We start from the raw sequence: 117,062 nt of genomic DNA on the forward strand, positions 1-117,062 counted from the left end.
GCAGATTTACAACTCTCTGACTGAAAAAGTTTTTCCTCATCTCCATTCTAAATGGCCTACCCCTTATTCTTAAACTGTGGCCCCTGGTTCTGGACTCCCCCAACATTGGGAACATGTTTCCTGCCTCTAATGTGTCCAATCCCTTAATAATCTTATATATTTCAATAAGATCCCTTCTCATCCTTCCAAATTCCAGCGTATACACGCCTAGTCACTCCAGTCTTTCAACATACGACAGTCCCGCCATTCCGGGAATTAACCTAGTGAACGTACGCTGCACGCCCTCAATAGCAAGAATATCCTTCCTCAAAATTGGAGACCAAAACTGCACACAGTACTCCAGGTGTGGTCTCACTGGGGCCCTGTACAACTGCAGAAGGACCGCTTTGCTCCTATACTCAACTCCTCTTGTCATAAAGGCCAACTTGCCATTAGCTTTTTTGTGTCTACCTTCGATTTGAACCAGCATCTGCATTTCTTTCCTACACTCCCAACTTCTGTACTCTGTACTCTGACTGATGAAGGCCAATGCGCCAAAATCGTTTTTGTCCACCTTATCTACCTGTGACTCGACCTTCAAGGATCCATGCACCTGCACTCCTAGGTCTACAAGAAATAAATAGTTACCATGAAAAATACAGGTTAATACTTTTGTCTCCACCTTCTGTCTTTTCATCTCTAGCCTATGCCCAATCATCTGCCAATCAAATAACCCTCCTCACCTGTATCAACCTATTACCTAAAATAGACACAAAATGCTGGAGTACATAGAAACATAGAAACATAGAAAATAGGTGCAGGAGTAGGCCATTCGGCCCTTCGATTCTGCACCGCCATTCAATATGATCATGGCTGATCATCCAACTCAGTATCCCGTACCTGCCTTCTCTCCATACCCCCTGATCCCTTTAGCCACAAGGGCCACATCTAACTCCCTCTTAAATATAGCCAATGAACTGGCCTCAACTACCTTCTGTGGCAGAGAATTCCACAGATTCACCACTCTCTGTGTGAAAAAAAACTTTCTCATCTCGGTCCTAAAAGACTTCCCCCTTATCCTTAAACTGTGACCCCTTGTTCTGGACTTCCCCAATAATGGGAACAATCTTCCTGCATCTAGCCTGTCCAACCCCTTAAGAATTTTGTAAGTTTCTATAAGATCCCCCCTCGATCTTCTAAATTCCAGCGAGTACAAGCCGAGTCTATCCAGTCCTTCTTCATATGAAAGTCCTGCCATCCCAGGAATCAATCTGGTGAACCTTCTCTGTACTCCCTCTGTGGCAAGAATGTCTTTCCTCAGATTAGGAAACCAAAACTGTACGCAATACTCCAGATGTGGTCTCACCAATGCCCTGTACTACCTCAGCGGGTTAGGCAGCATCTCTGGAGAAAAAGGGTGGGTGATGTTTTGGATCGACATCCTTCTTCGGACTATTACCTATTACCTGCCAGGCTTTGTCCTGCCTCTCCTCTCCCCCAGCTTTGTTTACCCCCCCCCCCCCTCCTCCTCTACAACCAGTCTGAAGAAGTCCTGATTCGAAATGTTACCTATCCATGTTCTCCAGAGATGCTTCCTGACCCGCTGAGTTCATCCAGCGCTTTGTGTCTTCCTTTGTAAACCTGTATCTGCAGTTCCTTGTTCTACAGGAAGTTTCCTGTTGTCAACAATTCTGGTCCAACAGGTTCAGGAGATCTGCCTTTACCGAGCCTTTCTCTCGACTGAATCTGCAAATTCTGCTCTCAAGGAATCCAAGTTGACTTTCTTTCCAGTTAATTTACCTCTGCTACATCACTGTCACCTCCTGTAGCCAGAACGTTGCTCTCCTAACTTTCAGCTTCAATCTTGTTCTTCCTGCCTCCATCAGCGAGTTGTCTCTCTTGTCCTGTAGTGACCGCAATACTCGAGCTGCTATCCAAACGCCTGACAGAGTCCATGAAGATGGTTGGAACTGGAATACAATTTTACTTTCCTTTCCTCCCTCCCCTCCCTTTCACCTTCTCCATAAGACACAGATTCAGTGGGGCACAAAGTGCTGGAGTAACTCAGCAGGTCAGACAGCGTCTCTGAAGAACATGGACAGGTGACGTTTTAGGTCGAGACCCTTCTTCAAACTGAGGGAGGGGGGTCATCTACCTATCAAAACCCCCCTTTACCTGCCACACATGTCCTGCCTCTCCCCTCTTCCAGCTTTCTTCTCCTCTCCTACAATTAGTCTGAAGAAGAGTCTCGACCTGAAATGTCACCTATCCATTATCTCCAAAGATCATGCTTGACCTGCTGAGTTACTCCACCACCTTGTGCCTTTTTTGTGCATCAACCAGCATCTGCAGTTCCTTGCTTTTACAGATTCAGTGGGATTTGTGCAAAGTGTCCATATTACAGCTTATTATGATGCAACTAAAATTAAGACTTCGGTCGCCCTAAGATTTTTAAAAAACAAAGCAATAAAACCAGTGAAATAATAATACAAAAATACCTGTAAATGCCAATCGATATTGATCAAGATAACTTTGTGTAAAGATATCACAATTTGTACTTGAGCTCATGTTATCTCAGGCTGAGGTCAGCTACAAAAGGACAGTCTACATTGCTAACCTGAGGCAATCTGTGGACAGACATCTGCCCTTCTCCGTGGTGGGACTGCCCTATCCCCAACCCCATTCCTGAGCACCTCCACTAATTTCCCTTGATTTGAAGAGGGAAGGCAGCCTGTGGAAAAAAAATCAATCACTGACAGCTGGCTTGAGAGTAAGCGTAGTGAAAATCCCAAAGTCATTGGTCTTTTCACGTGGTAAAGGCAGCAAATGCTATTAGTTTTGAAAAAAAACCCCATCTGCAAAAACCCATGCCTAAGTATCACCCAATCCTGTTGTAATCTGAAGAAATGGGACACATGAAAATTCAACAGGCGGCCAGACATTTAGCCGATTGAATCTGCCCCTTTCTTTGTTATGATGATTCCATGTTTTTAAACTGTTTCCCTTCTTTTCTCACTTTCCTAAATTTCTAACAACACCTGGCACAAAATGTAAAATTTGTCTGATTTTCCAACTGAGTCAAAGAGTCGCAGAGTTGCTCAGCACAGAAACAGGCCCTTCGGCCCATCATGCCTATGCCAACCATCATATCTGTCTGAACTAATCTCACTCGCCTGCATTAACTCTATATCCCTCTATGCCCTGCTTTTTCAAGCACCTGTTAAGATGCCTCTCAACTGTTGTTCCAGTTGCTGCCTCCACCACCTCCTCCGGCAGCACATTCCAGACACCAACAACTATTTATGTGAAAATCTTTCCTGTCAGATATCCTTTAAACCTCTTCCCTCTCTCCCCTTAACACCATACTGTCCAGTTATAACATTCTTGATTGTATAGCTCAGTCGTTCTCGAGTACAGTTATATTTAGTTAGCATCCTCTAGTTAGAGACACTTGTATGACTTGATGGTACTCACATATGGTATGATTTGAATTGACTGTATAGCACACAAACAATCTGTATCGTGGTACATGTGGTAATAATAAACCAATACTAATTCTACGTGTATGCCTGCTTTCAGAAACCTCTTCCAAACTATCTATAATTGTGAAACATCTATGATTGTACTTTCAGTTCCATTCTCATGCACCTTCAGAGTTTACTGCATTAATCCTCCATTCATTTCTCTTACACTAGTGAAATGCTAGGAGACGTGTTTCTGCCAACGAGGCCATTGTATAAATGTAGTCTGAAAAGGACCCATTTATCAGATTGTATTGTTATTCCATTGATGATGCTATCTATCCTCCCATCAGATATCAACTCCCCCAATCTAATTATTCTGTTAGATTTGGCTTTAGAGTTCACAGGTCAAAACGAAAAACGGCAATAATCCAGGTTACATATACTATATCACCCATTCAAAAGAAATATACACCTTGCATTGGTCTAAAACTGTGTGTGGGGTTTGCATGTCCTCACTATGACTGTGTGGGTTTCCTCTGAGAGATCTGGTTTCCTCCCACATCCCAAAGATGTGTGGGTTTGTAGGTTAATCAGACTCTGTAAATTGGCTGTTTTCATGCTGTATCTTGCAATCAATTAATTTGCCTTCTAGTGTAGGGAGTGGATGCGAAAGTGGATAACATAGAACTAATGTAAACGGGTGATGGATGGTCGCCATGGACTCGGTGGGCCGAAGGGCCTGTTTCCATGCTATACCTTTCAAGCAATTAATTTGCATCTGTAAATTGCCTCAACGTGTAAGGAATGAATGAGAAAGTGGGATAACATAGAACTAGTGTAAACAAGTGATTGATGGTCGATATGGGCTCGGTGGGCCAAAGGGCCTGTTTCAATTTTGTACCTACAAAACTAAAAAAAGCCTGTGCTGGTACTCAGTGTATATGTTGCCTAAGGCAGTGAGGTCCTTCATAACTGTTCTCCTAGTACGAATTTAAGCTAAAATTAATCTTTACCGCAACTATAGGTCCACCACACATGTCTTTACCATTCGAGAGAGAATCGAGAGTCATGTGTACTGACAACGAAACAATGAAATTCCATGCTGCATCTCCAAAGTAAAACTAAAACACACACATGTTGCAAACAGGGAGAAAATGAAATCTCTCTCTAAATTCCACTCAGAGTAGTAAATGTGGCCTTTATCTTAATGAGCAACTTAAACGGCAAGGATGCATTCTGACAAAAGATGTGAAGCAACAGAACTGGGGTTTTGGAGCTCTGGGGAAGTTCCAGTGCTTGGCATTCTTGCATTGTTCTCTTAATTTAGCAAGTGCACATGTCACAGCAGAAGACAAAGAGTGAGCGAGGGCTAAGGTCAAAATCTTAAAAGTAGAACAAGCTCTGACGCATAACGTTTCTATAACCTTGAGGGCGCACATTCAAACACATTGTACTGGGGATGAAACCAAATAGTTTTAAAAATGGTAGGGGTGGTACCACCACTATAATGCCCAAAGTAGGAATACATTTATTTTTACACTTAACGAAGAGTATATATTCCACTGTGTGCATTGTGAGGCATTGTGTTCCTCTTGCAAGCAACATCACAAAGGCTGTAGCAATGGTAAGCATCTGTGTTAATACCATATTATATTACATTAGAAACGGCTACCGCAGGGGAACAAAGTAGCTGTGGAGGACTTAGGAAAGCAACAGTTTTGCTGCATCTCCACCTACATGCTTGAGTTCCTGCGGCATCTTTTAAAAAATATGGAAGCAAGATTTATTATGGGGTTAACAAATCTGTGACATTTAATTTTTGTGACTTGGCAGTAAGTTAATAGTTCTGGGCAAATCTTTTAATGATAAAAAGATTTAAGTTTCTCCTGGGCTTCTGGCATGAAGGAACAAAGGAACTGAGTGAGATAAGCACAAAGCGTTGGAGGAACTCAGCGGGTCAGGCAGCATCTGTGGAGGGAATGGACAGGCAATGTTTTTGGTCGGCACCCTTCTTCAGACCGAATGGCCATGGTAAATCTAATCCTGATCTCATCTGATAAAGGGTCCCAACTCAAAATGTCGCCTGTCCATTCCCTCCACAGATGCTGCCCGACCTGCTGCGTTCCCCCAACGATTTGCGGTTTGCTCAAGATTCCAGCATCTGCAGTTCCTTGCGTTTCCAAGTGCTTAAGATACTCAGGCAGTCAAGATGCAGATTTGTTCCCCATTCCTCACTGACCTGGTTGCTTCCAGCTAAGTTAGATTGGGTTAGGGTTATTCCTCCGGCAAGCTGGTTTTCAGCCCTGATTAGGATGGTATTTATTTTTCAGGCACCCAAGAAGGCAAAGAAGAAGGCAGAGGGAGCAAACTCCAACGTGTTCTCAATGTTTGATCAGTCGCAGATTCAGGAATTCAAGGAGGTAGGTTCGCTAAGTTTGTATTCAGTCTAACACTCTCTCGATGAGGAACAGCTGCAGAGAATTCAGAGCAGACACCAACAAAGCCAGTCGGAATGAGGAATGAAAAGCCAGAGACCTGAATGACAACCCTCCACAGGTGCCGCCTGACTCTTCCCACCATTCTCAATGCATTTACACCATCCTTGGTTCTTTGCTTTATGTTTGATATTTCTTTAAAGTTAGCATTCTCCCTGAAAGCTAGTCAAAATGTCCATTGATTAGAAATCTAACCCAATAGTTTGTGATACACCAACAAAGTCTCAAGTTTGATCCCTAGTCTGTACTGAGCAGCAGATGGTAACTAGGGAGCAATAAAAATCTATAATTAGATGCTAGTAATCCAATCTTAAGAGAAGTACTTGCTTTGAGTGTCGCACGGTAAATTTATTGAAAATTGTAAGTGTGAATGACAAGGAACAAACGCACCACCTGTACGAAATCTTTAACGTGGTTAGAAATTCCCAAGGTGCTTCACATGTAATGAACAAGATCTGAGACCAAACTACATAAAGGATGAGTGGAGTGGGCCGGCAGGGGAGGGAGGGGGTCTTGCCCCAGCGCCTTGAAGGTCGGCTGCAGGAGGTGCCTCCCTGGACACAGAGGTGGCCGGGCGAGGAGGGGGATGTTGGGTTATGGGCCTGCAGCAGCCGGGGACTTATCTGGATCAGGGACACTCCAGTACTTCCTACGGACTCTGACTTTAGACTTGGACATTTTCTTTGTAAAATATGGTGACTGTTCATTTGTGGGTTGTGCAAAAGAATTTCACTGTGCAGTGCATACATGACAATAGACAATAGACAATAGGTGCAGGAGGAGGCCATTCAGCCCTTCGAGCCAGCACCACCATTCAATGCCATCATGGCTGATCACTCTCAATCAGTACCCCGTTCCTGCCTTCTCCCCATACCCCCTCACTCCGCTATCCTTAAGAGCTCTATCCAGCTCTCTCTTGAAAGCATCCAACGAACTGGCCTCCACTGCCTTCTGAGGCAGAGAATTCCACACCTTCACCACTCTCTGACTGAAAAAGTTCTTCCTCATCTCCGTTCTAAATGGCCTACCCCTTATTCTTAAACTGTGGCCCCTTGTTCTGGACTCCCCCAACATTGGGAACATGTTTCCTGCCTCTAATGTGTCCAATCCCCTAATTATCTTATATGTTTCAATAAGATCCCCCCTCATCCTTCTAAATTCCAGTGTATACAAGCCTGGAAGGCTTGAGGACCTATTGAAGCGTGTTAGGGGACATGATCAAATGGGCTTTTTGAAGAGGTAGGCTGTGAGGGATGTTTTAAATGGAGGAATGGGAAGCACGGTAATGCAGGGAGGGGTTTATGAGGAATGAGTTCAGAGCTGAGCCAAGGTCACACACATGGTGGGGTGGAGTGAAGGGGGGAGGTTGTGGAAGTGATTGGGGAAATCAATGACACTCAGGCTGCATTGAGAAGGCAGGTTAAGGGGAACCAGGTAACTAGGGAGGATTCAGGGGGGAGGGGATCACAGAGGTCGGAGGGATAATGTATCTAAAAGAAATTGTTCAACCTTCTCCAGCCAACAAAGAGCCATTATGGGCACCATCTTTCCTGAGGTCATCCGTTGCCGGCCCTGATTTGTTCTGGACTTTTCTCATCTCCAGTTTATTTCCCTCCCTCCCCCCCCACCTCTACTTTCAGTCTGTGGAAGGGTTCCAACCCGAAACGTCACCTATCCTTTTTTCTCCAGAGATGCTGCCTGACCCGCTGAGTTACCCCAGCACTTTGTGTCTGTCTTCGGTATAAACCAGCATTCATTATTCCTTCCTACCCATAGAACAGTAAAGCATAGGAACCGGCCCTTCGGTCCATATTGTCCATGCCGAAAATGATGCCAAATTAAACAAACCTCCTCTGCCTGTGTGCTGGCAAAGCTGTATATCTGTGTCTCTCCATTCTCTGCCTCCACCAACATGACCCCCGGCAGCATGTTTCAGACACCCGCCACCCTCTGTGTAAAAAAACGTGCTCTGCACATCTCCTTTCAACGTTTCCCCTCTCACCATAAAGCTAGGCCTTTGACATTTCCACTCTGAGGAAAAAGGATTCTGACTGCCTACTTTATCTGTGCTTCTGATAATCTTATATACTCCTATCAGATCTCGCCTCAGCCTCTGACATTCCAGAGAAAATAATTGAAGTCTGTCCAACCCCTTCTTCTAGCTAATGCCTCCTAATCCATGCATCATTCTGGTACGGGTTAAGGTACAGCAGGAATGTTTTTGAGGGCTTCTCAAGTTTATGTACTGTTGATCGAGGGAGGCTGGCCAGGATTCTATAGGAATAATCTATAATTCTATAAGACAATGGCACAGTGGCGCTGCGGTAGAACTGCTGCCTGAGTGCCGGAGACTCGGGTTGGATCCTGACTACAGGTGCTGTCTGTGTGGAGTTTGAACATTCTCCCTGTGACCGAGTGGGTTTCCTCCCACAACATTCCAAAGACGTGAAGGACTGTAGGTTAATTGGCCGCTGTAAAGTGCCCCCTAGTGTGTAGAGTGTGGATGACAAACTGGGATAACATAGGACTAGTGAGCATGGGTGATCGATGGCCGGCATGGACTCGGGGGGCCGATGGGGCTGTTTCCACGCCGGATCTCTAACATTCAGGGCTACGGTCCAAATGCGGGAAAATGGGATTAAAATTAGACTGTGTTTGGTAACGGGCGGCGCGGACACGATGGGCCGAAGGGCCTCTTTCTGTGCTGTAGGACTCTATGACTCTATGACTCTAAACCTAAACTAACTGCAGATAAATGATCAGTTTCCTTTGGCACATCTCCATTCAATATTCCTCATCTTTATTTTTCCCTCACAAAGTGGAGGGAGTCGGACTTGTGAATTTGTGTGCCGCCGCCGCCGCCCCGTGGTGCAGAATGTTACGGTGCTGGTGAACAGCCCTTAAGTGAGACACTGCTTGAGACCACAGCCCTCAGTTAAACGTTAATGTTTAACACTGGCAAAGGACAAGGAATCCATGGTCGATGCTCTGTTAGACAAGGAATGATGCATGGCACAGGCCACGGACACACTATATTAAATGTGTCTCTGCTGAACCTGAACCATAAGTTATGATCAAAGATACCAGTTTTTAATACTGTATTGATTTTGCCTTGATTCCAGGCTTTCACAATAATGGATCAGAACAGAGATGGATTCATTGATAAGGAGGACCTGAGGGACACATTTGCCGCTCTGGGTTAGTTTTACTATCACAAACGGATTTCTTCTGCTGAGGTCAAGAGAATATTATTAATGATTAGTAATCTATTCTACAGGCCGGGTAAATGTAAAAAATGAAGAACTGGAAGAGATGATTAAAGAGTCTGCTGGGCCAATTAACTTCACAGTTTTTCTTACCATGTTCGGTGAAAAGCTTAAGGGTGAGTGAAATAAAGTGATATTAATGAACTACTCCTCAAAAAGCCACAGATTATGAGAAACATTTTAACTAAACAAATCGTCACGGGCTGCAGGGCAGAGCTCCAAAGTGCGACGGGCAAAGTAAAAGGGGATGTGCGGTCACAGAGGGTGGTGGGTGCCTGCAACGTGCTGCCAGGGGTGGTGGTATAGTTTAGGTTTAGTTCATAATCACATGTACCAGGTACAGGGGAAAGCTTTTTTGTTGCGTGCTGTCCTGTCAGCGGAGAGACTATATCAAGCCGCCCAGTGTGTGCAGATCCAGGATAAAGGGGGGTAACATTCAGTGCAAGATAAAGTCCAGTAAAGACCAATTAAAGACAATCCGAGGGTCTCAGGTGAGGTAGATAGTAGGTCAGGACCTGTCTCCAGTTGGTGATAGAATGATTCAGTTGCTATATGATAACGACATGTAAGAGGCTTTTAGAGAGGCACATGGGTATGCAGGGAATAGAGGATTCAGGATGATGTGCAGACAGAGGAGAGTAGTTTAATTTGGCATCATATTCAGCACAGACATTGTGGGACGAAGGGCCTGTTCCTGTGCTGTGTTGCAGGTCCATTCCCTCCACAGAAGCTGCCTGACTCGTTGAGTTCCTCCAGCACCTTGTGTTTTTGCTGGAGGCAGTTAAAGATGAGCAATAAAATCTGGCCTTTGCAAACAGTTCCTATATCCCCTGAAAAAAATATTTAAGAAAAGAAGGTCATGATTAAGTTGACATCACTCCGTACATGGAAGACAATGCCAGCCCCGACCAGTCCTGGTTCATTCAGGCTAGACCCTGCATCTTAAAGTAAATTTATAACATTGAAGAGGAACATAAAGGTTGACTCAAGCCGAAACAAAGGGCAGCACAGTGGCGCAGCGGGTAGAGCTGCTGCCTGACAGCACTAGGGGCCTGGCTTCCATCCTGACTTCGGCTGCAGTCTGTGTGGAGTTTGTATGTTCTCCCCGTGACCATGTAGGTTTCCTTTGGGTGCTCCGGTTTCCTCCCACATCCCAAAGACATGCGGGTTTGTAGGTTAATTGGCCTCTGTAAAACTGCCCCTGGTGTGTAGGGAGTGGATGAGAATGTGGTCTGACAGAGAACTAGTGTAAATGGGTGAAGGGTGGTCAGCATGGACTTGGCGGGCCAAAGGGCCTGTTTCCATGTTGTATCTTTAAACTAAACCAGACTAAAGAAATAAAGAGGGATATGGGTCAAATGATGGGGCATCTTGTCAGCATGGACAAGTTGGGCAGAAGTGTCTGTTTTCCATGCGGTCTGACTCTATCATTCCATAATTCCATGAACCAAAATCGCAGTTGGAATATTGATTTCAATGTCATGGGCCATGGATTTACGAGTGTATATTTACTCAATAAGAGACACAAAGAGCTGGAGTAACTCAGTGGGACAGGCAGCATCTCTGGAGAGAAGGAATGGGTGACTATAATACTGAATCTCTCAATAAGAGACTGGGTATAACACAAAGTGCTGGAGTAACTTAGCTGGTCAGGCAGCATCTGTGGAGGGAACGGATAGGCAACGTTTCGGGTCAGGACCCTTCAAAGGTTTCAAAGGTCTTTTATTGTCTCATATATACGGCACACATATTAAGGTACAGTGATATGCGAATTATCATACAGCCATACGAAAAAAAAGCAACAAGACACACAAAACATAAACATCCACCACAGTGAATTCCCCACATGCCTCAGTGTGATGGAAGGCAATAAAGTCCAATCCTCTTCCTCTTTATTATCCCGCGGTCGGGGCAGTCGCACCATCCGCAGCCGGCGGTCAAAGCCTCCGCATCGGGGCGATCGAAGCTCCCGCGTCAGGGCGATCGAAGCTCCCGCTTAGGGCTGGTAAAAGCTCCTGTGGCTTGGAGTTCCCAAAGTCAATCTCTGACCAGAGACCGCGAGGTCCGCGATGTTAAGTCCGCAAGCACCCACGGTTGGAACTACGAGGTTGATCCCTGGCAAAGGGATCGCGGGCTCCGTGATGTTACAGTCCCATAGGCTCCCTGCGGTGGAGCTCTCAAAAGTCGGTCTCCAGCAAAGGCCGCCATCTCCTCGATGTTACGCCGCAGTGCGGACGGAGATACGATACGGAAAAAAATTGCATCTCCGTTGAGGTAAGAGATTAGAAAAAGTTTCCTCTAACCCCCCCCCTCCCCCACCACCCCCCACATAAAACAAGTTAAAGAACACTAAAAACATACATTTAACACATACTATTTAAACACAAAGAAGGAAGGGAGGCTTCCATTGCTGGCGCCACCCTGTAAAGATCATTAGACTGTGTAGTAGGGCATGGGGTGAGAAAGTTGGAATAGAGAGGTGGGGGTAGGACAATGCCTGGCAAGTGATGGGTAGATACAGGCAAGGGGGATTTTGCGGTAGGGCAGATGGTTGGAGTAAGTGACAAAGTATTAAGGTAGGTAGACACAAAATGCTGGAGTAACTCAACGGGTTAGGCAACATCTCCGGAGAGAAGGAATGGGTGACGTTTCAGGTCGAGACCCTTCTTCACACTTAAGGTAGGCTGTTCCCTTCTGATCTTTCATGTGGTGGAGCAAAGCAAATAGGATGATAGTATATTTCACTATAACACATCTAAACTCAAATTCTACTTGCAATTCTCCAACTTTATGTTGTCGGGCAGAAATAGAAAACATTTTTGCTTACATATTTTCACAGGTACGGATCCAGAGGAATCAATCTTAAATGCATTCAAAATATTTGATCCTGAAGGCAAGGGTGTGTTAAGGAAAGATTAGTAAGTACATATTTGACCTTTTATCGTGCTATTGTTTGTGTCTGATTTATAAAGATTCTAAATTGTTTGCTTTTATTTTAACATTTTTTAACTCTTTTTATGCAGCATTCAGGAAATGTTGATGACTCAGGCTGAACGATTTAGCAAGGAAGAGGTAGGTTATTTCAACCAGTGAATTAACTCGGAAGAAAAATTGTAGATCCTCACCCTAGTTATAATATTGACTTATCCGGAACGTATAAGCTTGTAAGTGCCTCAGCAGAAATTGGCCATTTTGAGATAATGCTTCTTCATTAGATTTCCTTCTCTCTTGGTCCCCAGTCAACGATCATTATTCATGTGTAAAGAGCAGTTCTGTAGGCTTCTGTCATCTCCCAAGTGTGGCCTCTGCATCGCGCTCATTCCAAGAGCTGGTAATCTTAGATAACTATTAGTAGGCCAGCCATTCCACCTCTGTCCACTTGCAGAAGTTATCGTTTCTATTCCCTGGCTCGGAGGTCATTTGTTTGGAGAGGAGCGGATTTTACTACTTTATTGAAGTGCAGCTTGTTATATCTAATGAAGGGAGTGGGCTTTAGTACTGTCCCACATTGAGAGACAAGTAGGAACACATTAATCATCTCCTAAATACTCTCTTCACCCAATTAGTCCATTTACCCAGAACCTCTCTTGGGGATGATGGCAGGAGCTTGTGAGAGTCATGCGTGCACTTTCTCCCCATCAATAAAGAGATGAGGTTCTCCAAAATTAACAGCTGCCAAAAAAAAGCATCTAAAGTAATGGTGTCACATAAAGTATCTCCAGCTGAGACTTTGAAACATTTTGCAAATACGATCTCCACTTTTCAGTTGCCACCCATGCACTCATTTTTTGAATCTCCACTTTCTCTGTAGCTGTAACTCTATGGTGGCATCTGCTAAAGCCACTGCCTCACAGAGCCAGAGACCCAGGTTCAATCCTGACCTCGGGAGTTCTCTCAGTGGAGTTTGCATGTTCTCCCTGTGACTTTGTGGGTTTCCTCCGGCAGCTGCAGTTTCCTCCCACATCCTATCCATTTTCTCCAGGGATGCTGCCTGACCCGCTAAGTTACTCCAGCACTTTGTGTCTATCTTTGATCAATGTCAGTATGCACTCAGTGGGTCGAAGGACCTTTCTCCATGCTGTATCTCTAAACTAAAACTATAACACATTGTTTATTTTCTGTATACACTCCCCTCCCTTCTACTTTCAGTCTGAGGAAGGGTTCCGACCTGAAAAGTCATCTATTCTTTTTCTCCATGGACGCTGCCTTACCCGTTTAGTTACTCCGGCATTTTGTGTCCATCCGCACTAAACACTACCTGTTGTGCTCACGTAGTGCGTGATTTGCCTGGATAGCACGTAAAACAAAGTTTCTCACTATATCTCGGTACACGTGACAATGATAAAACCAATATTGATAAACCTGCTGTACTTTTTCAGATTGATCAGATGTTTGCAGCCTTCCCCCCAGATGTGTCTGGTAATCTGGACTACAAGAACCTGGTACACGTCATCACTCACGGAGAGGAAAAAGACTAGGAATAAATAATCCTTCCCTACCTCCGTGAACGTCTTCTGCACCTTCCGTTCCTCTTTGAATAAACAGCCACTTTGTTATACTTCCTGTCTATTTCTCTCTCGAAACGCAAGTAGAAAGCAGACTTCCTTTCAAGTCTCAGAAAATCAAAGGAAGGATCCCGAACCAAAACGTCGTCTGTCCATTCCCTCCACAGACGCTGCCTGACCCATTGAATTCCTCCAGCACTTTGTCCTTTAGCTCAAGATTTCAGCATCTGCAGTTCCTTTTGTATCCAAAAGTGATGAGATAGATTTTTTTAATTGGTTAAAAAAGTAAAATGGTTGTGAAAGAAAATGTTCTTTGTCAAACTGAGTGTGCAGAGCCCCTCTGTTAACCATCAAGAAATGGAAGCAACAATTATACTTAGTCATCCTCTTTGTAAATACTCGAAATTCCTCAAAAAAATCCTAATGTTGTTCAAGTGTTATAGGAACTTTGTGATGATAAGTTGCTTAGAGTGTAAAAAAAAAAACATTTTACTTTCAAACTGACAAGAATTTATCGTTAGTTTGTCACGTTTTTGTGTAATTTGTCAGAGACCCAAATAAACCAACTCCGCCAAAACCAGATATTCAATAACGTCTGAAAATTGCAAGAGAAAATAAAGAGAATTCATACAAAATGCATTTGGAATACTTCTTCCTTGCAAGTAGAACATAAATGTTGGCCTTAAGTGTCTATGATTTATGGTGATGATTTTATGTGCTATTCAGTTAAAATTTGCCTTAAACTTGGCGGTATAATGGCGCAGCGGGTAGAACTGCTGCCGCACAGCACCAGACACCCAGGTTTGATCCTGACCTGAGATGCTGTCCGTGTAGAGTTTGCTCGTGCTCCCTGTGACCTCCAGGTGTTCCGATTTCCTCCCACATCCCAAAGATGAGCAGAGTTGTCAGTTAATTGGCCTCTGTAAATTGCCCCTAGTGTGCAGGGAGTAGATGCGTAAGTTAGATAACATAGAACTAATGTGAACGGGTGATCGATGGTCTCCATGGCCGAACGATCTGTTTCCACGCTTTATCATTCAATCACACTTTGTCCTGCCTCTCCCCTCTCCCACCTTTCTTTCCCCCCACCTCCAACCAGTCTGAAGAAGGGTCTCGACCCAAAACGTTACCGATCCATGTTCTCCAGAGATATTGCCTGACCCGCTGAGTTACTCCAGCACTTTGTGTCCTTTTAGAGGAACCCTAATGAGCAGCAGCTGTGAGTTAATGGCACAGTAAATATATAACCGCTGGATAATTTCAGAATTGTTCATTTTCTCCATAATAGAGACACACATGCAGACATCTAAGCATGCACCGCAAATTCAAGTTATGCACACAAGATCCATGAGTGGAGTCTGCAAGGCACAACATCCAGGCATGATCCTCGGGGCTTATGTGTGTCAGAACCTTGCTCCCCATCCCATCACTTCAACAAGCCTGAATAGACGATTTCTACTCTGTAATGTCCAAAACGTTATTTTAAATTGATACTTTGTGTCACCTGGGGGTTAAGATGTGACCTCAGCATAATATCATCCTAACCAGGGATAGACACAAAATGCTGGAGTAACCCAGCGAGTCAGGCAGTATCTCTGGAGAAAACGAATAGGTGACATTTCGGGTTGGGTCACTTCTTCAGAAGTCCCGACCGGAAACGTCACCTATCCTTTTTCTCCAGATATGTTGCTTGACCCACTGGCTTACTCAAGCACTTTGTGTCTATTTTTGGTATTAACCAGTAGTTGTAGTTCTTTGTTTCTACATAATCCTGACCAATCCTGACTACAAGAGTGGCCACGTTTCATTTGAACTAAAATCTGCTCTGGAATGTCACAAATGTTGCACTGTAAAGCCAATTCTGTCCTTTCACTTATCTGCAAAGATTCAAAGATCGCAGAGCAAGTCAAAATTGCGATTTGATTAAATATTGAAAAAAATCTCCAAAAACAGGATTACATTTTAAATATTCCCATACTTATTAATGTTATTGTGTTTCCAAATACACAGGACAAGATGTTAGAAATCCAAAGTGCCAAATGTCAACTTGCTCCCGGTGGTGATGGGAGGCTTATGCACTCACCTATACTCCTCCGATGTTGAGAAAGGCTAGGCAGACACATCATTGGGGTTACCAAGTGGGCACCTACTTTCTTCGACGTTGAATTTCAATGCAAACTGAGCTGTTAAGTCTCCCTTTGTTCTTATTTCCTATTTCCTGTTCTATTCCTATTCCTATTCAGCCATGATCATATTGAATGGCGGTGCAGGCTCGAAGGGCCGAATGGCCTACTCCTGCACCTATTTTCTATGTTTCTATGTTTATTTACCAATGTAGCTAGAATTCTTTTTTACACACTATGTCACTTTCTTCCCAAGTTTTGGAACATTGAACGTAGAAAAGTAAAGCACAGGAACAGCCCCTTTGGCCGTGCTGAACATAATGCCAAGATAAACTAATCTCCTCTGCCACATGTGATCCATATCCCTCCATTCCCTGCATATCCATGTGCCGATCCAAAAGACCCTTAAATGCCACTATCGTAGCTGCCTCAACCACAACCCCTGGCAATGTGTACCAGGCACCCACCACCCTCTGAGTAAAAATACGCCCTGCAACTCCTTTAAACATTACCCCTCTCACCTATGCCCTCCAGTATTTGACATTTCCACAATAGGAAAAAGGCTCTGATTCTCTAAGGCTCTGATTCTCTGATTCTTAAGGTATGGCTCGCTTAATGTCATATACTTCATATGTCTATTTCCTTTTTCATGTCCCAAAGCCTTTCACACCCAAAGATACTACATCAGAAGTGTAATCGTTGTTGTAAAATAGGAAATAAGAAATTAGTAGCAAGTCCAATACTGAGAGTTTAATGACGCAAACAAGCATGTTTTGATGCCAGCAGCCGCTGGACTAGAGTGGGAACACACTTCCACAGCTGCATATCAGGGTAACAAATCATTCCATTTCCCCGTCGGCCCCTGTCTTACCTCAGTTGCAGCATCTCATATCACGTGTTTTGATCATTCACGGGTATTTATTGGTGTCTTCGTGGGAGTACGGCGATTCCTATCCCTCATGCTCTTCCATCTGAACCTTGTTCAGGCTGATTCAGGGAGGTTTGTGAAGACTTCTTCCATCATTCATCCGTTCTTTATGACTCCTTTGGTGGGCCTCAAGAAGAAATCCAATGAGATATCTGACACCTGAGCAGCAAACCTTTTAGTTCACCTTCACTCTTCTTCAAACGTGAACCATTGGATCTTTAGTTTAGTTTAGTTTCATTTAGAGATACAGCGTGGAAACAGGCCCTTTGGCCCACCTGACCATACTGACCAGTGATCACCCTACACACCAGGGACAATTTATAGGAACAAATTAATCTACAAACCTGCACGTCTTTGGAGTGTGGGAGGAAATTGTAACAGCAGGAGAAAACCCACTCTGGGCAGTCACAGGGAGAACGTACAAACTCCACACAGAAAGTAGCCATAGTCAGGATTGAACCTGGGTAGAGGATAGGTTCTCTGGGTAGAGGATAGGTCCTGGGTCAGGATAGAGCTGTAAGGCAGCAACTCCCCCCCTGTGCCACCCAGAATCTATTACATTTGCCTGTGAGAGAGCACTGGCAGCCACTGCAAAAATCCCATCGGGAGGACCACATCACTGACTGTACACAAACTCTCAAATGGTGAAAAGAGTCACGACTAACGGAACTATGAAACTCCTCCCTGCAGCGGCACAACAGGCCTGTAAACATAATACACACGGAGGGCATGTAATTAATAAAAAGTCAAAAAATTAATAATTCCAATACTAGTGCACAAAAGCCCGAACCCCTTAGTACGACCAAAGACAGTCCATAATTCATAGTTGACCACACACTGCCTCGGAAAAGCAGCCAACAGAATCAAAGACTTGTCCCGTCCCAATCATTCCTTCATCTCTCTGCTCCCGTCGGACAGAAGATACAGAAGCTTGAAAGTGATCACCGCCAGATTCAGGAACAACTTCTTCCTTTCTGTTATCAGGCGTCTCAACAGTCTTTTCATAAGCTATGGTACTGTCCATTTCACCTCTACCCCATTGTGGACATAGGGCTATGTCGCTGGAAGTGACGTGCTACTATGCTGGGAACTATATTCTGCACTCCGTTTATATTCCCCTTTGCTCTACCCATTCTATTTGCATTTGACTAGATTGTATTCATATATAGTATTATCTGATTGAATTGGATTGCATGCAAAACAAAGCATCTCATTGTACCTCCGTACACGTGACGATAATAGACCTGAACCTAGTGTTTTGTGGTGTTCAAGAGCCTAAAGTGCAGTGCCCAAGTCTCTGGTGTGGGATATGATCCGATAATGTTCTGATTCAAAGGACTACCAACTGAATTAGAGTTACAAATTTGCAGCATTAGTACTGCCACGAGCACCAGTGTCCCGTTACATCGGAATGATGTAAACTGGAGGAATAAGAGTCTTTCTCATCTGTGAATATGGCCACAGTGTGTGTCCCACCAAAAGAGACCTTGATTTCTGGGAAGCTGATCAGTGGCTCAATATGGTGTGTGTCTGAAGAAGGGCCCCGACCTGAAACGTCACCCATCCTTTTTTTCCCAGAGAGGCTGCCTGACCTGCTGAGTTACTCCAGCACTTTGTGTCTATCTTTGGTGTAAGCCAGCATCTGCAGTTCGTTGTTTCTACATGGTGTGTGTTTTGACTTGAGTTATAATGACAAGAGCAATGAAAACATTTATAGAAGCAAAGTGCTAGTTTTATATACTGGAGGACTAAAGATTGATGAGATAAATGACATGAAAGATTCCCTTAACATGAACATTTAATGATGTATTGATTTTCACAGGCCGAGCTAGTTGAAACAAGCAACAATTTTGAGCCTGTCCCTCTAAAGAAACATGCAGAGCAGAACTTGCACAGACAGCCCCCAAAATTGCCAAGTTCCTCCTCCACCATCACCCCTGGTTTGCAAATCCATTGTGAGTCCTTGGTAGCAACGCCTCAATTTTAAAGAGAGGTACAAGAGACTGCCGATGTTGGAATCCTGAGCAAAAGAACACAAAGTGCTGGAGCAACTCAGCAGGTCAGGCAGCATCTGTGGACGAAATGGATAGACGATGTTTGGAGTCAGGACCTTTCTTCAGATGTACCTTTTAAGATTTTCACCAGCTTTCCATTTCCTTCTCTCCCCTGCCTCATTCTCACCACTCATTCCCAGCCCCACCCCAACTCCCACACCTCCCTCTCCTTCAAATACTTCCCACTCTATTTCTACTTTCGTAAATTTAGGATGGATTAATCTCTACACCACTGCCCATTGTGCCAGCAACTGCCGAGAATCCAAGCTCTAGAATTCCTTCATTAAACCTCTTAGTCTGATCTTTTATTCACCAGCTCTGTACATCCGCTCCAGGCGTGGAGGGAACCTCTGTCTGCTGATACTCCAGTCAGTTTGCTGGCACTCCAGGCTCCCGGCGGCCACATTCCAACGACAGGCCTGCTCCGCTCGGAGAGAGAAGCCGCGGAGAGGAGGATGGAGGGAGACGGCGGTGGATGCTGGACAAAGGGCCCGGTAGGAAGCACCGAGAGGGTTTTACCTTCTACACCTTCAAGGTTGGTTGCAGGATGCGCCCCTACCCCGGGGAACAAGGACTGAAGAGGGGCGACGGTTCCTGGAATGGCTGCAATGGGGCTTTGTGGCCAGCTGTAACCGGCAGTATAAAATGACACAACAATCGGCACCTCCTGCATACAGACTCAGTGGGCTGTTCTGTACATTCTGTACTAACTAAGGGATTGTGGCTATGTATGGTGATAGTCTTGATGAGCTGTATGCAAAAAATATATATTTCACTGTACCTCGGCACGCGTATTAATAAAGAGACCTTTGACCACTAAATTTGTGATACAAATGTAGTAGCGAGGGAAAATCGGTGAAGTTTGTTACTGAAAATGCATCTCCCAAGGCAGAGTGGGATTCAATGCCAAAGGAAGGGTTCCACCTGCCTTTGTTCCCTCTGCACAAACCTCCCTTCATCATAAACATCAATCACTGCCAACAAAAGCCCTTTGGCATTCTCAAGCCAACATAATGGCTACAGCTATCAAGGCAGCATCTGGCTGTGACCTTGCTGTGAAAAAAAATTACTTGTCAAGGTGGTATACCACAAATATATCTCAAGTAGCTCAGGCGCAAAACATCAGAAACTGTGGGATCGCAAACAGTTAACAAAAACAAGTATGGTATGCAAACTGTATGTAATGTCCAAAAGTACAAGTTCTGTAACATTTAGATAAATGCCCAAAAGAGAAGCTTTGAGAATTCAATTCCCAAGTTCTTTAAGCCTTCTGGATAAAGCAAATCCTTACCAAAACACTCATAACTCCAATCTTCAACTTCCTTTGAGACACACACTGACAAGTGGAAAATTCAATGTTGCACATGCTCACAAAAACCCATGAATGATTCAGGGGGAAATCTGCCAAATGTACTTAAAGCAACAGAACATAGAACCTAGAACCTAGAACCTAGAACCTAGAACATGGAACCTAGAACATGGAACATGGAACATGGAACATAGAAACTTGGAACATGGAACATGGAATATAAAACATCGAACATAGAATCTAGAACCTAGAACATAAAACATAAAACATAGAACATAGAACATAGAACATAGAACATAGAACATAGAACATAGAACATAGAACATAGAACATAGAACATAGAACATAGAACATAGAACAGGACAGTATAAGAACAGGCCCTTCAGCCCACAAAGTCTGTGCCAAACATGATGCCAAGACCATCACACTTATATAGACACAAAAAGTTGGAGTAACTCTGCGGGACAGGCAGCATCTCTGGAGAGAAGGAATGGGTGACGTTTCGAGTCGAGACCCTTCAGACTGGTTAGGGATAAGGGAAACGAGAGATATAGACGAAGTGGAGAGATAAAGAACAATGAATGAAAGATATGCAAAAAAGTAACGATGATCAAGGAAACAAGCCATTGTAAGCTGTTTGTAGGGTGAAAATGAGAAGCTAGTGCGACTTGGGTGGGGGAGGGATAGAGAGAGAGAGGGAATGCCAGGGCTACCTGAAGTGAGAGAAATCAATATTCATACCACTGGGCTGTAAGCTGCCAAAGCGAAATATGAGATGCTGTTCCTCCAATTTGCTTTTAGCCTCACTCTGACAATGGAGGAGACCGAGGACAGAAAGGTCTGTGTAGGAATGGGAAGGAGAATTAAAGTGTCCAGCAACTGGGAGATCAGGTTGGTTCAGGCGGGCTGAGCGAAGGTGTTCCACGAAACGATCGCCCAGTTTGCGTTTGGTCTCACCGATGTATAAGAGTCCACATCTTGAACAAAGGATACAGTAGATGAGGTTGGAGGAGGTGAAAGTGAACCTCTGCCTAACCTGAAAGGACTGTCAGGGTCCCTGGACAGAGTCGACGCAGGAGGTATAGTGACAGGTGTTGCATCTTCTGCGGTTGCAGGGGAAGGTACCTGGGGAGGTGGTGGTTCCACATCTTATCTCCCTGCACAAAACCCATATTCGTCCATTCCCTGCCTATCCATATGTCCATCCAAAAGTCCTTTTAAATGCCACTAGTGCATCTACCTCAGCCACCATCCACAGCAGCACGTTTCAGGCACCCTTTGTGTAAAAAAAGCTGTCCCCTCTAATATTTGCTTTTTCCATCCTGGGAAAAAAAATGCTAACTTTCTACCCTGTCTGTACCTCTCATAATTTTAGATACAACTAGACGGGCGTGGACCCATTGGGTCCAAACCTCTCCTGCGGGCCTGGCAACGGCCATTGGGTGCAAACCTCTCCTGCGGGCCCGGCAACCCTCCCCCAACTGACCATCCGTGGACCAGTTGCCGGCTGGGGTGTCTCCCCCGGGGCCGTGGGTGGGCGAGGGGGGAGAGGAAAGGGGAGAGGGCCCGGGCGGCCAGAGCGTCGGCCAGAGCAAGCCATGGACCCGTTGGGTGGAAACCTCTCCTGCAGCGGCAGCTCGACGGCGACGGCCATCTTCTTTGACGCTCTGCCGCCGCGCTCTTCCACGGGAGGAAGGTCAGGCACTGGGCACACCGGGACGGGCTCTGGTCCTCCCGGCACGGGGGGGGGGGAACGCATTTATTAAAGTTTATTGTTAATTGTTTTTAAAATGTAACAAAACTTGATCAATTGAGACCGCAGGGGGAATGGTGAGTAGGGTGGGCCTAAAATTGTTGCGTTATCGTGTACCGTTTTGGCTGTATTTCAGGAACAAATATATCCACAAACCCACAAACAAATATATCCACAAACAGACGATGAGAGTTTTAGTAATATATAATCAGTCTGAAGAAGGGTCTCGACCCGAAACATCACCCATTCCTTCTCTCCTGAGATGCTGCCTGACCTGCTGAGTTACTCCAGCATTTTGTGAGTAATATATAATAGATAGATAGTGAATGAATCTTCGTATAATCAAATCAATGTCCAATCTTTGAAAAATAGGCAGGTGGGAATGGTTGGTCAGTGTGGGCAAGTTGGGATGAAGGCCCTGTTTCCGTGCTGTATGACTGTCTATGAGAACAGAACTGCAAACACAATAACCGGCAGATATATATATCTCAAAAATACAATAAATTAACAAGCATAATACTAGATAATCATAATAATGCACAAAACAAATCAGTGGTGCAACCAAAGACAGCCAAAACAGGATATATCCCAGCAGTCTAAAGCTGGCTCTAAATTGCGCAATTTTCTCCCTGTCATTAAAGTTCAATGCCTGTACACCAGGGTGTCCTTGGTCTTGCAGCAGAGTGACTTTTGTCCTCACTGTATGAGAACCAGGGGTGGTTGGATCAGAGGAAAGGATCGGTTCCTAGATTGCTTCATTAGGTCTGATTTGGGAGGTTGTAGGCTGCTTAGATATTCCTGGAGAGAGGAAAGTCTGGGAACACTCCCACTAAACGCAGTCCCGACCCCAAAACGTCGCCTCTTCACATTTTCCAGAGATGCTATCTGACCCACCGTGTTACTCCAGCACGTTGTGTTTTACTCAGGATTCCAGCATCTTCAGTTTAGTTTAGTTTTAGTTTAGATACACAGCGCAAAAACAGGCCCTTCGGCCCGCACCAACCAGCTATCCCCGTATATTACCACTTCCCTACACACACTAGGGACTATTTTATATTTGAACCAAGCCAATTAACCTACAAATCCATACGTCTTTGGAGTGTGGGAGGAAATCAAAGATTTCAGAGAAATGCCATGCTCCCCCACCCCAGTTCCTTGTATCTACAGGGAAGGACACATTGCTTTATCTGATAGAAAACAGCTGCAGATGGATCAGGAAGGATCGACCGAAAAGTCAATGCAACACATCGGAAAACCTCAAAAGATAACACAAAGGAATTACAAGATAGCAATGAAAAACACATTTAAATTTATTGAGTATTTAATAAAAACAAGATTTATTTACGATTCATACTTGGGTAGTGATTATCACGGGATTTTACACACTATTCCTGATGAATTTTCAGGGATAGTTTCATGCCATTGTCCCCTACTTTGCTCCTTCCAGTTCATGTAATACTAGGTCTCGCAACTGGTAATAATTCATGGGAAATAAAACCTCCGAATCTGTGGACAAAAAGGACGAACCACACTTCACTACACGGTGTTAAACCTCAATATGTGGAAGTTAATACTGCTAAATGCATAGTTAGTTACCAGATTCTTTCTCCAACTCGACTTCAATCTCATCCTCGATGACCGGCGGGGTGATTTTTATGGGCTTCACGTGTCTGGTCAGCTCTGCTCCAGCTATCATGATGTTCACTTTGGGAATACTCGTTTGGCTGCTTGTGGGACTGATGATGGGAGATTCCTTCGCCAGTTCCGCTAACTGGATTGTCAGCATGTGGAGCTGTAGAAGATCGATTGCTTTCCTTTCAATTATGCCTGTAATAAAACAAATATTTGAGTTTCAGTGAACAGCCAGCATTACACCCATAGAAGCTGATATACTTTACTATTGAAAGATGCAGCATGGAAACAGGCCCACCGAGTCCACGCTGACTGCCGATCAACTGTTAACACTAGTTGGTCAAGCAGCATAGAAACAGGATCTTTGATACATGTGGTCATTGATTAAACGAGGAGAGATAAAAATATTGGTAGAAATCTTGTCTCGAGGCAGAAAATGTAGCAAGTAATGTAGCATCATGTAGTGTGGAAACAGGCCCTTCGGCCCAACTTGCCCATGCTGATCAACATGCCCCATCAACACTAATGCATGCGTTTGACCCATATCCCTCTAAACCTATCCTAATCGTGTAACTGTCTAAATGTTTCTTAAACGTTGTGATAATATCTCCCTCCATTGCCTTATCTGGCAGCTAGTTCACAGAGACAAGTTTATGTAAAAATGATGCCCCTCAGGTTCCTATTAAATCTTTCCCTCCTCACCTTAAACCTATGGCCTCTGGTTCATGATTGTTCTACTCTGGGCAAGAGACTATCCAATCTATTCCTCTCATGATCTCATACACCTCTATAAGATCACCCCCCTCATCCTCCTGCGCTCCAAGAAATAAAGTCCTAGCTTATTCAACCTCTCCCTATAGCTCAGGCCTTGGAATCCTGGCAACGCCCTCGTAAATCTATTTTGCACCATTTCCAAGTTTAACAACATAAGCTTAACATAACACAGTTATGTTAAGAGGAGTTGGCTGCGCCTAACGGCTGCGGCTCTCTGGCAGTCTGTTGTCTTTTTTTCTTTTTTTTGTTTGTGTCGGTGTTGGGATGGTTTTTGTTTCTGTTTTTGGCTGTGTATGTGTGGTGTGGGGTGTGGGGGTGTGGGGGGGTGGGGTGGGGCGGGGGGAAACCTTTCTTTTATTAGGTCTCTTCCCCGGGGCGCAGCTCGCCCGCGGGGCCTTCCATCGCCCGGCGCGGCTCGGCTGCGGGACTTAACATCGCCGGCGCGGCTCGGCCGCGGGACGTTTCAGTGCCCGGTGCGGCTTGGCCGCTGGACTTAACATCGCCCGGTGCGGCCGCGGGACGTTTCAGTGCCCGGCGCGGCTTGGCCGCTGGATTTAACATCGCCAGCGCGGCTCGGCCGCGGGACGTTTCAGTGCCCGGTGCGGCTCGGCCACTGGACTTAACATCGCCCGGTGCGGCCGCGGGACGTTTCAGTGCCCGGTGCGGCTCGGCCGCGGGACGTTTCAGTGCCCGGTGCGGCTCGGCCGCGGGACGTTTCAGTGCCCGGCGCGGCTTGGCTGCTGGACTTAACATCGCCAGCGCGGCTCGGCCACGGGACGTTTCGGTGCCCGGTGCGGCTCGGCCGCTGGACTTAACATCGCCCGGTGCGGCCGCGGGACGTTTCGGTGCCCGGTGTGGCTCGGCCGCGGGGCCTTCCATCCTCTTGCGGGGGCTGTGCGTGTCGGTTGCCTCGGTAGGGGTCGAGCTGCCTGTCCGTGGGTGCGGAGGGAAGAGAGGGGAAGTTTTGTTGCCTCCATCACAGTGAGGGGGTGTTTGGAGTCACTGTGATGGATGTTTGTGTTGGGGTCGGGTGTCCTGTGTTCTTTTCTTTTGTGACTGCTGAAATTTCGTTCGGTGTTGTGCCGAATGACAATAAAGTGTTGTTATGTTATGTTATCCCACTTTCTCATCCGCTCCCTGCACCCTGGGGGCAGTTTACAGAAGCCAATTAACCGACAAACCTGATCATTTTGGGGATGCGGGGGGAAACCGGAAAACCCGGAAGAAACACATGCAGTTACGGGGAGAACATGCAAACGCCACACAGACAGCACCCAAGGTCGTGATCGAACCCGGGTCTCTGAGGCTGTGAGGCCGTGGCTGTGACACCTTCTGGATTGTTTTCCCAGTATAGCCATTCCAGACCTGCCAACGTGTGCCTGGGATTTGGAAGAGGCAGAAGTCTGCAAGCTGGGAGAGGAATGGATATTGTGCTGGTTTCTCAGATGACCGGATCCCATTTCCCACTGGACTCCAGGAGAGTAGATTGCTCCAAGGTCCTACCATAAACCTATGGCAACAAATGAAACCTAGCCTCGAAGCGCCATCTGGTGGAGAGATATCCCACTGCTGTCAGTCTGGTCAAGAGCAACTACCTATTTTGGTAAAGCTCTTTAGTTCAGTTAGGTTCATTGTCACGAGTACTGAGGTAAAATGAAACGCTTTTTTGCTGCTTGCTATCCAGTCAGAGGAAGACTGTACATGATTACAATCAAATCGTCCACAGGTACAGGATAAAGGGACTAAGAAAATAACTGCAGATGCTGGTACAAATCGATTTATTCACAAAATGCTGGAGTAACTCAGCAGGTCAGGCAGCATCTCGGGAGAGAAAGAATGGGTGACGTTTCGGGTCGAGACCCTTCTTCAGACTGAGTCTGAAGAAGGGTCTCGACCCGAAACGTCACCCATTCCTTCTCTCCCGAGATGCTGCCTGACCTGCTGAGTTACTCCAGCATTTTGTGAATAAAGGGACTAATGTTTAGTGCAAGATAAAGTCCAGTAGAGTCCGATTAAAGATAGTCCGATTCTCCAAAGTGCCATAGACGACATGCTCAACGTTTATCCGATTTTTGTCCTTCCCCTTTACTCTACTTATTGTACTGGAGTTTAGCTTGATTGTATTTATGTATAGTATTATCTGATTTGTTTGGTTAGCACACAAAACAAAGCTTTTCACTGTACCTCCACACAGATGACAATAGTAAACTGAAACCTAAGTCCGCTGAGTGTGTTATTTGGAGGGGAGCCTCTTCTTTCTCTGGAATAAGGATTGTATGTTTGGGGATGCTGGTGAAGAGACCTCAGCAAGTTGCAGTAAACGGTTTGTCGGTGATGCATGGTCACGGTGTGCTGGTGGAGAAGGGGGTGGGTATTTGTGACGGAGAGGCTAGTCAAGGTGGTTGCCCTGCCCTGGGTGCTGGCAACATCTGGAGTATTGTTGGAGCTGCACCCATCTTGGCAAGTGCAGATTAGTGCATCAAACTCCATCCTGCCTTGTAGAATGTAGAGACAGGGAGTCATGAGGCAAGATGGACTGCATCTTTATCAGGACTGACATTTCCCCACTGATAATAACAAAAGGTGATGGTAGAATGTACAGTGGCTACATTGCTTCTCGGCACACGTGAATGATGTCCTTATCTTACAAAGAAATATTAAGTTTATTGGACCCATCAATAGCTATGGTATAGGGTATGTTCTGCAGCTAGGATACTGTTTGATTCACCTCTAGTCCATTGCGGACAATGGACTTTGTCTAAGGAACTGAGAACTATATTTGGCATTCCATATATTCCCTTTTAATCTATCTATCTATCTATCTATCTATCTATCTATCTATCTATCTATCTATCTATCTATCTATCTATCTATCTATCTATCTATCTATCTATCTATCTATCTATCTATCTATCTATCTATCTATCTATCTATCTATCTATCTATCTATCTATCTATCTATCTATCTATCTATCTATCTATCTATCTATCTATCTATCTATCTATCTATCTATCTATCTATCTATCTATCTATCTATCTATCTATCTATCTATCTATCTATCTCTAAAACTCTCGGTTTGTTTGTGTGTATATGTTTATGTGTTTATGTGTGTACCATGTCCTCTACACAGCCAAAACGGTACACAATAGCATGGCAATTTTAGGCTCACCTTACTCATCATTGTCCTGGGATTCAAATGAATGTTAATTGAATGGGGAGGGATGGAGTGGACGATTGGGTGTGGGGGGAGGGGGGATGGAGTGGGTAAGTGGGGGGGAGGAAGGGGAATGGAGTGGGTGAGGGGGTGACGAGGATGGAGTGGGTGAGGGGGGAGGGGGTGGAGTGGGTGAGTGGGGGGAGGGAGGGGGTGGATTTTGTGAGTTGGGGGAGGGGAGGGGGGATGGAGTGGGTGGAGGAGGGGTGGATTGGATGAGTGGGGGGAGGGGGGGAGTGGGGGGGATGGAGTGGATGAGGGAGGGGGGATGGAGTAGGTGAATGGGAGGGAGGGGGGGATGGAGTGGGTGAAGGGTGGGGATGGAGTGAGTGAGTGAGTGAGTGAGGGGTGGGGGAGGGGGGATGGAGTGGGTGAGTGGGGGGGGTGAGGGAGACCCCCTAAGAGTGGAGGGGGTGAAAAGGGGTGTTGAGGGGGGATGGAGTGGGTTAGTGGGGGGGAGGGGGAGGGGGGGAGTGGGGAGGGGAGGGTTCTACACCAATGCAGGAGAGCTTTGGGCCCAACGGATGGCTGCCAGATCTGCATGTGCACAGTTGGGGGAGGGTTGCCATTTTGTGTTCAGCTCCGACCACACGCTCGAAAGGCCGATTGCTCCGGGACCCACATGGGGTGAGCGCTGGAGCTCCCCGCTCCAATTGGACGCCTGCTCGTCCTGATTTGCTCCTACTGCTCACCCCCACGTGGGGTCCATTGATTGGCTACAACCTCCCGCTCGACGCCCAATTGGCCCGGGTCCCCACGTGGAGGGAGTGCCAACGGTCCCCGCTCTGATTGGTCGCCGATGTGTCCTCATTTGCTCCTGCTGCTCACCCCCACGTGGGGTCCATTGATTGGATCCAACCTCCCACTCGACGCTCGATTGGTCCGGATCCCACGTGGGGGGAGCGTCGATGCTACCTGCTCTGATTGGTCGCCGGCAAGTCCTGATTTGCTCCTACTGCTCACCCCCACGTGGGGTGCATTCATTGGCTAGGACCGCCCGCTCGGCGCCCAATTGGCCCGCGTTCCCACATCGGTTCGAATGATTGGCTCCGACCTTCCGCTCGACACCCGATTGGTCCGGATCCTACGTGGGGGGAGCGGTTTCTTCCCGCTCAAAGCAACTTCCGTCGCTGTCGAGCTGACGCTGCTGCTGAATGAGGGCACAGTCCCGAGGATCTCCAAGAGAGGATTTTAACCATCAAAAGCAAAAACATTCCAGATAAGATTTATTTTATTTTTAAGAAAAAAATGCCATTTATTTTAAAGAACAAACGGGATTTTCGCATGTCACGATGGGAACCCAACGAGGAATGGGCCCAATGGGTCCACTTGGACTGGTATATTACTAAAACTCTGTGTCGCTGTGAGGGATCTTGTTTGGCTGAGGTTCGCTGTTTGTTTGGCTGAGGTTAGTTGTTTGTTTGGTAACCGTATTTGTGCCCACGTCACACGAAGCGCGACAATTTTAGGACCACCTTACTCACCTTTGGGGACCCTGTCATGCAAGTTTCATTCAAATTGGTCTTATATTTTTTAAGTTAGAGAGATTTTAAAGTTTAAACATTTGCTTATGTTAAACTGAAGCTTGGCAAGGTTCAGCTTGTGACGCCACAATTGGAGGGGGGGACGGGACCTGCCAGAGTGACGGTAGTGGTGGTCAATGAGGGGGGGAGGGGCGTAGATTCAGTCAGCAATGGGAGCAGATACGCGCCAAAGCTGTATCAAACAGACAGGCATTTCTCTATCTCTTACAGTGGTCCTTGCTGATGAAGAAATCTCCATCCATTTGAAAAATAAATCGCAACCTTTAGGTGAAAGGTCAGTTCATGGGTCATTGTCCATTGTTCAGTAGAGTTGCTGCCTTACAGCTCCAGAGACCCGGGTTTGATCCTGACTGCGGGTGCTGTCTGCATGTTCTCCCTATAACCGCGTGGGTTTTCTCCCAGTGCTCCGTCCGGTTTGCTCCCACATTCCAAAGACACACAGGTTTGCAGATTGATTCGCTTCTGTAAACTGTCCCTAGTGTGCAGGATTGAACCAGTGTAGGGGGTGATCGCTAGTCAGTGCGGACTCAGTGGACCAAAGGTCTGTGTTGTATCTCTAAATTAAACTGAACAATGATGGAAGTCAACAGGGATTCAAACTTGCTGGTATGCACTTGGCAAGAATACAATGATGTTCATACTGTACTTAAACAATCACATTTGCTCTGTTTTCCTTTCATTTTAAAAATATCATTTCTGGTACACATCCCTTACCGTGGGTCAATTCAGTGGTTGGCCTCCATAATTGGATGGTTCCAACTGCCCTCAGACCACCTTGGTGCCCCTATCCATAATTTCATGTCATTGAGGCAGAATTAAGCCATACGGCCCATTGAATCTACTCCGCCATTCAATCATGGCTGATCTATTTAACCCCCATTCTCCTGTCTTCTCCACCTAACCTTTGACACCCTTACTGATCAAGGACCTGTCATTCTGTCCCACCACGCAGCATGAGAACAGTGTTCCCAATCTTCCAGTCAACTCTTCACTTCCGTGTCTGATCAATAGCACTCACCTAAATAATCCAGTGCGTTGAAATTTAAGATCCCATCGTTACCACACAATATCTTCTGGATTGGTGTTAAGTCACAATGTATTTTCTTGGCAAGGGATTCCACGCTGGATTTCAGTTGATCCAGAGCTTTGCTAACACGTATGTACATCCTTTCATATGTATTCGTCTGCTGGGTTGTGTCTTCAAGGGAGTGCTGTGGAAAACAGGCAACGTGCTTTCAGCTTACAACAGCTCAAAGAGTCAAGGGTTGAAAAAACCAAGAAGAAAATATACTTTTTATTGTCAGCAACTGAATCTGAATGCCCTTGTAGGTATCCATGTTAGTGGAGTCATGGAGGCGTTGAGTAAAAACACCAAGTGCTGGAGGAACTCAGTATCTGGAGAGGGAATGGACAGAGACCATTCCTTAGACTTGTCTTGACCTGAAACCATCCAGCCATTCCCTCCATTGATGCTGCCTGACCCGCTGAGTTCCTCCAGCATTTTGGTTTTCCCACGATTCCAGCTTCTGCACTTCCCTGTGCCTCCACGAAGCCATTGAGTCAGTCGTACATGTTGTAAAATAGAAGCCATTTACCTCAATCTCCTTGATGACTTTGTGCATATCTTCCTCGCTTTGGCGACGTTGGTTTTGAATTTGTAATATTTCTTCCTGCACATTTAAAAATGCAAAATTATCAGTGGGTTTAATAATATAATCATTCTAGGTCCAGTAATTAGGATAAGAAATGTGAATTCTATTTTTGCTTCTTGGAAATTCTTTGGGTGCCTGTCAAACATTGTAATGGTTACAATGTGAAATGCTTCCCTTGAGGGCCAACTGTTCTACTGCACATGGTCCAAGGCATACTGGACTCAAGGGCATTGCCCCCGGGTCTGCTTTCCAGGTCACTGAGTATTCACTGGGAAGAAGGGGGGAGTAGGGCTTCAAATGCTCCCCCAGTATTCATGTTCACTCATTCCTTCTTCTCCCCGCTCCTGTCGTACAAGATACTGAACCTTGAAAACGCCCACCACTAGAATCAGGAACAGCTTCTTCCCCTCTGTTATCAGGTTTCTGAACAGTCCATCCATAAGCTAGGGTACCGTCTGATTCATCTCTATCCCACTGTGGACAATGGGCTTGGTCCAGGGAACTGATGCGCTACAATGCTGAGAACTATATTCTGCACTATGTATCTTGGCCTTTACTCTAGACTTTGGACTTTAGAGATACAGCGTGGAAACAGGCCCTTTGGCCCACTGAGTCCACACTGACCAGCGTTCACCCCATACACTAATGCTATCCTACACCCCAGGGACAATTTTTACCAAAGCCAATTAACCCACAAATCTGCACGTCTTTAAAGCATGGGAGGAAATCGGAGCGTCCAGAGAAAACACACCACCGTACAAATTCTGTACAGACAGCACATGTTGTCAGGATACAACCCAGATCTCTGGCACTGTAAGACAGCAATTCTACCATAGAAACAGAAACATAGAAAATAGGTGCAGGAGGGGGCTATTTGGCCCTTCGTGCCAGCACCGCCATTCATTGTGATCATGGCTGATCGTCCCCAATCAATAACCCGTGCCTGCCTTCTCCCCATATCCCTTGATTCCACTATCCCCTAGAGCTCTATCTAACTCTCTCTTAAATCCATCCAGTGATTTGGCTTCCACTGCCCTCTGTGGCAGAGAATTCCACAAATTCACAACTCTCCGGGTTTTTTTCTCACCTCAGTTTTAAATGGCCTCCCCTTTATTCTAAGACTGTGGCCCCTGGTTCTGGACTCGCCCAACATTGGGAACATTTTCCCGGCATCTAGCTTGTCCAGTCCTTTTATAATTTTATATGTTTCTATAAGATCCCCTCTCATCCTTCCAAACTCCAGTGAATACAAGCCTAGTCTTTTCAATCTTTCCTCATAAGTCAGTCCCGCCATCCCAGGGATCAATCTCGTGAACCTACGCTGCACTGCCTCAATTACAAGGATGTCCTTCCTCAAATTAGGAGACCAAAACTGTACACAATACTCCAGATGTGGTCCTACCAGGGGCCTATACAACTGCAGAAGCACCTCTTTATTCCTATACTGAAATCCTCTTGTTATGAAGGCCAACATTCCACTGCGCCACTATGCCGCCCCTTACGTATTGTACTTGAGATTGAACTGATTGTATTTATGTGTGGTATAGCTGAACCATTTGGTTAGCATGCAGAATAAAGCTGGGATTGTAACATCTAGTCCTACTAATCAATCTGAAATTTCATTGTACCTCAGTATACATGACAATAATAAACCTAAACCTATGGGATTTGGATTGGATCATTGAAAAGGCAGTGAGATTTCATCAGAATCAGCAGTTCCCAACATTGCAGCCAAGTCACAATTGAGGATTACCGGGTTCATAAATGGAGTCGTAAAGACCATTGGCTGCATAATACTAGCTTAATTCTTTTTACTTTGCAGGTTAATTATTCTCAGCATTGCACCTCTTGTTTATACAACGAGATTTAAAATTAATCCATGTACAGGCTCACAGTGGAAAGACAGGTTTAACCCTTACATTACATGTTGCCTAAACACAGACTACATTATTTTGGGGTTGCAGATACCTTTTGCGTGGGATCGTGACCTGGGGCAGCTTGGCCAAGATTGTGCTGGGAGATGGACACAAAGCACTGAAGTGGGTCAGTGGGTCAGGAAGCATCTCTGGAGAAAAGAAATAGGTGATGTTTCAGGTTGGAACCCTTCTCCAGAGATACTACCTGACCCGCTGAGTTACTCCAGCATTTTGTGTCTATTTTTGGTTATAAACCAGCATCTGAAGTTCCTTCCTACACTTCCTGTGTTGGGAGAGCTGGAGTGGGGGTTGCACGCTACTGTGTTTCATGACTGATGAATGCTCCAAAGGCAAGTCTGCTCTTCAGGCAAAACCTCCTGAAGTTCTACCAAAACGTGAGCTGCAAGGGGCTTGCATCTTCAAGAGTGGTCCTCGTCCTAGAAGGGTTACGTTTCGTTTAGTTTAAGTGTAGAAATACATCATGGAAACAGGCCCTTTGGCCCACCGAGTCCACACCAACCATCTGATCATGTTTACACTAGCACTTTGTTATCCCACTTTCTCATCCACTCCCTGCACACTGAGGGCAATTTACAGAGGCCAATTAACCTACAAACTTGCAGGTGTTTGGGATGTGGGAGGAAACCCTCGCGGTGATAGGGCGAATGTGAAAACCCGGGCCTCTGGGCTGTGAGGCAGCAGCTCTACCCGCTGCACCACTGTACCGCCTACATGTAACATAATCTATGTATAACAGAAATTAAAATGATGGAAGAATTCTCCATTGGATGACACAAGTCCAGATTTTAAAGGGGACCTCTTGAAGTGGACTTTACCCTGCAGCAAAATTTCAGAGGTGACATTATTGAACAGTGTACATAAATGTGTGCGTGGGCAATATTGTGCAGCGTTCTGCTGTGACATTTCCTTTCATAAATATGATCAGATGTTTCTTGTTCAGAAACGCAAAAGTTCTATTATATACAGCAAGATCAAAGATCGAAACTGGCACCTCCTCTACATCAAACAACATGGTTTGCATGCTGCCCATTATGCAGGTAGTGATTTAAATTTAAAACAAAGATTAATAGAAGTTAATTATTTAACTTCTGTTACTAGGCACAATACAATCTTGCTCCATACAACCCATGCTATTAATTTCAGAAGAAAATCCATCTCAAAGCAGTGACAATTTGCCATGTCTGGCTTCAGCAAACTGGTAGAGCTGCTCCTAACTGTGCCAGAGATGTGGGTTCCATCCTGACTTTGGGTGCTGTCTGTGTGTGTTTGCACGTTCTCCCTGTGATCCCATGGGTTTCCTTGGGCTGCTCCGGTTTCCTCCCATATCCCAAAGGCGTGCAGGTTTCCTGGCCTCCGTAAAATTGTGTGTAGAGAGTGGATGCGAAAGTGGAATGGCATAGGACTATTGTGAACCAGTTGATCGATGGTCGGCATGGGCTTGGTGGGCCAAAGGGCCTGTTTCTATGCTGCATCTTCTGAATCAAAGTATAAAGGACATAATTTAACAAAACTTTGTTGCACATATAGTTCACTCATGAAGTATCCAAAAGCCTCTGGATCATCGCTAGCTGCAATATTTCTGGTAAAACCAAAGTGTAACAAATATTCCAAAATAAAATCGACAATAAATTAAAAATGTTAAAGAGGGAAGAGTAATTCAGCCCAAGATCAAAGTAACACTGTATACAGCTGCTATTATCCGTGACAATGAAGCAATGTTGTACAATTCTACTTCACAAACCTTAATAGTCTGTATCTTCTCTTGCTTGTGTTCCAGTTGAATATTAATTTCATTTATAAAATTGAACAGTGCATAATTTTTCTCCTCTGTGGCAATAAACTCATTACCCAAACTGTAAAGTGTGTCTCTGCCAGTCAAAAGTCTAAGCTGATAATATACTTCCTCATATGCCTCGTATTCAATTTCCTGAGCAGTTTTCTTACTAATCCTATCCTGAGAATGTTCTAAAAACAAAATGCAACAAAAAAATGTTTATTTTATTGAGGTTATTTGCCGAAAAGTGAATTTTGATTTCTGAGTAGATACAGCATGGAAACTGGCCCTTTGGCCCACGTCGACCATCGATCACCCCTCCCCCTACTAGTTCTATGATGTCATCCCACTTTCTCATCCACTCCCTACACACCAGGGGCAATTTATAAAGGGCCAATTAACCTACAAACCCACACATCTTTGGGACATGGGAGGAAATTGGATCACACGGAGGAAACCCACATGGTCGCAAGGAGAACGTGCAAACTCCATACACAGATATTACCCGAGGTCTGGATCAAATGCGGGTCTCTGGTGGTTGGGAAAGGTTTCGAGGGATATGAGCTAGGCACAGGGAAATGGGACCAGCTTAGATGGGGTATTTTGGTCAGCATGGACGAGTTAGGCTGAAGTGGCCTGCTTCCATACTATATGACTATGACGTAGATGTTACTTCAACAGCATCTCCCTTCCCTGTTTATCCTACAATCGAGACAGTGAAGAGACGGGAAATCATATGGAAACTGCCACCATCAACCGTGCTCCTACATTACACCTCTCTAACACAGACATATAGGAGTCCATCTTGTACTGGGGACTTCCCTGCATCATTTGGCGTTCCATTTGGTACAGTAACTGAAGCTTAGATAAATAAAACCCGTCACAACTTACTGAGGTCAAACAGGTTCAGCTGAAGAAAGGTCCCGACCCAAAACATCACCTATCCTTTTTCTCTAGAGATGCTGTCTGACCCGTTGAGTTACTCCAGCATTATCCACAAGCAAAATTAGCAAAGAATCTAGACACCGATTAGAAGCAATGCTCCACTATCCACCAGATGTTACAGCAAAACACAAAGTGCTGGTGGAACTCAATGAGACAGGAGGCATCTGTGGAGGGAACGCACAAAGGACGTTTCAGGTCGGGACCCTTTCTCAGAGTGGATATTATACCTCATCTTATTTTAACAGATAAATTCATAGAGTTTTTCAGTCAGAGAGTGGTGAAGGTGTGGAATTCTCTGCCTCAGAAGGCAGTGGAGGCCAGTTATATCATATCATATCATATCATATATATACAGCCGGAAACAGGCCTTTTCGGCCCTCCAAGTCCGTGCCGCCCAGCGATCCCCGTACATTAACACTATCCTACACCCACTAGGGACAATTTTTACATTTACCCAGCCAATTAACCTACATACCTGTACGTCTTTGGAGTGTGGGAGGAAACCGAAGATCTAGGAGAAAACCCACGCAGGTCACGGGGAGAACGTACAAACTCCTTACAGTGCAGCACCCGTAGTCAGGATCGAACCTGAGTCTCCGGCGCTGCATTCGCTGTAAAGCAGCAACTCTACCGCTGCGCTACCGTGCCGTTCGTTGGATGCTTTCAAGAGAGAGCTGGATAGAGCTCTTAAGGATAGCGGAGTGAGTGGGTATGGGGAGAAGGCAGGAACGGGGTACTGATTGAGAGTGATCAGCCATGATCGCATTGAATGGCGGTGCTGGCTCGAAGGGCTGAATGGCCTACTCCTGCACCTATTGTCCATTGTCTATTGTCTATTGTTATAGAGTCATACAGCGTGGAAACAAGCCCTTCGGCCCAACTTGCCCAAACCGACCAACATGCCCCATCCACACTAGTCCCACCTGCCTACAATTGGCCCACATCCCTCTAAACCTATCCCATCCATGTATCTGTCTAAATGTTTTGTAAATGTTGCAATAGTACCTGCTGCAACTACCTCCTCCAGCAGCTCGTTCCATACCCCACCACCCTTTGTGTAAAATAAGTCACCCCTCAGGTTCCTAGTTAATGTTTCCCCCTATGTCCTCTGGTACTCGGTTCTTCTACTCAGGGCAGGAGACTGTCTGATTGTCCGATCATGATTTTGTACACCTCTATAAGATCACCCCTCATCCTCCTGAACTCCAAGGAATAGACTCCTAGCGTGTTCAACCTCTCCCTATCGTCACTATAGTCTTTTAAACTTTACTAATGATAGTCTACCTTCTTTTGTAAACTGTCGAAATTTAATCATGATGAAGTCCTTGAGCTTCGTCTCGTGATCAATAACACGCATCAGTTCCTTTATTTCTGTGTTGTACAGCAGGATATCTTTTGCACTTCGCTCCTTCACTGCATGTATTCTACTTTCTGCCTCCATCCTGGGAAGGAGAAACATTCACTCATTTTTGGAATAATCTAAGACACCAAAGAAATCGTGCAGATCAAAAATTGTTCAACAATTATGCGCAGTCCTAGTCAGGGCCGTTTTTACAGCATTATGGGCCCCCGGGCAAAGCAGTGTACTGGGGCCCCTACCGTTGCTCTCCCCCACCCCCCTTTCCCTACCAGCCCCCCCCCCCTGTCGTGCCGGCGAAAAGCACTTACCGAAAAGCACTTAGCGATGGACTTAGGGTGCTACATTGTTGCGAAAAGCACTTACAGATCGCTGTGAGATGCACTTAGTGACCGAAAATGTTGCAAAAAAAGCACTTATTGAACCTACATTTTTAAAGTAGTATTTATTTATTGGAAGTCACTTAACATACACAGATCAGCATGGGGCCCCTATGCTCGTGGGGCCCCGGGCAAGTGCCCATCAGGCCCATGCGTTAAGACGGCCCTGGTCCTAGTTTTGAGTGGCATTCCTATTGGAGTCTTTCTTTCCTGCAGGTTTTAATCACAGTGAAGCAAGCAAGGAGAACTGTCCTTTCAAGCGCCGTTTAGTACAGTTTAGTTTAGAGATACAGCATGGAAACAGGCCCTTCGGCCCTCCGAGTCCACGCCGACTATCAATCACCAATTCACTCTAATGTAATAAGAAGAAATTAAAGATGTTGGTTTATACCAAAGATAGACACAAGGTACTGGAATAACTCAGCAACATCTCTGGAGAAAATGGATAAGTGATGTTTCAGGTTGAGATCCTTCTTCAGACTGACTGAAGGGTAGCGACCCAAAATATCACTTATCCATTTTCTCCAGAGATGCTGCCCAACCCACTGAATTACTCCTGCACTTTGTGTCTACCTGTTCACACTAGTTCGATGTTATCCCACTTTCTTATCAACTCACGACATATTATGGGCAATTTTACAAAGTCCAATAACATTACAAACCCATGGGGCAAATGGAAATAGCTCAGATGGGCCATGTTGGTTAGCATGGATGAGTTGGGCCGAAGAGGCTGCTTTCGTGCACAATGATTCTATGAATTTATCTTTGGGATGCAGGAGGAAATTGGACACAGGGAGAATGTGCAAACTCCGCACAGACAGCAGCCAAGATTAGGATCGAATCTAGGTCTCTGGTGCTGTGAGGCAGACGGTAGAGCTATTGGGCAGTGCTGTTTTATTAGGTAGTCATGGGATACAGTTCAAATGCAGGTGAATGGGACCAGCCCAATGTACCAACCCTAGTCAGCATGGACGAGGAGGGCCGAAGGGCCAATTTCCACGCTGTACAGCTCTGGAACTGTCAGGAGGGTCGGACATAATTTCTTATTCAGAAGACCCAGAATGACTTATTTTCAAAAATAAGGCAGAAACCTTTAACCTACTAGAGTAGACCATTGTATAAATATTCTCTATGCTGCTCGACCCACTGAATTCCTCCAGCAGATTGTATATTGCTTCAGATTCCAGCATCTACTAAGTGCTGTGTCTCCACCTTTGCTATAAATGGTTTCTCACTAGTTTCTACCAGTAATTCTAAATTATATAGTTCCTGCTTTCTGGCATCAAGTTGCAGGTGTGCGGGAGGAAAGGAATCAGGCCAAATCATTTCCCACTCTGGGGAATGCTATTGTCACCTTCTCGGTTCAGCTCAGAACAGAAGTTTCCCGCTGTGTGTCTCTAGGTTCAGACTCCCCTCGGTGGCATTGGTTGGAAGTGCAGAGCAGAGCAGAGATTCTCCAGATCAACAGAGACAGGGAACCGCTTCTGCACGATGGTGCAGCGGTAGAGTTGCTGCCTAACAGCGCCAGAGACCCGGGTTCGGTCCTGACCTCAGGTGCTGTCTGTGTGGAGTTGGCACGCTCTCCCTGTGACCACGTGGTTTCCACAGGGTGCTCCAGTTTCCTCCCACACTTCAAAGACGTGCAGATTTGTAGGTAAATTTCTTTTGTAAATTGTCCCTAGTATGTAGGATATAACTAGTGTACGGGTGATCGATGGTAGGTGCGGACTCGGTGATTCCGTACACTAGTTCTATTCCACACACTAGAACGTACAAACCCCATACAGACAGCACCCGAGGTCAGGATCGAACCCAGGTCTCCGGCGCTGTAAGGCAGCGAATCTACCGCTGCGTCACTGAAACGCCCCCCATGTGCTCAAAACCAGGAACCTCACTCCCAGCAAAGGTGCTCAGCGAAACGATCGGCAAGCCTGCACTTGGTCTCACTTGATCGCCACTTTCCACTTTCCAGAGAGACCGTTCCCTCAGCAACTCCCTGGTTAACTCGTCCCTTCCCACCCAAACCACGCCCTCCCCAGATACCTTCCCCTGCAACCGCAGGAGATGCAATACCTGTCCCTATACCTCCTCCCTCGACTCTGTCCAAGGACCCCGACAGTCTTTTCAGGTGAGGCAGAGATTCGCTTGCACCTTCTCCAACCTCTCTACTCTACCCACTGTTCCAGGTGTGGACTCCTATATATCGGTGAGACCAAGCGCAGGCTCAGCAATCGTTTCGCTGAACACCTTCTCTCAGTCCGCCTGGACCAACCTGATCTCCCAATTGCCAAACACTTTAATTCCCCTTCCCATTCCCACACTGATTTTTCTGGCCTAGGCCTCCTCCATTATCAGAGTGAGGCCCAAACGCAAATTGGAGGACCAACGTCTCATATTTCACTTGGGCAGCTTACAACACAGTGGTATGAAAGTTGATTTCTCTAATTTCAAGTAATCCCTGCATTCCCTCCCCCACCCAAGTCATACCAGCTTCAAAGTTGTCTTGTTGAGTCTCATTGTCTGTAACTCGTTCTCACATAACAAATAGTTAACATTGACCAGTTACCTTTATCATCGTTACTTTTTCGCATATCTTTCATTCATTTGTTCTATATCTTTCTACATCACTGTCTCTCTCTCTCATTTCCCTTTCCCCTGACTCTCGTCTGCAGAAGGGTCTCGACCGAAACGTCACCAATTGCTTTTCTCCAGAAATGCTGCCTGCCCTGCAGAGTTACTCCAGCTTTTTGTGTCTATCTTTCAAGACACACTTGGGCACCCTTTTCTGTTTCTCGTTTTCTCTGCAGCAAAGAATCGGAAATATTGAATTCTCATCACTGTTTTGACTGAAAGCCAAGAGTGAAATAGGCGGCAGAGTGACGCAGCGGCAGAGCTGCTGCCTCACGGTGCCAGAGACCCTGGTGCAATCATTACTTCAGGTGCTGTCTTTGTGGAGTTTGCACATTGTCCATGTGGCCGGCTGGGTTTCCACCACGTGTTCCCATATCCCAAAGACGTGCAAGCTTGTTGGTTAATTGGCCTTTATAAATTACCCCTAGTGTGTCTGGAGTGGATGTGAAAGTGGGATAACATAGAACAAGTGATCAATGATTGGTATGGACTTAGTTGGCTGAATGGCGTTTCCATGCTATATTTTTAAACTAGATGTAATTATTATTCATTGTGAAGGAAAAACACTGCAGATGCTGGTTTAAATCAAAGGTAGACAACAAAATGCTGGAGTAACTCAGCGGGTCAGGCAGCATCTCTGGAGAGAAGGAATGGGTGACGTTTCGGGTCGAGACCCTTCTTCAGACTGATGTCAGGGGAGGGGGCGGGACAAAGATAGAATGTAGTCGGAGACAGGAAGACCGGTGGGAGAACTGGGAAGGAGGAGGGGATAGAGAGGGAAACCAGGGATTATCTGAAGTTATTATTCAGATTGACATCACTGGTCCTATCTGCCATTTCAGCACTGATGTGGCCGCAATTGACACTCAAAAGACTGAATTGGACTTTAGTCTTGTACGATAGGTGCAGCTTCTTGAAAAGAACATGCTGTTTTTTCTTCTCAATCAGCTATTGATCAGACAAATACTCACCGTTGGTCATAAGCTTGTACAGATTCCTCAACTATTTCTTTCATTATTTTCTTTTGTTCTTGGAGTTTTGTGCTAAGTTTGTTGTATAGTTTGGTGTAAATCTCTTTATTAATTCTCAGAACATTAATTTCTTCACGGAGCTTGCAATTTTCCGTCAGTATGGAGTTAAACTTTATTGTCGACTGAAAAAGAAAGTGCCAAATTTGTCAAAACTTACAAAATACTTTCCGAAAGACCATTCAGGCAATACAAGGCAGATAATGAACATTGACTGGGTTTTTAATATTATTCCTTACTCTGTTAAACATAAACAGTACAGCACTGGAACAGGCCATTCAGCCCACAATGTCTGTGTCAAACTGGATGCCAAAATAAATTAAATCTCATCTGCCTATCTAAAAGCTTCTTATTGTATCTATATTGTACACCACCATTCCCAGCAACACATTTTTGCACACTTTTATAACATTTAACAATACACCTTCAGCAAATAATAGTTGAAGTAGTTAATGTTTGTTGCGTTATAAGATTAATGGTTCCTTCTCATTTCATGTTTACATATATATAACTTATAGGTTTGACTTCATGATCATAATAACATTTCATTCGAGTCACAGAAAGAAGTGTTGCTTGCTTTTAATATCACATCTCACAGCGTCCTACAAAGGTTATTTTACTCTACCAAATGGGCACAAAGACAGGCTGGGAGACGTGACTGTATGCGTAGATAAAATTGGAGCTTCAAGACTAACTAATGAACACAGGCAGAGGAAGTTCATAAGTCATAGCAGAATTAGGCCATTTGGCCCATCGAGTCTACTCCGCCATTCAATCGTGGCTGAACTATCTCTCCCTCTCAATCCCCATTCTCCCGCCTTCTCCCCACAACCCCTGACACCTTTACTAATCAAGAATCTGTCAACCTCCACCTTAAAAATACCCACAAAATGCTGGAGTAACTGAACAAATACCTTCGATTTGTACCAGCATCTGCAGTTATTTTCTAACACCACCTTAAACATACCCAATCACTTGACCTCGATAGTAGATGGTGGCAATGAATTCCATGGGAAGCAGGTGAGCTTCCTAAAGAAATGGTGAATGATTTGCCTGAGGATATTGACTGGGGAGTCCGATAAATTATTATACAAAGAGGACGGGGTGAAGGTAATGACCAAATGGTACAAGTGGAAACTCATCATAGATTTCTCAATTAAAGTGGCCAGAAGAGTTTGGGTTTGATGCGAGTTTGAGGATTGTAAATTCAATGTACTGGTTGAACAGAACATGCTGTCCTTTCAGTCCTGGGCCTCCTCCATCGCCACATGACATTGGAGGAACAGTGCCTCATATTTCGCTTGGGTAGCTTACAACGTAGAGGTGCGAACATTGAATTCTCTCATTTTAAATAACTTCTACTTACACTCCCCTCCTCTCCCCCCTCCCCCCAGTTCTCCACGTGGAGATCACACCTTCCCGAGCCTACGATGGGCTTCCCAGGCACCGCCCTGCTTGAGGTCATTTGTGGCCGGCTCCGATTGGCCCTAGTCTTTTCTCACCTCCAGCTCTTCACCCCCTCCCCACCCACCTCTTTCAGTCTGAAGAAGGGTCCGACCCAAGACGTCACCATCCTTTTTCTCCAGAGATGCTGCCTGACCCGCTAGTTACTCCAGCACTTTGTGTCTACCTAAGTGAGTAAGCTATAGTGACATGTTATAAATAACTTAGATTTGTGGTTGGTTCAGGATAAAAGGCTGGCATGGACAACATTAATAAGTTTAAAACAAAGGCATCAATAACAGTTTTGTCGACAGTTATAAGAAACTGGGAGTGGAGGCTGGTGATGTTTGTTCAAGATAGACAACAGCATTTAGTTGTCATGTGTACTGGCAGTGGAACAATGAAATTCTTACTTGCTGCAGCTCTACGGGCCCATTAATGCAACAATACACAAATAAATATACAATCATCCCCAATACAATAAATTAGTAATCAGTAATCCCAGGTAACAAGACCATAATAGTGCAAAACCAAAGTACATAGTGCAACCAAAACAAGGTCCATAATAGAAACAAGGAACTACAGATGCTGGTTTACAGAAAATGGACACAAAGTGCTGGAGTAATTCAGTGAGTCAGACAGCATCTCAGGAGAACATGGACAGGTGACGTTTCAGGTCAGGACCCTTCTTTAGACTGATTGTGGTGGGGGGTGCTGAAAGAAAGCTGGGAGAGCTGGGAGGCGGGGGACAATGCTTTTGTGTCCTAGAGTCCATAGTAGATCACAGTTGCTGAGGTAGTGGTTAGTGTTGTGCAGTGTCATTCAAGGGCCTGATGGGTTGCTGGGAAGAAGCTATTATTGAACCTGTAAAGCCACAGTAGGTAAAGAATTTTGTAGCAAGGACACAAAGTGCTGGAGTAACTCAGCGGGTCAGGCAGCATCTCTGGAGAACACGGATAGGCAATGTTTCAGGTTGGGACCCTTCTTCAGACTCATACCGAAAACGTCATCTATCAACCTTTTCCAGAGATGCTGCCTGACCCGCTGAGCTACTCCAGCATTTTGTGTCTTTTTTTTGCAAACCGGCATCTGCAGTTCCTTGTTTTTACACTAAGAATTTTGTGGTCCTGTTTTTGGAACTCATGACATTTAAACACTCACTTCGCTCAACACTCCTCTGATTTGAATAGGGGATGCAAGTCTCTATGAATTTGGATGCCGGGTCATTATTTAAATACTTCACCCCAACATAACACTTCCCACAGAGTACCCATCCCTCAGCAATATATGATTAATCTGAATCCACACAATCATCTGAACCAAGTTGTGTTTTACCAGAAGCTACAACATTTGTACATCAAGCAGTTATGTGTGACAAAGTGAACTGACAAAGAATGAACTAATGCTCTGGAAAAAAAACATTGTATGGATGTTACACAGATAACCCAGTTATTACTATAAATTTAAAGAATGTATAAATACTTTTAATTGTTTGATTCTGCAACCTATGATCCTGCATAATCTATTTATACAACCAGACAAGTTACCTCTTACATGTAATCTTAGTTTCAGTTAATTTTAATTTCCTGTTATTGCTGACAACAAAATGTCTTTGTTACTAAGGACACAGTCAACCGCATGGAAGCAATGGTTTAATGAAGAACACGAGGATCAGCAGATGCTGGAATCTTGAACAAAACACAAAGGGCCGGAGGAACTCAGGGGGTCAGGCAGTATCAGTGGAGGGAATGGATAGACGACGTTTCGGGTCAGGACCCTTCATCAGACTCAATGGCTTAATATTCAACACCAGAATATCCCAAAACTCTTTTAGTTGTACCACTAATCCCCACTAACATTGACGAGCTGCAATATTTGCACCCATTTCTTGCAACAGCCTCATTAAAGTCACATTCTTTCTACAAACATCTGCTATTTCAAAGGCAACAAATGCAGGTTGTCAGTCTTGGCTATGGGTCTCGACCCAAAACGTCACCCATTCCTTCTCTCCAGAGATACTGCCTGACCCCGCTGAGTTACTCCAGCATTTTGTGTCTACTTCGATTTAAACCAGCAACTGCAGTTTTCTTTCCTACTATGGGTATTTAAGTGCCATAGGAAGAACGTTTCTGCAATGTCTACACCATTCAATGTGTGCAAGAAAGTTAGAACCTTTGTCATGCTTTATCATGTATTTTAGAATTTTATGTAAAATTATTTCTCGCCATGTTAGAATGAAAAGTACCTCCATTTTATGGCAAAGCAACCACACAATAAGGCCAATTGGTCCCAGACTACTCTGCGGAATAGAATATTGTGCACAAGACTGCTGGAAATTGCAGAGAGTTGTAGATGTAGCCCAGTCCATCACAGAGACCACACTTCCCACCATTGACTTCATCGACACGTCACGCTGCCTCAGAAAAGCAGCCAATATAATCAACGACTTGTCCCCACCCCAGTCATTCGTTCTTCTCTTCACTCCCATTGGGTAAAAGATAGAGAAGCTTGAAAGTGCCTACCACCAGACTCAGGAATGGCTTCCTCCCCTCAGTTATCAGACTTCTGAACAATCCTTCCATAAGCTACAGTCCTGTCCGATTCACCTCTAGCCCATTGCGGATAATGGACTTTGTCCCTGGAACTGATGCACTACAACGCTGAGAACGACATTCTGCACTATGTATCATCCACTTTGCTCTACCAATGGTATTTGCATTTGACTTGATTGTATTCATGTATAGTATTATCTGGCTGGATTGGATCGGATGCAAAACAAAGCTTCTCACTGTACCTCGGTGCACATGACAATAATAAACCTCGACTTTGGTGGAGGCCAAGGTCAAAAAACAGAAGTACAAGAGCTTCAAATAACCAAAACTACTATAGATTCCTTTGGACTTACCAAGTTTAGTTGATTCTCCAACGTATGTATTTGTTTTTGTAAATGCCTCCGTCGTTGGTGAACGCTCCTCAGACCGCCAGTCGACATCTTATGCTTCAAAATTTTATCTTCTTGTTCTTTTATCTGCACAATAGAAAGGTATCTGATCTGCAATTGTATTTTAGCATTCTTGTTTTTTAGCATTCTTGTTTTTCTCTTGTATGTTAATGCATTGTGCAAATATTTCCAGAGACTAAGGGGATAAATGAGAAATCAATTTTTTTCTTTGCATCACTTAACATGAGAGATTGTTATTCGACGAATGAATGAGACGCAGCAATGTGCATGTTGCAGACCAATAAATGGGGAATATCAGGGAAGACAGACATTCATTGTACAGCCATTTATTTTCCTTATTACAGGCATGTCGAAGATGTTTCATAGACTCAGAGCTGGATTAACTCAACGGCCCACCCCCGACTTTCGGACTAAAGAAGGGTCCCAACCCGAAACGTCACCTATCCTTTTTCTCCAGAGATGCTGCCTGACATGCTGAGACATTTTGTGCCACTTTGAAATAAATCCGCAACTGCAGTTTCTACATAGAAGACTTTTCAATCTACATATATGTTTCATAATACACTGCACAGTACCCTGGGCCAACGATTCTTATTATATTCACTCGACCAACACAGGAAATTCAGCAGAATTTGCAAACCACTGTCACTTCCAATGAATTTTTTTTTTGTCTGCAATATGCCATAAAAGGCAAAATTTTCTTCCTGCTTTACATGTTTAGTTTAGTTTAGATTAGAGATACAGCACGGAAAAAGGCCCTTCGGCCCACTGAGTCCGTGCTGACCAGTGATTCATGCATATTAACACTATCCTACACACACTAGGGACAATATTTTTACATTTTACATTAATAGCAAGCCAATTAACCTACAAACATGTACGTCTTTGGAGTGTGAGAGGAAACCAAATATCTCGGAGAGACCCCATGCAAGTCAGGTGGAGAATGTACAAACTCCGTACAGACTAGTACCTGTTGTCAGGAACGAACCCGGGTTTCCGGCGCTGTAAGGCAGTAGTTCTACCGCTGCACCACCATGTCGCCCGGGTAATAACTTTATTCCCCATTTATAAAGATAATTTGTTCATTGTTCATTGAGGCCAATTCACCTTGGGCAGAGCTGTTGCATTGATGGTCAGTTTTATACTGTCATCATAGAGCCTGTCCTCACCTTCTCCATCGTGGTCTGGTTTGGCTCAGCCACCAAGCACGACATCCGGAGGCTGCAAAGCATTGTTCGATCAGCTGAGAAGGTTGTTGGCTGCAACCTTCCCCCCATCAACGAACTGTACTCTGCAAGGGCCAGGAAGCGAGCGGGTAAGATCATCTCTGACCCCTCTCACCCTGGCCACAAACTCTTTGAAGCACTTCCCTCTGCAAGGCGATTCCGGACTGTCAAAGCCACCACAGGCAGACATAAAAACAGCTTTTTTTGCCACGAGCAGTAGCTCTACTCAACAACTAAAAGTCTGTAGCCTCGTTTTGCTCTGGTATTTTATTTCATTCTTCAAATGTTTAAATTATAATGTTTTATTCTTCATTGTTTACTGTATATCGTGTTGTTACTTGCGAGCAAAGCACCAAGGCAAATTCCTTGTATTTATACATACATGGCTAATAAAATGTATTCAATTCAATTCAATTCAATTCAAAACCTTCACCTCTATTACCTCAGCAAATGAAGGCAATTGAACACATCTCCAACAACTCTTACCCAGTTTGACAGATGGCCTGGTGAAACCATACTGTCGGGTTGTATCATAGCTTGCATTGGCAACAGCTCTGCCCAAGACCACAAGAAATTGCAGGGACTTGTGAATGTAGCCCAGACCATCACACAGACGAGACTCCCCACCACCGACTCCATCTGCACTTCACGCTGCCTTGGGAAAGAAGCCCACTTAATCAAAGACCATTTACGCCCCTGGACATTTCTTCTTCTCACATCTCTCTTTGGGCAGAAGATACAAAAACTTAAAAGCATGTATCACCAGGTACAGGAACAGCTTCTTTCCTGCTGTTACCAGACTACTGAATGATCCTTTCATAAGCTAAGAACATAAAACAGTACAGCACAGGAACAGGCCCTTTGGCCCACAATGTCCATGCCAAACATGGTGCCAAATTAAACTAACCTTTGCCTGCATGTAGTCCATATGCTTCCATTCCCTGCATATCCATGTACCCATCTAAAAGCCTCTTAAACACCACTGTTGTATCCACCTACATCACCACCCGCATTCCAAGCACTTATAATCCTCAATGTAAAAATATTTGCCCAACACATCTCCTTTAAACTTTGCCCCTCTCATATTAAAGCTTTGCTCTCAAGTACTTGATTTTTCCTTGCTTGGATAAAGGTTCTGACTGTCAACCCTATCTATGTCTCTCATCATTTTATATACTTCTGTCAAGTCTCCCCTCAGCCTCTGTTGTTCCAGAAAAAAAACAACACCATTTTGTCCAACCTCTCCTTACAATTAATACCTTCTAATCCAAAAGTATGCAGCCCTAATCGCCCACAGCTTTCCTCACTGTGGCCCTTGCGCTTTTTTAATCTTCACATTCTCTGTAACTGTAACACTACATTTTTCATTCTGGATATTTTTCTCTTTGAACTTGTTAATGTATGTGTATGGCTTGACTGTACTCGTGTACAGTGTGTGTACGCAAAACAAAGTTTTTGGCTATATCTTGACACACGTCACAATAATAAATGAATACCAACCCCTAGAAATATTCTCACTTGAAATGTTCATGTATTTTTCTCATTCAGTTGATAACTGTTCTGCCAATTACCATAAGACGATAAGACATAGGAGAAGAATTAGGCTATGTGGCCCATTGAGTCTGCTCCACCATTCGATTATGGTTGATCTAATCTTTCTCTCTCAACTCCATTCTCCAGCCCTTCTACTGTAACCTTTAACAACCTTACCAATCAAGAACCTATCAATCTCCACTTTAAAAATACTCAATGACTTGGCCTCCAGCACTGTCTATGGCAATAAATTCCACAGATTCACCGCCCTCTCGCTAAAGAAATTCCTCCTAGGGTTACTTCCTACATTTTCTGCTTCTAGATAGGATTTCTAGCACTATTTTTATGCCTCTCCTTTTAATCAATGACACCGTGTAACAAAGCTCCAATGTAATGCGGAATCATGGAAACAAGACTTGAGATTAATTCTAAGATAGACACAAAATGCTGGAGTAACTCAACGGGTCAGACAGCATCTCTGGAGAAAAGGAATAGGTGACGTTTCGGGTCGAGACCCTTCTTCAGACTGAGAGTCAGGGGGAAAGGGAAATGAGAGCTATAGAAGGTGATATAGAGAGATAAAGAACAAATGAATGAAAGATATGTTAAAAAGTAACGGTGACAAAGGAAACAGACCATTGTTAGCTGTGGGCTAGGTGAAAACGAGTTACAGACGATGAGACTCAACAAGACGACTTTGACGCTAGTACGATGACTTGGGTGGGTGGGATGGAGAGAGAGGGGACTAACTTAAAGTTAGAGAAATCAACATTCATACCGCTGGGTTGTAAGTTGCCCAAGTGAAATATGAGTTGTTTTCCTCGAATTTGTGTTTGGCCTCACTCTGACAATGGAGGAGGCCCAGGACAGAAAGATCAGTATGGGAATGGGAAGGGGAATTAAACTGTTTGGCAACAGGGAGATCAGGTAGGCCCAGGCAGACTGAGTGAAGGTATTCAGCAAAGCAATCGCCCAGTTTATGTTTGGTCTCACCAAGATTGCGATTAATTCTGTCTCACTCTGGATCCGCATGCAATCTTTACATATCAGAACCTTGAAACATCACTTCGACAATGGCTTCTCCATTCGAGAAAGTTACCTGTGCATCAAGCTGAGCGATCAGATTCTTCTCCCTTTCAGCCAGGCAGTCGTACTCCTCTTTGCCTTGTAAAAGTGTCTTTATCTCTGTTGAATCACCAAGATCCTTCCGTACCTTCTGTGGGGATGTGGCCAGGGCTACGTTTGTTGCCAGAATTTCATGTTCGTGCTGTAATTGACTTAGTTCTCGTCTGTGAAGAAAAATATGAAAAGGCCCAAAGGTGTTGTGCGAAGAATTCTACTTTGCCATCCAGGACCGACACAAGTCAGCAGCTCCTGGTGTGGCATCTCTGGACCTACTGCGTATGAAGGAACTGCAGATGCTGGTTTAAACCAAAGATATGCACAGAATGCTGGAGTAACTCAGCGGGACAGGCAGCCTGAAGAAGGGTCTCGACCCAAAACGTCACCCATTCCTTCTCTCCAGAGACGCTGTCTGGACCTACTGCATTAGGTTGCACACAATTCCTACAATGGGAGTTGGTCCACTTGGCTTTTTGTTTAGTTCAGATTAAATATACAGCATGGAACCAGGCCTTTAGCCCACTGTCTACGCCAGCTATCGATCAATTTCCTGCATATCCATGTCTCTATCTAAAAGCCTCTTAAATGCCACTAAAGTATATGCCTTCACCACTCTATTGACCAATTAGATTAAAAAGCTCTGTGGAAGTAAGTGTTACTTTAAAATTAATGTATTAGTTGAATGAATGAACGAATGTATGAATGAATGTATGAATGAATGAATGACTGCTGGGAAACAGGCCCTTCAGCCCATTGAGCCCACAATGACCATTGATCATAGGGCTGGCACAATGGTGCAGCAGTGGAGTCGCTGCCTCATGGTTTGATCCTGACTACAGGTGCTGTCTGTGTGGAGTTTGCACGTTCTCCCTGTGATCACGTGGGTTTTCACCGTGTGCTCCGGTTTCCTCCCACATTCCAAAGACGTGCAGGTTTGTCGGTTAATTGGCTACTGAAAATTGTCCCCAGAGTGTAGGATAGAACTAGTGTATGGGTGATTGCTGGTTGATGCGGCATCGGTGGGCGGAAGGGCCTGTTTCCACGCTGTATCTCTAACACAAAACACTAAAGAAAATTACAGAGATATCCACCATTCGGCTTAATCCCTTAAGGCATCAGCAGAGTGCAATGTCGATGGAGATCAATGGTGGAACCCAGTGCCTGGACTGCATGCCCTTTATGGATGGCACCCTACCACAGGACACAACAATGGAACTTTCTGAACATAGTACATAGCAAACAATTTATTCTTGTTGAACGGAAGCTTTGAGTGGCACTGACGGGGAGGAGAGGTGGGATTAGATCATGAGGAATTGCACTGAAATGTGTCTACAAAGTTGACCCAAAACATAATTCGTCCATTCCCTCCACAGATGCCACCTGACCCTCTGAGTTGCTTCCGCATTTCGTGTTTTGCACAGAATAAACTGCATTTGAAATGAAAGTTTGCTTTTAAACAGCTAACCTACACCTTCTGCCTAAACTCCGCAACACTAAGCAATAACTCTTTGTATTTATGAATCACTGTCAATGTCTCAAAATGTCCCCAGTTGCATCAGAGGATGGTTATCAGACACAATGTGCCACAGAGTGATAGTCGTATAGACAGCCAGATGGCAGGTCAATGAGGGAGCCTTTTATGGGGATCTCTTAGATATAGCTGGAGAGGTGAGGAAGTTTAAGGAGGGACTTTGGGTGTGGATCACATGCAGGCAGGGGAGATTAGTTCAACTTGGCATCATGCATAGAGCACCTGGCAGCTGAAGGTTTAACCAGCTACAGTGTAGAGGTGAAGAATTGGAGATGATCATGAAGGGGAGGGTCAGAGTTATTAGATAATCTTGTTGGAGAACAACACAATGTATCATTGAGTGTCAAGAGCCCACAACAGCCGTTTGAAAGGCAGTGTGATACTGATGGTCTGAATCTCACCCGAGTTGGTTAATTGAGTGCTGCAAGTCTCCTTTTCATGAATAGTTCACAAAAGTAGAAGTGGCAGTCACTACAAAGTGCAATTGGTTTGCAGATGCGACTTTAAGTTCTTCCTTGTTTAGTAGCATCTCCACCCAGCAGCCATAGGAAGACGACTCGCAGATATAGAATATGAAGAGAGTAAGTTACTAAATTACTATGGACAAGCTTCCATATTGTTATTGGTTGGCATTGACAAGGTGGGCCGAAGGACTTGTTTCCGTGCTGTAGTGCTCTATGACTCTTGGGCAATTTGCTTTCCAGTTGATTATTTCCGCACTTGTTTTGCTGACTATTTTATGCCCTGCCTACAATCTTTGAATGTCCTTGTCTAAATTGCAATTTTTCACATTTTAATTGCTGCCATAAAGTTCCAGATATAGTAAGCAATTCCTGGCAAGACTGTTCCTTGAACCCAATGGTTCATTCTTTTTTAAGATGTCATAAACTATTAATCAATAACACACATAAAAAGTCACGGGATTTTTTTAAACTGTTATTTATTTCTGCTCAATGAATCTTGCAATGCAACACATCTTCTGGAAAGTTTCTATTTTATTTGTCCAATGGACAGAGATGACTGTGGTAAATCCTTTGCTTTTTGCTCATCCATTATTAGTTGTAAGCTCTCATAGCCTACAGCAGTTCACGGAGAATACAAAGCCATCAGCATCTCAGGAACATTTAATGATAAATAAAACGTTCAATGTAAAGAACATTCAAGGTCACAACATGACTGAACTCAACTCTAAAAAAAACATGTGACCCAGTTACAGTCTAAATATAAATGTTATTCTTTTTGTATTGGGGCAGTGGTAGAGCTGCTGCCTCACAATGCCGGAGACCCAGGTTCCATTCTGACTACGGGTGCTGTCTGTACGGAGATTGCACATTCTCTGTGTGACTGCGTGGGTTTTCTCCGGGTGCTCCGGTTTCCTCCCACATGCAGATGGGAAGAAACAAGACGTGCAGGTTTGGATAGAACTTAGATAGCAGCATAGGATAGAACTAGTGTACAGGTGATTGTTAGTTGGCATGGACTCAGTGGGCCAAAGGGCCTGTTTCTGCACTGTATCTCCAAACTAAACTAAACTAAACTAAATCAAACCTATCACTTATAGACACAAAGTGCAGGAGTAACTCAGCGGCTCAGGCAGCATCTCTGAAGATAAAGGATAGGTGACGTTTCGGGTTGGAAACCTTCTTCAGACTGACCACACCTTCCCAAGCCAACAATGAACCTACCAGGCACTGCCCTGCCTCAGGTCATTAGTGGCTAACCCTGATTGGTCTTGGTCTTGTTTCACCTCCTACTCCACCCGCCACCTATCCACCCATTGAGTTACTCCAGCACTTTGTGTGTCTTTTGGGACACCAGCAACTACAGTTCCTTGGATCTCCTTTATTCTCATTCTTACTCGCTACCCTTTAGAACACCTTCGTTCAATCTAACTCAAAACAAATAGTTAATGGGCAAGCATGCAATATGACTGGCTTCAGTGTGTTCCAAGCCCAAATGACTGGGGAAGCCAGAGTGAATGAAGAAATGATAAAAATAGAAAGAAAGAGCATGTAAGACAAGTATTGGATGCACTTCTTATTATAATGAGGTATAGAACTAAGATCTAGTTACTCGTTTAGTTTAGGTCTCGACCCAAAACGAAACCCATTCCTTCTCTCCAGAGATGCTGCCTGACCCGCTGAGTTACTCCAGCTTTTTGTCTCTATCTTTGATTCAAAGTTGAAAGGAGATGTGTGGGACAAGTGCATTTACATAGAAGGTGGTGGGTGCCTGGAATGAGCTGCCAGGGGTGGGGGTGGAGGCAGATATGATAGCGGTGATTAAGAAGCTTTTAAATAGATGCATGGATACGCAGCGAATGGAGGGATGTGGATCACGAGCAGACAGAGTTTAGTTTAAATTGGCATCATGTTTGGCACAGACATTGTGGGCTGAAGGGCCAGTCCCTGTGCTGTACTGTTCTGTTCTACTGACAAGGGTGAACATTGACTCGAGGTGCCCAGCTGAATAACTGGAGTGGCAGAATTCAACCCAGTAATGAAGAGAAATGAATTCTACCCTGGAAAATAAATCCGTTTTCAAATGTGGATCCCTGAGGAATGTTTTTGTGTGCGTCAGAATTTCCAGGCCAATTTTTTCTTGACCTTTTTTTAGATCCTAACTGCCAAACAAACTTACCGAACTAGCAATTAAATGCAATAGCTGCTAGAATGGTTATTTCATCTGGAAAAAAAAAGATAATAATAATAGATGCTTTGCAACCTCCACAGTCAACCGTATTTATAATTAAGCTTTTGCCTGTAGTTATTTTTAATATTTTTAGCATTTAATATTTCAGCAAACTTTGGGAACCAGATCATGTAAATTACATGAAATTCTACAACATTTACTGGGACTTCAATGCGATGAATAACTCCTGAGAATTGTACCATAATAGGTTGCTGAAACAAAGAACTGCAGATGTTGGTTTATACTAAAACCCCTGTCCCACTTAGGCGATATTTTAGGTGACTACAGGTGACTAGGCTGTCACCAGGGTGTCGCCTGTATGGTCGTGAGTAGTCTCCTCTGTCGCCCAAAGAGTCGTAGCGTCTTTCTGGATTTTCAGAATGTTGAAAAATTTTCGGTGACACTGGGTTTGACGCCAATGAGCGTAGCTTGACGTCTCCTGATGTATGTGCTGTCGTAGGTTGTCGTCGGTGCTGACTTCGGTGAATTCCATTGGCGACTACCTACGTCAACCGGCGACAGGTACCGACGTCAAGAGAAGTCAAGTTGCGACAGACATTGGAAAAACCCAAGTCCGCAGAAGTCCACAGAAGTCAAGCTACAACAGCCAGTCACGATGCTGATGAATGAAGTCCATCTACGCCTATATCGGCGACAATGTACGACCATACTGACGACAAGATACGACCATACCGACGACAAGCTACGACCAGACCAGCGACAACCTATGGCAACCTACGACAGCTGGTGACCATCAGCGATAGTTGACGTGACTAGCTACGCCAGGCCACGTCAGTGGCTCCTCCGTGGGAAACGCCCGTGGTCAGGCGACTATAATGCGTTGACATTGTGCGTTTTGTGTTGTGGACATTGGACATCAAGTAGTGCAACATGGCTCCAAGGAGTAGGAAGGGGCAGCCCAAGGGCAGGGTCCAACCCCCATCCCCACCCACTAGGCAGGTGGAGGCTGAGGTGACCCAGGAGGAGGAGGCCCAGGAGGAGACCAGGGAGGTGGCCCTTGTCCCCACCACCACCCCAGCCCAGACTGGCCTCCCTGCCAAGACTACATGTGCTGCTGCTGCTGCTGCTGCTGGCCCAGACTCAACATCAGATGATGCTCAGGACACTGATGCCTCAATTGTCAGGAGACCCAACGTAGTTCCTCACATGCTCAGCAGGGAACAAGAAGAAGAGCTGGTCGAGTGGTATCAGTCAGACCCAGAGTTGTATGACAAGAACCACCAACATTACAGAAACAAGGCCGGGAAGAACTCACTACGACACCATCAACACCATCAGAGCAGGTCGCCACTACTTCCACATACACTGCCTTGCAGCCTGCAAGATCCAGCAGCTTCTCTGCGCTCTCAGCTGCATTCACTGACTACCCCAGCCTTGACACACCCAGACCTGCACCAGTGACACCAGGGGGTACCCCCAAAACAGAGACCCAGGACCCAAGTGGGGACTTGTTTGAGTTTTTTATCGGATCACCCATCAGTGTAATGTGTCCATAAATGATGTTAAGTCTTGTATATTTTTGTACTTGTATTATGTTTGAAGTTTGAATTTTAAAGTTTGAAGTTTGAAGTTTATTGAAACTCAACGACCCTCCTTGGGGTATGAGAGTACATAAATAATTGAAAAACAATACATATATACAAACTTTATGTGATTATAATATTTTTGTATGTACTGTTGTATGTTCTTAACGGTTGTTAAAACTTTTGTTTGCTTCAATATCATATAACCAATAAAGGAAATGCTTGACATTTTGACGACAAATTGATGTATGAAAATATTGTATTTCAGAGTGGTGTCTCATTGCATCATTTTCAAATAGTCCTGATGCAGAACGATTGGAGACCTTACCCTACACCCACTTTTATAGGGAAACCGGGTGATTCCATTGTTCTGGAGGCCAAAATGAGGTGAATTGTCTTCAGTTGTCGCTGACTGGGTCGTAGCTTGTCGTAGCTTGTCGCGGGTGGACGTCGGTTGACTTCGGTTGTCGTAGGTTGTTGCCTGTGTGGTCGTATGTTGTCGTAGGTGTTGTTGTAGGTGCGGTCGTAGGTGGACGTCCTAAGTCGCGACGATTGGGTCGCCAGTTGTCGGTAGCTCACTGTAGCTTGACGTCGATTAGGTGGTAGATTACTGTAGCTTGTCGTAGATGTTGTCGTAGGGGAGGGTCCAGTCGCCGGTTTTTTGGCGACCTGCTATGACTATGACAGTCACCGGCAGTCGCCTAAAAAATCGCCCAAGTGGGACAGGTCCTTTAAGATAGAAAGTGCTGGATTAACTCAGCGGGTCTGGCAGCATCTCTGGAGAAAAAGGATGTGTGACCTTTCGGGTCAGGACTGAAGGACCCCAAACCCGAAACGTCACCCATCCTTTTTCTCCAGAGGTGCTGCCTGACCCACTGCGTTACTCCAGCACTTTGGCTCTAAAATAAATTGCTCATCTTTGCATTGAAAGTTAACAACACCATTTTGTTCTGGAAATTATTGACATAAAATTATGAGAGGCATAGAGAGAGTAGCCGGCCAGAACTTTTTTTCGAGGGTGGAAATGTCAAGGACAGATGACAAGGCAGAGCTATAAGGTGAGGGGGCAAAGTTTAATGAAGATGTGTAGGGACAGTATTTTCCAGAGAGTGGTGGGTTCTTGGAATGCACTGCTGGTGTTAACATTGGAGGTAGATATGATTAAACCACATTTCGGAGGCTTTTAGATAGGTACGTGGATATGCAGGGAATGGAGGAAATGGATCATGTGCAAACAGATGAGATCAGTTTATCTTGGCATTTATTTGATACCGACATTGTGGGCCAATGGGCTTGTTCCTGTGCTTTAGTTTAGTTTAGTTTAATTTTGTTCATTGTCACATGTACCGAAGTACAGTGAAAAGCTTTTGTTGCGTGCTAACTAGTCAGCAGAAAGACTACATTATTACAATTGAGCCGTCCACACTGTACAGATACATGATAAAGGGAATAACGTCCAGTGTAAGAATGACGTTCAGTGTTGTTCTTTTCAATGTTCTATATACTTCTATGTTCTCAGCCTCTAGCCTAGAGCTAATCTTATCATAAAATGTCTCACTTTTCCCCGCTGTTATCAGCCAACTGAAACATCCTACCAACAACTAGAGAGCAGTCCTAAGCTACTATCTACCTCTTTAGAGACCCCTCCAAGCTTATTTAACTTCCAATACAAAAATTATTTCTCTCGCATCTCGTTTGAACTTACAATTGCCTGGTGATGGTGCGTTCAGAATCTTCATGGTAAGCCTTCTGGTCGCCTTCCATGTTGCGTAACTGGTGCATGAGTCTCTCTTTGACCTGTGTTGCCATTGCTTCAGTCTCTGTCTCGTTGTCTAATATCATAGTTGCAGACGATTGAACACCAGCCATACTGCAAAATATTTTAAAAACAAAGTTGTGCCTTAGGCAACTTTTGAATTATATTTCCTTTTTCTTATTTCAAATAATGTCAAAAAGCATTAATATTAATCCAGGTGGGAACTCTGCTGAGGGATCTCCCTGTTACTTCACAACACCCTCCTTTCAGCAGCACAGTGGTGCAGAGGACAGAGCTGCCACCTCACAGCGCCAAAGACCCGGGTTTGATCCTGACCTCGGGTGCTGTCTGTGTGGTGTTTGCACCTTCTCCCTGTGACCACTTGGGTTTCCTCTGGGTCCTCCCATGTCCCAAAGTTGTGGGAATTTGTGGGTTAATTGGCCCTCTGTAAATGGCCTCTAGTGTGTAGGGAAAAGTGGGATAACATAGAACTAGTCTGAACGGGTGATCGGTGGGCCGAAGAGCCTTTTTCCATGCTGTATCTTTCAAGCAATCGAGCCCTCACATGTGTTTAATATATGAATATCCATGGGTTGAGGGGACAGAAAGGATAACAAAGCAGCACATTCTCATCCGTGCCCAAATCAATCATAAGCTTATAAATTCATAAATCATAGGAGTAGAATTAGGCCATTCAGCCCATTGAGTTTACTCCGTCATTCAATCATGGCTGATGTGTCTTTCCTTCTCAAGCTCATCCTCCCGACTTCTCCCCATAACTTTTAACACCTTTCCCAATCAAGAATCTGTCAATCTCTGCTTTTTAAATACCCAATATCCAATTGAATTAAAACAATATCAGGCTGAATTTTTATTCCAAAATTGGGTGGGTACAGGCCAGATTAGAGATTGAAGTTCTGAAACAGAATGCAATCCCCCTGAAGCAAACGTCAGCCCTTTGTATTGTGCCAGCCACCGTATTGGTCACTCTTCACTTAGTTCCTCATCTCTCTCCACTGTGGCCCCACATAGTCAATTCACAACTAGCTCTTCAAATTGTCGTGATGTCTTGCCTCAACCCATCCCTGAACCCAACTGGTTGCATTCTTGCCTTCATTATTTCAACTGCAGCATGATATCTGACCTCCTGTTAAGTGCTCTGATCCTCGATTTTCCTAAAACAGCGCCAATCCCCCGATCATCAGGTTAAAATTATTTTTCTTAATTTTAAATTCCCTCCAATGCCCTTATCACTTCTTATCTCTGTAAGTTCATCCCACTTATCGATGCATTTCCGATCTCACTTTGTGTAGGAACAAACTGCAGATGCTGGTTTAAATGGAAGGTAGACACAAAATGCTGCAGTAACTCAGCGGGACAGGTAGCATCTCTGGAGAAGTAGGAATGGGTGACATTTCAGGTCAAGACCCTTCGTCTGAGGAAGGTTCTCGACCCGAAACGTCACCCACTCCTTCTCTCCAGAGATGCTGCCTGTCCCGCTGAGTTACTCCAGCATTTTCTGCCCACCTCACATCTCACTCCCCTCCATTCACCAAACTTCAAGCTTTGTGCGTATCTCCTTCCTTCCCCTCCACTGTCTGAGGCTTCATTCACCCACAGACTGCCCCCAGGAATTGCCTTACTGCATCCTTGTAACATTGCATCCTCCTCGGCCCTTTTAAAATGCCCCCTCAGAAAACTCATCTGAGCAAGTTTAAGTTACGTAGAACAGAGAATATTGAACATGGATAGATCTGCCACGATTGAATAGCGGAGTAGATTTGATGGGCCGAATGACCTAATTCTGCTCCTATAACATGAACAGTACAACACGGGAACAGTCCTTTCGGCACAATTGTCCATGCCAAATATGATGCTAAAATAAACTATTCTCCTCTGCCTGCATATAAGGTTATAAGGTCATAAGGAATAGGAGTAGAACTAGGCCATTCGGCCCATCAAGTCTACTCCGCCATTCAATCATGGCTGATCTATCTCTCCCTCCTAACCACATTCTCCTGCCTTCTCCCCATAACCCTTGGCAACGGGACTAATCAAGAATCTATCCATCTCTGCCTTAAAAATATCCATTGACTTTGCCTGCACAGCCTTCTGTGGCAAAGAATTCAACAGATTCACCACCCTCCGACTCAAGATATGATCTATATCCCTCCATTCCCTGCATATCCATGTGCAATCTAAAAGCCTCTTAAGCTCTACCATGGTATTTGTCTCCACCACCACCCCTGGCACTGCCCTCCGAGCTGTAGACTTTAGAGACAGGCACCCACCACTCCGTGCATCGCCTCCAAACCTTGCCCCTCCCACCCCAAAGCCAGGCTACCCCATCCAACCCATTTTACGTACCTCTATTAAGTCTCCCCCAACCTCCGATGCCCCAGATACAATAATATGCAACCCCTCCCACCCCTTCCCACAGCAAACACCCTCCAATCCAGGCAAACACTCTGGCAAACCTCCTCTGAACTCCTTCCAGAGCCTCCCCATCCTACCTGCAAATTGGGTACCCAGAACTACACCCACTGCAATGTACCGTAAAAAAACAAAATGCTAGATAAACTCAGCACATCAGGCAGCATTGGTGGAGGGAAATGGATAGGCAACGTTTCGGGTCGGGACACTTCTTCGGTCCATAAGACCTTAAGACATAGGAGCAGAATGAAGCCATTCCGTCCATTGAGTCTATTCCACCATTCAATCATGGCTGATCTATTTTTCCCTCTCAGCCCCATTTTTTTGCCTTCTCCCCGTAACCTTAGATGCCCTTACTAATCATAAATCTATTAATCTCCTCTTCAAAAATGCCCAATGACTTGGTCTCCATCGCCATCTGTGGCAATGAATTCCACGGATTCACCACCCTCAGCTCCATTTTTCCTCAGCTCCATTCCGAAGGTACGTTCTGGGGCTGTGCCCTCTGGTCCTGGACTCTCCACTTACTGGAGATAATAGAGCAGATCAAGATAGACCACTCGACCCTAAAAACCGTAGTATGTCATGGCTCCATTTTAGTAGGCAGAAACTTGCAGAAACATTTAAAAAGAAAAATAACAAAAATCTGTGAATTGATAGATGAGAAATATTCTGCATTTTTATGGTATCATCACACATCCTGTTCCCCCACAACACTGATTCCACTGCAGATGCTGGAATCTCTTCAGCATAACACAATGTGCTGGAGGAATATCTTGATCTGCTCCAGAGGTGAACGGCAGGTTTTGCTTACTAAAATGGCGGGCATTACGCTCCTTTGCGTACTACACTTCAGTATAGACAATTTCAACTGAGTGGTTCATCTTGCTCCTCTAGTATCTTTGCTGGAAACATCCTCTCCACATCTACTCTTTCATGACTCAAAATCTCGCGGATCCATTCCCTCCACAGATGCTGCCTAACTGCTGAGTTCCTCCAGAACATTGTGTTATGGTGAAGAGATTCCAGCATCTGCAGTTCCTTGTGTCTGCACAATAATGCACTTTTTTTTACCTTTTATTGTCCGCTGCCATTATTACCTACTTCCTTGGAGCAGTTTATCAATGTCAGCTATGAATGCAATGTGATGTGTTTCACTTAGAATATCCTCCCCAGCCATAGGAATTTATACAGTTACTGACTTGTTACCAAACAATTAACGCCATGGAAACACCATGGGTGCACCACGAGTGTCATTTCACAGGCTATTGTGAATCATACATTGAATGTCCAGGGTGTCAACGCTACAACACATTTTACCGATGGATTGTTGGAAAGCTAGTAAACTACTAACCAAAAGACGATCACATTAGTTTAGAATATAATGGGCAGATTGTTATTTTTGTTTTCATTAGATTTTTTTAAAGATGTTAATGATTACACCAAAGATGAGTACAGTAAAGTTATTTTTTTTGTTTGGATGAGATTTTTCCAAATCTGGATGGGTCTCAAATTAAGATTCGGAGGAGGTTTTTCCTGCTACAAACTTGAGCCAGGGACTCAACCAGAACAAAAAAGGCAGTAATCTCTGGATTACTACCTGAGCATGGAGCCCTTTGGCAAGAGGGGATGGAGTGGGTGAGTGGGGGAGAAGGGGGGGATAAGGGGGAAAGAGTGGATGAGTGGGGGGGGGGGGTGAGAGTGCTAGGCCAATACAGGAGAGGCTTTGGGTCCACGGATTGCTCTGGCTGCAGCGCTGGCGCCAGGGGGCCGAGGTGAGTGGCACCCTCTCCCCTTCCCTGTCCCCCCTCTGCGAGGAATAGGCCCAACGGGTCCACTTGGTCTAGTAATATGATAGAATTTAACCTGCAGTTTGAGAGGGAGAAGTGGAAATTGGATGTATCGGTATTACTGTTGCATAGAGGTAACTAAAGAGGATGATGGATGGGCTGGCTAAAGTTAGACAATAGACAATAGACAATAGGTGCAGGAGTAGGCCATTCGGCCCTTCAAGCCAGCACTACCACTCAATGTGATCATGGCTGATCATTCTCAATCAGTACCCCGTTCCTGCCTTCTCCCCATACCCCCTGACTCCGCTATCCTTAAGAGCTCTATCTAGCTCTCTCTTGAATGCATTCAGAGAATTGGCCTTCACTGCCTTCTGAGGCATGGAATTCCACCTGTCTAATTGTTTCTTAAACGTATCTTAAATAGTCTCTGCCTCAACTTCCTCCTCTGGCAGTTCGTTCCATATACTCACCGCCCTTTGTGTGAAAAATTTACCCCTCAGATTCTTATTAAATCTTTTCCTCTTCACCTTAAACCTTTGTCCTCTGGTTCTTGATTTCCCCTACTCGGTTCCTTGTTTCCTTACCATTGAAATACCATGAATAATTTGCAACTTTCACTGTCAATATTTCGGATAGTTAATGAAATTCAGTGGTGGGAAGATTTTGTGAATCTGTTCTGAGGCTCTGCATAAACCAACCATTTAAGGGGCATGGTTAAAGGAGGCTAGAAGAAAATATAGCTATGAGAGTCAACGTCATTAGACAAGGTAAGGAGAAATTACTGGACATGATCATTCATCAGAAAAGCCAAAATTAATTTTACATTCTGTGCAGGGGCATCAGTTTTTGTGTAAGGAAGCAGTTGATCTTATTTATTTCTTCCCCTCAAATCATCGGCTCACATAAAGAGAGTAACCCAACATCTACTGGTTTGCATTAAGTCAACACAAAACTTACTTTAAGAAGTGTGAAAAATAAAACTACAAATGTTTCGATCACATTGGAGAAACTTACAAATTTTAAAAGACAGTGAAGTGGAAAAATCAGACAAGTTGAAGAATCTTCAAGCTGCGTCTTAAAGTTTGAAGTAACTGAAATTCTTTGTTGCCATGGTTATCAGGGCTTGTGACGTGATTATTTGTTCCTTCTATTCCAGGGTGACCATGACAACCAAAACTTTGAAGAATAAGAAAGCAGGAACATTTTCTTAAAAGTGCACAAAGGGAATCAAGAGACCTGGACTTTCTTTAATACTGCATTGTCAAGACTTCTACTGGAGAGGCCACAAGATCTTATTTTGGCAATAGAAGTTTTGACATTGCAGCATTAAGGAAGTGTGTATTACTTAATTCTTTCCTTCATAAAAAATTCCAGCATTTTGTCAATATTTAATTTTATCAAATCAATCTACATGTCCCAGAGGGCATTGGTGTGTTTGGGGAAATTTGGGGACTGTGCAAACACGTTGCCAAAATAGTCAGATAGAATTTAAAACATGCCTCTTATCCAACTTTGTACAAAATGTAGATGTGAATATCCAAACCCATATTTACTTTTTTTTTATGATTGGAAAAACGAAATCACCAAAACAAGAGCTGAAGCAGAGATATAAAAGTTAAGAGATATCAAAACTTGGAATAATGTGGCAGGAATACATCACTAAGTTGGAGAGTCTAAGACTAGAGGGCACAGCCTCAGAATAAAAGGATGTACCTTCTGAAAGGGGGGAGATGAGAAATAATTTATTTAGCCAGAGGGTGGTGAATCTGTGGAATTCATTGCCACAGGTGGCTGTTGGGGGGCCAAGTCTTTGGGTATTTTTAAAGTGGAGATTGCTAGTCTCTTGATTAATAAGGGTGTCAAAGATTATGGGAAGAAGAGGGGAAAATGGGGTTGAGAGGGAAAAATAGATCAGCGATGATTGAATGGCGGAGTAGCCCCGAAAGGCCGAATGGCATTCTTCTCCTGTCTTATGAACATGAATTTATTCGCCCCTCGGACTTTTTACTATTAGATGTCATGATTAATCTGTGAGGTAATTTGAAACAAATTTGTTTTTTCCCCAAATTCCTGTAGATGATTAGGAATTTTTTCAGAATTAAAATTAACAATGGATGGCATCAATTGTGTTTGTAGAAAAGTGTGGTACAGTGAGGTGGGGTGGTAATTGGCAAATGGGTGGACAAAGACCAGAGACGAAAAGACAATAGATTACGAGATAAGGAGAGAAGACACATGAAATGTGAAACCAGAAGAGAAGGGTAAGAGGTGGTAGGGAACAGGGGGAAGGGATAAGCGGGTGGGATTGTGAGAAGTGAGTGCCCTGAGGTTAATTACTACCTGTCTCCTCTGAACTTTTTCTGAGCAAGGATGTGACATTTACAATTTTCCAGTCCTCGCACCCTGCTCATATATTTGCACGCTATTGAAAGCTTGTTACACGTTCTCCCTAAGATCCGTACCGATCCGAACCCTGTCCCCAGCAGATAGGCCAGAAGAAGCCCTCAAACAGCACCCGGCTGCCATAAAACTCCGGAACCCTGGACTGAGCCGAGGCCACAGTCAGAGGAGAAACAGCTGCGTCCAATTAGTGGCTATTGGATCAACACACCTGCACCTCGTCAGCCCTGCTCCTTGTTAACCCAGGAGGGGCAGCAGGAGGACAGAGTTTAGTTTAGTGATGCAGAGCGGAAACAGGCCCCTCTGCCCACTGAGTCCACGCTGACCAACAATCACCCGTAAACTAGCACTATCCTGCACACTAAAAACGATTTTACCAAAGCCAATTGACCTACAAAGCTGCATGTCTTTGCTGTGTGGGAGCAAACCGGAGCACCCAGAGATAACCTACTTGGTAACCCACCAAATTCTGTACACACAGCACCTGTTGTCAGGATTGAACCCGGGTCACTAGCGCTGTGAGGCAGCAACTCTACTGCTGCGCCAATGTGCTGCCTTTCTTACTTATTGATTTTTATCCCACAGTACCTGAACTGTGATGAACTAAACATAGCACAAAAAGTAAGGAAATTTGTGTTTGGTAGATTATTTCTTTGTCGTAACAATGCTTCTTGGCAATAAATCTTATACCGTTGGAAAGCCTGTTTATTTCCCTTTTAAATGGTGCCACATTTGTAAGGAACATGCATTTGTGGGATGAGCAGCAGAGCTGAGTATATGGGTTGCGCCCATGAAAAATTTGCCAAATCTTCTTTGCCAATGCCAAACAGCTTATTCTGCTGTTGCTATTGACTCTTGTTTTGAGCTTCTGGTACCCCCAGGTGCTGACAAGAATGGGATGCCATCCCACAACAGTGTGTGACCAGGCTGGTGACCAGCATGAGGAGGAGGTGCCAGGCTGTTATGGCTGTGTATGGTTCTTCCACACGCTACTGTGGCTCCTGTTTATTAAATGAATAAATTGATAAATTGCCAATATGTCTTGTTTCTTCAGACCAATCATCCAATCCACCAAACAACACCGAACAAGAGTCAATGGCAGAATAAGCTGTTTGGCATTGGCAGAGAAGATTTGGCAAATTTTTCATGGGCGCATCCCATATACTCAGCTCTGCTGCTCATCCCACAAATGCATGTTCCTTACAAATGTGGCACCATTTAAAAGGGAAATAAACAGGCTTTCCAACGGTATAAGATTTATTGCCAAGAAGCATTGTTACAACAAAGAAATAATCTACCAAACACAAATTTCCTTACTTTTTGTGCTATGTTTATATCTAATGTAAAAATGGAAAATACTGGAAACACTCAGCAGGTCAGGCAGCATCTATTTAATTCATTTCTGCTTGGAATATATTATAGTGAATCTAACCACCCAAAGGAAATAGTTATTGAGTTTACCCCTTGTGGGAAATTCACATTAGTGTCTAATTATGATTTGATTACATAATAATTACCCAAACAGGAATATTATCTGATTGTTATGTCAACCACATTAGCCAATGTTGAGATAAGTGATTTTGAAAATAGAATTCAATCTGTTCTCGTCTAAAATACTGCCAAAATCTGGCAGTGCTTGCCAAAATGGTTCTGCTGGAGTCATCTCTCTTTACATCACAACATTTTTTTAATGGTCTGGGATTAACTCTGCCCTTGCATTCTTCCTGATATAGAGGTTCAATCATTGTACCAAACACTTCTTCAAAATAACCTCAATAATTTCCAACACTATATTTCCATCCAGATTATTTTGGATTCAACCACTGAGCCTTTGCCTTTTTCACTGCTATTGTTGATGAGTTGCTATTATTACGGATAGGATAGGTTTAGAGGGAGATGGGCCAAACGCAGGCAGATGGGACTAGGGTAAATGGGATGTGTTGGTCGGTGTGGGCATTTGAGCCAAAGGGCCTGTTTCTACACTGTACTACTCTATGCTTGTGAATTTAAATCTAACTCATGGACGGTGCTACTTTGCACTTTGTTAACCCTTCTCACCAATCTGTTTCCTACTATCTATGGTCTAGCATGCTCAGGCTACAGCAGATATTTGGACTGCCTAGGAGTAGTCCTGTAGTATTTGATGGAGTGGTTCTCAGGATTCACAGAGCCAGAGAGTCATACAGCACGAAGAGTTGTCCTCGGCGCCACTGTACGCAAACATACAAAGCAAATTAAACAAGACTGGAGAACTGCACGTTTAATTGGCCTTGTTGCCATATAATGTTGTGGTAGTATGAGAGAAAAGACTGAGCGAAAGGGTGAGATTGGCTCTTTTAATGTTCATGGATACAATGTGCTCAAAAATACAAGAAAGAGAAGGGAAGAAATGATGGGTGTGGGGATAGAAGTGTTAATTATGGGAAGGAACAGTGCGCACAGTGGTTTAGCAGTAGAGCTGCTGCCTCACAGCACCAGAGACGCAAGTTCAATCTGTTGGCGAGGTAGGATTAGGGTTGTGTATAGAACATACAACATGATGCAAAGTTAAACTAATCTCCCCTGCCTGTGTGTGATCCATACCCCTTGTGCATTGGGGATGATGTTGGGTCGACAGTGATCACACCGACACTCCCAGTACGGTGAGACACGTGATATGGTTTATTTACAGTGATGAGCTGGTCTGGGTCTGCGTGAGGGAGCAGTCCCTCGACATCAATGTGCATCTGAGGCGGTTCTAAGTACGACCTTATCTTTGCTTCTCAAAATTTTATATATAGTAATAATATTTCTAATATGTCTCCCCTAGGCCCTTGACACTCCAGAGAACACGATCCATCTGTTCACCCTCTCCTTGCAGCTAATACCCTCTAATCCAGGCAGCATTCTGGTAAACCTCTTCTGCACCCTCTCCAAAGCTTCCCACATCCTCCCTCTAATGGAGTGACCAGAACTCCAAGTGCAATCAAACCAAAAGCCTGTAAAGCTACAACATGCCTTCTTGAGTCATATGTTCACTAGCTGGGCTGAAGAATCTTATAGTTGTGGGAAAGTAGCTTGTTCCTGAACTTGGTGGTGTGGGAGACAGGTCTAGTGGCCTGTCTCTATGTTGAATTATTCAATGAGGCTATGAAGACCAACAATTTATCCTTGTCAACGGATATAACAATGATTTTCATCACATCTTAGGCATTAATCAACCTGTGCCCCTTTCCACTATTCTGCAAGGGAAGAGTTGAAATACATAAAATTATTATAAAAATAAGTAGCTGCAAATGTAAAACATGTACAGGCATCAATCAAAATATTGCGTGGCCTTTTGAAAGTCTTATCTGAATTATTGAATAAAATTAGTTTATTGAATTACAACAGATAAATGTCACAGTCTCTTACATCAGATAATCTTGAACTGTGTATTTTAAGATGGCTTCACTCTCACTGAATGAACAATTTACAGAGCTTTACAGAATTTTCACTGCATAATTTATGCGCTCCTCTGTGCAAGCCATCTGGTGATTTGTTTATTGCACAAAAATACATAAGATTATATTCTCAAACTCCAGAATTTTCCATGGCAAGTAATCTCAAACTAAAAAGAACGTAGTGTGGAAGTAAAACTGAAAAGGACCTTCAATTTTAAAAAGAGAATAATAAAACATTGGGTAGAATCGTACAGATTGTTGCACAGAAAATTGTCAGAAAACTAAACTAAAAACAATTATAGTTCGCTATCTGTTTATTCCATGAGCTTCTGCAAAAACCCCTTGCCTTACACTTTACCATCAACCGCCCAGAAGACCAGTGAACAATACAAAATACAATTATTTTTTCTCTCCAGTTGATACATTAGGATTTAAAGTCTAATTTTGACACACCACATATAGAATTCTTTACAGTCTTCCAAGGAACTTTATAATTTTATACCACACAGCAGGTACATCTTGTATTAAATATTAACACATTGCATCAAACCTTACGAAGCCTTGGAAATGTTTTAAATTTAGCAAAATATTATGATATATTCTATCTATTTGAGAGTCGAGGAGACAATATTTTTCTCACTTACAGAGCAGCATGAAAGGGTTGTGGGAGGCGCAAACTCATAAAGAAGCAGCACAGGGGCGCAGCTGGTAGAGCTGCTGCCTCACAATGCCAAAGGCCCCGGTTCGATCCTGACTTCCTGTGCAGTCTATGTGGAGTTTGCGCTCTCTCCTTGTGTTTCGTCCTGGCGCTCTGGTTTCTCACCACATCCCAAAGATTTGCGGGTTCGTCGGTTAATTGGCCTCTGTAGTGTGTCGGGAGTGGATGAGGAAGTGGGATGACATAGAACTAGTGTGAACGGGCGATTGATGGTTGGCGTGGACATGGTAGGCCGAATGGCCTATTTCCATGCTGCATCTTTCAAACAATCAATCACTTCTCTGCATTTCAATTACCACAGTAATCCAAGGTAGACACAAAATGCTGGAGTAACTCAGCAGGTCAGGCAGTATCTCTGGAGAGAAGGAATGGGTGACGTTTTGGGTTGAGACCCTTCTTCAGACCAGCATCCGCATATTTTTTCCTCCACCACAGTAATCATTTCATGTAAATTAAAGAACTGCAGATGGTGGAAATTTGAAAATGCCAGGAATTTTTAGTATGCCTTTCCCACCTAATTACCTGTTCAAATGCCTTTTAAACATTGTAATTCTATCTGCCACTGGCAACTCACTCGTTCTTGGAGTGGCTTCAATGAGAGTTTTAACTCTATAAGAAATTGAGTAATGAGTGCCAACTGACGTCAGTTAAGCAGGGAGGATTAAAAGGATCGTACCAGGGACAGGGTAAGCTCAGACATGAAAGATAAAATACTGGAAACTCTCAACAGGTCAGGCTACCTCTGGACTGAGAAGCACCGCTCCACACAGGCAGCACCCGAGGTCAGGATCGAACCCAGATCTCTGGCGCTTTGAGGCAGCTCTACCTTGTGCGCCACCATGCATTGTGAATGGCTTGATGCCGGGCACTGACTAAAGAAGGGTCCCGACCCGAAATGTCAATCCATGTTCTTCAGAGATGCTGCCTGACCCGTTGAGTTACTCCAGCACTTTGTGTCTTTGTTTGTAGACCAGCATCTGCATTTCCTTGTTTCAACCTAGGTGATGTGCTGTTTGTGGTCAAATACCAGCTGCATTCAAGGGATTGGCAACCTGTTTGGTGACAGAGTAAATATTAAAGTGCCTACAAAGTCATGAGCAGACTATGACACCCTGCATTGTCAGAAAGTCTGCATTCCTTACAAACTCTCATGCTTACTTACACCGCCTGTTTGCCTCTGGCAAGGGAGATGAAAATAAGTTTTTACTCTCTGCATTTAATGAGTTTCAGTATAAGAAAATAACTGCAGATGCTGGTACAAATCGAAGGTATTTATTCACAAAATGCTGGAGTAACTCAGCAGGTCAGGCAGCATCTCGGCATAGAAGGAATGGGCGACGTTTCGGGTCGAGACCCTTCTTCAGACTGATGTCAGGGGGGCGGGACAAAGGAAGGATATAGGTGGAGACAGGAAGATAGAGGGAGATCTGGGAAGGGGGAGAGGAAGAAAGGGACAGAGGGACTGTCTAAAGTTGGAGAAGTCGATGTTCATACCACTCGGCTGCAAGCTGCCCAGGCGAAATATGAGGTGCTGTACCTCCAATTTCCAGTGGGCCTCACTATGGCACTGGAGGAGGCCCATGACAGGAAGGTCAGACTGGGAATGGGAGGAGGAGTTGAAGTGCTCGGCCGAGCACCGGGAGATCAGATTGGTTAACGCGACCGAGCGCAGGTGTTGAGCGAAGCGATCGCCGAGCCTGCGTTTGGTTTCGCCGATGTAAATAAGTTGACATCTGGAGCAGCGGATACAATAGATGAGGTTGGAGGAGGTGCAGGTGAACCTCTGTCTCACCTGGAAAGACTGTTTGGGTCCTTGGATGGAGTTGAACGGGGAGGTAAAGGGACAGGTGTTGCATCTCGTGCGGTTGCAGGGGAAAGTGCACGGGAATGGGGTGGTTCGGGTAGGAAGGGACGAGTGGACCAGGGAGTTACGGAGGGAACGGTCTCTGCGGAACACAAAGGGGAGGGGATGGGAAGATATGGCCAGTGGTGGGGTCCCGTTGTAGGTGACGGAAATATTGGCGGAAGATTTGTTGGATACGCTGGCTGGTGGGGTGGAAGGTGAGAACGAGGGGGATTCTGTCCTTGTTACGAGTGGGGGGAGGGGGAGCAAGAGCGGAGCTGCGGGATGTAGAAGAGACACTAGTGAGAGCCTCATCTATAATGGAAGTGGGGAAGCCCCGTTTCCTGAAGAATGAGGACATCTCTGATGCCCTAGTGTGAAACACCTCATCCCGGGCGCAGATGCGACGTAGACGGAGGAATTGGGAGTAGGGCTTAGACTTTTTGCAGGAGACCGGGTGGGAAGAAGTGTAGTCCAGATAGCTGTGCGAGTCAGTGGGTTTATAGTAGATGTTTCAGTGTTCTTCAGTTATAATGAGTTTCAGTGATCTTCTTCAGGCAGCAGTGTATTATAAACGTATAGATGTGGCTTCATCTAACGGTGATCAAGTTCAGTGAAAATCTCTCTCTCTCTCTCTCTGTCTCTCACCCCCCCCCTCACTCCCTCTATCAGCTCTGTTCTGCATTGTATGAACTCTTCATTTTCATCTTATTATTCTCTTGTATGTTCCATAAAAGAAGGGTTCTCAGAGTCAGAGATAATATATTAATATCTCGAATTGTCCCTCAAATTGTTTGGTTTGTTTGGCAATACTAAATAAAAGCACTTCATGATGACGCAAACAGACTAGACTGGATAATTAAAAAGCAAAAAAAAATTGCAGATGCCAGATATCTTAAAATAGAACAGGAAAAGCTCGAAGTATTCCATGGACCAGGCAGTGTCTGTGGGATCGGAAACCAAGTTAGTGTTTCAGATCAATAAACACATCATGCTGCCTCGGAAAAGCAGCCAGCATAATCAAACTTGTCACACACCAATCACTTCTCTCTGCTCCCGTCCTGCAGAATATACAGAAGCTTGAAAGCGCGCACCCCCCCCCCCCCCCCCCCCCCCCACTCAGGAACAGCTTGTTCCCCTCTGCTATCAGGCTTCTGAACGGTCCTTCGATAAGCTAGGGTACTGTTGGATTCATCTCTCCCACTATGCCGCCTCTGCAGTTCCCCGTGTCAATATATATTTTTCTGTTACCATTTCTATATTTTCCATTGCCGCAGATCCATATTTCTTTGGAATAGTTTCTCAATGTCAGGTATGCATGCAATGTGATGTGTTTCACTTATAATAACCTACCAGGCCTTTAGAAAATACTGATTTGTCACCAAACAATCAATACATTGGAAACATCACATACACCATTAGTGTCATTTCACAAGTTATAGTGAAGCCCCTTCTTAAACTTCGGACTTCAGTCTGAAGATGGGTCCCAACACGAAACGTCACTTATCCATGTCCTTCAGAGATGCTGCCTGACCTGCTGAGTAACTCCAGCACTTTGTGTTCTACTCTCTTCTCGAGAGTAGTTGGCAGTGCCATTAACATCACTAACACTTCCTGAAAGTGAACATGGCCAACTTAATAACTTCAGAAGAAAATAACAGAGCTAGGATAATATTTAGATTAGTGTTCAGTCAACTATCAAGCTAATGGAGTAAACATTTCCAACTATGTTCCAGCCACGATCACATTGAATGGCCTACTGCAGCTATTGTCTATTGTCTATTATCTATTGTCGATTGTCTATGTCACAGAAAGCTGGCAAACTATTCCCTATGTCTAACGTGCATTAGAGTTAATAGTCTAAAATCTAAACAGTGCAGCATGTTTTTCAGAACAAAAAAATGAGCAAGGGTCAAATACTTTACAATGTGTGCCTGAACTGTCCAAGGCAAGTTCACACCACACTAACATCAGTTACTGAGACTCCCACTGCCTTTGTAGACTGGAAATCCATTTATTGCAGGCCCATTTCCAGCTGTGCAGCAGGCATGATACAGTTCGTTTGCACAGTTGGCATTCAGCCAGATTTGCAGACTTTAAATGGAATTATTGAGGCTGGCACCAAAATAGATCATAAAAGAATGTTTGAATACGATAAGGAAAACTATGGGTTCTAGTCAGCCACAGCCAGCAAACCTCAGTGCCTGGGTTAATCCATTTTAATGGTTTGTACTATATATATATGCATGTCTTTGGCATGTGGGAAAGAATTGGAGCACCCAGAAGTCATAGAGTTATACAGTGTGGAAACAGGACATTCGGTCCAACTTGCCCCTGCTGAGCAAGATGCCCCATCTTCATTAGTCCCACCCAAATCTTTCCTATCCATGTACCTGTCCAGCTGTCTTTTAAATATTGCTATAGTACCTGCCTCTATAATAATATTCAACTACCTCCTTGAGCAACTTGCTCCATATACCCACCACCCTCTGTGTGAAAGTTGCCCTTCAGGTTCCTATTAAATCTTTCCTCTCTCACCTTAAACCTATGTCCTCTGGTTCTTGATTCACCTGCTCTGAGTAAAAGAGTCTGTGCATTCACACTATCTATTTCCCTCATAATCTTATCACCTCTACAAGATCACCCCTCATCTTCCTGCGCTCCAAGGAATAAAATCCTAGCCTGCCCAACCTCTCCCTATAGACCATCTGTCTTGGCAACATCCACGTATATCTTCTCTGCACTCTTTCCAACTTTATGTCATCCTTCCTAAAACAGGATAACCTAAAACTGAACAATACTCTAAATGCAGCATCACCAACATTTTGTACAATTGTAACATAACATCCCAACTTCTATACTCAATTCCCTGACTGATGAAACCCATATTATCAAGATCTTGCTGTAATTTTTTATAACCATTTTCGCTATCTATAATATCAACCACTTTTGTGTCATCTACAAACAAAATCAATGTATTAGGTAACCTCTGAATAGCAACAACAAAAAAAGTTGTCCTATACAGGGCTGAAAGTGGTCTCCCAGTCCCAATTCGACATTCAATCAATACATGACAGCAGAAGACAGTGACTTGCTTTTGCAGGGGTTAGATACATGATGTAGACACAAATTGCAGATGGTGGAATCTTGAGCAAAAATCTAAGTGCTGGGGAAACTCAAAAGGTCAGGCAGCATCTGTGGAGCGAAATGGACAGACAACAGTTCAGGTCGGGACCTGTCTTCAGACTATACACAATTAGTTGAAACCCTGGATGTCTGTAAGGACATGCGTGGCATTTGGAGGGTGATATTCTAGTTTCTGTAACATACCGTAATTCCTGTCTGACGCTCATGTAAAAGTCGAGTTCTTTGGTCACTTAACTTTGCCTAAATTTATGTTTCGCAAAAGCACACAAAGTGCTGGAGTAACTCAGGCAGACCAGTCCATTACTGGAGAACATGGTTAGGTGGTGTTTTGGGTCGGGACCCTTCTTCAGTCTGGTATATGCATCACCATCAAGGCATACACATTAAATTACATTTACCAGTGACAACCAAAATAACACACACTGCAAAAGTAGGTAGTTGAGGCAGGTACGATAACAGCATTTTAAAAGACACAGTCAGGTATATGGACAGGAAAGGTTTAGAGGGATATAGGTCAAAAGTGGGCAAATGGGACTGCCTTAGATGCGGCAAACGAAAGACACAAAGTGCTGGAGTAACTTAGTAGGTCAGGCTGCATCTCTGGAGGACATGGGTAGGTGACGTTTTGGGTGGGGACCCTTGTTCAGAATGACCCGTTTGTCATGATGACGAATCATGATGATGATATGCAAATATGGTGAGGTGTGTATCAGGTGACCGGAGAGCGGGAGAGTGTGCTTGCTGTGTATGCTGAAGGCTGCAAGGCCTGGAAACAATAAACAGTCAAACAAAGTAATGTAATTACCACGGTTTGTGTCTGCTTCATTATTACACATCTGAGACACAGATATGACATTGGCGACGAGGATGGGATTCGAACCCACGGGTTACTCTCATTACTTAGATGGGGCATGTTGATCAGCATGGATGAGTTGGGCCAAAGGGCCTGTTTCCAAGCTGTATCTTTAGTTTAGTTTAGTTTATTGTCAAGTGTACCAAGGTACAATGAACAGCTATTGTTGCGTGCTAGCCAGTCAGTGGAAAGACCACACATGATTGCAATCGAGCCGTACAAAGGGTATAAATATGTGATAAAGGGAATAACGTTTAGTGCAAGCTAAAGTCCAGCAAAGTTTGATTAAAGATCCAAGGGTCTCCAATGAGGTAGATAGGTGCTCAGGACATACTAGCAACTAGTAGCTGGTGAGAAGATGTTTCAGTTGCCTGATAACAGCTGGGAGGAAACTGTTGCTGAATCTGGAAGATGGACACAAAATGCTGAAGTAACTCAACAGGTCAGGCAGCATCGCGGGAGAAAAGGAATAGATGTCGTTTCAGGTCAGAACCCTTCTTCAGACTGAAATATAGAGGTCAGAACATCACAGGACCGGCAACAGGTGACCCCAGGAAGGGTGGAGCCCATAATGGCCCATTTTTGGCTTGGGAAGATGTGCAACTTCTGAATCTGGAAGTGTGCGATTTCACACTTTTGAACCTCTTGCCTGGTGGGAAAGGAGAGAAGAGGGAGTGACCAGGGTGAGCCATTAAACTAATCTAAGCTGTATGACTCTAAATGGTCACAACGTTGCATCAGCACACAGGCGGACTTTGTTCTAGGCATATAGAACACGTGATCGCGGAGGTGTTAAGAAAAACCCACGCTGAGTGACGCGTCAGGAGCCGGATAAATATTCCGCGAGCCCGCTCGGGTATCCTTGTGCCGAGCGGTGACGCCATTTTCTGGTGGATTTTTTTTTGAAATAAAGAAGGGAAGAAAAGGTCGGGAGGAGAAAGGAAGGCGACTAGGTGAGGGAGCGCCTGAGACCATGGCCGACATCGACAAGCTCAACATCGACAGCATCATTCAGCGGTTGCTGGAAGGTGAGGTTGGCGACGGGTTGCGGAGGGAGTTAAGGGGCGGCCGCGCCTCTCGCCGCCGCCGTCGGCTCACCGGCTGCCCGGGCATCTTCCCCCCCGGAGCCGAGAGCCCGCGACCGGCCCCACTCCCTCCCTCCCTCCCATCCCCGCTCTCAGTGACTATCTCCACGCCGGGCCTCGGCCCTCGCCTCCCACCCCAGCCCCGGCCACCCGTGTGCGAGCGCCGGGCCTCGGCTACCCGTTCAGTGGAGCAGGATGTGGGATCCATTTTGATGCCGGGGTGAGGCTGAGCCGGTGGAGAGAGGGGCTGGAGGCGTGTTGGTGGCATCAGGGCTGGCGCTGTGGACCATTTATTTTAATATGTAACGACAAATATATACATCAAACGGATGGGGGGAAAAATCTCATATATTATCAGTGGCTATACATTCAATAGAGTCGCATTCAGCAGTGTTCGCCTCTGTCTTTACACAATATAAGCCCTACAACTGTGGCTGAAATGGCGGAGTACTTAGTGATTGGGATACATTTCAGCAATCTTGTGATGTGGAGATATATATATCAAACCAATGCAAAAAAAAATCTCATTATGATATATAACGTGTGTGTAATATACGTGTGTTGTGTATTTGTTTTATATATGTGTATATATTGGATATATATCTGTGTGTATAGAAACTTGGGAAATGTAAGGAACAGTACTCGGGGTACTTAGTAAATACAAGGAACTGAAGATGCTGGGTTTTTTTAAGGAGCCACAAAGTGCTGGAGGAATTCAGTGAATTAGGTAGTTTCTCTGAAGAAGTCATTTTGTGTCCTCCAAAATAAACTTTATTCAAAATTAAAGATATATATAAAATAAAAACTGCATAAATTCTGCATGCATTCTGTGTTGATGCAATCGTCTTGCACTCAGTCATGTTCATACCTGTCTTTAAACAAATTGCCCTTGTCAATCACATGGCCTAACCATTTTCTCCAGAGATGCTGCTGCCCTGCTGAGTAATTCCACTTTGTCTTTTTTTATTGAGCATCTCACCCATGCGAAAGCAAATCGTTGTCTCCCCTTGTTTATTGATTATATGTAGAATTGGGACTGGGAGGCCACTTTGAGTTCTATATAGGACAGCAGTGACATTTATTTTGGTAGCGAGAGGTTATCTAATGTGTTGATGTAAGTCAGTGCCCTGGAACCACTAATGAGGGTATCACCTATATATTTCCATGGAAATGTAGGATGATCTAACCTGCCTTGTGTATCACATGGTTATCTAATTAGTGGTTAAATTACTTTGAAGAGTAACCAAATTGGCATTTTATTTTGCTACCTTTATAATCTATCTATATCTTCTAGATCTATTACTAAAACTCTCGGTTTGTGTGTATATGTTTATGTGTGTGCCATGCCCTCTGCACAGCCAAAACGGTACACGACAGTGCAACAATTTCAGGCCCACCCTACCCTGTGGTCTGAATAAACCCACTTTTGTTACTTTTTAAAAACAATTTACCTATTAAACTTTAATAAATGCGCCGTCCCCCAGCAAGACCGGCGCCTCTCCCGGTGTGCCCCGTGCCTTATCTTCCTCCCTTGGTGCAACGTGCCGCAGCGGCAGAGGACCCACAAGATGGCCGTCCCTGCCGATCGCAGCCAAGCTGAAGGGGAGGCTTCGGCTCTACGCCCGGCCCGCAGGAGAAATGGGGCCGAGGTTAGTGCCTTCTCCCTGTCCACTCTCGCCCACCCACGGCCCAGGGAGACACTCCCCGCCCAGCAACGGGTCGATGCAGTCAGGAAACGCTTTGACTCCACGACCGGCCCGCAGGAGAAACGGGGCCGAGGTCAGTGCTTTTTTCCCTGTCTCCCCTTGCCCGCCCATGGCCACGGGGGCACTCCCCGCATGGGAACAGGTCCACGGTTGGGGGAGGGGTGGAGGCGGAGGAGGGGGGTAGGGAGGTAGGGGATGGGGAGGAGGGGTGGGCGGTAGGCAAGGAATGGGGAGGGGAGGAGGGGGTGCTACACTGCTGCAGGAGAGGTTTGGTCTAGTCAATGTTAAATAGCTGGAAAGACTACACAGTTACAAGATATAGTGGGATTGTGGTACAGTATAAGTCTTGTTTCAGTTTGGGGAAATGGATTGCTCAATTACCAATCGGATTAAAGGGTTCAAAAATTAATTGGATCTTAATTCTTAAATAGATTTGAAGAGGAATTTTTACATATTTTCTGGATGAATCCTTACAAAAGCATGTGGACCTTAATAAAGATGCTTTGGGGGCCTCTTCCATCCTGTCCTTAGAAAAGTAGGACAGCAATCTGATCCCAATTCTTTAAATAAACGTACCTAATTTGTGGTAACTAATAGTAACCAAATAACCATGGCTGCCCTTTTCAGTTGGCTTTTATAAAATGTGATCTGTGATCTCATGTAGTTGGAAAATTCACACTATTGTAATGAGACTCCAGTATAAGACGTGCATAGAGCCATATAACACGGAAACGGGCCCAACTTGTCAATGCCAACCATCTAAATTAATCCCACTTGCCTGTGTTTGGCCCACATCCCTCAAGAGCAGGGGCCTCCAAACTTTTCAGCATGAGGGCCACATATTTTTGGCATATTTTTGTGGGCCGCAGGAAAAAATAAAGAAATGGCAGTTTTATAAATTTAATGAGGTTTCTATGACAACAAAAATGAATAATATTCAATTTTTTAAAAAGAGCTTGAAATGTTGGAATATATATATATATACTGTAGGTATACAATTATTTATAAAACAGAAAAAATACAGTGACCACCAGTGGGCATTCAGACAGTATAGAAATATCATATGATATAATGGCAGAGTGACCACATGGGTGTCACCGTCGCAGTGACTCACGGGTGGGCACTCTGCTAAGAAATCATTAAAATTTCATACAAGCCCTCAACTTGACAGCCTACCTGACGTGTAAGTTCGGAAACTGAGCCGAGGAGGAGGGTGCCGCTGGCGACGATGGACACTATGAGTGGGCCAGTAGGAGAGGGGTAATGCCTCCAGCGCCTGCAAGGTCGGCTGCAGAAGGGTTTTCCCCCGGGACACATGTGCAGTGCACATGTGACAATAAACCGCCATTCATATAGGCCGCTAAAAAAAGTTCCCACGCTACCACAGAACCCGCAGCACGGAACATGCTTGCTGCGAGCCGGATAAAATCTCGTGGAGGGCCGGATGTGGCCCGCGAGCCACAGTTTGGAAACCGCTGCTCTAGAATATGGACAAAATGCTTGTTTTTGTTTGGGTAAACAGATGCCAAATTAGTCCTTGGATTAAAGGGTTAAAAGTTGTCTGACTTTTAATTAGATTTGTTGATATGTGAGAAATCTTTACAAGATGCTTTATCTGTGCACGTCCTTTAAGGATTCCTTGGAAATGTTGTGTTTCGGTAAGTTAAACTAGGTATTTAAATAGAAATACCACATAGATAAATTGAATGGTCAAAGTCTTTTCTCAGGGTAGGGGAATCGAAAACTGGAGGACTTCGATGAAAGGTGAGTGGGGGAGGAGTTAAAAGGGACCTGAGGAGCTTTTTTTCCCACAAAGTGATCGGTATGTGGATCAAACTGCCAGAGGAAGTGGTCGAGGTGAGTACAATTACAATGTTTAAAGGACATTTGGGCAGATACATGGAGATGAATGGTTTAAAGGCATATATGCCAAATGTAGGCTCAGCTTAGCATGGACAGGTTGGGCTGAAAGACCTGTTTCAATGCTGTAGAACTCGAGGAGCTGTATGTGTTATTCATTTGTTCAACCAATGTGCTAATTTTTCATAGCACTAATAAATTAGCTAATATGTTTTCTACGGTGCTGCAGCAATCAGTAGAATGTACTGTGAAAATACACGTGTGCCACACAAAGGACGGTGAGATCTATTGCTTGCTGTGCAAAAGTCTGTCCCTTTCTGCACTGCTATTTGTGGGATCTTTGATAAGTCGAGGCCAGCAATATACCTTTAACACACACCTTAGTCACATCGGAATGAGGTAATTTTGTTCTTTGGGAAGGAAGGGAGGAGAGAGAGGCTAGATAAAAAGGTTGGGGAGGGAATTTTGGATTGGTGTCCAGATGATTAAAGCCATGTGGCTAGTGATTGGAGCTAATGTGGCTTCTCAGTCTGTTTTTCTTTGGGAACATAATACCACATAGACCAACTTTATTTGAGCAAAAATAAATATTGCTTCTATTGAGGGTAGACACAAAATGCTGGAGTAACTCAGCGGGTCAGGCAGCATCTCGGGAGAGAAGGAATGGGTGATGTTTCGGTTGAGACTGCTTCTGTTGAGTATTGAGTCAGTAACAACCGAGAGTATGGATACCTTCAGTTACTGTAAAATTTCTTATTTTCGTGCATTTTTGAAGTTTTTTGCTAATAGTTCATCCAGATAAACTTGTGTTTTGTCCATTTGTCAAAATAGTCATATTGTTTGATCACTAAGATCAGAAATCAGCTTTTTTAAACTACATTTGCAGGCAAAATAACTTTAGTTGGGGTGACCATTTTTCTTTTAAGATAAGACATTTATAACCCTCCCTTACAGTATTCAGGTCAGCTGTTTCCTGAATTAGTTAATGAATGTTGTCTATAGGACCTGGTTTATTGTATGTTCTATATTTGGAATAATCACTTGTAAAATCACCTATTGAGGTGTGACACTGAAAATGCTCGAGTGTCTGCTGTTTGTAAGTCACGTTGAGTTTATCGAAAAAACCACAAGTACAGGTACATTGAAAATTTTGTGGCAGCAACACAGGCACAGACTCCAACATAGAAACATGCATTTTGCAAGGCAGTGAAATGGAAAAAGACCATGCAAAAACAAGACAGTGCAAAACATAATTGGAAAACGAGTCCACAGTAGTGCAAGAGGTGGGCTGTCGCATTCATGCCACAATTATTAAGCGTCCATCTTTGATTTTAGCTTGGATCAGAATTATTTCCACGTTCACAAAGGCCTTCAGGAAATTGTACTGGACAGTCCTAAATGCTGTTATGGATCTCCTGGTTCAGAGTCTAAATGTTTCAATAGGTCCACACTTGTGCGTGCATTTCATGAAGTCCACGATGACTGGTATATTAATTCAGGTCATCCTTGAACATAACCCAGTCCACTGATTTGAAGCAGCCCTGTAACTGCTCTTTGCTTACCCTGACGAGCACTTCATAGCCCTCTTTGCTTGTCTGGTGCTATTCAGTCTGTCTATTCAGGAAGCTGCAGCAGACCCAGATGGGCAGATTGTCCAAAGTGCAGGTGAGGAATAGAGCACCCATATTCATTCATTCATTGGTGGCCCTAATGGTAGTGCAACAGTGATCGAATGTATTGGGTCCTCTGGTTTTGAAGTTGATAATGCTGGTGGTAGTTAGGCATACACTACTTCAGGCTATCTGGGTTAAAGTCCCTGGCATTGATGAGGAAAGCGTTTGGCAAACATTTCATGCTTGTTGATTGCAGAACCAAATTTCTCAAGTGCTAGGGCGGGATGTATATTGCAGTCATGATGATGGCAGAGAGCTCCCTAGTTTAATAAATTGGTTTGGACTCAATCTACAGGTGTAATCCTTGTAAATCCAGAGAACTTTAATCCAATGTTCATCAGCAACTTCGTTGTCGTATTTTAGCTATATCCTGTGTATGCATAGCTTTTCTCAAGGAAAAATTAATGAATTGGTTAATTATTGTACTCGGGCAATTTGGTGGATGGATACGGAAATAAACAGCTGGGACTAATGTGATAGCTTGAGGGCTTTGTGCTTCTTCAGTAACAATGAGTTCAATGCCAGGGTTGAAGTGGGTCCAGGTGTTGCAAGATTATAGTGTGCAGTGGCACCATCCATGACTTCAGTGTTCCAAAGTACTTTGCTGCCAGTCACATACATTTTCAAATGTACTTGACATTGTTAAGCAGGCTGATCTTCAACTGATTTTACTACTGTTTGTTTTTGCATTCCATTCCTTTTGTGTAGTGAATCAATACTTGCAAAACAATATTTCCTATTGGCCATTTGGTCTTCCATGTCCTTTTTTTGTATTTTTAGTTAAAATCTAAACTCCATATTTTGGATTTGGAGATATTTTTCAAATCAAGTTTGAAAAATCAGATTTATTCTTTACCTGTGTTTGCACATTAGATGACTGAGTCATTTAAAGCTTTGGTTGCTAGATTATTATGTGATTGTTGTGCATCATGTAATGGATAATGTAATATTGTAAAAGCCTGTAGGAGTTCATGCAGGTTAAAAAAAAAGGCTCCTTTCATGAATTCTCAAATCAAAAATGTTGATTTTTCTTGCCCTCTGATCTTGAAACATTTACTGGATAATTCTGCATTAAATGACGTGCTACCTCAAAGTTTGAGGTGCTAATTGCTAGTGCAAAATTGCGTTGAGTTTACTGACATTCTTGAAGGGCCTCAGTAGAGATGTTGTACATCTATTCCCAAATTTTTTAAATATTGTTTTATTGGGACTGGATCCCACAAAGAGCCCAACATAGCTTGGACTCCCAGTTACATGTGATTTGGAAGTAGTAAATGACATATCTACTATGATAGAGACTGTTCAAAGTGCAAACAAATTTAGCCACCTGGAGATTGGCAAAGGGCGCCTCCTTATGAAGGAAACCAAAAGCTCGATATGGTACAGGCGAGGATCATAAAAAAAGATGCCAATTTGAAGTTTAGTGTTGGAAGGCATCAGCGGCATTACAGATGTAAGTGGCAAGAGACTGCATGTGGGGAAAGAATAGTCAAGCAATTCTGGAAACTGACATGAAGGATCTATCATGATAGTCCTAGTGTGAATCTTGGGAGGCAATAGAAACAGGTTGGACATGTGCAGGGAGCTGAGGTTAGACTATGAAGAGAAGGTCTCTAGAAGAAATTAGGTCTGTGGCAGTTCAGGGGACAGTGGCTCTGGCCTTCTGTAGGTCATGTGAGAAGTGTTAGCTGGGGTTTGACTTTTGCGAGGTTGCTGCAATATTGCCTCTTCTGTTCTTAATTATCTCCACTTTTACATCTCCTGACCAACTGCTGCTCACAGCATCACTGCCCTTTATTATTCAACCTCTTCGTTTCCACCCTATTATAGACTTGTTCTTTTTTATTTCACCTCTTTTACTTTTTTGCAATTTAAAACCTGTTTGATTTCTAACATTCCCTAAATTTGGTGAACGCTTTTGATCTGAAGTTAGCTGCTCTTCTGTCCTGGTGCAGTCTGATTTGAGCATTTCCAGCATGTTTTGAAAATTATCAAACTAGTTTGTAGTCTGAACAGAATAGATTTTGATAATCAGTATTTATAATGCTTAGGCTGTGAATCAGTGAATTATACTAAGAACTTGTGTAAATCAATGTGAGGTGCACTGTAAGAAATTAAATCAGGATTAGGGAATTCTTTAGTTTGATGATTTCTGGCCCTTGAGTTAGTTGATTGCAACAGCAATATTTCTGTGACATTAGCAATTTGGCTGTGGATAGAAGGAAAAAAGCATTCCCAATTCCATGAAACGTGTTCACTTTATATGTGGTTCTTAATCTTGACAATTATGGATTCTACTTTTGATTTTACTTAAATTCTATGGTGAAATAGTGCATTGAAAACCTTGCAATTTAGGGTGGTGCCAAAACATCACAAAGCTCAAAAGAAAGCCAACTGCAAAGATCTAGCCATCTGTGGCATTGATTTTCCATTTCCTGATGTCATATGCTATTAGGCATCAGTTCCCAAAGGATTTCTGATGTTACTGAGCAGCTGAATACAAGTAATCATTTTCATAAACAGGGTGGTAAAAGTGAATTTTTTTAACACTAAAGGGCAAAACAGGAATAAGAAAAATATATATTAAGATACAAGCTGAAAAAATAACCTTGATTCTTTGACCTTAAACCTTAACTCTTCTCCGTCTAGCAGAACTAGTCCTTACCCTGAACAACATCTCCTTTGATTTCTCCCACTTCCTCCAAATCCAAGGCGTAGCCATGGGCACTCGCATGGGCTCCAGCTATGCCTGCCTCTTTGTAGAGTAGTTTGAACAATCACTGTTCCAGGCAAAGACATGCACTGGCCCTATCCCCATACTCCACCTCCGCCACATTGACGACTGCATCAGTGCACCCATGTAGAACTCACTGACTTCATTAACTTTTCTAATTTCCATCTTGCACTTAAATTCACTTGCACCATCTTCGACATCTCCCTACCGTTTCTTGATCGCACTGTCCCCATCACAGGAGACAGACTATCAACTGACATCTGTTATAAACCCACTGATTCCCACAGCTATCTAGACTTCACTGCTTCCTGTAAAGACTATCCCCTACTCCCAATTCCTCCATCTACGCCACATCTGCGCCCAAGATGGTGTGTTCCATACCAGGACATCAGAGATGTCCTCATTCTTTGGGGAACAGGGGTTCCCCTCTTCCATCATAGATGAGGCCTTCACTGGGGTCTCCATGATATCCCGCAGTTCCACTCTTGTTCCCCCTTCATTCCAGTCGTAACAAGGACAGAGTACCCCTAGTCCTCACCTTCCACCTCATCAGCCGTCGCATACAGCACATAATTCTCTTGACATATTCGCCACCTCAATGAGATCCCACCACTCGTCACATCTTCCCATCTCCATCCCTTTCTGCTTTCTGCACAGACCTTTCCCTCCGCAACTCCCTAGTCAATGCGTCCCTTCCCACCCAAACCACCTCCACCCCAGCTACTTTTCCCTGCAACTGCAGGAGATGCAACACTTGTCCCTATACCTCCCTCTTCATCTCCGTCCAAGTACCCTAATGGCTGAGGCAGAGGTTCACTTGCACCTTCTCCAACCTCATCTACTCTTTCTACTATTCCTGGTGTGGACTCCTATATATCGGCGAGACCAAGCGCAGGCATGGCGATCATTTCGCTGAATACCTCGGCTCAGTCCACTTAAACCTACCTGATCTCCCAGTTGCTAATCTTTAACTCCCCCTCCCATTCCCACACTGAAGAAGGGTCTCAACCCAAAATGTCACACATTCCTTCTCTCTGGAGATGCTGCCTGTCCCGTTGAGTTACTCCAGCATTTTGTGTCTACCCACATTGACCTTTCTGTCCTGGGCCTCCTCCATGTCAGAGTGAGGCTCAGCGCAAATTGGAGGAACAGCACCCTATATTTCGCTTGGGCTGCTTACACCCCAGCTGTATGAACATTGACTTCTCTGACTTCAAGTATCCCTTGCTTTCCCTCTCTCCATCCTTCCCCCTTACCAGTTCTCCGACTAGTTTTACTGTCTCCAACTACATTTTACCTCTTTGCTTTGTTGTTACTTTCTCCCAGCTAACAATGATCTATTCTACATTTTCCTAGATCTCCATTCCCTATGCCATGCGTTCACACCTTCACACTTCCTTATCTATGTATCTCCCTCCCCCCTGACATCAGTCTGAAGAAAGGGTCTCGACCCGAAAGGTGACCCACTCCTTCTCTCCAGAGATGCTGCCTGTCCCGCTGAGTTACTCCAGCATTTTGTGTCGATATTCAGTTTAAACCAGCATCTGCAGTTCCTTCATATACCTTAATTCTTTGCTTGGGTTTTCTACTGAAATTCTGAATATACAACAAAATACTTAAGAGTGATTGGTATTCCATGAAAAGCTTGGGGGTACTTCATTTAAAATTAACACAAAAGTTGTTTTTATAACAGCTTGCAAGTAGTTCTGCTGTGAAGGGTTTTCATAACCCTTAAAGTAAATATCAAGGCATTAATAAATTACATGGGCCAAATTGGTAATATCACTTTTAATCCGAATCTAGATTGCTACTTGAAAGTTACTTTGGAAATTGACAAACAGCAAAAAAATCTCTGAAGAAGGGATTTTAGGGGAAATTGTTTCCATGCAACCTTTCCTCTGTAATCAGCCACCATAGTCTTTGAAGAACAGTCTATCAGTTTCACCATGGGTGGCTGTTGAAAATAACAAGCAATTACTTTTATTGATACTTGTGCACTGATACTCTGTTAACCACTGTAAACATAATTACCTTACAGAAACAAACGTAAACGCTTTTAAAAATACCTTTTTTTTTAAATCCTCTTAAGGTGGGGTGGACTTTATTGCGAATCTGAACTTCTCTAGCTCCCAACCCCCTTTCCCATTGACACAGTTGTTTTTAATAGTGGTTTTCTATAACGTGACCTTCCTCGGGAACACAGCTATCTCATTCTAGGAGAACTAAGCACTCTTAAACACCTGAAATTTTAATGTCACAATACACTGATTAAAACAATTGTTCCAAAACAACTTGCCCTGCAAGAAGCAGGAGCTTGCTTGATTGACGATAGCTTTATTCTTCGCTGCAAGTTTTAGGGCCAAACATGGTGGTGGGAGCGACCCTCGTGCAAAATGGTATTACCTTCCACTGCTAAATGTACTTGCCTGTATGACATGTCCTTTGTTTCTAAATGTGACTAAATATGCTTTTTATTTTTGTCGCTGGACTTTTATGGTGAAATAATTCAAAGATATTAAATATATTTCGCTGTTTTATTTGTTAACAATGCACAAGTATACATTTACTATATTGTAACAAAATTATGGTAGTAATGTTGAAATTTCAATTCGATTTTTTAAAATCTGCTAGTCATGTTGGAACTATCAGAAACCAGCTATATTGAAATCTAGTCTCTAAATATAATTTCGTTTTGTTAATCCCTTAAAGGTATCTGCCAATAAATGCAAGAAAAATTGAATGATTGACTTTTTGATTAACAGCAACTGCTTTATTATAAATGCTAAACTGATGTTTTAGGTGGTATTTACTGGGCAGTTTCTTCAGGATAACAATGGGTTGTTATACTGCTTAGATCTCAATGTAATGAGATTAACTTTTCTTGTGTTAAAGGCTAATTGAACTTTCATATTTTGCAACATCATAACGTATGATATTTGGGAGAGTTTATTTTTTCGGGTTTCCTTCAATGAATTATTTTGGAGTACAGGTTGTATCTAATGCAATCCATTGTTTTTTGTCTACTTAATTTTTCATGATCAGAGTGTAGTGCTGAAAATCTGTAACATGGAATTATAATTGTGTATGTTCTTAAGTTTACGATTCTTTAAAAATTTAAATACTGGTAAATTCTAATGTCACTATCTGCCCCCTGTTCATTTTCTCTGAGAAAGGAGAAATGCTATTCGAGTAATTCAATCATTTTGGGGGATAAACTAAGTAAGATGGTTCTGGAATCCTCTTTGCATTTGATAATATGCAATCAATCCTAAATCTTACTTGACTCCTTCTGACTTATTTTCTTTCTGTTCCTCTTGCATGGTGTATTTGATAAGGAGTCGCAGTGAATTGGGAAATGTTTAAAAAAATTGGTTACAGCTTCTGTCCTCTAGTAAACGTAGTGTTTAGCAAACTGACTAAGTTAAGGTCAGTAATTGTTTTACCTTGGGGTTTTGATGATGGATTATGGCAATAGTACAGTTAGGTGTCTAACTGGTTAGGTTTGTGTTGTAGACGATCATTGTTTGTGAGTTTACTTATCACTTAATCCATTGAATATTATTTAGATGTTGCATATAAAAAACTGGTTTACATGAGGTGTTGCACAATCATCGGCAGGTTAACTTCAGATGCAGAGTGGGGATTTAAAGGTGGTTGATCCTGGGATCCCCTGTGTTGGTGTTGAGATGACTGACTGTTAACAACTAGAACTATGATACCAGCTTATGAAAAGTTTTTTTATTCACATTGCCTGATTATCAGGACTCTTTAATGTGCCTGGATGTCAAAATATTCTTCTTTAATAGCGATGCAACATCTGTTGATTTAAGAGTAGACAGATGGGTTTGCAATTAGTGGAATTGGATTTTCCGACTTTTATCTAGTCAGGATAAATCTAGGCAATTTTCCATCCTGAACATCCACTCTTTTTTTCTATAAGGTCTGACATGTAATGAGTACTTGACCTTATTCTTGCCAATCTCTGTAGTCGCTGCATCAGTTTGTTTTAAAATTGATATGACATGAGAAAAAATCTCATCTTCACAATAACATTCATTGCCATGACAAATGTGCTCAATGAGGGAGAACACAACAGATCTGGGAATTCAGAACTGGGCATCTAGAACTGTAAACTGTCAGCACCAGAAATGTATATTACTTTAATCTGTAGCAACATAGCCTGGCATGTTCCACTAATTTGAGGAATAAAGAAGAGTTATACCATGATCGGCATGAGGCAGCCTTAAAATTGAGGTGCCAGCCGAGTGATGTTGCAATACCAGCAATGTGCTTGTGAGATACTTGAAGCAGCACGCAACTGCAGCTCAACAACTTCACAACTAATTGATCAACTTGAAACTGTGCAACCTATCACATCTTGTCATGATAGGTAGTGGACAATTAAACATCTAAAGGGAGGGAAAGGGAGATTCAAAGAACATCTCTATTCTCAGCATTAGTTCTGAAAGGGCTAAGCATTCATAGCGATGTTAAGCCAGCCCCAGAGCATCACTGTAGTAGTCCTCCAGGGCCATGTCCTAGGTTCAGCCATCCTCTACTGCTTCAGTAATTTTCTTTTATCATAAGTTTCCCTGCCGGTTCCCCTCAATCTCGCACTCCTGACTTGAAAATAAATTCCTGATTCTTTCATCACTCGGTTTGAATATGGGAGTACCTTTCCCAGGAAGAAACTAGTGGTCTGGCACCATCTTCTTGAAGGCAGTTAAAGATAGGCAGTGAACTAACCTTGCCAGCATTGTCCCAAATCCCCCAAAATACATTAAAAATAATGTTTCAGCCATGGCCATTTGAATTTTAACATTGAGGATGAGAATGTTCATAGGCTCACATATGCTTAATTGCCCAAATCCATTCCCTGCTGTTCAGTTTAGTGTGTGATGGTTTGTATTTTCTCTCGAGGGTTGTAGGGTGTGGTATATGTAATAGTGCATGGGCAGTGGGATCATGCAGTTTATTAGTTCTTCCACAACCTGGCAGCTGGTGGGAGAATAGGGGGGGGGGTGTTAATTGTCCTGTGAAAAAAAGTTATAAAGCAAGAAGTGGGGAATGGAATTTATCTCGGAACCACCATGAACCTGGTGGTCACATGGCTCCTTCCTAATATCATTATGGCCTTTTTTGTCATCCTTGAGTTGAATGAACTGTTACTGACTTTTCTGTATGCCGAAGTACAATTGCATCTTGTGTTTTGTCTTGCATATCTAGATTTGAAGTGTAGATTTAGATCTGATTGTAAAAAATACTTATGACATGGTGTTGTATTTCATTTAAATGTGTTAAATTGTTACTTGGACAATATTGCTGACAGTGGCAGTGGGTAATTCTTATTCAACCACCTGACTTGCAGAGCTTGCAGTAAAGAAAACCACAGTATTTTAACCTTTTTGAAGCATGTTCAGTTTATAATATAGCTGAAAATGTTGAATGTTTGTAGGATTGATTGGACGGGGTTAATCTTGCTTCAGTCCTGCTGATGAACAGTGGGCATAACAACTGCTCATTTGAAAGATGAGCACTTTTGAATTTTTGAACTTTTGTATTCGGTGGCATTCAGGACAAGGTTATTTTCCGTAATTGCCTACTCACTGCAGGAGAAATAGACGCTGATTTCGATGTTGCAATATTTTTAGAAACCAAGTATGTGGTGTGTGCTTTATGTTGGTGGAGGCAGTAACTTAGAGCTATTCAAACTGTAGAAATGATGCATTTTGAGCTTGTGTGACAGTCTCACCAATGCATACAAGCATTTAATTACCACTTTTCTTCCACGATCTAGTTCGAGGTTCAAAACCTGGGAAAAATGTACAGCTCCAGGAGAATGAGATCAGAGGCTTGTGTCTCAAATCACGTGAAATCTTTCTCAGTCAGCCTATACTCCTGGAACTCGAGGCTCCATTAAAAATATGTGGTAAGACGTTTCACATTTCATTTTGTGCTTCGAATATTTTTCTGAAAGAAATGTATTTGTAATCTTGTTATTGATGCTGGAAAATTGAACTGTGCCTGATAAAGGAATGGAATGGAATAGACACAGTGAAATTCTTTGCTACATACCCTGTGCGTACAAATAGCTACCTACGGCGCTGACAAAGTTACAGAGCATGCCGGCTCCTCCTTTTATTCCCCCCCCCCCCCCCCAGCATTTCCCCATGTCGGGTCCCCATTGTCCTTTGTTCTTCCCCAATTGTCCATTGTTTCTCTCCCCCCCCCCCCCCCCCCACTTCCCTCACGGCAGTCCCCTCATGCCGGGTCCTCCATTGTTCTTCCCCTCCCCCCTCATGGTGGTCCTCCACATTCTCGTCAACCGCGGGTCCATTGGCCGCTCCACCAACCCGCGAGGCCCCGACCCAGGCTTCGGCGCAGTGATCCAAAAGGCATGGAGACCGCGGCGCCTCGATAAAGACCCCCGTCTGCGTTCCCAGTCCACAGCCGCGGCCCGTCGGGAAGCCTTCTGGCTTATATTATCAGAATAATATTTGAATGCACGTGGAAGCAATTAATTAAAATGAGTTGTGTGATTTTAATTGATGTTTTGTTGTGCCTATTCTTATTTCGAGCCGACGTTTGCGTGTGCAATATGGTGTCTTGATTGAAAATTTGTCTTTTCATTACGATACGATAGAACTTTATTAATCCCAGGAGGGAAATTGGTCTTCCAACAGTCATAAAACACAATGATACATGAAACATGAAATTTTTGGAATGGTCTTTGGCATCCTATTTGCTAACCAAATCATCTGTTGCATATTTGACTGTTTTTGTAAAACAAAATTCTAATTGACTTGTTCTTTTCCAGGTGATATTCATGGCCAATATTATGATTTGCTTCGATTGTTTGAATATGGTGGTTTCCCACCAGAGAGCAACTACCTGTTTTTGGGAGATTATGTGGACAGGGGAAAGCAGTCATTGGAAACTATCTGCCTTTTGTTGGCTTATAAAATTAAGTATCCAGAGAATTTTTTCCTTCTGCGTGGAAACCATGAATGTGCCAGTATAAACCGGATTTATGGATTTTATGATGAATGTAAGAAAACATTTACTCATCTAAAAACTTTTATCTTTATATTTATGTATATTTCTACATAAGCAGTAAAGCATGTGATTATAAGTGTGTGTGTGTGTGTATCTTCCCACGTAAATAGATAAAATTGGACGTTATTTACTTCATTGTTGCCCTTCTGGATACCTTCATTCTCATCAAAGGTGAACACTCCACAACTGTTCTGCATTGCTTTCTCAAAAGCTCATCTGTTCTCCAGTTGGACTGCACTTGAATTGCAGGGTGCTTAGTACTTTACATGATGTTGTACGGTCATTTGGTAAACGCTGACCTGCGTAATACTTCAGGCTTTGAACAAAAGCAGTCAATTTTGTATGAAGTTGACTACTACTTGGAATTGTTTTAAACTTCCCAATTTAACGCTAAGCAAATGCAAACTTGCCATCAAATTACCATCAAATGGAAATCCACATTCTAATTTCCACTCCATGTTGCATTGACAAAACAGCTAATATATTCAAAGATTTGTCCTACCCTGGTCACTCCTTCTTGCTCCTGTCTGGCAGAAGGTACAGTAGCTTGAAAGCGCACACCACCAGATCCTAATCATGAATTCCCTCTGGTATCGGGCTTCTGAATTGTCCTTCCATATGCTTGGGCACTGTCCGTTTCACCTCAACCCCTTTGTGGACGTTGGTCTTTGTCTATGGAAATGATGTGCTACATGCTGAGAGCTATTCTGCACTCTGTATCTTCCCCTTTGCTCTACGTTTGTACTAGAGTTCGACTTGATTATATTTATGTATGGTATATCTGATCTCTTTGGATAGCAAAACACAAGCTTGTCACTCACTCTACCTCGATACATGTGACAATAATAACATAAAACACTTATTTTAAATGTAAATCACTTGGCTTCCGTAACATTTGGTTGAAAGTTTAAAATATAACACAGCAAAGAGTAGCAAGAAACCAGAGGATTGGAAAACTTTCATAGCACAACACAAGGTAACAAAAGGGGCGATACGGGCTGACAAGATAAAGTACGAGGGGAAGCTGGCCAAGAATATAAAGAAGGACAGTAAAAGCTTCTTTAGATATGTTAAGAGAAAAAGAGTAGCAAAGTCAAATGTGGGTCCCTTGAAGGCAGACACGGGTGAAATTATTATGGGTAACAAGGAAATGGCAGAAGAGTTGAACAGGTACTTCAGATCTGTCTTCACTAAGGAAGACACAAACAATCGCCCAGATGTACTAGAGGACAGAGGATCTAGGAGTAGAGGAACTGAAAGAAATTTGCATTGGGCGAGAAATAGTATTGGGTAGACTGATGGGACTGAAGGTTGATAAATCCCCTGGGCCTGATGGTCTGCATCCCAGGGTACTCGGGGAGATGGCTCTAGAAATAGTGGACGCATTGGTGATCATTTTCCAATGTTCAGTAGATTCAGGATCAGTTCCTGTGGATTAGAGGATAGCTAATGTCATCCTACTTTTCAAGAAAGGAGCAGGAGAGAAAACGGGGAATTACAGACCAGTTAGCCTGACATCGGTGGTGGGGAAGATGCTGGAGTCAATTATTAAAGAGGTAATAACAGTGCATTTGGATAGCAATAAAAGGATAAGTCCAAGTCAGCACGGATTTATGAAAGGGAAATCATGCTTGACTAATCTTCTGGAATTTTTTGAGGATGTGACATGTAAAATGGATGAAGGGAAGCCAGTGGTTGTAGTGTATCTAGACTTTCAGACAGCCTTTAAGGTCGCACATGGGAGATTGGTGAGCAAAATTAGAGCACATGGTATTGGGGGTAGGGTGTTGACATGGATAGAAAATTGGTTGGCAGACAGGAAGCAAACAGTAGGAGTAAACGGTTCCTTTTAGGAATGGAAAGCGGTGGCGAGTGGAGTGCCGCAAGGCTCGGTGTTGGGGCCGCAACTGTTTACCATATATATTAATGATTTGGATGAGGGAATTAGAAGCAACACTGGCAAGTTTGCGGATAACACAAAGCTGGGTGGCAGTGTGAACTGCGAAGAGGATGTTAGGAGGTTGCAGGGTGACCTGGACAGGTTGAGTGAGTTGGCAGATGCAGTATAATCTAGATAAATGTGAGGTTATCCACTTTGGCAGCAAAAATAAGGAGGCAGATTGTTATCTCAATGGTGTCAGGTTAGGTAAGGGGGAAGTGCAGCGAGACCTGGGTGTCCTTGTACACCAGTCACTGAAAGTTGGCGTGCAGGTACAGCAGGCAGTGAAAAAAGCTAATGGGCATGTTGGCATTCATAACGAGAGGATTTCAGTATAGGAGTAAAGAGGTTCTTCTGCAGTTGTATAGGGCCCTGATAAGACCTCATTTGGAGTATTGTGTACAGTTTTGGTCTCCTAATTTGGGGAAGAACATCCTTGTAATTGAGGCAGTGCAGCGTAGGTTCACAAGATTGATCCCTGGGGTGGCGGGACTGTCATATGAGGAAAGATTGAAAAGACTAGGCTTGTATTCACTAGAGTTTAGAAAGATGGGAGGGGAACTTATAGAGACATATAAAATTATAAAAAGACTGGACAAGCTAGATGCAGGAAAAATGTTCCCAATGTTGGGTGAGTCCAGAACCAGGGGCCACAATCTTAGAATAAAGGGGAGGCCATTTAATGCTGAGGTGAGAAGGAACTTTTTCACCCAGAGAGTTGTAAATTTGTGGAATTCTCTGCCACAGAGGGCAGTGGAGGCCAAATCACTGGATGGATTTAAGAGATAGATAGAGCTCTAGGGGCTAGTAGAATCGAGGGATATGGGGAGAAAACAGGCACGGGTTATTGATTGTGGACGATCAGCCATGATCACAATGAATGGCGGTGCTGGCTCGCAGGGCCGAATGGCCTCCTCCTGCATCTATTTCCTATGTTTTTATCTGCTTCATTCATTTAAGGATTGATGTCCAACCTTTCCTGTATAGTTACCATCGGCATCATACAATCAGAATTCAAAAAGTTTTGAATATTACATTTTTGGTCTCCAATATTTTAAAGCAAACAATGTTTCTAAGGCCTGGGTGCAGTAACTTGCCTGTATGATATGTACTTTGAGTTTTTTGTATTAAGCTTTATGCTGGGAAACTAAATGGTGGAAAATACACGTTGGATTTTTTTCTACAGCAAAAAAGACTGCCGATGCAGGTAATCTGAAATGAAAATTAAGGATGCGAGAAATACTTAGCAAATTGTGCTGTCACTGTGGAGCAGTATTCATCATAGATAGCCATTCTGATAAAAAATTGAAACAACTCTTGCCTTGAATCAAGTCAGGCCTGAAGGCAGAAATATACAATACGATAAAACTTTATTCATCCCCAGAGGGAAATTGGTCTGCCAACAGTCACAACACACAAGGTACACAAAAACTTGAAATTAAAAGTGCAAAAAAAGGACAGGCAACTGTTGGCTGGCTGCCGTGTGCACAGCGCCTAATCCGGAACGAACAAACAAACACAGGCTTATTCCCTGGGCAGAGGATTCTAAACTAGAGTGCTCCTCCACGCCGGGTCCCCCATTGTTCATCATGGTGGTCCCCCCATGCTGAGTCCCCATTGTCTACCCCCTCCCCACGTCCCATCGCCACCGAGGCTCCGGTTGCCGCTTAGGTCCCATCACTACCATCACAACAAAAGGTGAGATGCTGGATCCCAAGCAGTCTTTGGACATGATAAGATCAACAATGCAGAAGCAATAGGAAACTGAAAACATACAATGACAGGCAGCTGAAGGCTATGTATCAGGCTTGAATACTGCATTGAGTTGCCATGCAAAATGGTCGCTCAGTTTGAGACCACATACTTAGAAGTACAGTAAGTTGGCAGAGGTATACTTGACTTGCTATTTCACTTGGAAAAGGTGTTTGGGTCTCAATGGCGGGAAGGGAAGAGAGAAAAGGTAGGTTTTGCATCTCAACCCATCTTTCTATTTCAGTTTTTCAGCGTTGATTTCATCTATATTTCCAGACATCATCTGTAGTTAACAACCCTTCCGTTCCCCTCAGCCATCACTTGTAATTTGGATTCTCTTGGTCTCATCCCTTATCACAGATCTTGTTTTCCTGAATATTCCTTAACAATTTAAATATGTTTGAATTCAGTCTTGTCAGTTCTGATAAAAGGCAATTAACTTGACACTTTGTTTTTCTTTACATCCTGGCTGCCCAGTATTTCTAGCATTGTTTATTTTTGCAGCTTTCCTTGTCTCATTCGGTATTTTTATTTTCAAAACACGAAATGCAAATGAAAGGGAGCCCTTGGAAATAAAAGTAAAACCCAATTTTGAGTTATGTGATCACTTTTTAATTGTCCTTTTCTTGTTCCCCTTGTCTTAGGTAAAAGGCGGTATAATATTAAATTGTGGAAAACCTTTACAGACTGTTTCAACTGCTTACCAATAGCAGCCATTGTGGATGAAAAGATATTTTGTTGCCATGGTGGTATGTATTATTTATGTACACCACCATATTTCCTCTTAACCCTGCAATTTTCTAAAAAAAATTATTGGGTGCTAAACATGATTTTTGATGGCCCATACTGGGGTGTGGTCTCTGGAAGGAGGCTATATACACCGATCAGCCAAAACATTATGACCACTGACAGGTGAAGTGAATAACATTGATTATCTTGTTACAATGGCTCCTGTCAAGGGGTGGGATATATTAGGCAGCAAGTGAACAGTCAGTTCTTGAAGTTGATGTGTTGGATGCAGGAGAAATGGGTAGGAGTAAAGACCTGAACGACTTTGACAAGGGCCAAATTGTTATGGCCAGGCGACTGGGTCAGAGCATCTCTGAAACGGCAAGGCTTGTGGGGTGCTCCTGGTCAGCAGTGGTGAGTGCCTGCCGACAGTGGTTCGAAGAGGGACAAACCACAAACCGGCTACAGGGTGTTGGGCGCCCAAGGCTCATCGATGCGCGAAGGCAACAAAGGCTATCCCGTCTGGTCCCAACCGACAGAAAGTCTACTGTGGCACAAGTCACAGAAAATGTTAATGGTGGTCACGGGAGGAATGTGTCACAATACAAAGTGCATCACACCCTGCTGCGTATGGGGCTGCACACGGAGGACCAACAGCATATGAGGCAGGTGGTCATAATGTTTTGGCTGATCAATGTATATTTCACATTTATATGGCATGTTTCAAGGTATGGAAAGGGAGACAAAACCAATCAACAAAACGCTATCAACATAACATTTTGTGGTTTTTCAGGTCTGTCGCCCGATCTTCAGTCCATGGAACAAATCAGGCGAATCATGCGGCCTACTGACGTGCCCGACCAAGGACTTCTGTGTGATCTCTTGTGGTCTGATCCAGACAAAGATGTATTGGGGTGGGGTGAGAATGATCGAGGTGTCTCCTTCACATTTGGGGCAGAAGTAGTTGCAAAGTTCCTTCATAAACATGACCTGGATCTGATCTGTAGAGCCCATCAGGTATGGCATGGACAATTTGTTTATACAGCTGCAAGTTGTGTTTGTGTTTTTTAAAGGCTCAAATTATGAAGCCAAATATTTTAAATCTAGTGATAGTGTATTTTAATCATGATATACTAATCAAAAACCAGGGAATATACATTTCTAGAAAAGTTCTTATAAAAGTAGTTTGAATCAAAAGTTTTCAATGGATGCCTCATGACTGCTTTGCATTAACTCAACTTGCTCAGTGTATGTCAGTTGACATATCTGCTTGCTTTTACACTTAAATCTTTCATTTCACCATATTCACTGCTTGTATAACTCGTGTTGTAATGTGAAGCCCTCACTTCCTTTTAATTTTAATTTCTTGCGCAAGTTTAACCTGTTCACTGCCAAGTTATTTTCACTATTAGCCATGGCCCGAGTATACTCAGGGGTGGCACTGAACAGGTTAAATGTTTTAAGTTGCTCAAGGTTGGATTTGTGTTTGAGTCAAGAGTCATTATCTTGTGGGGATGTATGGAACTGCAGATGTTGGAAACGTGAGCAAAATAGTGTTGGAGTTCAGCAGGCCAGGTAGCATCTATGGAGGGAATAGATAGGCTGAAAAGTGTCCAGACCCAAAACTCATCGATTCATTCCCTTCACAGGTGCTGCCTGACCAATTGAATTACTCCAGCATTTTGTGTTTTTGTTTTTTTGAATTTGTCACAAGTGCTGATCTCTGTGATTTGAATGAATGTTCCTAAACAATCTAAAGATTAATACAGCATGCTGCACATCAGTCACTTTGATTACATTTAGAATTAGGAACTTGGCATTTAGAATGGATGTCCCATATAATGAAGTTGCATTCAACATTGTTTGCTTCACCTGGAATGTAAACATTTAAAACCTCAATGTATTTGGATGTGTGTAATATATATGCAGCTAAATATTACAATTGTTACACTGTACTTTGCATTGAATTTCCCAAATTTTGTCATGGTACTTGTATCGTGATTGACAATCTATTGATTCAATTGGAGCAATGGTGTCCATGAAAAACTGGCCTGCCCCAACTTTATTCAAATTAAAAAATCAATTTTAAAATCAATGCAGTTTAACATATCCAATTTGAAATGTGAATTAATAAGGTTATTAACTTAATTAGTTTTATATGAAATGCGCAGTTGATATATAAAGATTCTCCTTTGGTTGTTTCCTTTCCTAACCAGGTTGTAGAAGATGGATACGAGTTCTTCGCTAAGAGGCAGTTGGTGACTTTATTCTCTGCACCCAATTATTGTGGAGAGTTTGATAATGCCGGTGCTATGATGAGTGTAGATGAAACCTTGATGTGCTCTTTTCAGGTATGGTAAATTTAAATTTGGTTTGATTTTGTGTAGTCTATTCAATGTAGCAGTGCTACACCTTTAACTTCAACTGCGTATCTGCATTCCATGCTCTTTGACAGACGTGCAGGGGAGGAGAAAAGTCTGCTGATCAGCTTAGATTTTGACGTGTGTAATCTAATTTACACTTTGAGCAGCTTTGCACTTTATGGTTGGGTGATCAAGAATATTGCTGCTTTGCAAAAGTTCAGGAATATTGCTGTTATCTCAATCTGTACTGTTTTCATATTCATTATCTAATAAAAATAGGTACAAGAAAGATTTTGGAACTGAGCACTTTTTACTGGCAAGTTCCTATTGCCATAAATATATATTTCTCAAAAATAAACATTTATAGCTGAACTGCCAACAATTACTCTCAAAGGCAAATTAAATCGAAACTTTACGTGTCTTCAGTAAGTTGTCAAAATTACCATTTAATGCCAAGTCCACTAATCTATTGGTGCTAAGAACGCTAAACTAGTCATTCTGTTAGATGAAGGATAATGAAGCTAATATTATTCAATATATTCGTGTCCTTTATAAAAGAATTAAAGAATGTTGTCACAATGGGTTAAGAATTTAATTAAGCTTCTAGGTTAAGATATAAAATCAAATAATTACATTTGTTATGTCAGTGTATTAATAATTTTACTAATGCAAGTAAGTTGGAAGACTGAAGGAAATCTTCACTTTAAATACTTATTTTTCAGATTTTGAAACCAGCAGAGAAAAAGAAGCCCAATACAAGCCGGCCTGTAACACCACCCAGGAGCATGATCACAAAACAAGCCAAGAAATAAAACCAGGAATTCTGGCATTGCCTATTCGGACATGTATTATACCAGTTTGTCTCCATTTTAAACTTTTTTTTGTGTAAAGTGCACCTGTCGGCTTGCTTGGGTTAGATTACTACTTGTTGACTTGTGGTTTATCTGCTGTGATGTGCTGAACCATATTTGCTGTTGTACAACAGCAAAGATGACTCGGCCCCCTGAGATGGAAGATTATTAAAATACGGTAGCTCTCTAACCTGCATCAGTGCTCCTACTTGTTAGCAGTACCTGCTAGCAATAGTGTGTGCTTGACTATTCTACAACAGGCTTCAACATGGGGAGGGTGGGGAGGGGGGTGTTAATGGTGGGGGATAAGTAAGGGTTAGTAGTTGACGAAATTTGACATTTTTGGTACAGTTCACAAGTGTTGTAAATGCAATGTGACAACAGTTGTTTTTCCTTTTTTAAGACCTAAAGAGGTGCTTGTGAGCTGGTAATTTACTTTGAAGGGGGGGGGGGTGTACTCTCTAAGTGTAGGAAATGGCATACTGTTTATAAAACCTCAAGTTACCGTTCAACAATTTTGTACTTAATGTTTTTTTTATTTAGAGGATTGCGTCTGCTTTTTCCAAGTCTTCATGCCTGTCATATAAACAACTGTCTTGTATAGATGTCATGATTAGAAGGATCTGCCTCTCCACTCTGCCAGCTTCACTGAAAATGGCGTAAATTTTATTAAGCACACTTCCTGTACTGTATTTTAGATGATGAAATAAAGCCATTATTTTACATTTGGCATTTTGATTTGTCAAATAGTAGATTCCTTCCTTGCGTTTATAATGGCTAACACGAGTTAATTAACTTTTGGTGGAGAACAGATCAAGAAATGCCTAGCGTAGAAGATTAATGAACTTTTATTTGTCATTTACCCATTGCTAAAATGGGATTGGGAGGTTGTCCATGATCCTCCATGCCATTGTCATTCCTGGCCTTGAAGCAAGCAAGCAAACGTTTCTCGAGGATCTGTGTCATTAGATAATTGGCCACTACGTTAAAAAAAAGTTGGGAGTGCTCAAATTTTAAACTTTCCTCTACATTTTCACTCCATGTATTTGTAGTTTGGAGCAAGTCATTTGGGTCACTTAATATAATGGATAATGTGCCCTTTCATTCTGATCAAAATTTCTCTTAAGTGAATTAATATAACAGTTTCCTCTTATTTACCCCCTATCCCTTGACATTTGTACTTTTCCTCACAACGCTTTTAAAAATCAAACTAGTACTAAACCATGTCCACACAACATTCCTGTCAGCACTAGTTGAGCCAAGGGGTACTGTTTTATTTTGCTTCATCTCCACTACCATGCCGGGGAAGGTCAAAATTGGGCAAATCCACTTGAGCATACTGGTTGGTTTAATTGTGGCAGTGGCAGATCTCTGGGCATCAATTTGTATGCCTTTACTGTCAACTAAGTAATTTAATTTCATGAAGATCAAAAATGGGAAGAAAAATAAAGCCTTTTTACAAACCTGGACTCCTGTGGTGTTTGTGTGTATGTTTGATTTATATTTATCATTTCTGAAGCAACAACTACCTTTCTAATGCCAGGTGTGAGAAAAGGACTCAAATTGTTATGTATTTTGATGGGTCATGGCTTGTGTGCATGTGAATTTAGTATTCAGCAATGGAGGAAAGCAAATCAAATCAACTTTGGCCTATAGATTCCTGCTTTCTGTTTCCCTTTCTTAAACAGTGGTATTATGTTTGTGGTTTTACAATCCCTTGGGATCTCTGTCCAGAATCAGGTGAGTTTGTGGTAGATTAAAACTAATACATCCACTAACTCTGCAGTCACCTCTGTGCAGTGTTTCCTTTTATTACAATATGGTGATGCATTTCAAAAGCATTAAATTTGTTTTAACATTGGTAATCCTAAACTATCTGGTTAATGCACTTTGTCTCTGACTCCTATAATTGCTCCCAAGATTCTTATTGCACTAGTTGCTCTTTAGAACAAGGTCTTGTCTGGAATCCAGCCAAATGTACCCTTCCAGTTTTTGGATACTTAACAGCTTAAACTGCTCGTGCTCCTAATTCTCCCTTGTGCGTTCTCTCCACCTTGCTTGGTGCCTGGTGTGAGATCTCTCCCAGTCACTTTATTAGTTCAGATACTGGGGGACAAAATTGGCAACTGCGAACAATACTGACCCACCACTCCTTGTCTTTTTTGGTGGCAAACTCGACAAATGAAGCTAGGGTTTAGAAAATCCTGCACATACACACTGGAGCATGAGCTGTTTGACAAACACAGGAACTACTTTACACCATGGAAACAAAGTGTGAAGACTGTAAATTATTGCTTGGCTGCCTTGAACGATGTGTACTAGATGGCAAAGAATTCTGTTGGACATGCAATTTTCAAAGCACTGGAGCAGCAAGTTCTTCGAGCAAGGGCTGACATTTTAAGATTGGTTCAGTGTCTCAACATAAAGCAAAAATGCAAAGCCAAATATGAAAGATTAAGAGTAATGTGATCCATATTTACACAATTTAATTTGCACTCTTTAAAGTTTAGATATTATAAAATCGCAAGTGTTTCTTGAAGATGGCATTAAATATTTGCAGTACTCGACTGGAATATTGTCCATTAAAGGGAAAGGAAATTGTAACGTTTGCTCTGTACACATAGATTGAAAATGCTGAAATCAGGAACTTAGTCCTAACTTGTGTGAGGTGATACCATCTGAAATTATTAATAAGGATAAGCTGTACACAATAGACCCTAGGGTGCATTAACAAACAGGTGGACATGTCCATGGATAATAGGTGGCAATGCAGATAGATGAAGTTCTCAGTGAAGATGAACCTGGGCCATGGAAGTTAAGTACATGGAGTTCATTGTAGTACTTTAAACTATTTTAAAAGGACACAGTGCTGGAGTTACAGTGGATCAGGCAGCATCTCTGGAGAACGGAGATAGGTGACCTGAGTTACCCCAGCACCTTGTCTTTTGTAAAATAGCATCTGCAGGTTAGTTTAGAGGCACAGCATGAAATGGCCCTTCGGCCCACAGTCTGACCAGTGATTGCCCACACACTAATTCTATCCTACACACTAGGGTCAATTTAAAGAAGCCAATTAACTAACAAACTTGCATGTCTTTGGGATGTGGGAGGAACCTGGAGAAAACACACTGTTACGGGGCGAATGTATAAACTCCATACAGATGGCACCTGTAGTCGGGATTGAACCCAGCTATCTGGTGCAATAATGCAGCAACTCTACTATTGTGCTACCTGTTCAGTTTGGTCAAAGTTCTATGTTGCAGTTTTGATCCCCATGCTTTAGAACGGCATGTTTACAAGGAGTGGATGCTGTTGAGATTCACCAGCCTGTTGTCTGGGGTGGAGCATTTCAAATATGAGCAATACCAGTTAGGCTAGATTTGTTTTCCTTGAAGGAGAGCAGGCAGTGAGGAAACCTGATTAAAATGTACATAACTCTGAGGATGTGAACAGGGTAGGCATTTCCCCATACGAAAGGTGTAAAATCTGGATGATGAGTTTGGGGGAAGAGAGAAGATTGGAAGAGAACTGAAAAAATGTCTTTGTTGGGGGGTTGGCTGGAATCTGGAACACACTTGCTGAGGAGGTGAAAGAAGCAGGTACCATTTAAGAACATTCTAGAATGAGGACCGAAATTTATTGATTGAAAGACACAGCATGGAAATAGGTCCTTTGACCATTGATTACCCATTCAGTTCTATTTATGTGAGAAGGAACTGCAGATGCTAGTTTAAACCAAAGATGGACACAAAAAGCTGGAGTAACTCAGCGAGGCAGGCAGCATCTCTGGAGAGAAGGAAAGGGTGACATTTCGGGTCAAGACCCTTCTTCAGACTGAAGACTTCAGACCGAAACGTCACACTTTCCTTGTCTCCAGAGATGCTGCCTGGCCCGCTGAGTTACTCCAGCTTTTTGTCTATCTTCAGATCTATTTTATCTCGCTTTTGAATCCGCACCCTACACATTTTAGGGGGCAATGTACATAAGCCAATTAACCTACAAACCTGCATGGCTGCAATGTGGGAGGAAGTCCATGCGCTCACAGGGAGAACGTGCAAACTCCACACAGACAGCACCTGGGCTATGAGGCAGCAATTCGACAGATTGCATCACTGCCCAGACCTCGATGGCTAAGGACCAACAAAATGGTAAATGAGATTAGTCTTGATGAGTCAGCATGGATATGGTGGGTCAAATGGTATGTTTCTATGCTGCATGACTGACTGCAAACCCTGGAGACAATGCTAACAGGAAGCTGTGTCCAAAAATGGGCAGGAAGACAACATTAGAATATCAGCAGATGACCTGATTTTCAAAGGCCGAGCTGGTGGACAAGAAGTTCTAGCAGGAAAACGTTGCCACCAGTCGCCGTCTCTGGGGAACAGGAGGAAGCTGGTCTGGAAAGATGATTTGCACAGGGGACAGGAATGCTACACTGAAGCTGGCACCGTTTCAGAACAGGACTAACGTCTGCAGCTTGGTATTGGGAGCATTGATGTTTCAGTCACTACCAAACCAATGGAAATGTCCATCTCCTGAATTCATATTCAACTCAGCATATTATTATTATTTCTGAAATTGCTTTTAATCATGGCATCAATAATATCCACCTGTATCTTAAGCCATTCTGGCTTTTCTTTTCACTCCTTATCTACCATCCCTTTGTCTCACCTTTGTCCATTCATCAACTCCCTCCCCCAGCGCACCTGTATCCACCTATCACTTCCAAGGCTTTGTTCTGCCCCACCTCCTTTCCAGCTTTCTCTCCCCCCCCCCCTAGAAATCAGTGAAGGGTCTCAAACTGAAATGTCACTGTCCATTCCCACCCCATAGGTTGCTTAACCCATTGAGTTACTCCAGCACTTTGTCTTTTGTTCAAGATTCTGGTATCTACAGTTCCTTGTGTCTCAACAATAATGTTCAGGATCTAAATGGTCAGGATCCCTATGAAGGCCTTTGTATTCCTGTCATTGAAGTATAAAGCATGGAAACAGGCCCTTCTGCCCATCTTGTCCATGCCGACCAAACATAGAAAATAGGTGCAGGAGGAGGCCATTCGGCCCTTTGAGTCAGCAATAGACAATAGGTGCAGGAGTAGGCCATTCGGCCCTTCGAGCCAGCACCGCCATTCAATGTGATCATGGCTGATCATTCTCAATCAGTACCCCGTTCCTGCTTTCTCCCCATACCCCCTGACTCCGCTATCCTTAAGAGCTCTATCTAGCTCTCTCTTGAATGTATTCAGAGAATTGGCCTCCACTGCACTCTGAGGCAGAGAATTCCACAGATTCACAACTCTCTGACTGAAAAAGTTTTTCCTCATCTCTGTTCTAAATGGCCTACCCCTTATTCTTAAACTGTGGCCCCTGGTTCTGGACTCCCCCAACATTGGGAACATGTTTCCTGCCTCTAATGTGTCCAACCCCTTAATAGAAACATAGAAACATAGAAAATAGGTGCAGGAGTAGGCCATTCGGCCCTTCGAGCCTGCACCGCCACTCAATATGATCATGGCTGATCATTCAGCTCAGTAGCCTGTACCTGCCTTCTCTCCATACCCCCTGATCCCTTTAGCAAAAAGGGCCACATCTAACTCCCTCTTAAATATAGCCAATGAACTGGCCTCAACTACCTTCTGTGGCAGAGAATTCCACAGACTCACCACTCTCTGTGTGAAGAAATGTTTTCTCATCTCGGTCCTAAAAGACTTCCCCCTTATCCTTAAGCTGTGACCCCTGGTTCTGGACTCTCCCAACATCGGGAACAATCTTCCCACATCTAGCCTCTCCAACCCCTTAAGAATTTTATATGTTTCTATAAGATCCCCCCTCAGTCTTCTAAATTCCAGCGAGTACAAGCCCAGTCTATCTAGTCTTTCCTCATATGTACGTCCCGCCATCCCAGGGATCAATCTGGTGAACCTTCTCTGTACTCCCTCTAAGGCAAGAACGTCTTTCCTCAGGTTAAGAGACCAAAACTGCACACAGTACTCCAGGTGCGGTCTCACCAAGGCCCTGTACAACTGCAGCAGAACCTCCCTGCTCCTAAACTCAAATCCTCTTGCGATGAATGCCAACATACCATTCGCTTTCTTCACTGCCTGCTGCACCTGCATGCTTGCTTTCAATGACTGGTGCACCATGACACCCAGGTCACGTTGCATCTCCCCTTCTCCCAATCGGTCACCATTCAGGTAATCCTGTTCTTGCCGCCAAAGTGGATAACCTCACATTTATCCACATTATATTACATCTGCCATGCATTTGCCCACTCGCCTAATCCATCCAAGTCACTCTGCAGCCTCCTAGCATCCTCCTCGCAGCTAACACTGCCACCCAGCTTCGTGTCATCCGCAAACTTAGAGATGTTGCATTCAATTCCCTCGTCCAAATCATTAATATACACTGTAAATAACTGGGGTCCCAGCACTGAGCCTTGCGGTACCCCACTAGTCACTGCCTGCCATTCCGAAAAGGACCTGTTTATTCCTACTCTTTGCTTCCTGTCCGCCAACCAATTTTCTATCCACCTCAACACTGAACCCTCAATACCGTGTGCTTTAAGTTTGTACACCAATCTCCTATGTGGGACCTTGTCGAAGGCCTTCTGAAAGTCCAGATATAACACATCGACTGGTTCTCCCTTATCCACTCTACTAGTTACATCCTCGAAAAATTCTATAAGATTCGTCAGACATGATTTGCCTTTGGTAAATCCATGCTGACTTTGTCCGATGATTTCACCACTTTCCAAATGTAATGCTATCACATCTTTAATAACTGACTCTAGCATTTTCCCCACTACCGATGTTAGGCTAACTGGTCTATAATTCCCCGTTTTCTCTCTCCCTCCCTTTTTAAAAATAATCTTATTCGTTTCGATAAGAACCCCTCTCATCCTTCTAAATTCCAGTGTATCCAAGCCTAGTCACTCCAGTCTTTCAACATATGACAGTCCCGCCATTCCGGGAATTAACTTAGTAAACCTACGCTGCACGCCCTCAATAGCAAGAATATCCTTCCTCAAATTTGGAGACCAAAACTGCACACAGTACTCCAAGTGCGGTCTCACTAGGGCCCTGTACAACTGCAGAAGGACCTCTTTGCTCCTAAACTCAACTCCTCTTGTTATGAAGGCCAACATTCCATTGGCTTTCTTCACTGCCTGCTGTACCTGCATACTTCCTTTCAGTGACTGATGCACTAGGACACCCAAATCACGTTGTACGTCCCCTTTTCCTAACTTGACACCATTCAGATAATAATCTGCTTTCCTATTCTTACCACCAAAGCGGATAACCTCACACTTATCCACATTAAACTGCATCTGCCAAGCATCCGCCCACTCACACAACCTGTCCAAGTCACCCTGCAACCTCATAGCATCTTCCTCACAGTTCACACTGCCACCCAGCTTTGTATCATCTGCACATTCCATTGGCTTTCTTCACTGCCTGCTGTACCTGCATACTTCCTTTCAGTGACTGATGCACTAGGACACCCAAATCACGTTGTACGTCCCCTTTTCCTAACTTGACACCATTCAGATAATAATCTGCTTTCCTATTCTTACCACCAAAGCGGATAACCTCACACTTATCCACATTAAACTGCATCTGCCAAGCATCCGCCCACTCACACAACCTGTCCAAGTCACCCTGCAACCTCATAGCATCTTCCTCACAGTTCACACTGCCACCCAGCTTTGTATCATCTGCAAATTTGCCAATGGTACTTCACCACCATTCAATAAGATCATGGCTCTGATCATGGCATGAACTTGTCCCATTTGCCTGCATTTGGAACCTTCCTATCCAAATACCTGTCCAAATGTATTTTAAAAATCACAATTTTATCCAGTTCTATAGATTCTTCCCAGAAGCTTTTCCCAGATAAGGACTATCCGCTGAGTGAAAAATGTACTCCGTTTAGTTCAGCATGGTGGAAATGTCTGATTATGTTTGGACTGAATTGACGATAAATGGGGTTGAACCGCTTGTTCTGGCAGCTCAGAGTAAAAAAACACGGCAATGATTGGAAAGCTGAAACAAAATCAGGGTACACAAGGAACTGCAGATGCTGGTTCGAGCAACAAAACAAAAAAAAGTGCTGGGGGAACTCAGTGGGTCAGGCAGCATCTGTGGGGGAAATGGACAGATGACAATTTGGCTCAGACCCTTCTTGAGACTGACGGAGTAGGGGGGAGAAAGCTGGTGAAGTGGAGGGGAAGGATAAAGTCTGGCAAGTGATAGGTGGATAGAGATGAAGGGGGAGTTGATTAGCTGATAGGTGGGTAAGCGACAACGATTAGAGGTGAAAAGGAGACAAAAGGGTATCAGATAAGGAGAGAAGAGGGTGAAATAAGAGGGATATAGATAGATGGAAGGGGACAGAGAAGAGGGGAGACAAAGGGGAAATAGCAACTCTGGAAAGGGAGGTGAGCTTATAGTGGAAGGGAGAGGAGGAGGGGGGCTGGGGGTGGGCTGGGGGTGGGAGGACCGCAGTTTAGGGTCCTTCCACTGCTGGACATTGAGAGGCGGAGTGCGGTGGGGACTCCCTTCAAACAAGAGAAGGGATATCACCCCAGGGGCCACATGCGTGACATGGGAGTTTTCATTAGACATGCTAACGCTACTGAGTATGACACCAGCAACATAGAACAGAGAATTTATTAAAAGTGACACGAAACGTTGGAGTAACTTAGCGGTTCATCCAACATTTTGTGCTTTCCTTTGATATTATCACGCATTTGGTCCATACATTAAGAGTTTTTGGTTCGTAACTTTTAAAATTACGAATAACGTTTAAAAAAAATTTGGGGGGGGGGAAATAGAACTGACTGGGTGGTGGGTGAAATATGTACGCACCAGGCTGGGGGCAGGAGCGTGACTTGAAATTGGAGAACTCAATGGTCATGCAGATTCTGGGGCTGGGGGCGCTCAGAGAAACGTGAGAGAGAGAGAGAGGAAGCAACTTCGAGACTGAGTCGGGAGAAGCGGAAGGAAGAGAGATTCCAGTCTGGGAAAAGTCTGAGCAGGATTCGGGTCGAAGTGCACTTGAAACCCCCGGGTGAACCAGGGAATGGACATAAAGAGTCCTTGTGGGGAACTGCAGAGGGCTCCCAGGACCCGAGGGCTCCCAGGACCCGAGGGCTCCCAGGACCCGAGGGCTCCCAGGACCCGAGGGCTCCCAGGACCCGAGGGCTCCCAGGACCCGAGGGCTCCCAGGACCCGAGGGCACTTTATTCCGATTGGGACTTGGTCCGTTTGCATTTGCAAAAGCAAACATCTATTAAATCCGCTGTTTCTTGTTGCATGATAAGATTGCTGAGTTTCTTGGCTGGGGTTAGGGCTCTTGTTGTTTGCAACAAAAATAAAAGGGAGAAAAATCACGAATTTGCTCAACCGAGTCACATGCACCCTGAGAGCTTCCCCTCTCCAGCTCTGCACCGGTGACCCATTCAATTAAATCAGCTTCTGGTGCTGAGCACCATTTATAACAGGAGTCGTTGTATCGCCGCCGAGATTTAAACTGGTGTCCTGGCTGGTAATTATCCTTCAATCACGGTGTCGCCTTCAAATAGGGCTGCCGCTCATTACCAGTGTATCGTTGGACTCGGTAGGTCTTGCAGGAGTGGCTGCTTTAGTGATCCCTCGGCCCGGTCTTAATGAGAAATGCACTTTGTAAAATGTTGCGCTTTTTTGAGGTTTGGGGTTCTTTTGCAGCCAGATGCTCATTTAATTTTTTTGTTTTTAAATTACTCGTTGCTAATTCGCAATACTAAATTTAATTGGAAACAATTAAGATTAACAATTAAGCTGCAGATGTTGGAATCTTGAGCCAAGCACAAAGTGTTAGAGGAACTCTCTAAAAGTGTTAGGCAGTACCTGTGGAGGGAATGGACCCACAACATTTCGGGTCAGGACCCTCCAGCCAGCCAGTCAGTCAGTCAGTCAGTCAGTCTGTCTGAAGCAGGGTCTCGACCCGAAACGCCGTCTGCCCCATTCCCTCCATTGATGTTGGCTGACCCGCTGAGTTCCTCCAGCACTTTGTGCTTTACTAAATCTCATGATTGGGGGCTATTTCTGAGACCGACCAAGATCAAACGAGGATGTTCTCACAAGGGAGTACAGATGTTGGAATCGAGCAAAACACGGGTACTGAACAAACTGGGATGTTCTTGGTGTAAGTTTGTAACTGTTGGCTGACAACGTGGCTTGTTGAGGTATCCAAAGCTTTCAATGGTCTTGATCAGTGCAAGTTGGTGGTTTGCTTTTCTCCCGAGATGTTCTCTGACCCGTTGATATATTCCAGCTTTTTGTGTCTATCTTTGGTTTAAACCAGCATAATACTATCAAGTAAAAAAATCCAGTATAGGGTAAAGCAAGGGGTGTAGAATATAGTTCTCAGCATTGTAACACGAGTTCCATAGGCAATGTCCAATGTCAGTAATTGGGTAGAGGTGAATTGGGCCTCTAGTACCTTAGCTTATGGAAGAACTTCAGATGCCTGATAACAGAGGGGAAGAAACTGTTCCTGAGTCTGGACATGTGCACTTTCAAGCTTCTGGGTCCTCTGCTGGATGGGAGCAGAGAGAAGAAAGAATGACTGGGGTAGGACAAGTCTTTGATATATTGGCTGCTTTTCTGAGGCGGTCTTCTTTCGTGTCCATCGTCTATGTTCAACCAGGCTCTTGCACTGGATAGCCTCCTTGTTTGCCACTGCTAGATCTTCCAAGCAGCATTGCTCACCAAGTAGTGGGCATCTTAGTAGGTGTGGCATAGCTTGTACAGATGTTCCACATTCACAAACTGTCTGCCACATCTGCATAGCCCCATTTGCTCATATTGGCCTTGCATCGGTCCATTCCTGTACAAAGCCTATGGAGGGACTTCCAGGTCTGCAGCTTTTCGTGGTGGTTGGTTTTCACTGCGTTTCTTTTCCCACAAGGCTCGTCTGGTTGCTTGAGGAGACTGTGACTGGCTGGATCTAGTGTATCTATGGGAAGCAGTGTGAAGTGGACATTGGAATGGAGTTGTGCATTTTGTGGTAATGCTTAGAGTTAAATTGGGAAGTTTGAAACAATTCTAAGTGATTGTCAACTTCATATAAAATGGACTACTTTACCAGAGGAGAAGAAGTTGTTCCTGAGTCTGATGGTGTGTGCCTTCAAGCTTCTATATCTTCTAACCTGAAGTGTGAATGGAATCAATCATGGGGTGTCTAGTCTGTGTGATGGCCTGGGCTACATCTACAGCTCTCTGCAATTTGTGTTTCCCAGCTGACCATCAGATGGGATGGGGAGGAATTTGAAGCATGTCATGTATTTCCTTTTTGCTGGAACAGAAGTAGAATTGGCTGCATCCTCTCCCAAGAAAATAACCAGCAATTATTTTTAACGCATTGGTTATTTTGGAATCATATGCCTAATGTCTTGAAATAGCTTTATTGCACTTTGAAATTATCTGTGCCAACTTTAAAAAAAAATAAAATGGGCCTATTTTATTGAATGCCATTTATTTTTATAAAAATTGAATAGTATTCATTGGTTCTAGATATTTTTACCTTGGCTCTCTGTCATCTGACTGTAAACATATCTGAACATTTTTAGTTTAGTTTATTATTGTCACGTGAACCAAGGTACAGTGAAAAGCTTTTTGTTGCGTGCTATCCCGTCAGCGAAAGACTATACATGATTACAATCAAGTTGTCCACAATGTACAGATACAGGACAAGGGGTATATCGTTTAGTGCAAGGTAAAGTCCGATTAAAGGTAGGTCGAAGGTCTCCAATGAGGTAGATGGGAACTCAAGACCACTCTGTAGTTGGTGAGAGGACGGTTCAGTTACCTGATAACAGCTGAGAAGGAACTGTCCCTGAATCTGGAGAGAAGTGTTATCAGACTTCTGTATCTCTTGCCAGAGGTGAGACGAGGGAGTAACCAGGGTGAGACTGGCCCTTGATAATGCTGGTGGCCTTGTGAAGGCAGCTGGAAGTGTAGAAGGAATCATGGAAGGGAGGCTGGCTAGTCTTTCTTGGCCAGTCTGTGAAGGCAGGTTTTCAATTTTGATCCATTTATCTTGTTGCTTTGTAGGATTTAAAAGGGATACACATTTGTATCAATGGCAAGATTCTTGAGATACTTCACTGCAGTGGGTGATAACTGCCAAAAGTGGCAAGAAGTGGAAGACATTGATGAAGATACTGAAGAAGGAAAATGTCCTAAATTCACTTCTTTCAGAGATGCTCTCAAGTGGGTATTTAACGCCAACAAGTTTCAGGTATGACTTGCATTTAATCATCAAGATTCAGAATCAGAAATACAGAAATTCTTCTAATATTGAATGTTTTTCACTTTTATCATGAAATGTTCTTATTACAGAAATAATGTGTACTATATTTAAATTAAAACAAAATAGCAATGATAGAATAATGATAGAATAAAAAGTTTGGTTATTTTGCAATAAGTTGATTAGACTTTAGACAGCGCGTAAATACCCTTTGGTCCATGCCGACCAGCGATCACCCTGTACACTAACATTATCCTACACACGAGGGACAATTTTACAACTTGCCCAAGCCAATTAATCCACAAACCTGTATGTGTTTGGAATGTGGAAGGAAACCAGAGCACCCAGAGAAAACCCACGCGGTCACAGGACAACGTACAGACAGCACCCATAGTCAGGATCAAACCTGATCTCTGGTGCTGTAAGGCAGCAACTCTACCGCTGTGCTGCCCCCAATATGATTGTAGCATTGATTGCACTGATATTACATTGATATTTTGTCTTAATTTGACAACCAGCCTCTAATTCGTATGGAAGGTGATTTTGTTTTAAGTCTCATGAATCAACTGTACCCCACAATTCTTTAAAATTGAGGATGTGCGTGTCAAGCTGTTTCCTAAAACTAAGATGCTTACCTAAACCAGGAAGCAAGTTGCACCAGATGCTATAATTCAAGAGCCCTTGTATTTAAAGATCCATCTCTGTAGTTTCTCATGCCTGATGCACATTCATTGCAGAATATTTTCATCCAATCTGATTAAAGTGAAATAAAAATGGATTACGATGTAATTGGCTGATCTAATAATGTTTCTTGGCCAGGTCAATGTTAGAAATGTGTAGTAATAATATATATTTATATGTACTTGAGAATATAATTTACACAGCAATGGGGAAAGAGTGGGGGAAATAGGTTTTTTGGCCCCATTGCCCTACTCTTTCCCCCATTGCTGTGCAATTTACTTTCTCTTTAGTACCTGTCTGCAATTATCCAATTTCTTTTGCATGGCATTGATTGACTATTTCCTCTGATCTGACCCTTCCCATGATTCTTCCCATCCATCCTGTAGCATGATGTCCATAATTATCTAAATATTACAACAGTACCAAGTCAGCCTTTCACTATCAGCAGAGGGTGTATCATTGAATGCATTCGGGCCAAAGCCGTCAGGTTTCTGAAATTTGGAGGGATCAAAAATATAGGGATTGAGCTGGAAAGGATCATCTTGGATGAGGAAGCTGACCTGCGATGATACAGTCATCTGCTTCCATTGCTTAACTGCTGCCTTGTATAATGTGAGCTCCAGATCATAAACATGTGGGGGGGTTTTTTAAACTGTCCTTTGGCTGTCACTTTAAATCTATCCCTTCCGATTCTTGAACCATCTATTAATTTTAGATTATAGTTTAGAGGTAGAGCATGGAAACAGGCTCACCGAGTCAGCGCCAACCATTGAATTGAACAGAAGATGGTACACTGTTTAATTAGACAATGTTTCAAATCCATTTTCTATTTTCTTTTAATGTATCCTTTAGTGTCCAAAACTCTTTTAATCTTGGCCTTGAATATATTTGGTGATTCTTTATTAAACTACTCAATGATTAAAATAGCACAGTTTGCAGTGACATGTTTTAGATGAGTAAAATCATACTTTGTTGCACATGGAGCCCTATTGCAAAGGCAGATACTGCTTTTTGTTTTCTCTCTCTCTACAATCGGCATCAGTTACCAGGCAGTCAAAGAAATGATAATAACTTGTTGCATTTAATTTCGGCAAGCAGTTTAAAAGCCTGCTTTGAACAGGATTAGCGCAAATAGCATACAATGGTCTTGTTTGCTGTACCTGCTGATACTTTGTACTAATTCTGATTATTTTATAAAATAAACAGATTGCCGTTGTGTGTTTAGTCATTCTGGATGCTCTGTTCGTGTTTTTTGAATTGCTAATGGATTTATCCGTCGTTGAAGCAGACAAAGAGAAAATAGCTCCCCAGGTGAGGTTGCATGAACCTATTATATTTTCAACAGCAATGGGTTGTGTTCGGAACGGTTAAAGCACATGTAGAAAAACTAAAGGATGGAACACCAACATGTGTGTATGAAGGAACAGCAGATGCTGGTTTACACCAAAGATAGATATAAAATGCTGGAGTAACTCAGCGGCAGCATCTCTGGAGAGAAGAAATGTGTGATGTTTCGGGTCGAGATCCTTCTTCAGACTGTCTGAAGAAGAGTCTCGACCCTAAATGTCACCTAGTCCTTCTCTGCAGAGATGCTACCTGTCCTGGTGAACACCACCAGGTATTAGCTGCCAAGGAATTGAGATACATATGAGAGGCTGGGGTTGGAGGGATAGCTGTTCAGGACTTTGTAGGAATGAGGCAAGTTGGAGCAATTTGAATGCCCAGAAATGGAGAAAAATATTAATTTCCATTTTCATATTTTTCTTTACTACATAAAATCAATATTTGATAAAGTATTTTAACATGGAATATTGCATTAAAATCTCCGTCATGTAGACTGAGCTGCAAAGAACCGATACATTTGTACATTCACCCTGCACAAACTAGGAATAATTTGGTTTGTCAATGGATTGTCAAGTGCATTGTGCAATAATGATTATTTTAAGGATTGTGGTAACTAAGACAATTGCACTTTTTAAAAGTGATTTTCAAAATCAGTATTGTTTTTTATGCTTTTTTTGCATTGAATTTTAAAATATTCTGTTTTCCACAGGTGTTTCACTACCTGAGTATTATCATTTTGACTTTTTTTATTCTGGAGTTAGTGGGTAAATTATATGCCTTTCGCTTGGAATTTTTTTGGCACAAATTTGAAGTTCTGGATGCAGTCATTGTAGTTGTATCATTCATTCTGGATATTGTCTACATTTCCCGGGAAGATGCTTTTGATGGTGTGGGCTTGCTCATTCTACTTCGACTATGGAGAGTGGCAAGAATAATAAATGGTAAAGTTTTATATTGATTATTATCTTGAAATGAGGGACAAAAAAGTGGGGTGATGTATTTCTTTTGTTTTAACTATTTTCACCTGGCATTGGGTGAATTATTTGCTTCACAAAATATATATGTTATAATTGACTTCATGATTGAATGTTAATTTTTTTAATACAAACTAGGTGTACATTTACCAGCTTTTGGGTATGTTATAAATCATAAATATCTTGAGGCTTGTGCTAACATTCCAGTGTCCTGAAGGGATCACATTTAAAAAAACATTCCTACAAATAATTCTGCTACAAGTGTTCCCATAACGCAAAGTGGATCTAATACGAGGGATGGTCCCCTTACTCAGTCTGAAGAAGGGTCTCAACCCGAAACGTCACCCATTCCTTCGAAACAGAAATGCTGCCTGTCCTGCTGAGTTATTTGAGCATTTTGTGTCTATCTTTGATGAATTGGGAAACACTATTTGCATTACATGGACTGAATAGGTTATAACACGATTTTGATTGCAAATTGGAAAACCACATAAAAGTTACTTTGGAAATTGACAATGGAAGAAACAAAAACCTGCTTCCATGTAGTCTCCCCACAGTAATCCGATGCATTGTGTCTTAAGAACAGGGAGACGGGAATGGGGTTAGGAGGGAGAGATAAATCAACCATGATTGAATGGCGGAGTAGACTTGGTGGGCCGAATGGTCTAATTCTGCTCCTATAACTTATGATCTTATGAACACAGTTGCAACATTAACTGCAAAGGCCATTTTAATTGACGGGAATTGCTTTTGTAGACTTTAGTATTTTTAGCTTGGAATAACAAAAATAAACATTGCTATCGAAACAACCTCTATTTTTAAAAATCTGTGGGGAAAAATGACTATTTGAGAGCTTAAGTCTCCAGCCCCTAATCCACTACCCCCGCTTAAAACAACTGTCTTCATAAAATATTCTACAACATGAGATTTATTAGGAACACAACTAGTGTTTTTTTGACTCGACTATCTTCTCCAAATTCACTTCATATCCAGGGAGGATTGAATAGAAAGCTAAAATTTCCTGGCTGACAAAACAGAGTCTTACCACCTTCACAACTCTCCTGCCTTGCAGCGAGATTGTTATAACCCTCAACGCTATCAACTTTGATTAAATTGTATTGGATATGGCTTTTAATATTTTAGGACAAATATTGTGTGCATTTCCTGGTTTTATTCTTGTACAGGTATCCTCATGACTGTGCAGACACGTCAACTGAAGAAAGAAACTGAGTTGAAACATGTCAACAATGATCTCTGGCAGAGAGTGGGTGAGCTCCAGGGTGAATGCACCAATCTGGTAAGAGAATCCATCTTGCAGAGGCATTTATTTATGTTTCAATGACTAGATGTTAAATTGCCATCCCTTTTACAGACACAAGAAGTTGAGAGACTTCGTAAATTGCTGCAGGAACACAGAATAAACTACCAGATCGACTAAGACATTTCCCAAGAGGTGTGTTAAGTGAAGATTGCACTGTGAAAAGCAGATTAAATGACTTTCGTTAAAAAATATCTTGCAGACTAACAACTGAGACTTCCAGTTTTGCGTTTCCAAGAAAACAAAGTGACCAAAAAATGTTAATTAACCTTGCATTTCAAAATAAACCAAAGAATTAACAATCGTGGTTTTTTTAATTTAATGTAAAGTAACAACCTGTTACTTTAAGTTTGTGCTTTTATACAATATAGTACAATATAATACAATACAATATTGTTGTATAGCACAGAAGCAGGCCCCTCGGCCTATCTAGAAACCATGGCCTATCTACCAACCATGAAGCCTATCTAAACAAATTCCTTTTGTCTGCATTCAGCCCATATATTTATTTCCTTTCAAAGTATCTGTCCAAATATCTATTCAATGTTGTAAGTGTATCTGTTTCTACCACTTTCTCTGGCAGCTTGTTCCATTTCAATTACAAATTATTGCATTATTTTGGTCTTGAATCAGCCCTGGCAAATGACCAGTTTTGTCTGTTTCTGCAAAGGCTTCACATTGTGCTGAAATTAATTTCCTGTAAATATGGGTGTGATCTCTACAAAAATGACATCCCTGTGTCATAATATGACAATAACTGCAGATGCTGGTACAAATCGAAGGCATTTCCGGTGGGCCTCACTATGGCACTGGAGGAGGCCCATGACAGAAAGGTCAGACTGGGAATGGAAGGGGGAGTTGGTGCTCGGCCACTGGGAGACCAGTTTGGCCAACGCAGACCGAGCGCAGGTATTGAGCGAAGCGATCGCCGAGCCTGCGCTTGGTTTTGCCGATGTAAATAAGTTGACATCTGGAGCAACGGATGCAATAGATGAGGTTGGAGGAGGTGCAGGTGAACCTCTGTCTCACCTGGAAAGACTGTTTGGGTCCTTGGATGGAGTTGAGGGGGGAGGTAAAGGGACAGGTGTTGCATCTCGTGCGGTTGCAGGGGAAAGTGCCCGGGGATGGGGTGGTTTGGGTAGGAAGGAACGAGTGGACCAGGGAGTTACGGAGGGAACGGTCTCTGCGGAACGCAGAGAGGGGAGGGGATGGGAAGATATGGCCAGTGGTGGGGTCCCGTTGTAGGTGACGGAGATGTTGGCGGATGATTTGTTGGATCCGCTGGCTGGTGGGGTGGAAGGTGAGAACGAGGGGGATTCTGTCCTTGTTGCGAGTGGGGGGAGGAGGAGCAAGAGCGGAGCTGCGGGATGTAGAAGGGACCCTAGTGAGAGCCTCATCTATAATGGTGGCCGAGCACTTCAACTGCCCCTCCCATTCCCAGTCTGACCTTTCTGTCATGGGCCTCCTCCAGTGCCATAGAGAGGCCCACCGGAAATTGGAGGAACAGCACCTCATATTTCGCCTGGGCAGCTTGCAGCCCAGTGGTATGAACATCGACTTCTCCCACTTTAGACAGTTTCTCTGTCCCTCTCTTCCCCTCCCCCTTCCCAGATCTCCCTCTATCTTCCTGTCTCCACCTATATCCTTCCTTTGTCCTGCCCCCCTGACATCAGTCTGAAGGGTCTCGACCCAAAATGTCACCCATTCCTTCTCTCCTGAGATGCTGCCTGACCTGCTGAGTTACTCCAGCATTTTGTGAATAAATCCCTGTGTCATAAAGATGCATTTCCTTCCTGGGGAATAATTATCACAACATCCACCATCCTCTGGTATTCCATTTGTGACTTTGAAACACTAATCAATTGCAAATTGTCCCTACACCATATTGGCTATTATTGTGGAGATCGAGAATAGTATCTATACTTTTTCAACAACATGGCTGTTTCATGGCACAAATGAGATATATTTGCAGCTTTCACGAAGTACTTGTCAACTTAAAATCAATTTGTGGATTTTGATATCCAAAACAGTGAAGAATTTTAAAAGTGCAATTTAAAAAAACCTTCAGGATAAACGTTTGGAAAATTAGAAAATCGGTGCTGGGACTGCAGCTATTTACAATATACATTAATGACTTGGATGATAGGATTAAAAGTAACATTAGTAAATTTGCAGACAACACAAAGCTGGGTGGCAGTGTGCTATGAGGATGCAGGGTGACTTGGACAGGTGAGTGGGCAGATGCATGGCAGATGCAGTTTAATGTGGATAAATGTGAGGTTATCCAGTTTGGTGGTAAGAACAGGAAGGCAGATTATTATCTGAATGGTGTCAAGTTAAGAAAAGGGGAAGTACAACGAGATCTGGGTGTCCTAGTTCATCAGTCACTGAAAGTAAGCATGCAGTTACAGTGACGAATGCTAATGGAATGTTGGCCTTCATAACAAGAGGAGTTGAGTACAGGAGCAAAGAGGTCCTTCTGCATTTGTATAGGGGCCTGGTGAGACCAATACAACTGCAGAAGGACCTCTTTGCTGCAGTTTTGTGTGCAGATTTGGTCTCCAAATTTGAGGAAGGACATTCTTACTATTGAAGGAGTGCAGCGTAGCTTCACGAGGTTAATTCCCGGAATGGCGAGACTGTCGTATGTTGAAAGACTGGAGCGACTGGGCTTGTATACTCTGGAATTTAGACAGATGAGAGGGGATCTTATTGAAACATATAAAATTATTAAAGGATTGGACACGCTAGAGGCAGGAAACATGTTCCCGATGTTGGAGTCCCGAAACCAGGGGCCACATTTTAAGAATAAGGGGTAGGCCATTTAGAATGGAGATGAGGAAAAACTTTTTCACTCAGAGTTGTGAAGCTGTGGAACTCTGCCTCAGTGGAGGCCAATTCCCTGGATGCTTTAAAGAGAGTTAGATAGAACTCTTAATGATAGCGGAATCAAGGGATATGGGGAGAAGGCAGGAACGGGTTACTGATTGTGGATGATCAGCCATGTTCACGGTGAATGGCGATGCTGGCTCGAAGGGTCGAATGGCCTACTCCTGCACCTATTGTCTATAGTGCCTTTGGAGCCATGTGAAATCTATCTCTATGTATGTTCTTGGACCATTGTTTTGAAATCGGGTTGGCTTTATTTGCGAGGGGGTGGGGGTGGGGGGGGAGGGTAAAGAGAGGATACAGAACTTTGTCCAGTTTAAGGTTCTTTTGTCATTAAAAGGGGACTGCAGATGCTGGTTTATACCAAAGATAGGCACAAAATGCTGGAGTAACTCAGCGGGTCAGGCAGCCTCTCTGGGGATGCTGCCTGACCTGCCGAGTTATTCCAGCATTTTGTGTCCATTTAATGTTCTGGAATTAATACATTTTAATAACTTCCCCTAATTGTTGCATAATGTGTTTTACATTCATTTTTTTTAATGGCCAGCTTCTAAATATTGTGAAAATTAGTACAACATTCTTACAATGAAGTACTTTTGATTTACAAAATCTCCTTTCCCTCAGAATTCGAACAAATCTTAAAATCTGCTGGGAA

At 43.5% G+C, this 117,062-nt stretch overlaps 4 protein-coding genes across 6 annotated transcripts in view; 3 read left to right on the forward strand and 1 right to left on the reverse strand.

Annotated features, from left to right (window-relative positions):
* Positions 1-13,682, forward strand: part of LOC144605638 (myosin regulatory light chain 2, ventricular/cardiac muscle isoform) — a 13,877-nt gene extending 195 nt beyond the window's left edge. The window contains exons 1-7 of one of the 3 annotated variants that reach the window (XM_078421081.1): positions 5,399-5,413; positions 5,792-5,863; positions 9,061-9,136; positions 9,216-9,320; positions 12,044-12,122; positions 12,228-12,276; positions 13,584-13,682. In XM_078421081.1, the coding sequence (XP_078277207.1) occupies positions 5,828-5,863; positions 9,061-9,136; positions 9,216-9,320; positions 12,044-12,122; positions 12,228-12,276; positions 13,584-13,682 (444 nt within the window). In that variant the 5' untranslated portion in view covers positions 5,399-5,413; positions 5,792-5,827. Of the gene's footprint in view, positions 1-5,398; positions 5,414-5,779; positions 5,874-6,024; positions 6,049-9,060; positions 9,137-9,215; positions 9,321-12,043; positions 12,123-12,227; positions 12,277-13,583 lie in introns of those variants that run through there. The other 2 variants (XM_078421079.1, XM_078421082.1) reach the window with 2 other exon arrangements.
* A 9,623-nt stretch (positions 13,683-23,305) lies between these two features.
* On the reverse strand, positions 23,306-60,081 carry LOC144605679 (coiled-coil domain-containing protein 63-like). The gene is made up of 11 exons (XM_078421170.1): positions 60,062-60,081; positions 56,504-56,668; positions 49,010-49,199; positions 45,095-45,217; positions 40,690-40,871; positions 36,635-36,792; positions 34,373-34,596; positions 30,638-30,712; positions 30,061-30,253; positions 23,473-23,703; positions 23,306-23,382 (listed from the first exon to the last, which is right to left on the reverse strand). Exons 1-11 carry the CDS (start codon positions 60,079-60,081, stop codon positions 23,306-23,308), a joined length of 1,638 nt encoding a protein of 545 aa, XP_078277296.1.
* A 13,911-nt stretch (positions 60,082-73,992) lies between these two features.
* On the forward strand, positions 73,993-98,380 carry LOC144605921 (serine/threonine-protein phosphatase PP1-gamma catalytic subunit A). Its single transcript, XM_078421598.1, has 7 exons — positions 73,993-74,191; positions 88,019-88,150; positions 89,039-89,269; positions 93,613-93,717; positions 94,491-94,714; positions 95,914-96,048; positions 96,783-98,380. Exons 1-7 carry the CDS (start codon positions 74,137-74,139, stop codon positions 96,870-96,872), a joined length of 972 nt encoding a protein of 323 aa, XP_078277724.1. The 5' UTR covers positions 73,993-74,136; the 3' UTR covers positions 96,873-98,380.
* A 7,950-nt stretch (positions 98,381-106,330) lies between these two features.
* hvcn1 (hydrogen voltage-gated channel 1) lies at positions 106,331-113,759 on the forward strand. The gene is made up of 6 exons (XM_078421322.1): positions 106,331-106,456; positions 109,006-109,192; positions 111,089-111,193; positions 111,936-112,167; positions 113,385-113,497; positions 113,573-113,759. The coding sequence occupies exons 2-6, from the start codon at positions 109,034-109,036 to the stop codon at positions 113,636-113,638; spliced, it is 675 nt and encodes a 224-aa protein (XP_078277448.1). The 5' UTR covers positions 106,331-106,456; positions 109,006-109,033; the 3' UTR covers positions 113,639-113,759.
* The last annotated feature ends 3,303 nt before the right edge of the window (positions 113,760-117,062 follow it).

The sequence above is a fragment of the Rhinoraja longicauda genome, chromosome 25 (assembly GCF_053455715.1).
Source record: "Rhinoraja longicauda isolate Sanriku21f chromosome 25, sRhiLon1.1, whole genome shotgun sequence".
In the NCBI taxonomy this organism is placed as follows: domain Eukaryota; kingdom Metazoa; phylum Chordata; class Chondrichthyes; order Rajiformes; family Arhynchobatidae; genus Rhinoraja; species Rhinoraja longicauda.

Bases quoted from the DNA above. Each gene is read 5' to 3' on its own strand.
- LOC144605679 (XM_078421170.1), bottom strand. From the start codon at position 60,081: ATGGCAGCGGACAATAAAAG. The intron at 56,669-60,061 runs GTAAAAAAAAGT...AATATTTTGCAG, and splicing joins ATGGCAGCGGACAATAAAAG to TATGGCTGGTGTTCAATCGT. The intron at 34,597-36,634 runs GTAGACTATCAT...TTTTGTTTTTAG, and splicing joins TCGACAGTTTACAAAAGAAG to AACATTCTCAGGATAGGATT.
- LOC144605921 (XM_078421598.1), top strand. From the start codon at position 74,137: ATGGCCGACATCGACAAGCTCAACATCGACAGCATCATTCAGCGGTTG. The intron at 74,192-88,018 runs GTGAGGTTGGCG...TCCACGATCTAG, and splicing joins CATTCAGCGGTTGCTGGAAG to TTCGAGGTTCAAAACCTGGG. The intron at 89,270-93,612 runs GTAAGAAAACAT...CCCTTGTCTTAG, and splicing joins TTATGGATTTTATGATGAAT to GTAAAAGGCGGTATAATATT.
- hvcn1 (XM_078421322.1), top strand. From the start codon at position 109,034: ATGGCAAGATTCTTGAGATACTTCACTGCAGTGGGTGATAACTGCCAA. The intron at 109,193-111,088 runs GTATGACTTGCA...TAAAATAAACAG, and splicing joins TTAACGCCAACAAGTTTCAG to ATTGCCGTTGTGTGTTTAGT. The intron at 113,498-113,572 runs GTAAGAGAATCC...TCCCTTTTACAG, and splicing joins AGGGTGAATGCACCAATCTG to ACACAAGAAGTTGAGAGACT.